This window comes from Cygnus olor, chromosome 2 (assembly GCF_009769625.2).
Source record: "Cygnus olor isolate bCygOlo1 chromosome 2, bCygOlo1.pri.v2, whole genome shotgun sequence".
Taxonomy (NCBI): domain Eukaryota; kingdom Metazoa; phylum Chordata; class Aves; order Anseriformes; family Anatidae; genus Cygnus; species Cygnus olor.
Window position 1 is genome coordinate 108,421,822 of NC_049170.1, and position 130,747 is coordinate 108,552,568.

Sequence of the window (130,747 nt, forward strand, 5' to 3'; positions counted from 1 at the left end):
CATCAACTTTCTGATACTTAACTTTCCTATTCCATGCAGCCTCCCTCCACCTCTTTCCAGCTTTCCTCCCCATTATGTGAAGGAACATAGGAGAGCAACTCATTGAAATCATCTGATCCCTCTGAAGGCTGTTTTATGAGTCCATTTATCTGGCTTGCTTACTTTTCATTTTAATTTCTTTCTTCTGCTTAAAATAACTCATGGAATGTGGATTAGGTGCTATACAAAAGACAGTAAAATGACCCAAACCTCCAAAAATTCATTCAGTACCAAAGTCAGAATTGGATGGATTTGGTACTTATTATTCCAAACTAATTGAATGATGGAGTTCTCTTGCTATTGCAAAGGAAACAGCTTTGTGCTGTGTATTTACAATGCAATGCTTTGTATCAATGCCACCATATTTTTTCATTGAGAAAATGTTTGTGGCTTTCATTATTTCTGCAGTTACTTGTTTTCTCAGGAGAAAACTATGAAAATGAAAATCCCCCTTTCACAGCCATATTTCACTTGTCTGGCGCCTTAAGTGTCAGTGAAATTCCACATACCATCAGCTCTGTTTTCTTCTGTTAAAAACACCAATATTTTGTTGACACATGTTAACAGGTCCAATGACAATTGCAAGCTTTTCCTAAGCTGCTTCTTGGGTCAAGATAACAAATTGCAAGCACATGTGATTAGATCTTAGTTTATGGACAAAACACCCAGATCAAAGTACTGCGGACAAGTTGGGAAACTGAAGACCAGCACTGTTTGTAAGCCCTGATGCTGTTACCGTGGTCTTATCTTGCAGCAGAGATTGCAGTCCCACTTCTTCTGTTTGCTAGTTTGCTCTGGGAGAGGAACTGGCTTGAAGATTATGGACGTCTGGCTGCTCTTACGGGTATGGTAAAGAGGACCTTGGAAATAATTTGGTTGACGCTTGAGAAAACTGAGTTCACATGTTTGGGAGAACACAGCCTGGATCTCTTTTGTTCACAGGCTTTCTGTAAATACATTATTATGTATGTCATTCGTAACCAGTGAGAGGTGCCTGCCTTTAGCTGTCATCAGAGGCACTACATTGGCCTCCAGATATTCTGAATCAATGTTTGCATGTTATTTGATTTGGGTAAGAGATGAAAGAAGTAACAGACAAAGTACGCTTTGTCTGTTGTCACCCCGAAAATTGATTTTTCAGTGTAAATTGTTGTTTAGATTTCAATTTCAACCTTAGGAACTCCAGTGTGCAAATTGTTTCCTTTTTCCAGGGGCAACGCCAGAATTCCTACATCTGTTTTACTAACGAGAACAAACTTTGCACACAGAAATTTTGCGGAAAAGGAGCCGAGCTCCCCTTACAAATGGAGGGTCCTTACATAAGCTTGCGCTTTACTCAGAAATAAACCTGATAGGAAACTTTTCCAAAGTGGCAAGCTGGCCCGATGCTGAAGGCATTCAGGTCACTGCTTGGCATGTCAGTCTCCCAGAGCAGTCAGACAGATGTTTGCGGACAGGCGGAGTGGTGGCGGTCCGGTGGCAACTGAGCAAACCTGCTCCTGGAAGTGTTGGTTTGGGGCGTCTGTGGTAAATTAAACATTTGCACTGTGAGGTGCTGTTCATGATGGTCATTATCTGTGAAGTGTAAAAAGCTCTTCAAAAGGGTGAGAGGCTGAGATGCCTTTCTTAGGTATTTTTCAGTGCCTAGGACACAAATATATATCATTGTCATTTGCGAGAGCTTAATTTGTTTAGTTTGTTAAAGCTGTGGGTTGAAGATGATGAGTTTTTCTTCTCTCAATGTAACGTTTTTGTGCTATTAAGGGGCTTGTTCTTCAGTGCGAGGTACAAAACCAGATCCACTGTGCTGTTTTGGGGCTCTGTGTTGGGTTAGTAATAAGCTATGTTTCAGTTAGAAAGAAGCAAGTGGAGCAGGCTACTTTTCTATCACAGGATACAATCCACATAGGGCACCCTACCTTTACAGTATGACAGTATATTTCGTCAAGGGAAAGACAATAAGAACTTCTATAACAACTCTTATTGTTACTAGTCAAGGAGAAGAAAAAGAAAAAAAAAACAACTCTGAGTAGCAGTGGGAGAAATATGTTTACACAGAGGGAGGCGATGGGTTTCTTCTCAATAAGTTTATTTCAGTTGTACTGTTTGAACCCAGCACTAACAAGTGTCCCATCAACCAAGGTGAATCTCAATGTCAATTGTAAACTTAAAGTTTGTTTTTAAAACCGAATGTATTTTCAAAGAGCCTAAGAAGTTATACATGTGACATGGAGTAGCTCCTCACTCTGCTCAGAGTCAGGCTGCTGGCTAGAGGTGGACTGGCCTCTGGGAGCCCAATCATGCAGGTCCTGAAGGTTAGGGATAATTTGGAGCAGTTGCTCACATAAATAAAGGCTGGTGTCCAACACCACAGTCTAATGCCAGCACAGGCTGGTGTGGCTGCCAAAAAAAGGCAGTGTGACTGCCAGCATCTCCACTTTTCATGTCACCCCCTATGTTTCTGCCAGTGTAGAAATATTGAGGGGATCTCGTGGGGAATCATAGTGAGGAACCGGTCAGATTTATGGTCCTTCGTTTTTCAGTTTTAACTCAAATAGGTTTGCTTGCTTCTTCCCATGGACTCGATATATGCTTGCAGTGGCTGGATGAAGGTGGCAAGGAGCAGCCAGGAACTAGGGGAAGGACAGAAACTCTTTTTGGTGGTGCTGACCTTTAAACTGGCTGTGAAACCATGGCGGGCTGCAGGGTGGGGATGGAGTGCGAGGAGCAAGGGCTATGGACATAGGCTACATGTGTTCATTCTTGAGCTGAACTTCCTATGTTTCTTAATATCAATTTTACCTATGTTTATGCTTATTGTAATGCTATTCGTTTAAATAAGAACCTATTAGCACTTCTCTTAATTGCTGTTAACCTTAGTCAAGATGAGAGGTGAACTGTGCTGGGTGCTATACAAACACTCATTAAAGTGCCTTCCCTACCTGGTAAATCTTGCAGCCTAAGAAGACTAATGATATAAAAGCAGTTGAGGGCCATGTCTATTAACGTGGCCACTGAGAGTCATTTTATTATACGTGTCATGAGGAAGAGGTATTTCAAAAAGAGATTTGTAGAAGGCCATGATGATTCAGGATGTCATTTCTATTTCTGACGGTGCTTAATAAATATGTGCATTAATTCTCCTTTGAGTCAGTGAGACTAGATTATGCTCAAGGTAAAGTTCTCTGAATTAGATGCTTCACGAAAAGAAGACATAGAGGGGCTACAGATAGTTTTGTAACTAAAATGCAAGACTGAGTTTAGTGGCATGGAAAATGGGGAAGGAAGGTATCTGCTTTCCTGTTTAATGTACCACAAGGGAAACAGCATGGATTTGGGTGGAGGGGGGAGAAGCCAGCATGTCATGGGCTGAAGTAGATGGACTCAACAGACACAACACCAGTAAAGGAGAACGGCTTGTGTTAACCTTAGTGTAGAAGTGGTCACCATCTAGGATGCTCTCGGTCATAGCATGGCCAATGGTAAATGAGAGTTGTCCTTGCCTCGTGTATTGTTAATCTGTTTAGGAACCCTACTTAAATTAAAATACAATATGCAGTGAACACTAATTTATATCTTCTGTATTTTTTATTTGCTAGACTCAGAGTATATGAATGTAGAGTACAGCTAAATTGTAGTAATGATTATGCATTGTCAAAATAAATTAAAATTGAAAACCTTATTGAGATAAAAACTTAAATTTGTTGCTCTGAAAACTAATGCATGTCTGTTTTAGACACAGCCTCAGGTACATCCCAAAGCATTTTATATTCATAAGACCTTGGTTACATTTGGTTAGTGAGGGGGGCTGGAGAAATGCAGCAGGAGGTAATGTCTTAATAATCCAGCTAATTCTCTCAGTCAGAAAGCAGCTACAGATATGAAAGTGGCAAAGGGCAATGCTGAATTAATTGCAGTAAATCTTTGCAGAATTTCAGTTGCAGAAGCACAGGGGCCAAATTTACTGATTGTTCTTTCAGTAGTCCTAAAATGGGGTGGGTTTAGCACTGACTGGCAGAGCAAGATTTGCATCAGACAACAGAGCTGTACTGAGGTCAGCTAACCCATGTCGTGAGCTTGACCTGTGTCACTGGAATTGCACTAAGGGGAGTCTCATATCTCACCAGAAGGTTTGTATCTTCTGTATTTTAAGCAAATGGTAATGCTGGCCAATTAGAGGTATGTGGGCATAACGTTTGCAGTGAGGAAAGACAGAAATAGAAGATTCGGTCTGATTTCTAAACCTAACCTTCACATGCTGTCTCACAGCGATCGCTTTTAATAATGAGAATTTTGTTTCATTGCCATGCAGAAAACTAAACTGCATGAGTCATGGGCAGAACAGTTTGCTTTTAATAAATTGAAGTGGATACGGTAATAAAAAAAAAAATAAAAAAATCAGTTCGACTCCAAAACCATCTACCCGTCTAGACAGATAGTGCCAAGCTCGCGTCTGCGGAGAAATATCTTCCTAATACTGCTGTAATAATGCTACTACTTTTACAGTACTTCCCATTTTTCTAAGTGCTGTACCCGGCTAATTCATTGCTGGCTGGGCTTGAGACGGCCTTTTGCGGAGTTTGATAGCATTTTTGTGTCTTGCTTTTCTGTAATGTGCTATTTTGAATGCCATGTCCAATCAATTAGGGAATCACAAGAATGTTTTAGGCAGCAGTTCCCAGGGCTGGTCAATAATCCTTGTCCCAGCTCTTCCAGGGCTGCCTATTCATCCCTTCCTGGCAAAGACCCTGTGTCTCCCCATTGCCCTCTCCTATAAAAAAAAAATAAAAATAAAAAAAAAATCCCTTGTCATGGCCAAATGTTCTGCAAGGGCCTTGTTTCCTTACGAGTGCTCTCCTCTGACTGGTACCCCATGGGAAAGGTTGTGTGAGTGTGTTTGCACCTTTTCCCACCCTCTGTGGGGCTTTCCCAAAAAGTCACTTGTGGTCATCAACTGGAAAACTGCAAGGGAAGGATGGAAAAGGGAGTGGAGGGCAGAGCTTCCCGCATGTTTTGCCCACTTCCCCAGCCTAGCATCAGTCTCCTGGATGACCCTGTTGCTCATACAGTTGGGTGTCAGCGTGTGTTGGCTCTGACATCTCCATACCTCCTCCCCAGAGGACCTCAGGTGAGCACAGAAGCAATATGAATGTGCATTTAGCTCCTTACACAAATAGGAAATCGAGGAATTCCCTAAGGCAGTGGTCACAGCACCAAGCTTGCCAGAGCTCAAGAAGCATTTAGACAGCGCTCACAGGCACAGGGTCTGATTTTTGGGTGGTTCTCTGTGGAGCCAGGAGTTGGATTCAATGGTCCTTGTGGGTCCCTTCCAGCTTGGGATGTTCTGTGATTATATGAAGATTCCTATCCAGGAAGAAATGCAAGGAAGGTGTACGGCACAGGGGGAAGGACACTGCTTTACAGGGGAAGATGATGAGATTCTTGTAAGGGCAAAGGTATATTAGTAGTATATGGGCTGGGAGGAGCTTTCAGCAGTCACTGAAGTGAAGAGGAGCTGGTCCCCAAGTAGCGGCATGCAGAGAGCTCGTGTCTAGAGCCGCAGGATGTGAAGAGTTCAAAGGCTGCACATTGAGGGCAACCACTACAAGCTGCAAGAGTGTGGCATCCCTCATCCCTCCCAAGTTCAGGCCCCTTTTAAATAAGCAAAATGTAGGAGTTAAGAAAACAAACCTCGAGCAGAGAGTGGGCCGGCCCCTTCCTGTGGCGCGCAGCAGGGGCTGTGCGTCTGGCTGCCTTGTGCTGCACTGAGCGTGGTGTGTCAGGAGTGGAGATGAACAGGAACTACAGGGGAGACATCAAAATCAGTTCCTCCTGATACCCAGCTCTGAAGCTCGACCTCCAAAAGTGCAAGAAAATAGCAGGAGTGAACCTATTGTCACATAGCAAGGCAGGAGATCAGAGTCCTTCTAGCACTGCCTGGATTTGTCATCTAGATGAACGCTGGTATCACTCCAGGGAAGTGTAGGGGGATTATTCAAGTTTCCCACCTGTGTGGGAAGAGTATGGATGAGGGCTTGCTAAAAACCACTGGAAGAACAGCATGTTTTCTGTTTTCTTTTTAAATAGTAATTTAAAAATGCTGATTCATGGAAACATAAACTTTCCACTGAGCTCCCGTCTGACAGGAGTTAGGGCAGGCTGGCCAACTAACCCACTTCAGAATTAGAAAATAACATTCAAAGAGAGAAAAAAAGCAATAGTCAGTGAGATCGTGAGGGCTAAAAACTCGGAAACTCAGCCCATATTGGCAGTGCAGAGGTTCCAGCTACTAAATATCTGATGCAAAGATTTCCTGCTTGGAGGAACAGCCTATTAATACCGCTTGATGTTTTGAGGTTAAATCAATGTGTTGAAAGCTTTTAGATCCTCAGATGAAAGATGCTGTTAGATACGCAGTATATCCACAGAAGGAATCACAGGGTGTGGTATTACCGTGGGGCAAATCTCCCTGCTCGAGGACAGCAGATGTTACTCCGAAGCTTTGCTGCCCCTCTTCTCGAAAGCAGTGCCACCACCTCCCTCTGCAACGGATGGGGCGATAGCTGCTAAAGGCTGAGCTGGGAAATCTTGAGCTATTTTCAAGTAATAATACTTCTTAAGTCCCTTAGCTCACTTTTGAGACTCTTAATTGATTCAAACCAACTCTGTCCTTTTCTTACTTTCTTCTTTCCCCAAACCAAACCTTGTTAACTCTAATGTATGTCTGAGCTGTCGAGTACATTCCCTTGTGGTTCACGATGACTTCCAGAGTTCCTGGTGGGGAAGTGTACACAAGTTGTTTTATTTAAACTGCATGACTAGAGGTATGCCCTCTCTCAGTCGATGGCACACATTTTCCTTTTGAAGTCTCTCTCTTTCTTGTACCTGTTACAGCGTGCCAGATCTGCTGAGTGGCAGTTCTGCATTCAGCACAGAGCAGCGCAGGTCTGCAGATCTGAGCTGTGGCACATCCACTGCCTACTGTCAAAACCTCTTTCCTTTCTGAAATCCCATGGAGATGTGGCTAATTAAAGGAGATCCCACCCACCCACCCCCTGATTCATATTGGAGGCCTGAATCTCATTTGGATCTTATCATTTTGGGGGAGCTCTCAGCATACACAGAAGGGTAAGCCTGCTTTACCCACTGCCTTGCAACAGAACGAGGGTGCAGCATGGGAGCGTGTTGGGCTGTGGTTCTCCTGCAGCTGGTCAGGACAGCCTTCATGTGGCCGGTCCTACTGTGGGCAAGGAGCACTTCTGCCTGCTTCTGGCCCCCAGAGAAGGGAATGAGTACCATTAGCATGATGCAGCAGAGCCTCAGCTCCCAGAGCTGCTCCTGGCCCTTGTAGCCAGACAGCAGAGAGCTCAGTTACGTGCTCTAAGAGCAGCTACCTATTTACCAAAATGAAATGGTGCAAGTCAGATTATCCCTTCCCGAAGGGCTTTGGTGCATGCTCTGAATCTGTGAGGCTTCCTGACGTGTGTCGGGTTGTAGTTTGTGTTGTATTAGGCGCCCTAGCAAAACTCCAAAGTCATCTTCAGTATTACATCGCCCTTTCTGGCTCAGGAGCCAATGTGCGTTAGGACCTGTGTTTCTTTCTGCTTTGGTGATGATGTTGAGTGAAATAGGGTCCAGACTTTGAAAGCATGTGGTTTGTCACTTGAAATTAAAATCTAGAAGGCTGATACTCCCCCTCCCCAGCAAAAATCCCGCAGGTCAATCAAAGCCAGACTTTGTCAGCATCCAGCTTGCTGCTTTTAAATTCGCAGGCAGCCTCCCTATCGTTTGCAACTGCAGCAGCTAAACTTCTCCGCAGAGCAGAAATCACTTCGCTGAGCCAAAAACCGGCCAGACCCTCCCCCCCCCGGGGTGCAGGTGGGGCTCCTTGCTCTGTGCGTGGGGTGCAAGCCCTCAGCGCCCCCCTTTTCCCCCTGCCAGCATCCAGCATTTGCCTTTTTTTTTTTTTTTCCCTTGGCGTGCGCTTTTTTTTTTCCCCGATTTTTTTTTTTTTTTTTTTTTTTTTTTTTGCCTTTCCTTTTTCCCTCCCTCTCTCCGGAGGAGCCTCCACAGCCCTGATTTGCTGCGGAGCGGCGGAGCGAGGCTCGCCCTAGGCAGAGCCGGGCTGCTGCTGACGCGTGGCCGCCGCCGGGAGCAGCTCCGGTGCCACCGCCACCGGTGCCACCACCCCCGGCACCGCCACCAAGGTACCGCGGAGCCCCTGCGGCACGGGGAAGCGGAGGGTATGCCGGAGGGGGGGGGGGGGGGGCGGTTGCAGATTGCACACACCCCCCTCTGATTTTTTATTTTTTGTAATTTTTTTTTTTTTTTTTTTTTGAAATCCACCTATTTATATATAGCGGCAGAGAAGCAAGCCTCGCTCCCAGGAGCCATTTTTAAGTTGGCAGCCGCGGATGGGGGGGGACTGTGCGGGATGCCGGGGGGGTGCTGGGGGCCTGGGGGTGTGCGGGATGCTGGGGGACGCGGCGAGCGGTGCCCCCGTGCTGGGAGCCGGAGGGTTGGGGGGGGTGGGGCTGCGCCGCTGCGGCTGGGCCGGAGAGGCTGTGTGTGTGTGTGTATGTGTATGTAGGGGGGGATGCAATTTTATTTATATTTAGAGCGCTATTTCTGTAGGAAACTTCACCAGTCGGCACAGGCGCCGCGGGGGGGGGGGGGGGGGGGGGCGTGGAGTGGTGGGGCACAGGCGGAGCCCCCCTTATCCTCCCCGTGGGGCGGGGCGGTGGGGGGCTGCCCCCCTCCCCTTCTCCCCTCCCGTTGCCTTGCGGTGGCGGGGGGGGCTGTTTCCCTCCTCCCCCCCCCCCCCCCCCCCCCCCCCCGACCGTGGTTTCTGCAATGCGGCGGGTGTGGTTATGCACGGAGCTCATCGCAGCCCCGGCCCGCTGCAGTGCCTGCGCCGCGCCCCCCCCCCCCCCCCCCCCCCACGCGCCCCGGGGTCCTTTCCCACCTTCCCTCCCCGGGAGGCAGCGAGGTGTCCCCCCCCTCCTTTACTCCCCCTTTTGGGGGTCCCAAACGCCGGGTTGGGGCCGCCCTGCGGAGAAATCACGCGTGGGGGGCTGCCTGTCACTCCCAGGTGTGGTGTGGAAGTGGCGGTGGCCGGGGGGAGATGGAAAAATAAAAATAAAAACCCGAGGGCATCCCCTGGGAGACCCAGCCTGCAGATGCAGGGGGCTCCATAGCTCTTTATTCTTCCTTCAAAGAGCTGAAACTTTGTCAGATGCAGGGAGCCTGAAAACTCGCACCCCTATCACCGCTGCAAGTAGCCAAGTGCGTCCGATGTGGCTTTGCAGTTTCCTGATTTATTTACTTTTTTTCTTGGAAGTGGAGGGCGTCCTGCTTAAAGCTCTGAATGCCGTTTTGCAGCCTGTGCTTGTGTTTGAGGCAGAAAGTATTTCCTGAGCTCGACGTGCATGTCGGTTGGAAATAGAAGGAAAAGTACCTGCTTCATTGGAAGTCTTTTCAGTCAAAATAATTGCAAGTCACAGGTTGCACTTGCCAAAGAAAATCTCTAGGTTAGGTGTGTCCCACGTGCGTCTGTCTCTTTACAGTGCGGCAAGCTGAACTCTCGCCCTTTCATTTTACTTTTAATAATATCAATGTTTTCTTTGTCAACAGAAAGTGAAAAGATTTGTATATATCTAAAAAGTATCAATCTCACAGAAAATGAGCAACTAAGCAAAATATGCTTTTGACCAGTAAACATTCATCAAATTTAATCAAGTCTATACTTCTCCTCTAAAACTACGGAGAATAGCTCCTCCATGGAGCAGAGTATGGAAAGACACATGGTCTGATTTTTAGGGTGGTCCTTTGGGGACCCAGGAGTTGGGCTCGATGATCCTTGTGGGTTCCTTCCAGCTTGGATATCTGTAGTTCTATGAAAGCTCAAGCTCGTCTTGCCGCATCAGCACTGTGATTGAATTCACCGGTCTTGTTGCACCTGTACGTGTACTCCTGTGGTACACAGAGAGGTGAATGCTGCCGTGCTGCTCTCCTTGGGCTGGAAACTTTCAGCTCTGCTGCTGGGATGAGACCTGCATGGCAGTGAGGGGAGAAGACAGCTCAAGATCCCCGCGTTAGGGTAGGAGCTGTAGGAAGTTTATTTGCAGCACTGCCCGAGCAGGAGCGGAGCCCACGGCACGCCACAGCCCCGCTCGCTGCAGCAGCAAACAACCAGACGCAGTGAACTGGCGTGCATTAAAAATGCATTGCCTTTATTTCATCGGGCCAGCACGGCCCGCGCCTCTCCCCGAGCTAACTCCGCGCAGCCGCATCCCTCCCATCCCTCCGTCAGCGAGGCAGCCCATGGCCTTTTTCCTCCCCGGAGGCTGCTCCGCGTGACGGGGAGCTCGTCGGATGCATGTCAGGAGCTCGGCCGATGGGAGCCAGCCTCTGCGGTGGGCAGGTTCAGCCTTTGGGAGGAGGAGGAGAGGAGGAGGTGGGGGGCAGCAGGGTGGGGCACCCCTCCCCAGCATCCTGGGCAGGGCAGGGCTGTGCCTGTCTTCGGGGGAACCGCAGCGAAGCGGGAGAGGGTTGATTTTAGTTTGGGTTTTCTTCTCTCTTCCGAGAAGGAGCGAGTGAAGGTGAACCTCCGACTTACGTATTCTTGCATTAAAACAGGGTGAGGTCTTTTTTTTTATCTGAAGGGGAAACCTTTTGATGAGAAAGTTACTGCTCACAGGTTTTTATTTGAGCTGAGATTTTATTTATTTATTTATTTATTTTTTATAGATAATACAAGCTCTGATGGTAGGCTTGACCCACGATGGCATGCTCTTACCTATGTTTTGTTAGATTTGTTGTCTGGTGTGTTGGTTGTGAATTCCTTGGGGGCAATGCATGGCGGCTTTTTTAAATATGTAAAATGTCACTTCTGTGTATTTCAGGCATGATCCGGAGTTAACAGAAACTTCTTGAAATGTGTTAAATGTGTTATTCACAGCGGGTGACATTCAGGCTCGTTTCATGGAAATCTCATGTACCAGTAAAGGGCTGTCTGTTGTCTCAGAGAAGACATCAAACCATTTATAAGTGGTTATAAAAGAATACTTGTTTCTCATGAGATGAAGCATCGTCTTTATCTCCCAAGCTTTAGCATTATCAACGTGAAAGCATTTATAACTGTTTTTCACATTGAAATACATCCCGCAGTGTGAATCTGTGTACGTTCAATGCGCGTTCACTGTGTGCTGGCCTTTGAAAACAAAGGGTTGGTCCACGCAGGGAAGGCTCTTTCATGAATCTGCAGGAGCTGTGCTTTTCTCAGTGTGTGTAGTCTGGCCCTAGGATATTGTGTTTTAGCATCTGACTTGTCGCATTTTTAACTGGAAGTATGATTGAAGGGTTTGAATTGTCAAAGTGTTTTGTTCAGACATAATTTCTCTCTTATGAAGTGAAAACAAATGTGTGTGTATAACTGAGAAATATGATTGCTGTCAAATAAGCTGAAGATTAAGCTGAAAACATTTTTATTTTATTTTATATTTTTCCAAAGGATCACGGTGGATTGTTTTTATTTGGTACAAAACTTAGAGTTAGAGTATGTAAAGTGGTGTTACCCAGAACTAGACTTAAGGAAATATCACTAAGCAGTTCGAATCAGTACCGTAAAGGAAATTTTTGAAAGAGGAGAAATACTGAAAAGATAGGGGATTATCTTAGTTTTATAGCATCCTTCTCTTAATTTTTAATCACCAGCATTTGCCATTTCTAATGATGGGGTAGTGGTCCAGGTCTAGATATGGATGCAGATGCATAGCCCTTACTCTCGCATTAGCTGGCTGGAAACACCCAAAGAGAAATGCTTGGTTTCTCTGGGAAGATCTCCAGTCAGTGAAAGGAACAGCACCAGCAGTGGAGAAGAGGAGCATAACCACTTGTCTTGGCTTCAGTACGAGAGTCCTATAGGCCCTTTGCTCCTGTGCCTGCCATTATCGGTAGTTGTCACTGTAAGCATCGGTGCAGAGGAAACTCAGGAGGATTGCTGAGAACTAGATATTCATGGAGAAATGGGTCAGTATTTGGGACAACCGAATTGATCTGAGACAATGTGCCATACAGACAGCCATCTCCCTATTTCCTGCTCCTTTCCTGAATAAGTGATGTCATGCGATTTTGAGAAATTGTCAGCTTTTTGTCTCTGGAGCAAAATGAAATCTTTACTTTTTATTTGGTCTTTATTTGGCTATATCAGCAGAGCTGCTCGTTTTTAAATAAAATGGATAAAACCTAAAAAACAATTATATTAATTTTCTAAATCACTTACAAATCTATTTGCATTCTACAGGACATAGTATATGAAAAGGCAATACATAAATGAAAGTTTTAAAAGCACATAAAAATAAAAAAAAAAAAAGGAGGAAAAACCCTTTTTATATGGACCCCTTCCAGTTTTACCCTTTCCTTTATAGACCTTGGAAGTACTTTGTGTGCCGCAGACAGAGAATCCCTTTCAGTGGCTTTGCTACCTATCAAAAGTGATCTGTTCGCGAGCCGAGAAACAAAAGCAGTACTGAAGTGCGTGTGAGGATCACCCACCAGATGTTTGATCCCGCTGAGGAAAGCCTTTAGCTTGGAGGGTTAGAGAAGAATGTGGAAGCCAGGGACTGGGAACGTGTGTGGGGGGGGCAAGGGGTGGAATAAATTGAAAGCATCTGTGGATATAAAGAAAATTTGGGGAAAGGGAGGGGAGTATTAGCGAGATGCAGTGCTGGCTACATGCACGCACGCATGTATTGGTATGAAATGTGTGCTTACTGACAACGTAGTGGAAGTGATAAGTCATTGCACTGCCTTAATGGGTTAGAGACAATGGACAATGGTTGCTGTTGCGAGTTAAAAACCCAGCTACCAAGGCACAGCGTGCATCCGTCCGTCACTTGGCTTTTACTGCAGCCTGGCCCCCAAAGCAGGGGCTGGGTTTTGATCCCAGCAGTACTGGCTGGGCTGTGGGCAGTGAAGGGCGAGTTTTTTTGACGTGGGCATGAATGCCTTGCAGGCTCTTATTCGGAGCTGTGTTGTTGGAGGACAAGCCATGTGGTGGGGGAGAGGAGGGGAAATACATGCCTCCAGGCCCCTAGCAGAGCAGTGGCTTTGCCTGGCTCCCCAGCTGCCCTCTCCCCACCTTCATGTGTCCCCTTCCTATGGCTGTGGTTACCACTGGGGTGCCCCTTCACTAGGCTCACCAGTTGAGTCCCTAGGGCATTGCTGATGGCAGTGGAGCAGGAGTCCCTGGTGAAAATCTCCTTGTTTACTCCACGTGAGCATGAGGGCAATTATGTGTAATGCTTCCTGGTTTCCTAGGACATACTGGCTGCAAATAAAATCTCGTTTAATAAGCCAGCAAATGCAAGCAGGCTGTGAAAAAAAAAATGCTCTACCGGACCTAGGAAACATATGTTTATGCTAGCTGAGAGACCTGTTCTTGCACCCTGACTCGTGCCGGGTGGCGTCTTTGTCTGCGAGCCTTCCCACGGAAATTGGTAAGCCTGCCCATGAAGCAAGGCTTGATCCGGGTTAGACAGAAACATCAAGATCCGACCCTACAAACTGTAGCTTAGGTCAGGAAGCTGTAATCTCTCTGAGGACCCTGGAGATGATTACTTCACCACGTCTGCTGAATTCATCACTGTTTTCTTTCAATTGAATTACAGCTGTTGCAGAGCAGGGCTTTGGGCATGCAGCGCTCGGACCCTCAGCTCCCCAGTGCTATGGGATTGCTGCAGGTACCCCACAGCTGCATGTGGGTGGGTACCCGAACGTATGCATCTGTGCACACCCAAACATTGCCATGTGGGAAGTGTGTGCACCAAGAAACCCAGTATCTCTGGTTTATTCCTCATAGGTGATGCTTAACTTTACGGTATCAGTAAATATGAGGTTTGGTTTGAAAAAGAGAAAAATGTGTTCTCAAAAAAAAAAAAGTCTTTTCAATTTTTCTAGATGGTCTTGGTAGCCGAGGCACTGCACAAATTAAGGAGCTTGCATGGGGAATTTGGCATCTGTGTTGGCTGGAGGGGTGCAGGGATGGCTGGGAGGAGTGCAGGATGACCCAGCACGTCACCCTGTGCCCCAGCAAGGAGTAAAACAAAGGTTTCAGTCCCACTTCAGAGGCTGGCACTAAACAGCCTCTTGTTGAGTAGTTTTCTGTAACAGGTAACTAAATTTGTCATTTTGTTTTTCCTGTAGTTTGCTGGTTTAACCATTTATCTCTCTAGGCAATTACCAGTGTAAAATCTTGGGGAAAAACAAATACAGAATGGCGGGCCCAACTGCAGGGATTAAAGATTAAATGAAATTGCTGATTTTTATGTTGGAACTTTCATTTTCCATTTTTTCTCTCTGGTGGATCATTCCAGAATACTGAAAGTTTTGGTTAATTATATGTGCTTAAAGGAAAACACTATAATGTAGTTTCCATGTACTGGAGCATTATTCTTGTACAGCTGGAGCTGGCAGCTTTTCATTCCCTTACCACCTCCTTTTTCTCCTAAAAATAGCAGCATACTACAGTGGGATTACAGGAGAGGCAGAAGAACGTTTCCTGAGCAACAATTTTTGCCGGATGGTAGTTGAGGTAACACCACAATCAGATTTTGGAGGAGTCAGAGGGAGATAGGAATAGGAATAGATTGAAATTGGACAGAGGCAAAACGGGGTGGAGAGGATGAGGGTGGTGGGTGGGAAGCATACTGTAGTGCCACCGAGATGTGCTGGGCTATGTCACAGTCTGCCTGGGGAATCGGGAGAAGCCTCACCACTTGAATCATTTAGAAGTTGCTGAGACAGAGCACTCAGCAGCACAACGTGGGGAACAAACTCACGGCGCACGTAGGAGACACGGACAAAATGACCTAATTTCCATCTCTGATTTTTATGATTTATTAAAGAGTTTTGCAGGCTTTCTTCTAGCAGGCTTAGAGATGGAATTTGAGGCACGGCAATTAGGAGAGTCCTTTAATTCTGTGCCAGCACTCTGTCAGCGTTTGATCACTTACTTGCCGCGGTAGCATGCGAAGCAGCAGCAGTTCTCCACTGCAGCACACGCAGGTAGCAGATGGGCCCTGCTCTGTGTTAGTGCCCTGGTTTTGTCCTGCACTCAGTGCCACTAGTAGTGTAGGTAGATTGTATATGTATGTATAGAGACTATACAAGCATGTGTAAGAAAAATAATGTATTAATGTTTTAGAGTAGACATCTGGAAAAAGTTACAGTAAAAAAGATAGTTCCCCCCCACCAAGAAAATACACTTACCGTGCCACCCTCTTTACTGACACCCTGGAGAACTAGAGAATAGTTGATTTGTTTCAGTTTATTGCAGTCCTGGGAATGCCTTTCTGCCCATAATGGGTTAGCGAAGAAGAGCCAGCAGACAATGTTGCCCACCACACTGGCTGGCCAGGACAGGAGAAAAGGCAGCGCCCAGCTCCTCCATGAAAGTATTCAACTATATTCGACTTTCTGTCCTCATAAACTGCGTGCCTACTTGCATTTGTATGTAATTAAGTGTGCCACACAATTAATTATTGCTATGGTAAAATACTATTATCACCAATTTTCTTTGAAAATCCTGCCTTTCTCTTGAATGTTGGTGTCGAGGTCATTATTTCTGCTCAGTATCCACTGGCCAGAATTCTTGCAAAACCAAACCAAAATACCCAGAATTTCACAATGTTTAAAGTTCAAAAGTATTTTATCCTCATTTGCTACTGGTGTGACACACATTTCTTGACTTGTCCTTCAATGTGTGAACCCATAACTATTTTTCTTAGACTCATATAATACATAAAATATGAATATTGTACTTTGCAGCTTCTCTACTAACATGGTAGTGCAGAGCAGTAAAGCCACTCCTTTTCTCAGCCCGAGGGGACAGTGATTGAATTAAGGATGCTGAAGTGAAGAATAAAAAAAAAAGTTCCTTCTCTTTCAATTTTTACCATCTTCCTGCTGCTTTGCTATTGGAAAAGGCATAAAATGTCTCTTTCCAGTATATGGCAAATGGCTTGGTTTTGGGGTTAACCCTGGAATCAAAGCAGTTGTAGTTTCTGCATTGCACTGACCAAAGCAATACCAGCAGCTTCTGCAACAGGAGTGCCTGTATCAAAGCAAACTCTCTGCCTTGTTTTGTACTTGCTCCCTCTCAAGGTTCACTTTTGTTTTTGCTTATCCCCTGGGCAGACACAATTGTTGCATTTTCCACAGCCCTTTGTTGTTCTGAATCCCCTCACCACACTAGCAGTTTGGTTATTGCTCTTTATTTTGGTGTTTGCCTGCGTCTTGCATTTTCCATGGTCTAAAGCAATGCGTTCTAACTCTTGCTGGTGTTTCTTCTATCTAATAGCAAGGTAGCTGGTATGAAAGATGTCCCCTGTGACCTTCTGATCCTCAGATGTTATTCTGAAGAATGCAGTCAGTGTAGTTACGCTTCCTCCTTCTGACCAGTTTGTGGAAATCGATACAAATGTTTAGTACCTCTGCAGACTTGTATGAAATCTTGTTCTCCTCTTTTTTCAAAGTAAAAAATGTTGATGTGTAATAGATGATGCAGTAACGAGCCAGTATGCGCATTATAAAGTTACAAATTACCATAAGAAGATATGCCATTCTTTGGCCTCCAAGCAGTTATAAAGGGATAAAATAGATGCATTTAGTTTACTAAAAATGCTTTGCTACATTCTTTTAGGTCACGCCAGGGCTCTCTGTGTTCCTAACTCACAGAATTACAAGTTTGCTTCCTTAGTAGTGTCCTCTGTGCCTGTGATATTGTTGAAAGAAGAAAAATCACTGCAGGATAGAACTTGGCACACAAATCAAGGACTCAGCCAAGGAAATGCATTGTCTGTTAATTTTCTAAACAAAACTAGTTCAGCTGAATGCAAGTGCATTTGGCTGTTTTGTATCTGGTTTCCACTGGCTGTATTTTGATTTTTGTAACATAGACATGATAAGCAATTATTTGTGCTTATGTGGCATTGTTTAAAAAATACTAGTGGTTAAATATTTCTTAATTAAATGTTGGCTGCTGAGCCTGAAAGAAACTGTTCAGAAATTCAGAAGGGGTAGTACAAACATTAACAAGAGTCTGAATAAGTGTTGGAGTGATAAACAGGATTATTTCCTACTTAAAAACATACCAGTTTGAGAAGTTGGCTGGGAAAAAGCCACTCTTCGATAGGGCATGTTTAAGCCCAACATCTTGAGATTCTCGAGAGAGGAATCCTGCTTTCTAGTGGTGTTTGGCCTTTGTTTTAAGACCTTGTAAAATCTACTCTAACCTAGTATTCTGAAATTACAGTATATGGAAAACCCATTTTAAGTTACTGTGGAAATTTTTAGAAATTTATTTCTTTCTGAGCTCTAGTTAAACATGCTCTAGGGAAATTATTTATCAGTAATATTACAGAGATATGAAATTACTACTGAAGTGCAATATTTAATGTCACTTAAGATAGCAGCTCTGCAAACTGCATGGTATCTTCAGGAAATGGAGCGGTGAGGCAGGACAAGTTTTTCTGTTACTCCTGAAGAATTGGCATGTGCCGTTGCTGGCAGTGGGTACTGGAACGGCCCCAAAGCCTGTTATGTCACTCCTCATCGCAAGGAAAAGGTAGCTACTTGAAAAGTTAGTGGGAACTTGGAAATATGTACGGCGTTCCATGGGGAAATGAAGGAATGACTGATAGCAGGTGAGGCCTCCACTCACGCGTGGGTGAAAAGCTCCAGAAGTCCTTCCTGCCAAAGCCCCTTCAAGGTGCAGATGAAGCCCTCAACAGTGTTTCTGCCTCCTTCCTTGCAAAGCGCAGTGTTTTCTATCAGTGGGTTTGCTCAGGGTCCTGCCATGCTTTGGAAAACCTCTGCTAAGCTATGAGTGAGCGATGGAGGACGAAGGTCCCGGTGCCCTCCTTGCTACAGCGCCTACAAGGAGAACTGTTTCACCCTGGGACGCTGCGGATCCTCCTTCCCCACCTCCAGGTTTCCCTGTAGTAGATCTTCTGGTGGGTAGCTGGCTGTCTGTGCCGCTTGATCCTTTGTTGTAGACACCATGAAGATTAATAATTCAGTTTGTCAGGTGAAAATTTAAATTGCAGCAGTCACACCTCTTGTAGAGTTATCCTGTGATTAAAACTGACAAACAGTTTTCAGTGAAATGTTGTTTTTGCATGTTCCTAACCTTTCAAAGCATTTGTGTTTGAAGCTTAAACGTGCCATCTGCACTCTTCAAAATTCACCTTTAAAAGTATGCTTAATATAAGGAGGGAGGAAAGTTTCACCTATGGTTTAGAAAGAACTGAAAGTGTGTTTGTTTCCACTTGAAATTTTGACCCTTCTTGTCTTGCCACTAGGAATAAGCCATAGCTGTCCAAGCTTTGAATTTTTACACCTGTCTGGTGTGATCTCTTCACTGAGGAGTCATGCTGTTAGACTTGATGAAACCAGAATGATTTATCTTCTGGTAGTCTCCCAAAATAGTCTTAACAGTAGTTGATAAAGGCTGAGCAGTCAGTGAAATATTTTGCAACATTAAAACTTTAAGGCATTTAGCAGAAAGTTGGGAAGAAAATCAGCAACCTCGAGCAGCAGAATAAAATTTAAACTGAGTGCGTTCCTTTCCTGTGTTTCCACTTTGTTTAAATGGCAGATAACTTTCTGCAAGGGCGCAGCCTTCGTCTCATATGAAACCAGCCTGCAGCTTCAAAACCACAAAAGCTGTATCTGAAGAGCTCGCTTTATCTCAGCCACGTGAGGCAAAATGCAAGGCCAAAGCACGTCGTGACTCCCAAACATGTTAAGAGGAAACAAGAGGGAGGCTGACCTGCAGCCTTCCAGGGTTTCCAGCAACAGGCGACACAGTTGCTTCAGGGCCGTGTGTTATTGGGATTGCTGATGGACGCTTGCCAGTTGTGTTATGAATGGATCTTGCTTGCTGTTCGCAGCGATAGCACTGCGGCAGCCAAGTAGACGTTGCCCTGCTCTGGAACAGATATTATTTGGAGACGGGGGGGTGGGGGTGGGGCTGTTCTGCTTTGTGGGATCGAGGGTGCTGCATGTGGTTGTCCAGCCTTCAGACTGAGGGTAGGGGAGCTTTGGACTCTGCAGGTGTCTCAAGCTGTATTTCCATTGGGGCTAAGTGTAACATGAGTTTGTGGATATTCAGTGGGGTCTTCTTGTTGCAAATTTGCAGGGGTTGTGGATCATCATCCTCCTGAAGCCTGTGGTGCGTGCATACCGGGCATTAGGCTGCTCCAGCCTGGTCTGCTTCATTGTCCCAGTGAGGCCATGCAATGTTGTAAAAAAAACTACAGGGTTCACTTCAGACGTCCTCTCATTTTTTTTTCAACTGGGAAGCCAGTAATTTTCTCATAAAATAGTGTCCTCTTGAACACTGCAGCAACAGCATCCAACAAAAAAGTTGCCAACCATCTCTGTGTAGAAAGGTAATCATTTACATGAATGTGAAAAACAGATTTTCAAGACCAAATTGCTAACCCTAATTTAGTGTTGCAATCCAAAGTAAGATGCTTGGTTTTTCACTGTGTTTGTTCAAAAGATATTTCCAAATCCTAACTCTTTCATTGTAAACTCTGGGCTTGCATTGAGGAGCTGTGTAATTCCTGGTGGATACGCAGTTCTTGGCAGTGGATTTGCCATGCAAAACATGTGAGCACTTGTAGCTTTTACCCATCAGTCTTCAAGCCCTTTGCACTCCACCTATTGGCACTATAAAAAGGTATTAGTTTAATTACTTGCTTGTTTAATTTCCTTGGTAAAAGATGAGACAACTTGTAAGTACATGGAAGGGTTTGGGCCTAAAACCTATAAGTGTAAGAGGCTTTGGTCCTAGCCCGTGGTCTTAGAAATTGGAAAAAGAGCTTTTTAGGGACTACTTAGAATGAAATGATGCATATTAGTGCCATCCCTGAGTGTGGCAGCTGGAAAGTTTAATTATAGGCTGGAAAGTCAGTTAGGGATTAGGGAAAGTGTTAGCAGAAGGGGTGAATGTTACTGACAGCTGTTTGCTGTAGGCCTCAGAGAGGCAGCGGACGTAAAGAACATAAATAAAGAGCAGAGCCAAGCATATACAGGCTTTGAACACTCAGGAACTCCAGGTCACTTGTTCCTTGACACGTGAGCCTGATTGGTGTGAAATCATTTTAATGGCTTACATGCATAAAAATGGGGGGGGGGGGGAATTCACATGTTTGTTTAGGAGCCTACTGCATGGGCGACATCGTGTTTGCTGCTCGAAAACAGCACCTGCACTGAGGCCAAGGATAAATGTGGAGAGGATGAGGAGTGAGGGGCCATGTCCACATCAGGCGAGGGGCATAGGCCCAGAAGAAGGATACCTGTGCGATGAGACATCAGGTGCTGGGGACCTGGCACCCTAGCCGCATATGTTTTGGGGCATGCGCTTAGCCCTGGCTTTACTCTGGTCTCAGCCAGCATGCAGGTGGTGCCTGCTGAGACCACTCCTCATTGGGAAGCAGAGAACAGGGGATGGGGCTGGAGATGTGCTTCAGATGTGCTTCTCACTCCCACTGCAGTTAAAACAGGGTGGAAAACACATGTCACTGAGCGTGGGGTTCCCCGTTTGTAAGCGTACTGCGACCAGTGTTGCAGACCTGCACCGCTAGTTTGAAGGAATAGTCCAGATCTTTTCACCTGGAAATATTTCTGCATCTGCCTAGCACACCTGTAAGTCCTGTTGTGCAGCTCACGCAATGGTGCTGAGATCGGTAATGTTACGAATTGCTAGGACAGTTACGGCAAATACAGTGTTAAAAATGAATCATTCTTTTCTGTCATTTTTTTCTCAGGATTGGAGTTTTTTCATTCAAGTACATTTGGTGTGGTCTGAAAATAGCTTTTTTTCTTCTTCTGTGATACAGGTTTTTCACTATGTATGTTTTGTTAGAATGAGGAGGAGTCGGGAGGGATGTGTGCCAGACTTAAGCTTGCTAGGTGCATACGTGACTTATGAAATCTGCTTTTTAACACACTGCAGTTACCGGAGGCCATCCTTGGAGAGGACAAAGAATGATAACAACCACCTATGGAAAAAAATAAAAAAATAAAAAACACTACAAGGAAAAATACAGATTTTTTTTTGGGGGGTGCTTTAAACAGACATGTAATAGTGACATTTCAGTGGATTTTCTATTCTTACGTAGAAAAGTAATAGCATATATGGAGAAGTTTGGATTTATCCCTATTGGATGTGAATTTTAAGGCTGCCTTTTACTCAGCTGCAGTAATAGATCTGCTCCACCTCACAGACTGCTGTGGCCTAATGGCATACTGTCCTGAGCGTTAACGGAATAAAATAAGGAATAGCTTTCCCTATAAAGTCAAGCTAATTTGAGTATTTGACGTTATTTATAACACATGTAATAATTTTATAGTTGTACATGATCTTCTTTGACAACCAAAACTTGTAGAGCACAAAAATGTGTGTCTAGTTTAATAAGATACAAGTGTCCCACATGAGGCTTATGAATGTTGTGACACCATAGTTGCAAAAAGGCAGTAACTCAGCCTTCCCATACATAACTCACTATGACTGATAAAAATTAATGTATGGCTGCCGTATATAAGATAGTACAGCTGGCTTCTTGAAAAAGAGCTGTGTGATATTAATACCAAACATTTGCAGCTTTTGCATGCTTGCCGATTTCAGCTCCAGCTCTGTTTGCTGGTGCAGTTAGGTGGCTCAGTGTCCGCCTGATCTGAGTTTCTGTCCTCACTGGGCTCTGCATGCACTCACGTGAGCGGGGACAGAAGGCTCCGGCCAACATCCCAAGCTGGGTCAGTATTGTGGTGCTGGGGGACTGCTGGCGCTGTGGCCAATGCCACTGCTTTCTGCTTGATGGGAAAGGACAAAGGTATTTACACCTCTCTTTCTTGAAGAGGTTGTGTTCCTCAGGGAGCTCTCTGGCATTGGATAGAAATGCTGGACAAGAATTCACAGCAGGCGTTTCCTGTCCTCAGAAGTGTGAGCAGAGACAGAAAAAAAAAAAAAAAAAGCTAATAAAACGCAGTTCATTTTGGGGATGGTGGACTTATATATTTCAACCTGTTTTACTTACAGTTATGTTAGCATAGGTCAAGCAACGCACTGAATTGCAGATGAAATAATAGGAAATAAAAAGAACCCTCATCTTTCTGGACACAGCATGCTTTTATGGGACCATAAAAGATTACAAATAGGGTAAAGTGGGGAAGTGCCTTGGGTGTGTGTTTTGGGAGTTTTGCCCTTTCTTTTATGCTTGTATGTGGGTGTGCGTGAGGAAGACAAGAAATCCTTAACTTGCTTAGTGTGCAGGCTGCTAATTTTTTTTTTTTCCAGTTGATTTTTCTTCCCCTCAGCTTGGAAAACCCATTAATTACAGCTGTAATTCTGAGACTTAGATGCCGTTCAGGGCACAAAGGCCCCTGCCGTGTTTCTGGTCTTATTTAGTACTAATGGATTAGACAAAAATCTCAGAACCCCACCCTGAAATCTTGCAAGCTGCTTTTCTTCTTAAGAACTCCTGCATATCCAAGCCCACACTTGTATCTACTTAAGCCAGCTGGAACTAGCTTTTCTGTTAAGTTTTCAGCCGCCTCAATGCCAGCCATTGTCTAGCATCTAGTTTGCTACTTCCATGAAGTGGTATCTTATAGTTGCCTATCATCGAGTGCCTTGGTCTCTTTGACCCAATGGCACATTGTCTGCTGTGATGGAAAGAGCAGATGTTCTCCTTGGTGGTATCATAGGTTCAGTTTTTGTTCCTTCTTGGTTCTCTCTGCTGCAGTCTCTGCAGAGGGCTGTATGGTCTGTAACTGCCTGGCTGTGCTCCTGCAAGATGTTTGGACCTCATACATGTCCTCTTGAATTCCTCTCCACTTTTCCCTCTGAGTGTTATGAAGTTGCATCCATTGCATTGTTCCCAAAATACTTCTTTGCTCTTGCACTGGAAGGATGCAATCAGAACGATGCAGTTGCTTCATTTGCAGGGACATCTATGCTTCACCTGCTTGAAATGCTTGGGCAGCTTGCACAAAAGATAAGAAATCAACATCAAATCTGTTCTTGAAATACAGGTTAAAAGAAACCCCCTCAATCAGTCTTTTGGTTTTCCGTTTTTCATTGGTGAGTTCATTTCACAAGCATTTCAAGATGCCCTGATTAACATGAAAACACAGTCTTTAAACACCATTTAACTTTTGGTTCATAAGAGTTGAACCAAGCATTTGCCAGCATATTGGAAGGGAGCTGACACTTCTATTGCAAATAACTTTTCCCCACAAGCACTACTTGTGTTGAAACAGTTTGAGTTCTGGCTTCCAGCCATAGGTTCACCAAAGCATGTTACAAGAAGTGACAGGTAGACAGAAGTAATACATATTTTAATGTGCTTGACTCGGCTAGAGACCATAAAATGGAATAGACTTTCCTTTGCTTTGCTAGCAGATGTGAGCTTGCTCCCAATTTATTAATAAGTTATGGCACTGCCAACACTGCCACTCGGGTCACCTTAATGTCCCAGTGGCTCTTGAAATCAGATAAGAAATTGGAGTTCCTGAAGTGTTTTTTTTTTTTAAAGATGCCATCAACTCTTGTGAAAATGTGCTGAAGTGTCAGCCCATCCAAACAATTGTTAATGACTCTAACACCTGCCCAGTACCAAGGTGGGTATTTCTTGAGTGTTTTTTTCAGCAATGGACGGAAGCTATAAGTGAAACTGGAAATATTTCCTGTTGGTATTCCCTTATACTTTAATAAACAAAAGAGTATCATGACTTGAATATACTTCAGATACCGGGAGCCACAGTTGTTCTAACATAAATCATGTGCAGTCTGTCACTGAAACTAGATCTTGTACATCAACAAATACTTTACTTGTTTGAATGATACTGGGCTCAAAAGAAGGAACTCCATTATTTGATTTTTTCCATTTTACGTTTAAAAATATCTACCCAGTAGAATTTTTTTGCTTACTTTTTTATTGAATATAATGTAGTTAAGATGGCTTTTTTCCGCTTGGGAGATCTTTAGCCAAGAGTTTGTAGAAAACAATGTAGGATTACAAATAAATCACAGGTTAAAACTAAGTTGGTAGTGTCACAATATTGTGAAGATGGTGAACTTTCTAATACTGGGAGGCAAGAAGTATTGTTTTAAGACACAAAGCACTCTTTACAATCTATTCAGCACCAGTAAGTTCAGTTGATCCTCAGCTGAAAGTAGGGTTTGGATACTATTGCTCAGAAAAGCAGTGGACTGATCAGAAAGAGAATAGAGGAGGGGGAGGAGAGTATAAGAGAGGGGTAATAATAGGGTTTGCAAGAAGAGGCAGAGGAGAGAGTAGTCTAAGGGGAGAACAGCAGCCGTCTGCAAGCTGCAGAGCCATTTCACACATCCACCGTCGTCAGGATAAGGAGTAGTGTGCTTACATTTCAAGTAGGAAGAATTAGGTCAGACATTTGGGAAAATTTTCCTAAACAGTAAGGTGAAGGAGTCAATGTAATAAATTCCCTGTGGGGAATATGGAAACTTCGTCATTGTGGGACTTCAGTAGCAAGTGGCATAAATAGATACCACACTGAGTTTAGAGAAGGGATTTGGAAGGGGACTGTGAAGACACTTTAAAGCGATGAGTAGCCTGATCCAGCACATATATGATGTGCTTGTTTTGTTGTTGTTGGTTTTTGCCTACTTTGTATGGCTATCCGTCCACCCCCCACCAAATTTTGGTGGCTGCTGCTGTAGAAATATTTAATGCTTTTCTGGAGCTGGGAGAAGGATTATTTACTTTTTCTTCTCTGCAGACTTTGTTAAAAATAATTTTGTAAGTGTAAGGATGGTTTGTGTGGCCCCAGCTGTAGCGAGAAGCATGCATGTAGTGCACGCTGCAGAAAGCAGAGTCAGACCCCAGCTGCAGGGCACCACTTCCCCAGGGCATTTATGACATCTAGGGAGTGGGTGGATTACTTCATTCATTTTTTAGTTCAGATGTAATAACCATATGAATATTGGCATGGAGATTTCTGTCCCCACAGAAAACAGGCTGCAAAACAGGGGAAGGAGAGGTGAAATTCAACTCTGTCCATTATCTGGCATCAACCATAACTACTAGAATACATTTTTGGTTGTTGAACTACAATTTATGATGAAGTAGGGAGTAATTCTTTCTATTTTCTGCATGTTTAGTAACTCTTGAGAAGGCTGAATTGTACATTAAGATACCAAAATTGTTTGATAAGTTAAACATCAAAATTACAAATGCCTTCTTGGGCAAATCTTTCCTGTAAGGATTGAGACAGTTTCCTTATCCCAAAGCTTCCATGTAGTGCAGAATATAAATAAGTTGAATTTCACATGCTGTGATCTGGAGGGTGCTGAAAGAAATGGATTGGCGTAAAATAATCAGCAGATATAATGCACAGCAGTCCTTTGTCACATGCCCAGGGATACTTGCATTGGCTCCAGCACGAAGTCAGTGGGAAGGATGGAAAAACTAACAGTTTATGTACCTATGTCACTGTTTTGGGCACTTTCCTGGTTAATACAAGTGACAAGTTTGAAATTCAGCACACGGAACAGACACTGAAGTCTGTCACTTTATTTCTTAATTGTAGGATTCTTCCTTAGATTAAGGTAGATAGGAGCTACCAAGTTAGTGGTTTTTAACCTTCAAAGCATGCAATCAAACATTAACCAGGGCTATCTATAAGAAAAAGGAAATGGGAAAGGAAATGATTTAGGTTGTATAGCCATGTATTCCTGAGTTAGGAAATACCAACATCTAACTTAATTACCTTCATTTCTAGTTTCAAATAATCCGCTTGACGTAGAATCAATTAAAAAAAAAAAAAAAGTTCAACTCCTGCTGACTAACTTAAAATTACTTCCAATAACTTTTTTTTTTTGAATCCTCAATGATTTAAAAGCTGTAAAGAGCTTTCCTTCTTCCTTCTATTCCAAGTTTGTCCATTATTTCTCCCTCTCATTCTTGTGACTAAGCTGCATCACTGCCAATTTCTTTCTTATCCCCTCCTTTCTCTCTCCCTACACCATTTTTTCTGACTGCTGTGCAGTGGGGCACTGCAAGCCACCTGACTGTCCTCATTGCCTAACCCCTTCTGTCCTTTCAGAGCTGCTGTCACTTCTTCATGACTAAGTCCAAGATGACTGTAGATGTTGAGGAGGAATTGCAGATTTGGTGACATCCATCTTCAGAGTCAGGATTACATGATGTAATTGGAGCTGTATATGCAGCATATGAGGGTTTGATAACTGAAAATAGTTAAATCCCCTTTAAAGATAGCAGTTTTCATTGTCAGGCAGTATTGGGTGCTGGTCTTCACCTTCTTGTGGTTTAGAGCAGCTGCACAGATGATGAAAGGTTTTGGCTTTATTGGGTTGTTGTGAGGATACAGTATGCTTGCTCTTAATTAGCTGTGGGTTCATCGTGCAAAGGGTCCTCAAGACATAACTACTGTGCATGGAAAAACATGTGCATGAGCTCCCTGTGTTTTGGAAACGTGCAACTAAAGTGGCCCCAAAACACTTAACTGAAGCATAACCAAAGCTGGGAGAGAATCCCGCTTACTCAGTGGTTTTACGTTAGATTGCTCCGCGCTGCAGATGCCTGGATCCTCCGTAAATATCCTTGTCATCTGTGCATTTATTTCCATGATGACCGACTTGTTCCTAGAAGTCTGCACTCCCACTGCACCATCTGTAGGGCTTGGTTTGCATCCAACAAACTGTTCAACAGCTGGTGATTTGGGGAAGCTGAACGGGGAGAGCTGTCTTTTTGACAGTGCACAGGCAGCGGGGCAGACTGCTGATATCTGCGCTTGAGATTTTTGGGAGGGTCAGGGGACACTATGAAATGCATTTTTGCATTTCTCCCAGTTTGATCATCCGTTACGTTTCTGTCTGGCTAGGGCTGGAAGCATGCTTTTGCAGCGACAGTGTTAACCTGGTGTCATGGGCTCGCTGCCTGTGCCAAATGAACGGTGGTTTTGTAGTCTGCAGCAGGCAATAAAGCGTTGGGGAGTGTGGGGGTCCCCAAAGAGTTTTGGTATAAAAAGCTGACTGTCTGATGCCACGGCTTTGGTTGTTTAGACTCGCAAGGATTTAATTTGTTTGGGAGCCAGTGGTTTCCTGACGTGGTGCTCCCAACTGGAAAGTCTATCACTTGATATCGCAGGGTGTGTTTTACGTTAAAAAGCAAAGTGAACACCCAGGAGGTTAAAATCAAAATACAAAGTGAATAATCCATTTCAGAAAAACAAAAGTTATTACTGCTAAACACACTATCATGACTTGCAATATAGCCTGGCTGCAGTGAAAAATGGGATGTAAAATTAGTGTGGTATTTGGAGAAGAACAGAGCCAAACGAAGGTGGAGGGCTCTAGGCCCCAGGCCTCAGACCGCTCCACTCACACAGAGCACCCTTTATTTAGGTAGGGCCCAGTGTGGATTCAGGGTTTGCTCATCTGTTTTATTTTTTCACTACCTGTAACTTCTTCCTTCCCTTTGTGCCTACCTGAGTTTAATGTTTTCCTGGTTATTGTAATCCTGTGTTCACAAAAATGCCTGGAAAGCAGCGTGCAGTTCCCCAGTGCTAATAGGGGATGCCGTGGAGTAGGTCTCTCAAACTGCCAGGCTTTCACCCTTCCTCTGGGACTCGAGGAAAAAACAACTGATATAAACAAAATAAATACAAAAAAAAAAAAATTTAAAAAGCTTAGTTCTTGGCAGATTTTCAGAAAATACTGCAAAAACAACAATTTGTAATATGATAATGTGAAGATATCTTGTGATCTTCTAATATGATACCGTGAATACTCTTGCAAGTAGTGGGCTGGTGAGGGCTTAGTTCAAGGGCGAGCAGCCCTGTGGGGTTTGTTCAAATGCCACTGCATAAAACAGAGCAAAACCAACTCAATTCTTCTATGAATTCCAGTTACTAAATGCCCAGGAAATCAGAAAAGCCATGCTGGCATTTTAAGCTTATATTCTATCTTGTTTGTTTGGTTGGTTTTTTGTTTGTTTTACTTCATGGGCTTTTCCATTATCTGAGCTGGAGATGACTGGTGGGACAGAGCAAGAAGCCCGTGGAGGAGAAGGGCTTGATGCTCTGGTCTGCACCTTGCCTGTCTGATTACTGTCTTCATGTGAGATTGGGAGCACAGCCTGGTTAGGTACTGTATGAAACAGAAAATATTGTGCACAGGTGCTACAGCATTTTGGCCTGAGGGTAGAGTGATAATCTGCCACACCTGCCATGTGTCAGCAACTTCTGCAGCTCTTTCTATTTTTTTTTTAATCCAAAATCGATTCTGTTTTCTGCTTCCTATAAGAAAATGCGAACTTTAAAGATCTATGCCTGAAGCACGCTCAGGCTCTGTAGCATTCAATGCAAGTTTTAAATAGTGAATGATGCACAAGGGACTGCATGTGAATGTTTGGCTCCAGAGCAATTCAGAAAGGTCAAAACCTCATGTAAATGTAACCCAAGTAATCAAAGTCGCTTCTCTGCAGAAAATCAGGGTATGCCATTGAGGGTTCTTTCATGCTGTTTTAGTTGAGTATTTATCAATCAGTTGTAATCACAACACTACAAGCAGCTTTGCTGTATTTTCTTTTGCTTGGATTATTTTTTTTTTAACTGAAATGAGGGAGAGGCAAGGTTGAGGTTGTTTATGTGCAGTTATATCATGATCAGCATCTGTTGGATGCTGCTCTAGTCTCTGTTATTGTCCTTCTCCTCCTCGTCATACATCTGCTTCCCCCCTGAACCCTGTAATTCCCCACTGTTTCTCAGTAGACTCTGGGTGCAGGGAAGGGTGCAGCAGCAACTGGAGACCTGTATAGAGAGTTTGGTGGGTGTTTGGCAGAGTACAGTTTCCTTCTTCCTCTGGCAAGTCCCTGTCTGGCTGTGAGGAAAACTGTTTGGATCAGCAGGATGGGGAAAAACAGCACAAATATTTATGGTAGCCTGATTTTTTTTTTATCTGTTCAGAAATTAGGGTAACCTGGGGGGTGCTCTAGGTGATAAGACCCCAAAAGGCAATCTGGTGTATTCAGGGAAGTGTGTGTTGGTCATACTCATTGTAAACCTTGTGTGCAGGAGGGACATAAGAATTTGCAGCCGTTCTGGGTTTTATTGCTGTGAAGAACAAAAGAACAAAAACAGGGCTGAGTAATTTCACTGATTCATAGAACTGGAAGGTAAACAGGAAATAAAGTTGCTATCCCGTTCATCCAGTGCTCTGAAGTGGAAACAAATACATACATCTTGTGAATTTGGAGTTGTCACCCCAGCTGGAAAGAGTAGCAAAATCAACAAAATGTAAATGCTTATGCTTTATAAAGTGGGAAGCAGAGAATTTTGATGCTGCTCTTTATCTGTGCGTAAGTTTCCAGTGGTGACTGCACACGGCTATAGACAGCCTCTTCTTGACTGTTGCTGTAGTTGGTATGCCATCTACACTAAATCCCACTCGATGCCAATCAAGTTCTTGCTCTGCTGTGAGCAAATGCTTGATTATTTTCCGTCTGTAAGAAGCTTGTGTGTATTGCAAGGTTCTTATCAGTTCCCCTCTCTCCGTTCACTTTCTCAGAGTAAACAAATTCAGCTCCTTAAACTTTTTTCCACTCATCATATTTTTCTAAGCCTCATACCATTCTTCCTACTCTCTTTTTGACACTCTCTAATACATACTTTTCAAAAAATATGAGGCCCAAAATGAAATACAATATACCATATATTTCTCCCTGGTGCTGAAGAAGGCAGAATAGCTCCAATAGCAGATCCCAAAATGAAACTGGTCTTGTTTAATGCGTGACTTCAGACCCTTATGCTGCTTCATTCCTGCCACCTGGCCGGTTATTCCTCATAGCTTTTCAGTTGTGATGTCCCCATTCTTGTTGCAGTTACTGTTACAGATTGCAGTCCGATTCAGCCTATACACGGTTTTCTTTCAGACTGCTTTCCTGGTGTTAAAGCTGACTGAGTATTGCAGTAGCATGCCCCAGCCTCCCTTGGTGCGATGCTAAGCACAGCTCGGGTACTCGCCATTCATTCATTAATGCTTTGGAGTGGGCTGTGATACCTCAACTGATGCATTCTCACAGGTTGTCATCATGCTACTGATAAGTATTCATGGCATAGGGTTTGTTTTTTTTTTAATCGCTTGTGCACCCATTTTTTAAAATCATTTAAATTGTTTCTGTGGTTTGTTCATGAAAAAGTCATGTGGTACTGGTTTAAAAGCTTTACTAAAGATAGGCTCAGTCATCTGCACTGCTTTTTCCACTTTCTTTTTATCAGCTGGGACAGATGCCCTGTCAGAGAGAGCGAGAGAGACATTACATTAATTTGACATCACTTTTTGATAAATTCATGTTGATTTTATTTTTTTTTCTAATCACATTATTTTTACAGGATTGGAAACCCTTTATTATTCCACTGACTTCACTGTTGTTAAAGTACACTATAATTTCTGTCTTTTTCATCCTTACTTTCCTTTGTAAGATCAGGTTGGGTCTTTTAATTTCTTTTAGACCTTACCTGGCCTCTCTGGCTAATGGTTTATGGATGGTTGCCGGTAGTTCCCTAAGCACTGTAGGGACATTTTCAGTGCTTCCTGCTGACTTGAAAACCTGTAATTTACTGATGACTTAATCTCCTCTTCTTTCATTATTCCAGCCTGCACTTGCATATCCTATATGTTAGGTTGAAAGATGTGCTGAATATCTGGTCCCAGCTAGCCTCTGTGAAATGAGGCATTGAATAATTCAGCCTTTCCTGTGCCACATTTGTGTTAAGTAATGGACCTGTTTTTTCCTTATGTATTTGTAGAATCTCTTCTTATTGTTTGCCGCGTTCCTTGCTGATTTTAATCCACTTTGTATCTTAGCTGTGATCTCTTCTTTTAAGTCGACGGTGGTCTTTTATGTCCATCATATGAGTCGTGTGCCCTTGGTTCTGCTTCGGAGTACGATCCCTTTTTGTGTTTCTGTTTGTTTTTTTTTTTTTTACCCCATTTAAACTTTCTGACACTTCCCATCTCCACACTCAGTAAGCGGGGCACAATCTCTCCAGGAACCCTTGGCTTCATTTTCTTTCAGCAGCCCTTGTGGGACATAGCTGCAGAGAGGTCTACGTGTGCCTGGGATGGGGGAGGTTTGGGTCCATGGGGACAAGTGTGCCATTGCCTTTTTGTTCCCTCTGAGGGATGTGTCTGTTGGTAGGTCAAAAGTGTGTACTGATTACCCAATTCTTCTTCATGTATTGCCATAAACATTTTTTATGTTTAAGAGGTAATCTTAAGCTCGTAAATATGACCAATGCATTTATAAGTATAGGGGTTGCACATCCTGGGCTGGAGTCCTGGAGCCATTTTAGACTGCCAGACAGTGAGGCTTTGCCAGGCTTTTTGTGGCCTAGGTGCCTCCACAATGTGAGGGCAAGATTAATGCAAATTAAAGGGCATCCAAAAATTCTCTTTTTCCTGCTAACATACTAACTGGAATGAAAGAAGCTGAGACATAAAGCATTTTCATGAAAACAGTTTATGTTTCAAGTTTAGAAAACAGTGGTCTGGCATATACTCTTTTCTTGAATCATATCTTGACATTTCTGTTACTGCTCTCAGTGGCAGTGTTGTTCTCAATATGCTCTTCTCATCAGTATCTCATTGTTATTGTATAAATATGCATCTCGTTATGTGGAACATTATTTTTAAAGTATGGAATCGTTATTTTATTACGTAACTTCCAAAGTTGGACCTTCGCAGTGATTTATAATCATCTTCAGAAATTGTTATAATTAAAGAGGAACTTTCCACAAAGAGAATTAATTAGATCACAGAAGCATTTAAATATAAATCATTAATCTTTGCATTACAGGAAATAGTTGGTGGCTATGTATAGATCATTTAATTATACTTGGTTCAATTTTGTTTTGTCACTGCACCACAATTTGTTTTGGAATTAATTTCCAATTTCTTCAGTAATGTGATTTCAGTTTACTTAATGTATCAGACACATATAAATACATGCTAGTGAAAATAAATAAAGGTTTATTAATGACTGTTGGGTAAATTAAGCCATGGACTCTGCTGTCAATTAGCTGTGAATTCAGTTGCTCAATAGATGGGTGAGACAGAAGATCTGCACTCTGAGAATGGGAGGAGAGGAGTGAACTTGTTGAACATATAGATATATACAGTAGATTGTGACTGTCACTTACTGGAGGGGAACCAGATGACATAGCCTGGGCTTGGCCTGATAAGAGAATTATTAATAGAGCACAATATGATTTTGGTTCCAGTATGGAATAAAGGAAGTTACCAGCTTTCTGTCGATCCATGACAATTAACTGGTAATGGCAGTGGCACTCTGTCAACTGGCAATATATTGATAGCTCTAGGTAATAATGACTAGGTGTGCTGGAAGGTTTTAGGGTGAAAGCTCAGTGCAAGTGTTTTGCAGATTTTGCAATCCGTATGAAGTGTATTTACTTTCTACAGTGTAAAGGTATGAAAAGATACCTTATCTGTAATTTGATCTAGTAAAATTATTCTAAAATATGCTTTGTAGTTTCTTTGAAAGTGTTTTTAATACCTTGATGGTATATTAATATTCTCTTGATTATTCTTCTGCAGCGCTCTGAAACCCTTATATTTTAAACCTTTACACTGCTTGAAAGTGCATATGTTTTAAACTTAATTTTTGAGTAGACACCACAGATTAAATTAGCTAGTTCTGTGCATTATTTTTCTTTAAACAATAAAGACTTGATTCTCATTCTGATTGAATTCTGCATACAAATTGACTTTAGACTTAGAGTATCCAGCATTAGCAGCATCTGTATTAAGTTTGGACTGAACTAATCTTTTGGAATCTTTAAATATGGGATTATAAGCCAAAACTTAGATATCCAAGAGCACATCTGGGTTGCATAGTATTACCTCATTTGTGTAAGGTAGTGTTCCTAGTTTCTTTTCATTAGTTTGTTTTCTGTTGGCTGGAAAGAGGAATTTGATACAGGGTTTGTTCTGGCAACAGAAAAAGTTTAAGGAACTTCAGTGATGTGTTTCTTCCTGTATTGAAATTCATATTAGAAGTCATGATTTTGGTACGTAGCTAGATATAGTAAATAAACCAATAAAATACAACTAAGAAATGCTGAGCCAATTTAATATATTTGATGAGTAGGCAGACACTACTAGTTGTTCTGTCAAGTACAAATTGCATACAGACATAAGTAGAATAATATTTATATTGTTAGGTTTCTTAAGATTGCTGTTATTTCTTCCAATAAATAACGACCTCTTCCTATGAAGATTATTATGCCATTTATAAAAAAAAAAATAAATAAATGAATTGCTTGAAAAGTTCTTTAGGATAAGCAATTGTTTGCTAAGGAAGGCAAAACAGCCTGTTGGTTTGGACTAAAAGAGAGAGGAATGTTGTTTTTCCATCTTGTAGTTTAGGTATTTTCAGCCTGCACTACATGGAATGAGATAGATCTCAAAAATGCAATCATCTGATGAGTTCAGAAGAAATTGGATTTAAAGTATGTTTGCTTTGATTCTATTTACATCTGTAAGATAACAGCATGAAATTAATAGTATTTTGTTTTCAGTATTTGTCATTAAACATATTAGTATGCGTAGGGAAATAGAGAAGACATTTGGAAATGGGTAACCTTGGGTTAATTAAATCCATCTGGTGGCTGACTAATGACAGGAATATTGTATCCAGGGAATCACTTAATGCTACAAGATTTGATAATGCACGAGAAGTTTTCTAACAAAGCAGTCTTAGAGCAAGCGAGGACTTGCATGTAACTAGAGTGAAAACCAGTCCCACAGAGCACCTTGCAGAATTGCAAAGCTGTTTCATGCAGTATGTCCCAGAAGAACTGAAGAACTACATTTTTTGTTCCTTGAGATGCAAAATTATAAATGGCAAATGAAGTAAAGCTAGTTTTCAGTTCATACTACATAGAGTTGGCTTTTGTGGGACTAATTTAACTGGATATGTTTCTGAGCCTACTACAGTCCAGGACAAAAAAATAAAATAAAATTCTCAGGAAAGAACCTGTATAGGGTGTGAAAATTAGCTTCCAGAAGCACTATGGTGAAAACTGAAGAAAGGCAGGCTTGATTTGTGTCAGCTGGCAATCTGATCTTATATAGATCAACACCTGAAGATACTTGTCTCTGTGCATTATACTTTGTATTGGTCATCTGTGCTGTTTGGAGTTGTTTTATCCATGATTTTGTAGCTGAAAGTTACTTTTTTCCTACTTGTTAGTTCATAATATCTGGAAAAGAAAATATCATGCATAGTTTGCTATTATTGATCTAATTTTTTGATTAAGTTGCATTTAATGTTTTTGTACATTTGTACAGAATATGATTTGGAGGTGGGGGAAGAAAACCCTGAAGTTTGTGGAGTCTTGGATGCTTTTAAAGCAAGCCGAGCATGATAACATCAGATGAAGAATAGTTCATTATATGTTGGTCTGACAGATGGGCAAAACAAAACTCTGAGAGATTAACATTATTCCACAATTTAATTTTTAAAGCGCACAAAAAGAATGGCTTAATAGAATTGAGTATGGGGAATGAGTTTGTTTGCTCTACATCTGAGGAACTTGTCTAAGCTTCCTTCATAACAAGTAGAACAAAATAGTGCTAGTAAGTGATTTATCTCAGCTTAAAGCAGACATCTAAAATAGGTCAGAGGAATCACTCCCTGAAATGTCTTTCCCTTTTGTATGTGGTGAGTTTAAAGTGACCGTCTCAGATGCATACATCCAGAGTTCGATTAGATGAATACCTCCCACACTGTCACATTTTAAAAGACAGAGATAGTTATTGCTTTTTGTAGATGCTGAAGAAAATGGTTTAAATAGTACATTTTTCAGAGGCATTTTTCATACAACTGTGTCAGCTCAAGTGTAGCAATTTACGATGTATTCCCAAGTAGGTGCGTCATATGTTAGGACTTCGAAAATATGGCCTGAAACATAAGTTTACCATATATGTTGTATTTCTCACTTGTGAGTGTTGGTGTACCGAAGGTAGGACCATGCACACACCTTCACACACACAGTACAAAGACTGAGGACATGCTGAGTGCTGAGAACTTGCTTGCTGTACAGAGAAGTGTATTCACTGGAGAGCTTAGCCCTGAGAGCACACAATACGTAAACAAGTTTGAAAATATTAATTGACCTAATTTAAAATGTTTTCTGTCAAGCAATGTAGCTTATTAAGCATTCTAGAAAAAAAAAATTGCCCGTAATTTTTGTGTAATCTTCAGCAAATCTGTTTCTACTAGTAAATATTGTAGCGTATGTTAAGTGATAGTGACTTCATAGCAGATGAATTAGCAGATGTATATTCTGTGGAGAATTAGCATGTATATTCTGTGGAACTGCTTATAATTACATTGTAGCTATGGTTACCAGGTTAAAGAAGTTACGGCCTGATGATGAACAGAAATAGATTGCAGCAGACTGATTTGTTTTTGAGTTGCTTAAAAGCAAAATGCTCGAGTACATTCTGAGTCATCATGGTGCTGTACAAGTAATAAAAATATGAGTACGCTCTATTTGCTGAACTGGCATGGTGTCTGCTTTTCCAAACCCTGTTTTCATGTGGAATTGCAGTACTTTTCTAAATTTTCATTCTGATTCTATATAGTTTGAGAATTGGGTGCCAAGCACATATTTGTAATTAAACCATTTAAATTCAGATGTCAAGAGTCTGAATGAATATTGCTAATATTTTCATTTTGATTCAGTACTGGACAAAGCTAAGTTCAGGCATAGGCATTTCATATTCAAGAAAAATTGTATTCACTTTTTCTGAAATCTTACTCTTAGAATTACCTAATGGAAGTATTTATCTTTTCTTTTGCATACTCCAGCACTTAGAAAGAAATGACAGAAGTGTGGGTGAATTCAAGTGGGAAGGGCAGAAATGGACACAAGGACATTATTGCACTGATCTTGGTGGGCCCACTTCAAATGTTTCCAGCATATATATTGCCTAGAAACATCAAAAGTACTTGAGTTTGTTTCCAAAAGCAGTGCAGTTGTTGAGGAGTTCAAGCCCTGTTGACTTAAATGTTAAGAAGAAAAGATTGAACATTTTTAAGTTTTTGCATGCTCATGGTTTGGAAACCCAGGCTACGGTGAATTGTGTTGGATTTAGGACACTAAAAGTCACATAGGCTTTTCTCAATATGTTACTCTCTTTTTACGAATTACAAAGAACTGCATTTCTACATTTAACTTCAACTTAATTCCTGCAGTGTTGTCTGTATGTGATAGTGTAGAATAAGGTTTTATGTCACCATGCTCTTCTTTAGAGTACAGATTTAGACTTATTCCTTTGCACAAGGAAAGCTTTCCTGGTGATCCTCCTTGGGCCAGTGTAATAGTCACATTAGGTTTACAGGCTGGACATAGTAAGCTAAGACTTTGTGACTAATGGTTCTCTACTCTGTAAATGTAGCTTACAAGTGAACAGCTACAGGATTGTACTCAGTAGGTCTGCTCTCCTTGTTTTTACAGAATAACCAACCATGACTACAGAGTCGGGATCAGATTCTGAGTCCAAGGATAAAGAGCAGGACCAGCAAGAAACCCCTGCACAGCCAGGGGCAGCGGAGGTCCAGCCGCAGGACCAACAGCAGCAGCAGCTGAGCGAAGAGCACCAAAACGCACTAGAGCAGTTCTCAGCTGTGGCAGCGCACAGCACACCGGTGAAAAAGGAACAGGTAAGGGAGCCGTGCGTTATTCCTCCTGGGAAATAATGAGCCTGTTTCATTAGGATTGGAAACATATATTCAAATTTGCGTGGAAGGCTGTTTGTTTTGACGGTTGTAGATTTCAATTGGTTGGTCTTCTGCATTTAAACATAATAGCCTTCATATAGAATGTTTGGAAATTCATCTCAGGTGTTTCAGACTCCAGTGCTTAACTGTAAGGCCAGTCTTATTAACTAAGTGGGAAACATTTTCCATCTTGCATTTGCATCAGGTAGCAAACAGTGCCAATTTTTAAGAAGCTGGAAATGTTTTTAGAGTTCATTTCTTCTTTGACACCTGCTGAAAACTGATTTCATGCTTGCTTGTCTGATGTGTGAGCCATAAAGAAACTGTGGTCTCTTAAGCTTCTTGTAGTTCTGAAATGACTGCATTATAATTACTTTAACTTCTCATGTAATAGGTTTTAGAAGGGCTGTCACAGGATTTTTCCGTTTGGTTCGTTGTTGCACTTATTAAATTTGTGGCAGCCATTTTCTTTTTCCTGTTAACAATTTCCAGTCAATAGGATTAACAGGCATTGTTCTTCATGGATAAGTGAAACAAAACTAATGAGGTACCTGCAAATCACATCCCTTTAGATCCGTAAGGTTATGACTCCCTTCTGATGGCATTCACCTTTGAAGAGTGAAATAAGTCAGTCTTGCACCTCGTCTACTCTTAAAATAAATAAATAAATTAATAAAACTCAGATACTTTGAAATAAGGTCCTGTTGTTTTACCTAGCTGGGAGGCAGTGCTGGTGAAGCAAGCAGAGGTAAGGCTTTGCTTAATATCGTTGTGAGTGTTTCCCCCAGAACTGCTTGAGACTGCCTGTGCTCTTGGGTTTTAAGCTTTTTTTCCTCAGAAATACAGCCCAAATTTGCTGTTGGTGAGGAAAAAATGGAGCATAAGCAATTTCAAATACAAGCAAAGCCTTCTATTATGTCCCTTATTTAGGGACATATTACGTAAGAGCTTAGGATGACAAATATTTCAGGGACCAAATTGAAAGAGGTGTCTGATTTCTTATATCCCAAGAAGTAGATGTGGCAAGGCAGGGTTTCTGGTGTTTATAGCTACTGAAGATCAACCATTGGAAGAACTGCTTTTTTTTTTTTTTTTTTTTTGACTGCTGACCATTTCTGCCACTGACAAACTCTGATCAGCCTCTCTCTATCCCCACCAAAAACTTTTCTGTTCTTGTTCCTACGCCTACAAATTGTGTATTGGGAGAATTTCAGTCTCTGAATTAGATCAGAAATTGTGTTTAGTTAGTTTGGGGAGAAGATGAAGGGCTGCTTGTCAAGGAGAAAAGACCACTACACAAACAGTTCATTAACGTAAAATTCAATTCTGCCAGGCCTAGGCATGAGTATTATCAATTTTGTTCTTCCAGACATCTTCACTGATCTTTGCTCTTGAAATTTCTTCTGATTTTCTTCTTTAAAACAAACAAACAAAAACAACTACAATAACAAAAAAGCCCTTAGGCACCAAACTGTCCATCTGTGTTTATGGAGGTGTGAGTTTGGAGGCCTGAGATGCCCTTGTGCGCTGTGTGATCCTCTTTCTTTCCCACCTGTGCTCAGACATCTGTACAGCCTTGACAGATCTGGGTTAGTGAAGAAATATGAGATTTCCCATGTTGAGATTACCAGTTTGAATCCAAAATTCTCTGTTGTCAGGTGACTGCCAGGTCTAGCAGCGATGATCTGCTCAGTATATTTCGTAGTAGCTTAGGTGTCTGCATCACAGGAAAGAACTACTTAAAAGCAATACTAACCAACAGAACTATTGGCAGTAACGTCATTAAAAAAGTCAAAAATTGTAGATATAATGTGCAAATGGATATAATTTTCTCTCTTGCTGTCATTGAACACCCTGTGTCATAGTATGATATATTAATATAGATAAAGATGAGAAAGCTTATGCTCAAAAAACACAAACCCTGAGGCAACTTGTGAAAATTTCGCCCCTCTGACTACTACCCTTTTTTGATAGTCCAGGCTGGCAGTGACGATGTTGAAGAGAGAAGCCTGAAGGCTATCAAACGGAACTTTAGGGGACTGGGACAGTTAGTGGATGGAGCAGGAGTACAGGTGGTGTTTTTGTCCATCCCTGCAGTGGTAGGGAGGGGTACTGAGAGGACACAGAAAGCCCACCTGATTAACACGTGGCTCAGAGGCTGGTGCCAACACAGAAATTTTGGGTTTTTTGACCATGGGGCGCTTTACTCGGCACCCGGCCTGGTGACCACAGATGGGTCCCTATCTCCAAGGGGAAAACAGATCCTAGCCCAGGAGCTGGCAGGGCTCGTTGAGAGGGCTTTAAACTAGGAAAGAAGGGGGACGGGGCTGAAATAAGGCTTGTTGGAGCTGTACCAGGGGGAACAATGGCAAGGCCGGGGGAGAAGGCAATGGCCCGACTGAAGTGCATCTACACTAATGCACGCAGCATGGGTAACAAACAAGAGGAGCTGGAAGCCATCGTGCAGCAGGAAGGCTATGACTTGGTTGCCATCACGGCAACGTGGTGGGACCACTCTCTTGACTGGAGTGCTGCAATGCCTGGCTATAGGCTCTTCAGAAGGGACAGGCAGCACAGAAGGGGTGGTGGTGCGGCTCTCTATATTAGAGAGTGTTTTGATGTTGAGGAACTTGAGGCTGGGAATGATAAGGTTGAGTCTCTTTGGGTTAGGATCAGAGGGAAGGCCAACAAGGCAAGCGTCCTGGTGGGGGTCTGTTATAGACCGCCGAACCAGGATGAGGAGGCAGATGAGGAGTTCTACAGGCAGCTGGCAGAAGCCGCGAAGTCGTCAGCGCTTGTTCTTGTGGGGGACTTCAACTTCCCAGACGTATCCTGGAAGCACAACACAGCCCAGAGAAAGCAGTCTAAGAGGTTTCTGGAGAGCGTGGAAGATAGCTTCCTGATGCAGCTGGTTAGAGAGCCTACCAGGGGAGGTGCCCCGCTAGACCTTCTGTTCACAAACAGTGACGGACTGGTGGGAGATGTGGTGGTCGAGAGCTGTCTTGGGCAGAGTGACCACGAAATGGTTCAGTTCTCTATTCTTGGCGAAGTCAGGAAGGGGACCAGTAAAACCGCTGTCTTGGACTTCCGGAGGGCTGACTTTGAGCTGTTCAGGACACTGGTTGGCAGAGTCCCTTGGGAGGAGGTTCTGAAGGGCAGAGGAGTCCAGGAAAGCTGGGCACTCTTCAAGAAGGAAATTTTAATGGCTCAGGAGCGGTCTGTTCCCACGTGCCGAAAGACGAGACGGCGCGGAAGACCGGCCTGGCTGAACAGAGAGTTGTGGTTTGAGCTTAGGAGAAAAAGGAGGGTTTATAATCTTTGGAAAAGAGGGCGGGCTACTCAAGAGGACTATAAGGATGTTGCGAGGCTGTGCAGGGATAAAATTAGAAAGGCCAAAGCTCATCTGGAGCTCAATCTGGCTACTGCCGTTAAAGATAACAAAAAAAGTTTTTACAAATAGACCAACACAAAAAGGAGGACTAAGGAGAATCTCCATCCTTTACTGGATGCGGGGGGAAACTTAGTTACAAAAGATAAGGAAAAGGCTGAGGTACTCAATGCCTTCTTTGCCTCAGTCTTTAGCGGCAAGACCAGTTGTTCTCTGGATACCCAGTACCCTGAGCTGGTGGAAGGGGATGGGGAGCAGGATGTGGCCCTCACTATCCACGAGGAACTGGTTGGCGACCTGCTACAGCACTTGGATGTACGCAAGTCAATGGGGCCGGATGGGATCCACCCGAGGGTACTGAGAGAACTGGCGGAGGAGCTGGCCAAGCCGCTTTCCATCATTTATCGGCAGTCCTGGCTATCAGGAGAGGTCCCAGTCGACTGGCAGCTAGCAAATGTGACGCCCATCTACAAGAAGGGCCGGAGGGTAGACCCGGGGAACTATAGGCCTGTTAGTTTGACCTCAGTGCCAGGGAAGCTCATGGAGCAGATTATCTTGAATGTCGTCACGCGGCACTTGAAGGGCAACCAGGCGATCAGGCCCAGTCAGCATGGGTTTATGAAAGGTAGGTCCTGCTTGACGAACCTGATCTCCTTCTATGACCAAGTGACGCGCCTGGTGGATGAGGGGAAGGCTGTGGATGTGGTCTACCTTGACTTCAGTAAGGCTTTTGACACCGTTTCCCACAACATTCTCCTCAAGAAACTGGCTGCTCGGGGCTTGGACTGGCGTACGTTTCGTTGGGTTAAAAACTGGCTGGATGGCCGGGCCCAAAGAGTTGTGGTGAATGGAGTCAAATCCAGTTGGAGGCTGGTTACTAGTGGCATCCCCCAGGGCTCAGTGCTGGGGCTGGTCCTCTTTAATATCTTTATCGATGATCTGGATGAGGGGATCGAGTGCACCCTCAGTAAGTTTGCAGATGACACCAAGTTAGGTGCATGTGTCGATCTGCTCGAGGGAAGGAAGGCTCTGCAGGAGGATCTGGATAGGCTGGACCGATGGGCTGAGGCCAACTGTATGAAGTTCAACAAGGCCAAGTGCCGGGTCCTGCACCTGGGGCGCAACAACCCCGAGCAGCGCTACAGGCTGGGAGATGAGTGGTTGGAAAGCTGCCTGGCCGAGAAGGACCTGGGAGTACTGGTTGGTAGGCAGCTGAATATGAGCCAGCAGTGTGCTCGGATGGCCAAGAAGGCCAACAGCATCCTGGCTTGTATAAGAAGCAGCGTGGCCAGCAGGTCTAGGGAGGTGATTGTCCCCCTGTACTCGGCTCTGGTGAGGCCGCACCTCGAGTACTGTGTTCAGTTTTGGGCCCCTCGCTGCAAGAAGGACATGGAGGTGCTCAAGAGAGTCCAGAGAAGGGCAACGAAGCTGGTGAGGGGTCTGGAGAACAAGTCTTATGAGGAGCGGCTGAGGGAACTGGGGTTGTTTAGCCTGGATAAGAGGAGGCTCAGGGGCGACCTCATCGCTCTCTATAGGTACCTTAAAGGAGGCTGTAGAGAGGTGGGGGTTGGTCTATTCTCGCACGTGCCTGGTGGCAGGACGAGGGGGAATGGGCTAAAGTTAGGTTGGATATTAGGAAGAACTTTTTTACTGGAAGGGTTGTTAGGCATTAGAATGGACTGCCAGGGAAGTGGTTGAGTCACCATCCCTGGAGGTCTTTAAAAGACATTTAGATGTAGTCCTTAGTGATATGGTTTAGTGGAGGTCTTGTTAGTGTTAGGACAGAGGTTGGACTCAGTGATCTTGGAGGTCTCTTCCAACCTAGACGATTCTGTGATTCTGTGATTCTGTGATTCTGTGATTCTGTGATTCTGTAATATAGATAAAGATGAGAAAGCTCATGCTCAGAAAACACAAACCCTGAGGCAACTTGTGGTGCACTAGAATTTAGTCCATAACATTGAAAATACTGCAAAAATGTGGTCTGAGGGAGGGAAAGAGGATGGGGGGAAGAATGCAACAATGTTTGTAGAGTTCAGAATAATCCACTGAGTATGTGGAATTTTCACTGGCCATTTTTTTTTCCTAGATACCACAATGTCAGGTTTCTTTAGGAAGAAGAAGCTTAATTCGCTCTGAAAGTACCTCAGTGCCTAAACATGTCAGCATAGTTCAGGAGATCTTCTCTAATAGTTCCCGGCATGTTTTGTTCTTCAGACAAATGGGAGTAAATCCATTGTATGATTTTAACCTAGACAGATTCCTCTGATCTTAGTGTAGACAGGAACCTAATAAACAAAATAATGTCAATACTGTTTTTTTTCCATTTAATATATATGTATTTATAAATAAGTTAATGTCTGCCGAAGTCTTGAGTTAAAAGTGTCTTCATGAAGGAAAACAATCACCAATCTAAGGATTCAAAAAATTTGTTTTCAGGCTGAAGATGTTTCTAAAATTTAAATGGCTGAAGGGTACCCTTGCTGTCATGGGCTTTTCTCTCAAGAAGCTTTCCTATTTTCTTTAAAAAGATTAATTCCATGCATCTGTTTTTTGGTTTGGTTGGTTGGGGTTTTTGGGTCGTGGAGAGGGTTTAACTCTTACATGAGCCACCTGCAGTGAAGGTATAATACCTCCAGCCCCGGAATGACTTTTGTACATGCAGATGTGCATATGTACCTTCCATGGTAGATTTCCTTAAGAAAACATGCAGAAACCGTCAAAGAGTCCCGCTGCCCATTAGTGGCGGGGGCCCAAGGAGAAGACATCTCGAGTCTTGTTTTCCTCTCAGTGTAGTAGGTTGAACTGCTTGCCAGCTGGCCCTCGTGGTTCTAGAGGGGTAACTGGCCTCTAGCCTTGCTCTGAGCCTGGAGGGACTCTCCCCCTTTGTCAGGGCCACTGTGAGCATTAAATCCTCAGCAAACAGCTAATCTTGTGACATATGCTGTGCCTTCATCTCCCGCCAGCCTTCAAAGTATACGAGGACCTTGACGTCCGGATGCAGAGCTGGCGTCCAAGTGCCAGGAGGAGGAAATCCTCCAGGTCTGGAAATAGATGGGGGAAGAGCCGGCTGGTGGGTTGTGAAAGCAGCTTCTTTGTTCCTCTATGCATCTTCATAGTCGCACTTTGTTCTTATCTCCCCACCCAGGAAAGCCCAGGAGACCTTTGCTCTGCCCTCACCTGTAGGGAAAGGAGGAATGTGGGGTCTTGCCTTGCCTCTTTGCAGCTGGGGCTTTGGTGGGAGATGGCGCTGTGGCTGACTCCAAATGCCCCCGTGCCCCTTTCACATAAATGAAAAAGGAGAGCTTATGGCTTGTTTGTATTAAATCTCGTGGGGAAAGTTCCCTGTGATTTAGTGCCATGCTGTTGTTGCTGGTTATATGATGCAAGGCTGTTTTGGTCTCAAAGCAGATTAAAGCCTTTGGACGGATTTGCTCCATTCTCATGAAAGGCTTATTACATACAATGAATGGAAACAGAGTTGGAGGATTAATTTACGATATTATTTCCAGGGATGCTTGTTGCTTCTTACATGGAAACCATTTGGAGCCAAAACGTTTGTTTATTTTTTCCTTGTAGCAAGATGACTAAAAGGTTTTAAATATATATATATATATATATATTAAAACTCTAGCTTAGGTATTACTGCACTCCTGATGAGGTTTTGTTTGGAGACTACCAGGGGCATAACTGATTTGAAAGATAATGACTGTGGCATAGTTGCTAGGAAAGGCAAAATGCTGTAGAGCTGTTCTGGCTTTCATCTATTGCAGTGAAAAGGACCACGAGCTGTGCTGCATCATGGTAACTCTTCAAATGGTCTGACCCTCAGATAAACCCAAGGAAAAGTAACCGTGATTGTTTCTTCTCTCCCCTTTCCCCTGCAGTATATTTGTCCTTCAGATAGAACCTACTTCTTGCCAGCTTAAAGGACTTACCGAGCATCTGCGGAGAGCAAAATCCAGCCTCTTGTCCTGTAGTTATCATCCATTAGCCAGCCAGCTGCACATAAAAGATGTTTGGCCTCTTATTTCCATCCTGTTTGTTTAACCCTTTGCTCAGGCATTTGGGGAGCCTTTTGCTCTCAAAGGCACGTCTCACTGATATCAAAACTAGCGCAAACCTAATGGTCTTTTCCTATTCCACATGGAAACATGATATGATTTAATAGACACAGGTCTTTAAGATAATATCAACAATCTGTAGGAATGTCTCTTCATTAAGATGTTTACTTATTGTTCAGCACTTCCAGTAGATGAAAAAAGGGTCCGAGTCTGAGAGGGATTTTGTAACTATGGAAAAAGAAGAAACCTAAAGTATCTTCATGCATGTTCCCCCCCTCCCTGGCTTTTCTGTACCTTTGGCGCGAGGTGCAAGTGTTGGGGGGAACACAAAGAGACTTTTCAATAGTTAATGAGGAGTCTGCCATGCATCATGGGCCCTCTTACCCAAGCCCCACGCTAGACCCACTTTATTGGTGTGCCGAAAGCAGGGTGCATAATACACTGTGTTGCACAATCAGTTTGTCTAACTTATCTTTCTTTCTCTTTCTAGGCCACAGACAAAGAACAAGAGTTTGCAGCTGCAAGCGCAAAACAGCTGGAATACCAGCAGTTAGAGGACGACAAGCTCTCTCAAAAGTCATCCTCTAGCAAACTTTCCAAGTCTCCTCTAAAGATTGTCAAGAAACCTAAAAATATGCAGTGCAAAGTGACACTCCTGGATGGATCTGAATATGCATGTGAAGTAGAGGTAAATTGCTTCTTCCTGTGTTTTTTTTTTATTATTTTTTATTTTAGTTGATTTTTGTTGTTGTTGTTTGTTTTTTCATTCTGTCTGGAGGAAAATAATTGAAATGAGACTTGTAGATTAAGACTTTAAAAAAGAAAAAAAAAAAAGAGAGAAACTAGATTCCTGATTTAAGCAAAAGTATGAATGGCTAGATATTTCACCAATGCCATGCACAAAGCTGCTTCCATTGTTTTCTGTGGAGATGGAAGAAGTTGCACAGATTTGAGCTCCGGTGAGGAATAGTGAGCAGTCCCTGGAACAGCCAGAGACTGGATTAATATTTTGTCAGCTCATGCCACAACAGAATGCAGGAAATGAATTATGGGCAGTAAAGTCCATAAACAAAGAAGGATTTTGATCTCATAGGACTTCCCTTCTCTCTGGTACTCTGCTGAATAGGGACTCATATGGAGTCAGTATCTAAATAGTAGTTTTGACCATCAAGAGATAAGTGGGGGCACAAGAGATACCCAGGGGAAATGTCAGAAGCAAACAGAAGTTAGAGTGTGGAATTTTATGTGCTTCTCCACTGTGTCTGGGAATCAGAACTACGTGTAAACGTCACTGGTGTAAAGTTGCTGGTGATTTTCTATAAGGAAACTCGCCTTCCTTCTGGGACTGTGCCAGGAGCCTCCTTTGGGGAGGGACAGTCTTTGCTGCATTGTCACTTAGGAACCAATTGGTCTGTGATTGCTGGCAGCCCCATGCTGAGAGGATGTCTTGCCTTGAACTCCAGAAGGCCATAGTGAAGTATAGGCATAAGCAAATTTAGCATCTTAGGGTGGACCTGTTTCTCCAGTCAGCCACTCTAGCCATGTCACTAAAGCGGTCTTTGAGCAGTGAACCTGTCTGTCCTGAGCCTGCTTTTGGTTGGGAGGCCACTCACGCAAGGCAAGCCTGAGCCCCAGCCAGAGCAATGTCCTCCTGGAAGGGGAAGGATATGCGTTAGAGGGATCAGCATCGCCTGCCCTCCTTTGGGTAACTGCAGTGTGTAGTGGGAGTCACCCAGGGAGGACAGAAGATTAAAAAGGGAGGGATGGGGTAGTCTATGCACTTGAAAGGGGAATCCACGGGAATACAAAGGAGGAGAGCTCATGTTGGGGGCAGAGGGTTGAGGACAGTTGGGAGCCAGTTGGGAGCCAACTGGTTGGGAGCCAGTTTCTGACATCCTTGCTCAGATTTCATTCAGCTGCTCTTGTTTTAAGTGCTCTGGAGAGTGGTAGGTGAGAAAGAAGGTTTTACAGTTTGGTGCAAATATTGCTATGCTAGAAGTTAGCTCCAAAGAGCAGTTGTGATTAAGTTGCTTGTATAGCAGTTTAGCAATCATGCTTTTGACTTTTAGTTTCAGCGGCCAAATCCTGTATTGTTTCCGTCAGACTAGCAATAGCTTTCTGGTTGCATACTTTGTGACTATTAAATTGTCATTTCTTGACCTGTAGTCCCATTTTTATCTGTTAAAGATAGTGTGCAAACCATTAACCTGGAAGAATGATTCTGCTGGCTTTGATGGAAAGAGTGATACTTGTTTCAGCTTTTGCCACTCGAGTGGAAAACCTGAGTCATTTTTTGGAATACAGTCAAGCAAATTTTACAAAATAGGAGTTCTATGGAAATCTTGTCTACAAGGCTGAGTTTTATGAGGATATAAGATGGAGCGGAAGGGGAGATTTATTATGTTAGACTCTCACCTATGCAAAAAAATGCTATGAATAATACTTTATTTTAGGAAGTTTCACTTTTCCTCTGAACTTGGACTCTATTGGAGTTGAAGTGTCAAAATGCTAGCATATAGAAACCATCACGTTTTACTACTTGTCACATTTGTCTGCTTTATAAGTTCTGAGTAACTCTTGAATAATATGTCCAATACAGATTTTGTATACATTTTCTCTATCTAGACTGCTGAAATATCTTGCAGTTGTATTGAGTGTCATCAGTAACCACTGTACCTGCCTCTAAGATGGTTAGAATTCCTCGGGAGAGTGTAATATCGATGAGAATAGGGCTTCCAAAAGGATGAATCCTCAGATGACAAAGCTGTAATACTATGATGATGAGCAGGCCATTGAGTGCATTGAAACAGAATTTAGTAGTGAAAAGTCAAAAATATTTCAGGGCACAAGTACAGCTGAAGTGACACGTGCATTAACACCCCTTAAATGAATGACCCAGACCTTGAGTCCTTCACAGATGGTATTGTTAGCATATTGTATGCATTGAGGATGCAACTGCAGGTACCTCTCCAGGACACCCCACTCTTTGACCCATGGGAAGATCCCCAGGGAATTCCACTTTATATGTGCATGAAATTCAGAAAGAGTGAAAGGAGTCCGTATCCAGCCAAGACAACGAATGTGATGTTTGCTGTGCTTTTTATCCTGGGGAGAAAAAGTGTATACAAAGATATTTAGTAGGCTGGGGAGACTGAGGGTCTGTCACAGGAGACATTTCAGAAAATCACATAGGAGCTGAAGATGAAGTTCTGTTACAGGAATTCTGGGTAATAATAAAGTTCTGTTGCTGTTTCATATAAAAAAAAAATGGTGCTGCAGTCTGAGAAATAATCAAGTCTTAAAAGTCTTAGGAGGGACCGAGGCTGAGGGAACTGGGGTTGTTTAGTCTGGAGAAGAGGAGGCTCAGGGGAGACCTTATTGCTCTCTACAACTACCTGAAAGGAAGGTGTGGGGAGCTGGGGGTTGGCCTCTTCTTGCAGATAACTAGTGATAGGACTAGAGGGAATGGCCTCAAGTTGCACCAGATGATGTTTGGGTTGGAAATGAGGAGACATTTCTTCTCAGAAAGAGCAGTCAGGCATTGGAACAGGTTGTCCAGGGAGGTGGTGGAGTCACCGTCCCTGGGGGTGTTCAAGGAAAGGTTGGATGTGGCGCTTGGGGACGTGGTTTAGTGGGTGACATTGGGGGTGGGGGGATGGTTGGACCAGATGATCTTGGAAATCTTTTCCAACCTTTATGATTCCTTGAAATAATGTCACTTTAAAAAAAAAAAAAAAAAAAAAAAACTATCATGTTTTAAAGATACCCCACAAGTAAGCTTACTATATACTTTTAAACTGAAAAAAATACATCTTGGTATATTCAAAAATCTAACAAATTATGGAGGTCAGTAAATTCCCCAAGGTGAATTCCTTAAAAAGAAGGGCAGGCAGGGACATGCCAATCAAATATTTAGTGTTCCCATTCCATGAGTTTTACCCACGTAACTGCATCTCTCAGCGTGGACAGTGGCCCAGGGTAGGGATGTGACAATCAGTGGATGTGAGTCAGAAACGTCATCCCGTGTTGCCAGCTCCTGTCTTCTATTTCTGTCTGTATGTCATGCTTCTACCTACTGAAGGCTGAAAAGCAGTGTAATCTAGAAGGACTGGAAATTTAGAAACCTTCTTTTGGGCTAGAATACCAGCTCTGTCAGTGAATCTTAACTTGGACGTACGCCAGTTATTTATCCCTCTGGAAGTGCATTCCCTAGTCAGGGGGATCATTATAGAATCCATCAGTTGCTCTATAGAGTGCTCTGCAAAAGACAAATGCTTTTATATACATTAAATATTCATATCATTTAAAGAAGCTTATTGCTCTCAAGTAGAGCACAACCTACAGCTTATCAATTATGTGTTCATCCAGTTAAAGACCTGACAGCCGAAATTGCACATGCTTGCACAGATTGAGATGCTTCTGAGACAGGTTTGGTTAATCCATTATCCCCTTCCTGTTCTTTGTTTCACAAACCCCTCCTTCCTATTCCCTATCCACTGCTGACAGTCTTTACTGCCTTCCACTGTTCCTTTTGGTCTCTCTCATGCCCAGTACATTGCATATGTGGCACCAGGGTCTTTTCATATTGTATGAGATGTATCTGCAGAGGAAAACGTAGTGGAGGTAACTTCAAAGGGGAGGTTAACAGCAATTTATCTAGTGTGGTACCCTTTCATTGGAAAGATCTTAAGCAAATGCCAGATAAAAGATTCTTCCTGTGGCCCTGCACTATTACTGCCAGTGTGTTGTATCTATCCTGACCCAGAAAGTCTTTCATGCAGTAAGACATTACGAGCCAAAACCAGGTTAAATAGCTAATCCAACCTGTTAATTCATCCTCCTCCAAAACCAAAAAACAGAAGTGTTACCATCTGTACCGCTACTGCAGTTCTCGGCTGGGAGCCTGTGGATGGTAGCAGCAGGCTTATTTAAGAGGCGTGTTTCCTTTCCAAGGTGGGATGGCCACCTAATGGGGCTTCACCTGTCCAGGAACAGCTGTTGGCTCTTGGAGCAGAGTTGTTGCTGATGTTGTCACCAGCAGCGTCAAAGCAGAGCAGCCTTGGGTTCAGTACATGCTTCCCTCATGTCCTAAAGCAACTGGAGGTTTCTCAGGGGTGCTCAGAGACAGCAGTTGTCACAGCCTGCTCAGATGGATGCTGGCCCGTGATTTCAATCGAGGTGCCCACCCCTCCTGGAAGCAGTTCTCCTTGTGCTGTCCATTGCGCTCCCCAGCTGGCACCAGGATCAGGAACGCTTTTGCTCGAAAGCGGCCAAGCCCATAGCTGGGGCCAAAGCTGCTCTGGCAAAAAGGATGCTGAAGGCTTCTCTGTAAAGCAAGGTAGGCCTATATATTGCATTTACTTGTTTAGTTCTTCAGACCAACAAAGATCCAAGACTGTAACTTGATTTCAGATAACCTTAAAAAGGACAGTGAATGCACTAGCTGAGGTTTTTCCTAAGGTACAGGAAAACAAGCAGAAGTAACTTATTTCTAAATTGCTCCCGCTGTAAGTAGGGGTCTTCAAGTGCTTTAGTACAATTGCACTATTCCTAGGATTTATCCCTCTCCACTTCCCTCTCTGCCTCATCTTGTTTTTCTGCTATATAGACTGCTGCATTTTAATTAAAAGATTGAAGTGGAACCAGCTGTCATTCTCTTCCTTATATGTTGCCTAATTTGAAGTATTTTTCTAAAACAGGTCAGAATTTGTCTTAATTTCTGCTCTATACATATACAAGTTATTGATCACAGAGTGAGATCAGAAAGCTATAACATAATCTGTCTAAATAAATGGCAAAATAATTAGATTTCATTTTCAAGGGCTCAACTGTCTGAGCCCATTGGTAATTTATACTCTTTCTTCATTCTTCTACCACTTTGACTTCATGACTGTACAGGAGAACGGTGAAAGAAAATAAATGTTTCCGTGGCAACCTTGCTGTGGCATCCCTGCAGCCCTCTATCAGACAGGTTGAATTGCCATGTAATTCAGATACTGTGGAGAGCGTGGAAATCCAGCATCTCAGGAAGCATTACTAGCACCCCCTCTTCTTGGTGGATGGGGGTCAGCTGAGGTAGGAGAGGATTGTTAAAAATACACTGTTTTTTTTTTTTACATCCAGTTTTCTGTCAAGCTTCTACTTTCACTGAAGCATTAATCTGCTGACCAGTGCAATAGTCCCTTCTACACTTCTGTGAGGGGCCTGCCTAATCAAGACCCCATTTTCTTAGCAGTCAGTTTCCCCACAACCTCAGAGGCCTTCAGAGCACCATACTTGAATGGAAGGGGTGAGATGTATTTCCATAGATTTCAAACCAGGGTTTATGGCTTGGACAGAGGCCGGCTGGAATGAACAGGTCGCTGTCTGCCCTGCACAAGTATGTGCTGAAACTCCTCCTTGCAAAATGGGCTTGAAGTGAATGGCTTCTCATATAGCATGGAGTACTATGTTTCACAGGAATTGTTCTTTTCATGAGAAAGTGAGGGTGTATGGATGCTTTCTGTAATAAATTCGAGAGTAAGGATGGTCATAGGACAGACTTGAAGAGTAAAGAATGAGCAGACTTATTTTTGCTCTGCCACCATTGCCAGAAAAAAAAACACAAAAGTGATGACTTCAATATTGCATGTGTTTCTTCTCCTGGTTTTCCACATCTGGCTTGTAATACTACCTCCAGAGGAAAAATCCTCCCATGTCTCGGTACACCAGTGGCAGAATGAGCAGCCCCGCTGTCCCCCTGCCCGGTGCAGTGGCTGGAGCCAGCCCTCCCTTCCCCAGGAGCTGTCTCAGGGCAGATGTGTGCTCTGCTTTGCCACGGACAGTTCAATAACGTTGCCTTTCTTACCCATTTTGGGGTAGACGTTAAGGTCAGGAAGGAGACTGCTGTAATAATAGGCGCTCTGCTTTCTGAAGGATACAGTTTCGGTTACCCCCTGCACGTTTTAATTGTTTAATGAATTCCACACAGTCTCGTGCAAATGGCCTTACATGTGAAACTTATTACTGAGTGCAAGAGGGAATTTTTTAGTAAGTCTTTTCCTTTTGACCTACTCTCTGCTTACATTTCAGTTAATTTAATATGAACAGCTTTGCGTTAGGTTTTTGTTCCTTACCTAGGACGTGTTTCAGTAAATGTGACTGGGCTGAGATGCGTTGTCGGCATTATACAGAATGTTTTCTGTCCCCAGACCCGCTAATTAGGGCTGACTTAGATTAGCCAGGGGATTCAGTTAAGATCTATCTTACCTGACACACGTCAGTAGGAGTCTGAGTATTGCCTGAGTATGTTCCAACTGAATAGAGTTAATATACAACTCTTCTGGCTTACTTTTTAAAAATACAATGTGTGGCTTTTGATGACTTAAAATACTTGTCAATTCAGGAAGCATAATGTTCTGGAAATCAATATTCATGTTCTCCAGCTTATAATAATGAACCAATGAACCATGAGGCTGAGCAGAAAAGTTTTTTTTGCTTAAGTTTGGTAATTGAAACAACAATAAAAATGTTTGGGCTTCCTTTTAGAGCTTTTCTTTCCTTTTTTTTTTTTTTTTTAAAAAAAAAAAGGTTTTTCACTGAAGATAAATAAATCAAAATTAAAAAAAAAAAAAAAGTCCAAGAATGCCGGTGTGGCACCTCTGAGCTCCTTGCAGCTGGGAACATCTGGGCTGCATGGTATTCAGGGGCAAAATCTGTTATAACCTGGTGGGGAAATGCACCTAAATGATAAAACAGCTGGGTCTCTTGTGTTTCCTTCAGTTAATATACAAGTATTTTACAGAGACTGAAGGAGAACCAAGAATTAAAGCCAAGTCACTGTTTCAGATGTGGTACCAAGTAAGCAGCAGGTTGGGCTTTAAATTCTACCTTTCAGCACAGCAGAGGACATGGTTACAGTGAGAATAAATACCAAAACTTTAAATTAAAAAAAAAAAAAAAGTGTTGTACATGCGCTCTTGACATCTTCTTTTTGCATCTAGTCCTCTTGCCTTTCGTTAATAGTTTCTGAAAATGATTTGAGCAGTAAAATGATGGGTTTAGGAGACAAACATCTTCATTTTCATACTTTGGAGGCAACAGCCATTTTTCATAATGGTGTAAACTATCAAGAGGGCTAGACCTACATTGACAAATAATTTCAACTGCCCTGAAATTGCTCTTTGTAGAGAATAAATCATTAACTGAAAACTTCTAAGTGAAATGTTGTCTCTGGTTCTCTCCCCTTGGTGAACCAGTTGGAAATAAGCCAGGCAACAGGAGCTTGTTTTCCATCTGGCAGACTTATATTTATGTAGTTAGTTGGTTTTGGTCACGCACACTCAAACCCAGCTACTGCAGGCCAGTTTTTGGTTAACCTGGGATGATCTTTTACCCCAGAGAGATAGAGGTCTGTCTGCTCCAGTGCCTGTCCAACCTCAGCATTGTGCTGCTTCTTTGTTCTTCTCAGTGGACAGGGGGCAGGGCTCCTGTCCTTGTCACTGTCCTTGCTGATGGTGAGACTGCATCAATGCGTCCACGTTCGTCTTCTCCAGATGTGCTGCCTGGCTCACACTGGCCAGCCTGCAGTTTTTTTCACAGGGGTGCAGCCAGCACCCAGTCTCTGCAAGTGTTTTTTAAGTACTACTGGAAAATTAATCACACATGTCACAAGAGAAAGGCTTTGCTTACCCCTTTTCCCTTCCCCAAACTGATGCTCAGATTTTAATGCCTCCTGCTGTTTCTGGACGCTGTGTCTGTTCCCCATTTACCCCACATTCCCATTCTCCCAGTGATGTTGGTGATTTTCTTGTCCCTGCTCCAGTCCCACTTTTGCCAAGCTTCCCTGTTTTTTGTGGTGTTTACTGGCCTGAGTAACTGAGTAACTGAGTTACTCAGGTGCCTGTTACTTGTTACAGCTCCCAACCATCCAGTCTAACCTAATCTCTGACTCTGTTGCTAGTTGTTCCTATTTTATAGGTGCTGTCCCCATGTTAACATTTAGAGTTGCTGTTTTCAGAGCAAAACCTAGTCAGTGCTCACTTTATCATCCCCTAAAAATATTAGCCGTCTCATAAAATCCTGACACCTCATAGGGGTGATTTTTCCAGGTGAGCCCCATGCAGTGTTCGCTGAGCTGCCTGTATGGTTTGTTATCCCTGCCTGTTGACAGAGAGAACAAAATACCAGAGATAGGACTGGGCAGTGAGGAAACACCTGCGTGCGATGGAAAGCAGTGGTGGGCAGAGATTTGTCTTTCATGGTTGATCTTGCTCTGGCAGAAATGGGTTTGGTCTGAAGGGGAAAAAGCTTGGATGAAGTTTACAACCACAGGGAACAGGCTAAGTTATTTTTCTTGACAACCCCAGCACTGATGATGTGATGCTCTCTAAGGTACCCCAGATCTAAAAGCCTGATCCTCATGGCACCTCTCCCGTCTCAGGAGTGTCTTTCTGTGCTGTGGTTTCTGTGTGATTTTTTTTTTTTTCCCCTCTAGCCTGGCAATGTAGGTCAGGGAGAGCTCTGTGGCTTTTAAATTCATATAGCAAGATTACACTTTAAATCTGACTATGTTTACAGTGGGGCTTTTTTCAGTTGAAAATAAACCCGATGTTTACAGTTGATTTTTGCTGATAGATGCCAGTAACCATGTATGGTGCAGGTAGTGGTGTGTTCCCCGTGATGATACACCCGTGCAGTTACACAGTGGTTACACAGGAGAGATGCACGTTTGCTGAGCTCATCCAAGACCTGGGAGAATAAGGAAAATATTTATTTTTACACCCCCCACTGGAAAGCCTCAGCTGCTGTATTGGATCCCAACAGACCTGCATGAGTTACTGCAGATCTTCTTGCAGGAGGGAGTGCAGTCAGAAGGCAAATGGATTGGCTGTCTGTCTGGTTAAACACCAGACCCAAACAATCTGTGTGCTCCAGCATACTGAGCAAGGGTAGTACTTTCTCTCTTGAAAAGCCTCCAAAATGATGGAATATGGTTTATTATTGTATGACAGGATTTAGCAAATGTGTGAGACTAATGAATGTGCTGAGAATTGAACTGCTGTTTGAGAAATAGTGGCCATTATTTTTTTTTTTCCAGTATTGGAGGGGAATGCTTGTAAGCTGTTACTAGATCTCAGTCCTTGCAGTACGAATTATGCTGATGCATTTGGGGTACCTAAGCTTTCGGTAGTCATCACATTTGACATGCATTTCTTCAGTTGTGCACATGCAACTGTTGCTGTTACCTTTCAATATATAAAGACACGCTCCAGAGTATTTATTATTCCTCAGGTGCCACCTCCTGCAGCTTAGCATTGCCGTGTACAAAGTGTAGGCTTTATTCGTAAACATGCACGCTGTGTAGCACACCCACGAGTACACTTAGAGTTCATGTGATAACGGTGTTAGTGTGATCTCTGCTGCTGATGTAGAAGGCAAAGACCCTAATTTGGTTTGATTCCAGCATCAGGACTAGGTCACCAATCTTCTTACAGGGATTTAGCAGTCCCCTCGTTTTTTTTAGATTAGTGCTGGCTCTTTAGGATTGCAAGCTCAAACAGTATTAAAGAAGGTTGCCCTGATAAAAACTGTGTCATGTTATACAATGTCACTGATACTAGGTGCAGGTATGTAACTATAGCACAGACAGTGTTATCTATTTATCTAAATACTTGAATTAAATACTTAGGAGGTAGCTGTCAAAAATGGCTCTTTTTAGGAACAGTAATATATTTCAGTGTTCTATACACAATAAATATCAAAAAGCTGATAAATTATAGAACCACCATGATGAGAGGGTAAAAGATCAGTCTTCACTGTATGTCAAAATACCTTCTAGTCTACTGTATGTTTCTCTTATGTGGCATTCATTTGTATGTGCACAGCAGTATGGGATAGAGTTCTAAATTAAGAAGCAGAGGTAGACAGAATAATATTGCATGTTTTATTTCAAACTTTTACATACATTAGTCAGCTACACTGATGTACGTGTGGGTCTTTGTGTAGAAATCTTCATAAAGAGAGAACAATTGGAGAGCTCGTATTGGCATACAGCTTTCAGGCAAAGCACTTCTTTGGATGAAATACATTCACATTGGAAAAAAAAAAAAGTATTTTCATCATAGCTTTTATTAAACGAAAGGTTTCTGAAATGTCTAATTCTTAGTTCTCCACACATTTGGCTAAATTGTTTATGCAATACATTGTATTTGGAATTGTGACCTAGAACATTTCCATATGCAGTTTACCAATGAATTTTAGTTTGTAGTTATAGTGAAGTAGATGAAAGATTAAACAGTATATCATCTTGAGAACCAAAAAATGAATGTGTTTCACTGAAAACTTATTATTTTCATTGCCTTTGTTTTCTTTGCCTCCCAAAACACTATCAGAAAGTTCCTGTTCAGTATCTCCTACCTGTGCTGCATAAACTGCTTACAAACTGAATGGAGAGTATTATGTCATTATGAACATCCAGGAGATACGTGTCCTCATACGTGTTCATTTATAATAGTCTCTGTGTGCCAAAGCTAAGATTTTTCTTTAAGAAACATAAAATAGTTGAAGTAAAAAGACCAGATGAGTTTGTTTTTTTTGTCATTTAGTTTTTTGTCTGTCTACATACAAGATGGCAGTGGGATGTCTGTTGTTTGCTCTGTCCATTTGTTTGCTTTGCCACTTCGTTGCACAGCGTTGTACAAGTAACTTCAGCAAAGTTTTTGCTGAGTAGCAGAGGTGGCTTTCTTTCAAATGTTTTATGTAATACACATAACATCAGTCTCAGCATACTAAACTTTCAGAGAAAAAATGTTGACTTTTCTGGAACTTTCATTACCATTTTCAGCAAATGCAGCAAGGGACTTAGGGGGCTAAACTCCAATGGTTGAGTCATGTTTTGCTTTGGAAAGATCTCATCCTGTTAGTTATACACACTTTCTGTAAGATGCACTTCATTAAACCGGAGGAAAACTTGCTGATTTTCTGCCAATTAACACTCCAGGAAAGATTCTTCGTCCTATTTTTCTTCCTGAATGCTACACACTTAGCTTCCTGCTGAGGGATTCATTTGAGAAACCACAGATTTGAAGAAATTTGTGGATTCTTTTCTCCTCTGTCACCTTTCTCCTTCATCATCTTTTCCCAGTGGAGAGAAACTGTGGAGGAGAGAGTAAACAGCCCAAGAGAAAATCCTCTAATGATGCAAAGTATGAATATGTGAAAGTAAAAGGAAGTCAAACTTCTTTAGAATGGCTTCTTACATTTATCTTCCTTGAGGAAAATTAACCCCCTGCTATTTTTTTTTCATCTTCTAATGAAAAATACAGATTAGTTCAAAAAATACATTTTCTCTATTTGGAAATGTTTTGTCCTAAAATGCAGTGATTAGCTTCTAGAATTTCTCAGTTCAGCCCTTTGTATGTTGGCCAGATCAAATTTGTCTGAAAACAATACAGGCAATGTCATAGTGAGTAGATTTTTATTTCACACACAGATAAAAATATGCTTTTTACCAGAATTATTGCTTGAGTTTAGGACCAGTGATTGTTTCTGCATAGATGGAGTGGTGACATGGTCATCTGCTCCTCCACATTTGGAACCACACTGCACATTTATTTACTCATAAGATTGCATGTGTTTGCACATACACATATTACGTGTATTAAATTATGCACATATTTGCATATGCACATTACATTATGGTTAATTCATGATGTTGAGATCCCTTCCACAGAGATGGAGTTCTCATTACTAAAGTGATCTTGGAAACTTGCGTGCACTTGCCCCTTTTACAAGCAAGTAATGACTATTGGCGCAAGTCATGTTTTTTTCCGAGATTGGGCCAATTTTTGTGTACGATGGGTAATTCATAAGCAAAGAATGTGAACGCTGTCAGGAGGCTGGAATTCAGCCACTCCGAGGCTTGCTTACTGTAGATATCTCAGCTGGGGGAGTTTGTGGGAAGAGAGTGCTTGCTGCGGCAAGTACAAAGTATTCCTGCTAACCAGCTAATCATTTACACTTGTTTGTGTTGCAAGAGTAATTGCAGAAGCTGCAGGATGGGGAGGATGAAAGTTCCGCCTTGTGTATGTTACTTATTTGATGCCATATGTGTCTCAAATTTTATGTGAGTGCTCCTTGCATTTGCATAGAGGAGACCAACATCGTGGCCTGCGCAGTGTAGAAACTGAGGTTTTAACAGAAAGTCTTGCAAAATGCTCTTTGGACACAATTAGAATCTCTTTCCTCGTGCATTGTAAATGAAAAAAAAAATAGCTAATACTTCTCCACTGAAAAGAACGAGGGGAAAAGAAGAGGCTAGTACAGTCACATGCCAAAACGCATTAATCCATGCAAGACTGGGGCCAGCACACACATTTATAGAGAGTATTGTTGAGACCCATTGGAAAGTGCAAATGCTAATTAGGAATGTGAACCAGATAACCTCAACATCATTTAAAGACCAATTATTTCTACCGGGATTTCATGATCCTAATCTGTTTGTCCTTCTTCCAGCGATCATGCCCACTGGAGTTATTACAGTAATTGTACAGAAGTTAACGCCAGGCCAGTGCTAGTGTTGCATTGTTCACTGGCAGCTTGACAGCTTTCCTGAGGAAGGCGGCAATGTTATGTTTGCTTATGTATTCGTGCAGAAAGAAATGTGCAGACACTTTCCATTTGAAATCCAAGTCCACAGCTGTGGTATCTGTTTGTCTCTGCTCCTTGACTGAAGAGAAAGGGAGGCAAAGATTCAGCTCGGTGGGGTGCCCTGACCTTGTAGGTACTATGCAGCAGAGATGTTGGGTGTGGGTGGCACAAACGAATCCCATTATAGCTGCTTGGCTGGGGGACTCTATCTTTGGGTTTTCCCCTGCCTGTAAAATTTGCCCTCGATGTGATCGCTTGTAATTGCTTTCAGACAGCACTGGCATACCTGCATGCTGCAGACAGCTTCCTCCCCCAGCCCTTGCTCAGCGTTTTGCATACACATGAGACTGCAGCATTGTCTGCAAAAATAGAACCACGCTAAAACTGCAACACTTCGGGGGTTGTAATAGCTTTAATTTCTAGGAAGCGGAGAGGGCTGTTTTCTGCTCTTCGGCTGCACATACTGTTTCCCTATCAGTGAGAGAAGGGTAATCTACTAGTGAATAAAAATAGAGCACAAGAGTAGGCCAACACTCTACGCTTTAATCAGGTGTAGGATGATTAACCCCTTAGTGGCTGCAGAGGTGCAGGTGGCAGCCTGCAAATTGCAAATGGTGGTGGTTCAGGGGCAGCACAGGATTGCTGAAACAGGAGCCACAGCAGCCTGAAGGAGATGTTTCTGACAGATGGTGTTTCCCGGCCTGCAAAGAACCAAAATTTACCCATTGGAGGCAAGCAGTTCTGGATCCTGAAAAGTTTCCTCTGGCATAATTAGCTTCCAGTCTAGGAAGCACCATCCAGCACATAGCATTTTAAATCTCCCTGATCTCTTCTTATATCACAATAAATAGCAAAGATGGTTCACAGGGTCTTACAGCACCTACATGACAAGGAGGGTGTTGTTACATCTTTATATGAAATTGTTGGTTGCTCGTTTCCCATGCAACTTTCCTAGTTGTTTATCACATCATAATAGCATATGGATTTGATAGCCTGATTGCTTCATGTGAGGGTATTACCTGAGGGTCCTGATGGACAACAAGGTGAGCAAGAGTCAACAGTGTGCCCTAGCAGCACAGACAGCCAGTGCCATTCTGGGCCACGTTACGCAGAGTACTAACAGCAGGTGAAGGGAGGTGATCCTTCCCGTCTGCTCAGCTCTGATGAGGCTGCACCAGGAGTGCTAGGTCATTTCTCACCCAAGAAATGATAGACCTGGACATACTGGAGAGAGTCCAGTGAAGGGCCACAAAGATGATGACAGGACTGGAGCACCTCTCCTGTGAGGAAAAGCTGTGAGAGACCTAGAACCGTTCAGCCTAGAGATGAGAAAGCTCAGGGGGATCTTGTCAGTATGTACAAATAGCTGATGGGAAGAGTAAAGATAGAACCAGACTGTTCTCAGCAGTGCCAAGTGGACAAGAGGCAATGGACAAGAATTGAAATACAGGAAAATCCATTTAAATGGAAAAAAAAAATCTTTTACTGTGAGGGTGGTCAAACGCTGGCACAGGTTGCCCAGACAGGCTCTGGAGTCTCTATCCATGGAGATATTCAAAACCCAGCTGGACCTGATGATCCTGACCCTCACTGGTGCTGCTTGAGCAGGGGGCTTGGACCAGGTGACCTCCAGAGGTCCCTGCCACCTCAACCCTCCTGTGATTCTCTGATTATATTAATGTGCAATACATATTTTGTGACTGAAATGATAAAGTATGAATGACAAAGTATGAATAACAAAGGCTTACATTTTTTCACTTTAATAATGTCCATTCATCTTAAGTACATTACAGCTTATGGGTTTAATCATAATAAAGGAAAACTTTTTCATTTTTCTGCATTAAGAAGTACCAGACATTGTACCCAAATGTTCACCGGTGAGAATAATTAACTTTGTAATAATCTTGTTATCCACACAGAGCTAAAATGAAGTACCGAATTTTTCAGGTCCTCATTCTCTATAGTGTACAATGTGTTACCTTGGTCTGGCGGGCTTGTAATGGGGCAAGAGTGTGAGGGATATTGGCTGGAGAAGTTCCCTGAATTTAAAACATCACAGATGAGGGCAGGGGACATACGTGCTTGTTCCATCCACCAAGTACTTGCTTTTTTAGCTGAAATACATATTTTAGTAGAATCGACCATCTTATTTCCCTTTTGTAGTGCTGCAGAAAAAAAGGTCATCATCAGCAAAGATATAGAAGGGAAGAGCGTCCCCTGGGTGGATTAGGGCATTGCATGGGTTGGGGGGCAGAGTGAGCAAGGGCTTGCGGTGGAAAAGTGGCAAAAGTCAGGCAGTGAAGGGGAGAAGCGGAGGAAAGGGAGGTGTCAGATAGGGTGAGCGGTGCTGGCTGGCCAAGAGGGCTGTAGAGCCAGGCTGGGGGGAGCTGGGGACAGGGAGCGGAGCAGCAGCAGCGGCATGAGAAGTCGACGTGGAGAGGGTTGAGCCTGGGCTGTTTCTGAGGAAGCCAATTAGGGACCTGGAGAGCCTTTTGTGGCCTTCTGCCTCCCGAGGAGGAAGAGGCTCAGGTCCAAAACCAGAGGAGAAGCTGGCGAGGAAAGACCACTGTTTCTCCTCTCCCTTGCGTGTGGGAATTGCTGGCGGGTGCAGACCTGCCAAGTTTACTGCTGTTGGCTCTTTTCACTGGGAGCTTGACCAGGAGGCTGTTTTTTTCTGATTTCAGTTTCGAGCGAGAGCTGTGGGCTTTACAGAGTTGCAGGGAGGAGTCTGTGAAAAGTGTAAAGCTTTTGCTCCCTGACTTCTGTACTCATTTATACTGTGAAATGTACGCTTTGCATTCTTTATGTGGTCTCGATTCCCCAAAGCTTGAGCAAAGTGCCTCTTTTTCACATCTCTACATTTCATTTCATCCCATTCATGCCTGAAATGTATCTAAGAATATCTGTGGGGGAGACTCTTCCCATGTTTTTACCTTTCACAACAACTCTTCAGTTACATGGCCAATATGTTATAGCATGGAGTTTGTTATTTGATCCACTAAAAACATTGCAAGGGCACTAGGCACAGTTTTTGACCTGTTGAGAATTGCTTTACATTTTTGATATTAAGCTGTGATTGCCTTGTCACTCCCAAAATGGTGGAAGGCAAAGGTTTAGGGTGGGTTGAGGAGCAATATGATGTTATAACTTGACCTTTCTCTACTTCACCTCTCCTTCTCTCTCTCCCTGCCAAAGCAATGATACCCATTGCCTTATCTGTCATGCTTATTTGATTGCATGGTAAAATAAAAATAATTAACAGGAGCGTGGGAGGTCTGTTCATTTGCTTTAAATATATATTCCCAGCTAAACCTCTTAATTTCCCATGGATTTATGCAGTAGCCTCCCCTCACTGTGCTTTTTTGCTCTACAAAGGCAGCAGTAGTGGCTCCATTTCCAGGCAGTGTGCACCCCCAAGTGATAGGAGCCCCTTAAATCCTGTGCCGGTGGTGGCACACGGGTTGGCTCTTACCTGGGAAGTGACATTCAGGCAGCAGCTCCTCTGTCTTAACACTGATGGGCTTTTCTGTGGACAGAAGTCGTCCTGGTAAGGCTGACACACAGTGAAGAGAGCATCCTTGTCAGGAAAGACTGTCAGGTACATGTGGTGTTTCTGAAGCCCTCCTGCAGCATCAGCAAAACTTACCAGTGTTCAAATGCAGCAGGAATTTTGTGAAATTGGAATTTTGGCTGAGTGCAGCTTGGGCATCTTCCTAGGGAAGGAGGAGAATAGATTTTGTCACAGGCAAAAAACAAGCCATGCAAGTTATTCCAGGCTTGCTGTATTTAATCTCACTTGCCCACAGTGCGTAGCCAAACAAGAAATGCTGAGCGTTTTTATTATAACGCAGCCATACACAACTGTTTCCTACAGTTCCCTACGAAAGCATCATACCTTGCAGCTGCTAGCTGCTGTTTCTCAAAGCTGACATCTGTGTGGCTGTACAGATCGGCCACATAAAACAGCTCCTGTGTTGACATTGTGTGACTCCTGAAGAGGACATTGAAGTGTTGAAGTGTCACAATTCAAATGTAACTGGTGCGGTGGGGAAGCAGGTAACCTGCTTATTCCTCTTTATTTGGTATAAACACTTTGTTATCAAGTAGAAAGGCAAGAAATTTGGCAAAATATGGCATTGCTTGTTTGTAGCAGAGGTGTGACTGTTTTGGCTTGAGGGCTCTGGCTTTGTTCCTCTCTGCACACAGTAGTGGAGTCATCTCCGTGGAGCAGCAAATCTAAAACCACCAAGCTCCGTTATTTATTTCCAGATCTGGGGATTGAAGAATTAACTAAACATTTGTTTGAGATTATGAAGGAGCTGGGGTTTATTTATGCTTCCTGATACAGGGCTGGAAACATGTGACAAGCTTAGAGCTGGTTGCACAAATGATGTTATAAGGCACAGTAAATGAAGTTAATGCAGTACAGCTTCAGTACATTTATGTGGCTGGTTTCTCTCTCAGCTGAAGAACACTTGTTAGGCTGTAACAGCCACATTCTTCAGTTTCTCCATCAATAAAACTGCAGAAGATATTTCTCTGCCTTATGTACCTTCGGAACCTCAATACAAATATTGAATTTAACAAAAAAATAAATTCCGCTACACAATTTACTCCATCATTGCTCCTAATGTTTTTGCCGAGTGTTAAACAGCAACCGTATTTTTATTTATTTATTTATTTTGTTATTTTTTGTTGGCTTGCTTACCACTTCTAAAATAGTTTGAGGCCAGCTTTGGGCTCCGCAGTTTTGTTGGCATAGCCCTGTCAGTTTGGATTGTGAAATATTTGCACAGCCCGGCCAACACTGCTGGGCTGGCAGTGTGGTATGGGTGCAGCTGTATTGACAGAGGAACATTTTCCTCCACTCCGTTTGTATAGCTCAGAGAGCTGGAGCGGGAAGGAAAGCGCTCGTGCCCACCAAGGGGCTCTGGTGAAACTGCTGTTGTGGTGGGGTGATGTAGTGCCTAAGGGACGTGGGTCCAAGTGGGTGACCTTTGAGGAATGACAGGCTGTCACGAATGTACTCGGCGTAACATGACCACAAATGGCCACTGCATAGCATAGACAGAAGACAACAATCTCTGTAGTGCTGTGGATTTGTCCTCATTATTTTAATGAAGATGAGTTTGGAAGAAGCATTCTGTCTGCTTTTGTTTCGGCCTTCTGTGTTGCTTTTGAAGTAACTAGTGTATTTCCATTCTGCTTAAAGTCATGTGTATGTTACAGATAAAGAAACTGGCTGGCTGACATCAACTAAAATATTTATGTGTGTGTGTGTGTTTGAAATGAAGTGGTGAGGTTTTTCCATTAGCTGAGGTGCATGTAGGGAAGCAGACAATGCCTGATGGCCCAAATAATTTTGAATTCTTTGTCACAACTAATGCATATTAAAGTTGGCATGGGTAGCTTATAAAGAGGACATTTCTATCTGTGTATTTTTTTTAAGATTTTTTTTCAATGTCATATAAAACACTAAGAAGTAGAATGACCTGATTTTTTGCTGTCCAATATGAGAGAGACTATGATGCTTCTGCAAAGAGCTCTTGCTGTAGACAGTGAGATATCTTTTCATATAACATGTTAGCAATAAAGAAGATGAGTGGAACACCGGAAAACTGCTTTCTTACCTAATTGCATTCCCTGTGAGATACTAGGCTCTCATTGATTTCAGTAGATGGTATATTACATTCCCCTACATATTAGACAGAGAAGGATCCTGGAATCAGTCCACAATGTTACTGAAGCAAGACATCTCCACGTTTGGCTTTTCCTCCAGTGGATTGCCCCCAAGTCACATCTCTGATAATCCATTAGAGGGAATATTTTGTACTGTTGCCTGTTACTGCTGTTGCAAACAAAGGGAACTGTGGTTTATTGAGATATGACCTCAGAATAAATTTGAAGTTGCAATTTCTGAAAGACAGAAGAGCTCTTTTAATTGAAACTTGAAACATGACATGTACTGCCTTACTTTTAACTCCACAACAAGACCTGAGTTTTTATGAAAAACAGATTTGCCCCATTCAGCAGATTCTTATGAAGCTCTGATCAATATGTCTGAAAAATGGAAGAGTTGAAATAAATCATGTCTGAGTTACAAATTCGAGGATTAAACATAAAAAGTGTTATTTTAATTGTTATATTACTTTATTTTTCAAAGGTGATTTTTTGTTTGTTTGTTTATTTCCTACAGAAACGTTCCAGAGGTCAAGTGCTATTTGACAAAGTGTGTGAGCATCTGAATCTTTTGGAAAAAGACTACTTCGGGCTAACATACAGAGACACAGAAAACCAAAAGGTAACCTACAAAATGTTGGTTGGCCTTCAGCAACCTGACAGTTGGACATCAGAGCTCCCCTGATGCATCCCCAGACAGTTGCAAACAATCCCGAAGCTGTTTTTGTCTTCCTCATCAAGTTACATATATGTATCTAGAGATGTTATTTTTTATAACTGATTGTACCTCCTGAGAGCATCCCCTGGGCTTCCTTGGCTTACCTCTGTGTGGGCTATTAATGACATGAAAGAAGTTAGTCATGTACATGGCTCTCTTTCTAGTATGAATATTTCATTACTGCCATAGATAAAAGTCAGATTCACATTTCTGTAGATATTTTTAAGCATATAATATTAAAATATGGCTTATTTAATATGATGGTTCGGATACAGATAGGCAGGAGTTGCTTCACTGCTAAGAAGTTTTGACTTCAGATCTTGACCTACCTTGTCTTATGCATTATGTTTGATTTGGCTAAAGACATAAGTCTTCAGAAGCAGTCAGCAGCAATAGTGAATCTTATTCTGCATATCTATGGCTCAACTTTAACATTAAATGAACTGTGTATTAGCCATGTGCAAGATGATCTAAGCTTTGGGTAATAAACATATTTTTATGGACACGTGAAAGAGAGAGTATCAAAGGCTAACTTAAATGCTGTGTGTGTTTTGGGGCATTTTAAGACAAATATTTTGAAAGAATCCAGCAACAAAACTTCTTAGCAAGATATGCCACGGTCCAGCAGAGATCACCAGGTGATATTTTGTGCTTTGTATGTCCTCAAAGGTTTTCCCTGATGAAGCTGGAGATATTACTACCTCTTTAGCTCTTTATGTCCTGTGAGAACAACAGCCTTATTTCCTAGGCTTCCTTTTTATTTCAGTTATATATGATACAAAAGAAATTGGTGGGTTTTTGTTTCTCTCTTCCCCTTTCTTTACAGACTTCTAAATCTGAGGATTTTGTTCCTGTTTCAGAAAGTCACTTAAGCAGACACTTGATCCATGCTAGTCCAAGATAACACTTCAACATATACTTAGTTAAGTTAAGCAGATGTTTAAGTACATTTCCAGATAGGTATGCTTTCCTGTACTGGAAAGAAAAAAATGCATGCATTACTAATGGGTGGCTTAGAAGTACCAAACATTTATAGATTACCAGTTACTTTACAGAGCTAAGCAGCTAAAAACCAACTGACACCATGTTTATAGATCAATAACATGCACATTTCTAATGTCAGAGTACTTAGCAATTTACCTCCATCCTCTGCCAGATAACTTCCAGGCAGACAATAACGTCACATTTGAAAACAGAAATCCTGATGCACCTTTCATAGAGGCGCATAGTGTGCTTTTACAGAAAGCTTGGAAATGGCTGGAACTCTTCGGGCTCATGTTTTGCACCACTGACTGGATTTGGACAGCTGCAAACTGGTTGTTTTTGTTGGGTGTGGGAGTTTTTGTGTTCTGCCCGTTTGATATTTCTTTAATATTTTTTCTATGATACATCTGTTTTTCTTTCTTTGGACAAAGTGGAACTTTCCTCAGGGAGGCAAACTTTATGTTCTGGGCTGTGTGAGGCATTTTAAATATTAATTTGATTCTGTTAGAGGACGAGGCACTGGCACAGGGTCTCTCCCTCCCAGTATCTCTCCCGGGGCAGTGCCCTATGAACAGCAAGCTCTGGCTGCAGCAGCAGCAATAAGAGACCCCAAGCTGCTGCTCGCCTCCTCTGGAGGAACTTGGTCTCAGCCAGCAAAGCTCCTTGGCATTAGGGGAAGTAGTAGCACATCGCTGTGACAATCCCCCACCTCCTTAACTGGGTTTATGTGCTATCTTCTTGCCTAGCCACCAGCCTCGGATGGCATGGATTGGGGGTGGTCTGGGCTGCAACTATGCCTCGGGTCCCCCCACTCTCCACCGTGCCCTTGTGCTAGCAGGGGGTTGCGAACGAGGCAATGCCCTATGGCACACTTGTGTGTCTGTGGCATGGCTTTTCAGCACATTCAGCCCTTCCACGATTCAAGAAAAAGAATTAAAAAATGATTAACAAGCTTGTAGAAATTTAATTGGCATTGTCCCAGGAGATACACTAGAAAAAAGGTTTCTGTTAATTTTTTTTTTTAATATTTTTTAATTTCAACCTTGCCCCTCTCCAGCTTCTAGAAAGATCAGAAACAATCCAGATTCTACATGCTGAAAGTTACCATTATCCCTGCTTAATGCTGTTCCAAAGAGGAAGGGGTGGGCATGCAGGTTTTCTAACTTTGTCTCATAGCACTGTTTTAGAAATGATGTTGATTGTACTTTCTAACTCAAATTGAAAAAAGGAAACATTTTCTTTTCAGAATTGGTTGGACCCTGCCAAGGAAATCAAAAAGCAGATCCGAAGTAAGTTTGTTATTGTTTGTGTGTTTCTTTCAGGGATTCTGGAAAACATTTCCTTCTTGTGTTCCCAGACCCCAGAATCTGAAAAAATCCTTTTGTCCTCCATACAGTTTTATCTGTTGTCTGCTGCTGACACTAGGCATGGCCTAAGTTTCTCAATGAGTGTGGTCTCTTACATATGGATAGCCACCTCGCAGAGGCCTGGTGGGCTACAAAACCTCTTCTCTCATTGACTCCAGCCTCCATTGTGACAAAGGGACAAAGCTGGTGCCCCCAATGTGGTGTCCCAAGCTGGAAGACCCCAGTGGGAGACCCACTAAAGAGCTGTAGTATCACTCGTTCCACTGTGGTCACAACCCCTCCAAGAGCCGTCCATAGGAAACGTGGGGGTGCCCTGTCACTGACAGGCAAGAGATCTGCCCCACTGGACGTCCCTGTGGTGTGAGTGCTCCTCGCCCCGGCCGCCTGCTCATGGGGGCTATGGGGCAGGTGGTTTGGGGCCACAGCCCCCTTGTCCCCACCTTTCAGTGTATAAGGCAGCATGGAGCTCGCTTCCCCCTGGGGTGATGAAACCTCATCTTGGAGCTGAAGTTTCAGAGTCATCTTCATCCTGTCTCTGGAACAAGAATTACCCACGTGTTTACCCCATAAAGAGTTCAGGCAGTTACTCAGGCTCGTAACACATGAAGTTCCATTACTGAAAACAACTTGACATTTGCAGAGACGCAAAAACCTGAAGTTTGACATTAAACAACATAACCCTAGGGACTAGGCCGTGTATATAAGTTATTTCTTTATGTTACTGATATTTATATCAAATCCAGGAACACTGTTAGTACTCCACATTGAAATGTTTTAATGATGCAAAGATAGTGCTCTAAAATATCTTCCCTTCCTGCATGTCAAAAGCTTGAACTTTGCTTCTAAAATGACCATTCAATTTGTACAGAATCAGTCAATTTTCTGCTTCACGTGAATATTTTAAAAAGCCCCGTTGTTAAATTTAGCTGTCTGCTGCATTAGAAATTCAAAAATGTCTGGAAGGAAAACTGTGTCAGGGCTGCCAGGCTTGAAACTTGACCTGCCTTTTTTTTCATCCTCACTTTTTCAAATTGATGAAATGTTTGTGTGTGTTACTTTTTTTTTTTTTTTTTTTTTTTGGCAGGAAAACCTCAGTATTTTTGTCTTTGCAGGTTTTGTAAATAACCTAGCACTTGTGCTTTTACAAGCAAACACATCTGGTGGTTCACATTTTTTGGATCAGGTCTGGCAAATGAGTCATTCTTCTCTCTGTAATTCAAAGGGTTACTTGACACTGACTGCAAAGCTTCCTCCGCTTCTCTGAGCAACTGCACCTTTCCACCAGTATTATTTTCATTACAAGTTAAATGATCGGCAATGAAGAACAATGAAAATCTGTGCTCCATTGTATGCCTTTTTTCAGTCCGTGGAGAAGGTGGCTCTGGAGAGGAAGGTGCTGTAGACCTTCTTGAGTCAGGTTATGCTGATTGTCAATGCAAGTAAAGCAGCTCAGCTTCAAACTGCTGATGTGAAATGCATTTAATATGTGCCCAAGCCATGAGTTGGATAGTGAAAGGTAGTGACAGCGAGAGATTAAGCAGGGCAGAAAAGTCTAGTCCTGGACATGGAGCTGGGGACAGTTGTATTTGCAGGAGATGACAGTGATAATTTGCTTGCTCTGGAGAATTCACTGTAGAATTTTGGAACAAGAGAAGTATGGAAAAGTAGGACTCTTATGCATGATCCTTTTCATGAGTGGTAAAAAAAAAATACATATATCATCCTGCTTACTGAGTGCTGTACTGCACTCAGATGTTCTTGATTCCACTGCAAACAGATTTCATTCCAGTGTCTAAGAAACAAGGTCATCGCTGTGTTTACAGCCTCTGGTTCACATCCCATTAGTTTTAACCCACTATGTTTTATTTTAGCCCCTGTAGTTCAGGGAGAAGGCTTCTTACTTAGTTACCTTAACTGGCCATGCTCCCAAGGGTTATAGAGTAGGTTTCATTTATTTTTGTGTGTGCTGGAAGCATGGGCACAGATTTTTCAGGCTGTGGTTTTTGAGGCCCCCAGCCCTCCACTGTGGAGGGCAGCAATGGGACCGTGCCCCATCCTCACTGCTGGCCAAATCTTCCTTCCACCAGGTTTTATGGTGCAAGGGAGTGGAAAAGGTCCTGGAATAAGGAGCCTGAAAATTTCACCAAGAGGTGAAACCCTGATGGTAAATGTCAAAGACTTATTGTGCATACAGCTGGTTTTCTTGGGTTTTCATGGATGACCATAGCAAATGGGACTGGATAGGATGAGATTTCCTTGAAGTCTCTAAGTAAATACTCCCAAACATCCAATCAGGAAAACCTTACAGCATTTCCAGGCAAGCAGATGTTCACTCTGCCCAGAATATAAGCTTCCTATACCAGAGAGTGTACCAGATACACCACCAAGACCCATGTTCATTGGGAGTTACCTAGGCACAGGGTACTTCTGGATCAAAGATAGGGAAAAAACCTTGCTCTGCAGGGTTTATAAGGAGGAATACTGTTTTTCACAGCATTCATGAGCACTTTGTCATTACACAGCCAATATGGGACCTTTTGAGAGATTTATTCTAGTTAGATTTGTAATTGGATGTCAACACATTTCAGAAAACTCAAATGTCTGCTTTGGCTTTGGTTACAGAAATACTGTAACTTACAGTAGAACTGCAGGTGAAGAGGTGTATCCTGCAACAAAGGCCTCAGAGAAAATCCTGTTCATGAGATACCACCACGTTGCTTGTTAACATGTTCTTGTTTGGGGTTTTGTTACTGCTTTTCATTTGCTTTAGAGATATGCACTAGTATAACCTCTCCACTTCTAAATAACAGCATTCATATTTACATTGCTGTGTTCAACACTTTCTGGTTTTCAGTCTTTGTATTCTTTCAGGACAACATCTAAAAGTAGCACTCCAAAACTCTTTTCACTAAATATTTGCAGTGATGCAAACCAGTTATCCCAGGGGTGATCTAAATTGACCAAAATTACTAACTGGGAATTTCCTGGTGTTCTGTGCTTAAGGCCTTTTTTTCAGCTGTGGTGCCTGTGTTTGTCCTTGCAGTTTTGTCAGCACAGTAATTTCTGCCTGCTGGCAGCAGGAGCTATGTGCTGAGGCAGCACCCTGAGATGATGCGGCTGAGCTGCCCTGGGCAAAGCCCATCCAGCACATCACCCCAATCAGCTGCCCGAGTGAACCCTAGCTTGCCATGTTTCCAGTGCCTGCGTTTTGGGGTTTTGGTTTTAACACATGTATAGGCTGTGTTTTCAGATGGTCAATTCCAGTAAACTTTTTTTTTTTCCAGACTGAATTTTTCTAAGTATTAGCAATAAATTGCTACTCCCTTAGAGCCCTCACTTCAGTGAAAATCTTACTAAATAAGAAAAGAGCTGTAAGAACTGATCTAATACCGTAATTATGAAACAGAAAAGAAGTATCATCAGAAAGATATACAGGAAAGAGATACCATATCCTGTTCTTATTAATTTCTTGACTGGGGTGTTTTTAAGTCTGCTGGTAAGTGAACAGCATGAACATCTTCATTTGCACTTACATTGTACTTTCAGTAAACCTGTGTTCTCTTCCAGGTGGTGCTTGGCAGTTTGCATTTAATGTGAAATTCTACCCTCCAGACCCTGCCCAGCTATCTGAAGATATTACCAGGTGTTTAAAGCATTAAATACCTTTCTAGAAGGGGCTTAAAAGCTGTTTCTGAGAGCGCTTATTCTCTAATTATCCAAGAAAAGGAATGTTTTGTATTCCCATTGGCTTTCTTTCTCTTACGAGCTTATGGAAAATATGTGATGCTTTGGCAGAAAAGACACTGTGAACAGTGTTTAGTCCTCTGAGCTCAGACAACTTTCTTTTTTATAATTTAACCTCAAAATCAAGCTTTTCCAATATGCATATTCTTGAGAGTTGATTTTAATTTTCACAGAGATGCTTAATGCCCCTTTTTGCCAGTGGTAACAAGATTTTACTGTCAGCAAAATGGTAACTGTGAAAGGAAAGAATGGGGATGAAAATGAGCATGCTTGTCAATTTTATGTGTCACTGGCTAGGTGTGCTGTTGGTGTGCATGGTATGGTGAGTGTGGTGGTAACGAAGTCAGGTAGCTCTGCAACCTGCACCTCTGCTGAAGGGAAGGATTTTTTTTTTGTGTGTGTGTAACTGGGTTCAAGACACAGAGGTTATATCTGCAGTAAAGTGCTTGGGAACATTTCCAAATTCCTCCTAACCCACCTAACTGAGTGCGTGTCCCAGTTCTCTATCAGCTCCATGTTGGGGTAAGCTGTGTTAGTTGTTACACCAAAAATCATACCTGACCTCCAAACAAGGGCATTCTGTCATCAGGCTTGTAGCAAAGCTTGTGGAGGACTCGGGAGCTCTCTCTCACCCTTAAATTCCCGAGGGAACTCCGTGCCTTAACCACAAAGCCAACACGCTTCACTTTATTTCTGGATTCTTCTATCTGGTGATTATCTGGTGATCCCTTGCACTGCTTGTCATTGTGCTTTTAACAGCATGTACCATTTAAATGTGTTTTTGAGAAAGCTTCATGGTTTGCTAAGGAGACATCTTTTGAACCGCTTGGAATTCAGCTACCCCTTAGGGAACATTATTTATCCTTAAAGAAAAAAAAATATCAGTTAGCAATATATCTCAGTGATTTATTATAGAAAACAATGGGGTAATTCACCATCTGGACCACAAAACAAAATAGCAACCCATTTTGTTAAGAAATCTCCATGCAGTTTTGTAAAGATTAATTAAGCATTGCTACCCACAAGTTAGGCAAAGGATGGTTTTAATTCTCATTATCCTTGCTAATGCCTGAAAAACCTTGAGCTTGGGAGTTTTCTGCCCGTCAGCAGAGGACCCCTGGCTCCTTGCCGCTTTGTTGCTGCTGGGCCCTGTCTGAGCGGTGGTGGTGCTCCCCTGCAGGTACTACCTCTGCTTGCAGCTGAGAGATGACATCGTGTCCGGCCGGCTGCCCTGCTCCTTCGTCACGCTCGCCCTGCTGGGCTCCTACACCGTGCAGTCCGAGCTTGGCGACTACGACCCTGACGAGTATGGCAGCGACTACGTCAGCGAATTCCGCTTTGCGCCGAATCACACTAAGGAGCTGGAAGATAAGGTGATCGAGCTGCACAAGAGCCACAGGTAGGATGGATGGAGGCCGTAGCCTGCCTTCAGGTATGTCCTGCAGCATAAGGAAATGTTGAAACCTGCTGTTGTGTACTTCTGAAGTGACGGCACTTAATAAAAGTACTTTTTGGACGTGACTCCTCTCTGTGCCTTCAGTTAGAGAAGAGATAACATGAAAGCATGAAAGATAACAGTGTTTTCACCAGAGCTTCAGCTCTGATAGGTGCCATGCTATTTAAGGGATACAGCTTCAGTTGTGACAGGCTGAAAATGTCTTCCAGGTGCTGGATTTTAATTCATGTTCTGTTTCCTTAACACTGATGCTAGAATTGGTTGCTTTTCCTCAGGGGAATGACACCTGCAGAGGCTGAGATGCATTTTCTGGAGAATGCCAAGAAGTTATCAATGTATGGAGTAGATCTCCATCATGCTAAGGTATGGACTACAGTTCTTCCTGCAGGGAGCCTACAACAGTCATCTTTCTCATGTGGCATAGTACTTGAATATGCATGGACAGCCTGATTTATTCTTTCTGGTTTGGGACAGGCAGATTGGGGAATAAATCACTGGTCAACATGAGGAAAGGTGGCTCCTGGGATAATCATAAATATTTCTTGTAACTGTAACATAATTTAGCCTATAGATTCAAAGATGTTGCACATCAACATTTCATGTTAATTGAACAACCAAATCCTTGGGAAAAAATACTGAATGGACACAGTAATGAGAAAGGATTTTAGAAGCTGTCCAAAAAGTGATCAATTGTCATTTCATTCAGCTACATTTTTCTATTTAATAAGGCCAAGTATGGTATCTTAGCTAGATAAGCAGATCATTTCTAACACTGCAAAGAATTCTGAAGCAATTATTTAGCTGTGCTGGAAACCTAATCGGATTGATAGTCATAGGGAGACAGCGTCTGGTCTCTCTTCTGAAGTGTCATCGTTGCAGTTGACTGGAAGGGAAGTAATGCTGCTGGAAGCGTTCTCCCATGACGAGGTGGTTTCTCTAATCATCAGCAGGTTAAGATAGGACCAAAAAAAATAATCATGCTTATTGTGGCTTGGGAAAGCCACCTGCCAGCTTTCTGTTTGTTCATGGCTTTTTTTTTTTTTTTTCTCCATATAAATAATTACTTCACTCTTCAATTTTTCTTCACTTTTCAAAGTAAGGTTGAGGGATTTTAACATCTCTGAGGTTAGCAAGCATCCTTGGCAATGAGTACTGAACAAAGACTTCTGAGCTGTGGAGAGCACTGCATTTCCTGTAAAGGTCAAATTTCTGTGAGCCTGTTTTTATGCTGCAGCAGATCCTTTCAAGAACTGAGATAAATTTGCAGCTTGGATCTTGAAAGGGCATGCAACCATGTCCCTGGAGCATTTCATAGGAACTGTGCATGTGTGTTACAGAATTCAAGGTAATCTTTTGTGTTCTGTTAATTGCCTTCACTGAAAATGAAAAATATGGGTATGGCTCAATGGGCAGCACTTGACCAGGAAGCATGCCACTGCTTTTCCTGTGTCTTGCAGATAGGTACAAAATCTTGAGGCACATTTGGAACAGAGATAGAAACAGATTGATGAATGTCACTCAGTAGCTTTTTTTCAACACCCTTTGTCCAACACAAAGAAATCTGCAGAACAGCAACAAAGTGAGTTCCTGCTCTAAATATGTTACAGGCTTCATTACCGAAAATTTGACATAGCATGGCATTAAGACCTGAGTATTTTTCAGAATACTGGAGAAAGGCTGTGAAATTTAAGACAGGGTGTCCTTAGGTAACCTTTCTTTTTTTTTCCCCTACAAAATATCAGTGTCTAGTTTTACTTTTCTGTTCTTCATATTGAAAGACTCAGAGCAAACGAAGTTGTTAGTCAAACCAATCTCTCTCTAAAGTGATGTTCTTAATAGAGAAAGCTGCACTGGTAACTGAATTGGGTCTGTCTGTGGAGTAAGAAATCCAATGATAATCTTGGAAACTGAGCTAAAAGTAGGAAAACTAGAATCTTCATGAGAAGCAGCACTTGGTTTTAATTAGGTCTTCTGGTGAGATGGGATAGTATCAGGCTGTGGGACCTGCGTCTCTATGGATGCCTTTTTGAAGTTGTGCAGTGGCAGATGTCTCTGTGTCAACGTCAATTCATTAAGGCTGTGCAGGTATCCAAGTTACTCAACAGATGCTGGGCTTGCCAACTGCTGTTAAAACTAGCTCTCAATTACCTAGCACAGGGCTACAATTAAGAATGTGTTCAGATGGATAGATTTGTCCTCTGGGCTGTCAGCACTCTGACAAAACCTCCCATTCGTATGCAGAGCTATGGGTATGTGCAGCTCAGCATCTTGTGCCTCAGACGTCAGAGCAAAGAGCGTTGTGTTCTGTGCAACTGCATAGCTCCTGAAAAACAGCCAAATTCTCCTCGTACTCGGGTTTTGTTTTACGCCAGTAGTATCACATTGAAAAGCAGTTTCTGACACCAAAAAACACAAAAGAAGCCTTGAATGGATTGAGGTCTGCTGCAAAGGTGGGGAGGAAGAAAGGAAGCACTTCTCAGCAAGGTTTTAAGAAAGTATACCAAAAGAAGCAGCCCCCTTCATCTGCAGCTACATGCCATATTTGAGCATGTGCGTTTCAAGCATTTTGCAGTCAGTGTGATCACAGACAATGAGATTTCATTTTTAAAAATGTATTCACTGTATTTAAACATTACTCTTTTCTTAGGAAGTTGTAAAACTGAAGTCTGCTGAAAAAATTAACTTTCTCTCTTCTGCAGTACCTCACAATGTTACCACATGAGAGCTTTATTTAGAAAAAAAGATGTCTTTTGGGGTGTTATACCATCATTGTTGGAACATACATCCTTTATTGATACATATTTTTTTAACACTGGAGTGACCTTGTGGTACTAATTTGTTGTTGTGTCTCTGACTTTAAAAGCATCCTTATTTTTTTTAATTCAAACTGTGCTGTAGCCTTTTCATCTGACCATGTGTGCCTTTGTGCTCATCTTAAAATATAATTAAATTTTCACTGCGTGCTTAAAAAATGTTTGGAAAAATAGCAGAAAATTATTAATTCACTTTATGATTATCATACAATGACATCTCCATAGCTGATTTTTACAACATTAAGTTATTTTAAAATAATTACCAGAGGACTCTGTGCTTTAAGGTGGACATTTCTTTTCTCTCGAACTATTAGTACTTAGCTAAATGAAAAAAAAATTTACAGGCTAGTGGTAATGGTAAACACTGAAGATTGGCTTGAGACTGAAGATTGACTTTGAGAAAAAAATCTGTCTGATTCACAAGGCTTAGTCATGGAGAATGGGTGATGCTGGGACTGGTAAATGTGTATGCAGTCCTACTTACTTTCAATCTTGTATTTATCCTAATGACCTTAAGAAGTAATTAAAGTGTTCTATATGGTTAATATCATTATTTTAATACCACCTAAAGTGAAACCCCCTCATTTTGGAGTCTTTCTAAAAGATGAGATAACTTCCATGACACTCAGGTTCTGATCCTGCCCAACCTTACTATTACTTGCATGAATGCAGTCAATGAGTAGTGTAGCTCTCAGAAATAAGGTCACTGTAGCTGACGCATTAAAGATTTGTAGCTCAGACAGAAGCACAGTAGACAAGAATCTATAGTACTATTGGATTTGAAGAGAGAAGTATTCAACAAAGTACATTGCTTGCTTTTCTAGGATTCTGAAGGAGTGGAAATCATGTTAGGAGTTTGTGCAAGCGGCCTCTTAATATATCGAGACCGACTCAGAATAAATAGATTTGCCTGGCCAAAGGTTCTGAAAATCTCCTACAAGAGGAACAACTTCTACATCAAAATCCGACCAGGGGAGGTAAGGGCAACCTGAAACTCTTCAGTGAACGAACCTTTTCCAAAAACCTGTGTTCTCATTGATTTGTTGATTTGTCATGTCTTACAGCCCTTTAACATTCCTCTTCATTTATATTTTTTTAATTTGTGCTGATTTTCTTAGGAAAGAGTAGGTAAATACTTTATTTAAAATACAGGTAAAATCTTCTTTGGTGTTTTTCTGTTTACATCCATGAACTAATGTAAACAGTAAACATGGTCATCTGCATGCAAAAAGCTAATCCGTGTTATGAATACTTTGGGCATTTAAGTAATGTATTGCTTATCCATGGAGTGCTCGTTATCCACCAACATGTTGTATATTAAATTAGTGTCTATTCATCTTGCACGGTAAGATGCAAACAGGCCATACCAAATTTTATAAGCATATCAGATTAGTAAATTTGGGGTCTAAGTCGAAATTTGGAGACTCATAAAAATGGAGTCCAGCATCCATCATTCAGCATTTTTAGTAGCTACATGCATTAGCCCTTCCAGGCTCATAGGAGCTCATGTTCTAACACGGAAGAAAGTGATGTGAAATCTCGTACAGTGAGTGCCCTCTCGTGGCTCAGCCGCACGCATAGCAAATACACCACTGGTAACGTGTGTCTGTCTACCTCATGTGGTGAGCATGCACTAACACAGAAATAAGATGATAAATCTTAGCAAAAATCCCAGGAAGAGTTCAAGATCATCATAAACAAAAGGGTCTCCATTTGAACTGCTGGAATAGTAATTGGACTGTGATGGATTAAAAATCCATGGCATAGTAATCAGACTGTGATGGATTAAAAATCCATATATATCCATTTTAGAGGTTGGAGCTATATAACAGGACAGAAATCACCTGGTTGAGGACTGGTATTTCTCCCTTAACGCAATATGGCAGTTGGGAGTCCTGAGCCAATGTCTCCAGTACTGGCTTCATAACTGACCTGGGAAATCTACTGAGGCCACCACCTGCATCGGGGCTTGAGCAGTTGTAGAGCTGTAAACCAAAATCCACAAACCTACATCCTCTGCCTCACAGCAGACACAGTCTTAGTCACCAACTTCCCAGTCTTGAATTTAATTTAAAAGACAAAAAACAAAACGAATAGCCACTGATGTTCCTTCCCAATGCCTGCAGTCAAGCTCTCCACCATTGATTTCCTACTGAGCTCTGCTGGTCTTGGTATGTAGCTTCCTGTGACCAGGTCATAGTTACTTCTGCAAAATGATCGATGCAGTCCGTTTCAAATCACATTTGATGATAATGTGATTCACCATCCCATGTGTTGCTTCCATCATCTTTATCATTTTGTTGTTTCCTGCCATGTTTCGCTCTGTCAGTTTCCCATAGAGATCCAGGCTTCCTTACAAGTGCCCTTCTGCCTACCTTTTCCCGATCACAGCAACACTATTTCACCTACTCAGCTATCTGCATGTAGCCATCAACATGTTACAGCAGTTGTAACTGTCACAGCTTTTGCATCTGGAATACAAATCTGCAGCACAACCCGAAGAGGTCACTTAGTGTCCCCAGCCAACTCTTTCAATTACCTGTTCCTTTTCTCATCCTTCCCAGGAGCTAAATTAGCTAAAAATACTGTGATTTACTAACTCTAGTTCTTTCACTGTAATTCTCCTTAATATAGGGCTGTGTGAGACCAGACTAGTCCCAGAAGACTATTGCTCCCCTCCAGGCTATTATCAGGCTTCCTACTGTTCTTTACACTGGTGAATTTAAAACAACAGGGTTAAAACACTTAAATGTTTTTGTTAGCTTTTTTTTTTCCCTCGGAAATCTCCCAAGTCTTAACTGACCTCTTTGTTACTATAGTGCATAAAACATCACTGTCAGCATCAAAAACCTCTTCCTCATTATCTAATTTTTCCCCAAAAAAAAGCAATCCCTGAAAGCTGCCTTTGTTTACTACTCACAGCTTCCTTCCCAGAAAGTAGTCTGTGGAGTATGTATGTATATGGTTATATACATGAGACTGTAAAGAGATTATATAGACAGAGGAAATGAAGATGAACCTGTGTACCTGTGCATAATATCTAAATATAGATGCACGGCATCAAATGTGTACTTTTTCTTTTTTCCCACCTAGTTTGAGCAGTTCGAAAGCACTATTGGGTTTAAGTTACCAAATCATCGTGCCGCAAAGCGCTTATGGAAAGTGTGTGTTGAGCACCATACATTTTTCAGGTATGTCGATTTCTTTTCCTAAAGGTGTGCCATAAAATGCAACAAAAAAGAACAATCTTGTTGGCAGAGACAAAACCCTTCAAAGCAAATTGTCATTTTGATCAAGAGGTGCCTCTGAGCAGAGAAGGAAAGATTATTGCTCCTTACAAATGTGAAATGTTTCACCCAAATTTTTCATAGTATTTCAATTAGATACTGAATGTTTAAAATCACCATATGATTCTAATTGATTGTTTTGTTTTATCTGTGCCATGATGTTGTCAGTCACTATACTTAAAAAGTCATAGGACTCTTCTAAACTTGTATAGGCAGAACAACTTGTATGGAAAGTTACTGGGAGATATGTGTTAAAATATATATATGTGTGTATACTGGGAGATACATGCAAAAAAAAAAAAAAAGAGAGAAACGTTTTGACTTAATTACATATGAAAAATGCAGACGGTAATCAGCGGTGTAATATTTGGTCACCTAGAATAAGGAATCCATTGCTGTAATTTTTATATTTCTGAGGAAATTTGCAACTATGCATAAGCAGCTATGCTTTCGACATCTATGAAGACCTGAGAAAAGTTTGGGATAGTGGAATAAATGCAGTAACTAGTTTATGCTGAGATAGTCAGCAAAGAGATTTTTAGCAATGAGAACCCAAAATGGTAAGCTTTTCAGTGGCATGAGAGTGTCCAGTGTTTCCCTCTCAAGATGTTTGGGAGGACTGAAGAATTTCTCTCCTTTCTTAAAACTTTTGGTTCAAGTTGTCTGTAGATTCGTATGAAACACTATCTTAGTATCACAATATCTAAAAAGAAATTGTGCATTTTTTGTGTGTTTTTGATTTTTCATGGAAAATCAATTTTTAGAGCATAAATTCCATAGTAGGAGAATGGAGCAAACTTCAGCAAACGCTGTAGCCATAATACAGTGGGTAGGAAGGCTCTGACCTGAAAAATGTTTGCATCTCTATGAATGGATATGGCCCTGTGGTCTTAGCACTTTAGCTAAGTGATGTTGTATGTGGAGCATTATTTGATCCCTTTCTCAGCACGGACCTGTGAGACACAGCTCCCAATGGCTAATGATATGCAGCAACGGTCTTCTCCCCTCTGCAGAAGTAGTAGGCTGATCTGTGGAGGAATTGGAGTAATCCCTATATGTCTTGGTGTGTTTTAGGCTCCTGCTACCCGAAGCACCTCCAAAGAAGTTCCTGACACTGGGCTCCAAGTTTCGCTACAGCGGCAGGACGCAGGCTCAGACGAGAAGAGCCAGCGCGCTCATAGACCGGCCCGCGCCTTACTTCGAGCGGTCTTCTAGTAAACGTTATACTATGTCCCGCAGCTTAGATGGGGGTAAGGTCCTCTTAATTGACTTTGCCAAAAGTTACGGTCACCGTGGTCACTGCTTTAAATTAGATGTAAACCTCTTGTAATCTCATATCCCTCGAGCTTCTGCTGAGAGGAGAATGTGAGTACCTGCACGTTCACTGCATACCGGGAACGGAGGCTCTGTCAGTACAGCTGGCCCTTCTGCTCCTAATGACCTGTGCAGCATACAGCTTGTGTGGCAAGAGCGGCACTACTTACACTTGTTTGCATAGCTGAACTTCGAAATTAGGTTCATGAGGCCTTGCAACTGGAACATTCACCCAGGCAGTAGAGGGTAAAGTAGCAGGAAAGTGTCTCAGATGAAGTGGGATAGGCATCAGGTGCCCCTACAAAGCTTGCTAGCTTTCAACAAGGCATCTTCTGTGTTGTCATGGAGCCTTTTTTTAAATGACTGCCTGCAGTGGTTTTCAGGAGCTGTGTCCCACTTGGGAAGCCAAGGAGCCCTGAAGAGATGAGCAGGAAAGCAAGTCCTTGCCCCATGACTTCTGCTCCCTTCCAGGAGGGAGAAAACAGATAAAGACCTGACTGAGGGGCATCAGGAAGGTGGCTCACAGGTAGCCATGAGCAGGATACAGATAAATAATGTCCTGAATTTACTGCTACTGCAGTTACAAAGTGTTTGCCTGAAGGATGTTATCGGGAGCCCACTCTTCATGGGCCTCATTCCTTGGCCTCACCCCTGCAGATCCCTTCCCAGCCTGGGAGAAGATCAAGGTACCCAAATCTGTCACACTGGGCTTGCCCTCCGGAGCAAGTCTGGCTTCAACACTTTGGCAGGATTTACATGAATAACTGTTTTTTTGTTTGTTTGTTTGTTTGTTTTAATTTGGCTTTTTTTTTCCTATACAGGTGTTTCATTTAAGTATATGTTAAAATTCATAAATGAGTTATTTCCCTTCATAGAGTAATAACGCTTGCTTCTTGTTACCTAGTATCTCACTCTGATGAGTCCTACCAGGCTTTGTATGTACATCACTTTTGAGGGTGTAAGATGGAAAGTAACGTGTGCAGGTTAACAGTAGGTCCTCCTTCCTCCTCTCTTTTCCGTGATTCATGGAAGTCAAGGTTCTGCTGCTCCTTAGATTAGACCAACATCTGATGCAGTCTCAGCTACTTCATCAGCTGTTACTGTTGTCAGCTATTGAGAGAAAGTAGGTTGCAATTTATTTTTATGGAAAAAAATACTGAGACTAAATTTAGAATCACTACGATTTTAAAAAAGGTGGATTCTCCTGCAGAATATCACCAATGAATTGTGATGAATATAGCTGATGGTGGGGAGGGGGAAAAGCCTTGATTTAAAAGTACTAGTGACAAGCCTTCTTTTCTCCCCCTAAAGATGCTGCTTGTCATTAATTATTTTGGAATCCTCTAATTCTGATGTGCTTCTTGCTCGTTACCAAGCAACTGGTGACCTGATTGCTGTGCATGTGTCTCAAAGCAGAAATTACCCTTCTGCACTGTTTTGTTTGTAACATCTAAACAACATGTCTCCCTCTACTCGTTTTGCTTTCTCCCACCTCCTGAGCTCATATCCAAGAGACAAGATATCTGAAAGCTTTTCTCGAGCATTTGTTAGACTCTGCAAGGTTTTTATTATGCTAATTTGCCTAAGTGCAAATGGGGAAGAGAGTTTTTTTTTTTTTTTTAATTAATGCTTATGATTTGTTCACTAATGTTGTTACTGTAACACAAACATGCCAGTAATGTTCTGCATTATGATTACGCTGTGATCTTGGCCCTGTGGTTTGCTACGCATGCAAGTCACTTTGCACATTTGAATAGTCCTGGTGAATATGAAATCGGTTACACAGTAGTGAAGAGCAGGATCTAGGTATATATTAATATATTGATTACATTCTATCTGTAAATTTACTATTTATTTCTAAATCCTTCATATATATTTAAGTTTGCTGAATTGTCAAGCATTTACATCCTAAAATATTCCTTCCAGAATTTTTTAGGACAATGAGCTCACTGAACTGACAGACTTTAATACTTGATAATAGAAAGATGACCTTTCTTGATTTTCAGATATTGTGTTACATCAATATTGTCATTTCCTACAATACAGTGCATTACTTACCTTGCATTTGATCTGTATTGATATATTCTGACAGATTTTAAAAAAAAAAAACCTCTTCCATCCCCTCGGCTGATGTCATAGCTGTTTTTCTGTATGTTTTCTGCCTGATATATATGGCAATGCATTATTTTTTCTCTGATGTTTTACTACAATAGCAATGGCTTGCTAACATTTAACAACTGTGTAATGCACACATTAGCTACAGTAATGTGTGTATACACATCCATAATATATGTTTATGCATATGAAAGCTAAATGCTTTGTTTCACATAAACAGTTTATTTAAATGTATGCACATGCTTCTGGTTTCCTGACACATGACATAGTTGTGTTTTCAGCAATATCTGAATGTTTTACTAACCCAGCTTTTTAATTTTATGCAGCTTCTCAGCAAAAGCTATTTCAGACTTTCCCTCTCTAAATATTTGCTTTTAGCATCAGTGAATGAAAACCATGAAATATACATGAAGGATTCTGTGTCTGCTGCAGAGGTTGGTACTGGCCAGTACACCACAACAAAGGGCATCTCTCAGACCAACTTGATAACCACTGTGACGCCAGAGAAAAAGGCAGAAGAAGAAAAAGATGATGAAGAGGGCAAAAAGAAAAGAGCAGAGGAAGTCACCCCAGTCTCGGCAATACGCCATGACACAAAGGTAGAGTTTTTATTTTTTTTTTTTGTTAAACTGACCTGCCTGGAGAGTGCTTGGAGAGCACAGAATGATTAGGGAGGGAGAAGATACCTAATGCAGTAAGAGGAACATAAAATATACACAGTTATATGTACATGTATATACATGTCTTGAATCAATTTGTATATTTGTATAGTCCTTTTGCATGATGTTGTAAAAGCCAGTTCCTGCCTTGGACTGCTTTTGGAAAAGCAAACATTTATCAGTGTGTTTTTTACATAGCATTCAGGAGTTCTTTATGAAATATCCAGAAAATAGCCTAGAAGTGCATGTTTTGCTCTTTTGGTCTTCAGTTGTACTTTGACATTAGTATGGGCATCAAGTTCTCTATTTCTTGACAGGGCAACAAAGTAGTTCTGTGTCATTGTACATAGCTCTGTGCTTTAAACTATTGTATTTTTCTCATTTCCTTCTCATAGCAGTATGTTTCCCTCCATATATTTCAATGAGTATTTTTTTCCTTTTGGGTATGAATATACTATGATAAACATTTTTCTGGCTTACAAAAGCATTTACTTCCCTATTTTGAAATTTTCACTGAAGAAAATTGTTTTTGTTGATGATTCTCTACTCAGTTGTTAAATTTGATTTGTGAGTCGCCAAACCCAATCCCACCACCACCACATGTATATAAAACACACAGCTGTGGATTACATCTACTGAGATATTAAGAAAGTAAATCAGAGGGACAGAGAAGATGCTGTATTTCAGAGACAGATAGTGAAGAGAAATAGGTAGAATCAGAAAAGACTGAGTGTAAGATGGCATCTGTTTCTTATACATTGAAGAGAAAAAATATGAAATATTGAATCTAGGGTATCATTCAAAGCGTGTTCTATGGAATGCATTTGCTAAATGTGCAAGATTTACTCTCTTCATGTATGAGAAAAAAACTTTACGTATACCTTTATACCCAGAAAACTGTTTATGAATGCAAATCTGAGAGCCTGAACTTCTAGCCTTATCATATAACAAGGTACATATAATGAGCTAAAGATACAGATCCTCAAATAAAAAGCTGCAATTAAGATACAAAAATCAGAAACAAATGGAATTACTGAAACTGCAGGTAAAGAAAGATTTTCTTTTGAAACTGTGGGCTGCAATTGTGCTATTGAAAAATAATCTTTGTAAAATTTGACTAGGGTCTCCTTGAAACTTCATTAATTTCTGCATGGAGAAACATGGATGAAAATTAAATATGCAGAAAAAATCCAATAGAAACTAATTCCGTTCCAAGTATTTGTTAATTTAGGTCAATGGAGAGGTTCAGCTGCATTTCAAAGATCATATGTTCCTTATTGATGGCTAGAAACAGAGCTATTTTTAGGAAAACACTTTTCCTAAAATGGTACTTAAACACGCACAAATGAATGAATTTAACCCCCAAGAGGTGGGTTCTGTTTAAACCACCTGTTAACAGAACTTCAGTCCTGTAAGCATATAGAGATCTTAGTCCTGCTTCCACCGGACCTGCCAACAGTTTGTGATTTATTATAAAGAGAATAGGGTCTCAAGAAACACAGGACAAGTTTGCAATCACATTTCTGTTTAAAGATATATGCGTAGGTTTGCAGATTTTCCACTAAGACATTTTATCTTTGTTTTATCCCTATGTGTTTAAGTACCAGAAGTTATTCTAAATATTAATGCTGCAAAGCTGTCCATAAATGAATAGTCTGCATTAGCAAAGAAGATATTTACTTTGGCTTTTTTGCCTTTACAACATAAAGAGAAGTTCTATGTATTTAGCTCACATAAAGTCCTCTGGGTCCATCAGCATTAGATTTTGGTTTGCATTTACTACCTTAAGCTCACAAAGAAGGTATTTGTTGAAGTTAGACTTGATTTTGATTGCTTAGTTCTGGAATGCAAAATGCCTGAATTGATAGATATATATTATTTTTTTTTACCTGTTCCCGTTAAAGAAAAGATAGAAGCAAAATATTAGCGGGACAGAAATGATCTCCTCCATGTAAATATTGGGCTGAAATCCCATTCCTACTGTTAGTATAACCGGTAAAGGTTAGGCTTAGTAGGTAGCATTGATGCCACCTGTGTATAAAACTCTGATCCAGTTTGTTGGCTCAGATTTTGCACCGTCTTGTGCAAACAAAAGCAGTTTTGGCTTTGAAGTCATTTTGCTCCTGGGAGCTTGGAGTGTGAGTGCAATTGAAATGCCTTTTATAAGCTCCTCAGGAAGACGAGCAGTGGAGGAACTCAGGTACTTATGGTTTGGTCAAAGAGCCAGTTTGTTACTTTTCCTAAGTGCACCTGCTTGACTTTGGCCAAAATGCCTAATATCCATCAGCATTGTGAAAAATCTATGGTAGGGGGGTATTTTGGTGGCAACTGTTGGCTTTTTTGTGTCTAAAAATTAGTTGTGGCTTCCTGCTAGGGAGTGTGTTGTATGTCAGCAAGAAGCAAGTACCCTTCTTCTGAGTTACATCCCTGCTTATACCTTCTTTTTTTTTGTCCTTGAATTGTCTTAAAGACCTGTTGAATGCCCTACAAATGGTGCATTAAAGCAAAGCCTGTTTGTTGGTAGTTGATACTCTTTGCATTGTAGTAAAATTTGTAGCAAAAGCATTGGGTACTTTTTTGTCTTTTCCCTAGGGGTAAAGAGTCACTTTTTGACTACAGAGATGCTTGGCCATGCATGGGGCCAGCGTGGTGGGGTGCACACAGTGAGGGCAGGGCTGGGCAATGGGGAGAGGTGGGCTAAGGAGATGCTGCTTGGCTAGGTATCGACCTAATACAGTTTCTTCTGACCCCTGCCAAAACCAGAATGTGTTTTGACTAGTTCTAGCATTGCAATGCAGGAATTTGGGCACACAGTTTAAAACCTTTGGGGTCTTAACAATTACTACTGAGGTTCTCCAAGGCGTCTGACCCCAACTCTGTCTCCTCATGACTTGAGTAAGGGCAGCATTACAAGCACTGTTGGTATTAGGAATACATTCCCGTTTCTTTATTGCTATCCATGTACTTCACGTTTGAAAGGTCCTTAAGATCTGAAGCAAGTTGTGCAGAAAGTGGAAATTGGCAGCATCTGCACCTCCACATATGGCCATGAAGAATTTTATTTAAATTGTGTACTACAGATGACTAGACAAATGCTGAACTGAGAAGTTGCCTTTTGTAAGCTGTAACCATTATTCACCAATACGTGTGGTGTGCAGCATGGGAACATGCAACACTTAACTCAGTGAAAAGCTGTGGTGTTAAAGTACTGTATATAATTATATTATTATATATTATTTATCATCACGAAAGAAAATTAACTAATGACAGTTTTCTTTTTGTCCTTTTGCTTTTGCGCCTTGTTTGCTGCTCTTTCTCTGTCACCAGCCACCTTTGCTTGGCACTGACTCACGCCACTCCTCGCCATCCTCGCAGCCTGGCCCCCATGCATCTTCAGCAAAGCTTCGCAGGAGATGCAAGGAGAGTGCTCGAAAAAAGTCATTAGGTTGTGAGTCGCCTAAAGAGGGTGCTCCAAAGCACGGGGAGTCAGAGACGGACTCCGACAGAAAAGGCAGAGTTTGCTCCGCTGAGCAAGACGTGGGTTTCGGCTATAAGCAAAAAGCCAGCAAAGGCGGGACTTTGTTTTCCTTCTCCTTGCAACTTCCCGAGTCATTCCCTTCTCTCCTGGATGACGACGGCTACCTGTCGCTCCCTAACCTCTCCGAAACCAACCTCCTGCCTGCCAGCGTGCAGCATTACCTTCCCATCCGCTCCCCCTCCCTCGTGCCTTGCTTCCTCTTCATTTTTTTCTTTCTGCTCTCTGCCTCTTTCTCAGTGCCATATGCCCTCACTCTCTCCTTTCCTCTGGCTATGTGCCTCTGCTACCTGGAGCCCAAGGCGGCCTCCTTGAGTGCCTCACTTGCCAATGACCTGAGTGACAGTTCAGAGGAAGAGGTGTGTACCTCGGCATCGAACACACTCTTTTTCGTGTTCAGTGCTTCAGTCCTAACCAGTGTTAGATTGCTGCAATAGTGGTCCTACTTTCAGAGCCTCATTTCTGTCTGTGCTGATATGTTAGAAGGAATGGGGTTTTTGGTTTGGCGTTGGTTTTGGTTGATTTTTTTTCCCTTTATTTTTTTTCTTTTTATTTTTTTTCTCATGTTGGGAGTGCAGCTTGGGGCCCAGGGTTAGGCACAACACTGTGTAAGTGGCTTGGTCCAAACTGTGTCAGCTGATGCAAAGTGACTTGCGCTAAACAAATTGTCACCGATCAGCTCTGAAGTACAGTGTCTGACCCACCAAGATCTCTCCTTTTTCCTATCAGTTCATCCTAGGGCATGTTAGAATAGTCATCTAAATAGTGGGGAAAAAGTACAATTTCATGCATAATTACATATGCATGTATATGTATTTACATAATATAAATAGCTAGTCAATAATAATGAGCACCCTCACCAACTTAAGGGTGTTTGAAATTCAGTCAGGCTCAGCTTTTTGCAAAAGGCCATCAACTGTATCACAAGTCCAGGAGAGGCTTTCTGGTCCAGCAGAACCTGGATCTGGATTTTAAGCCTTAATCCCATCTCTGCTGCTGATTAAATTGTTTTCCCAAACTTAAATCCAATGTATCAGTGAGAGTTCAGACCAGGACAGCTGTTACGGGAGCATGCCACATGGGCCCTTTACCATTTGCAGTGTTAAATTAGCACTGCCAAGATCAATGCCTCTAGTTGCCAGGGTTATCACAGGCAGATGATAAACCAACAGCAGGAGAAGAAGAATCTATAGTGCTTCTGATAGCTATGGACATAATAATATATCCAGAAGAAGAAAAGTAATCTGCTTGTTTAAGGAACAGAGTAACTGGTCTCTGTTTCTGCTGGTACCTTGTTTTTCTCAGTTGACAGAATAAAATAATGAGTTCATTTTTTCTCATTTTTTCCTTTTTTCCTTCATCCTCAAATGTACCAATACATTTTTGCTTTGTATGTAAAAACACCGGATCAGATACTGCAGACCAGCTGGCCATTTGTAAAAGCTGTATGGGCCACTTGTCTATGCCATCGCACTATTGGTTTCAATAAATATCTTGTGCTTCTAAACATTTGTGAAATCTGCCGTTGCTGTTTTTGTAAGACTTGGTGCAGGATTTCATTTCCTTTTTATGGAAAGCCAAAAGTTACATCAATTTATCTTGTAAAAACATGGCCTTTAGATGCTTTTGGCTCCGTAATGCCTAACAAATAAGTAATAATATGTAATTTCTGATAAAAAGCATCCAAAATTTTGCTGTCTCATTTCATGTTCTCACTTTGAGATAGCATTTATGTCTCAATTTGCATTAGCTCTGCACTTGGATTAATCTAATAGCAATAGCAGCATTAATACAGTGCCAGCTCCAGAGGCAATAATGAGGCCGTGTTTATATAATGCATTTGTCTGCTCTTCTTTCAGAAATAAGCATTTCTTTTCATAGTAAAATTAGAAAGTATTGAGCATAAAAATGTACAAAATAGGCTTTTTAGTGTAGCCTTTTTATGACGGTGATTACTCTGGCAGTGCTTTCTGGCAGACAACACAGACTTGTGCCTAATCCAGGGGGTATTTCTTGTTCAAAATATTGCATGAAAGTGAGTATGTTTTAAACTTGGGCATGTCTGCATTACATTGGCAAAACAAATCACAGCAATTACGATCACAAGCTACAGGACGTGCAGCCACAACATCTCAGGAGGTAGCTGCTTTCTCTTTCCTTCCAGCCCCTCGCAGGCTCATGAGCACAAGCAGCGGCTGCCTGCTGTGCAGTGCACTGCAGCCCCTCTCTGATTCAAGCCCGACCTTTCTTACTCCCTGCTGCTGATGGCACCTGCCTTGCTGAGCCTCGTAATTCGCCCTTCCCTGCTCTGCAACAGTCTTTATTTCCAGTAACCCAGTAATTCTGACTTCTGCTCCATGGCTGTTGATTGGCTTGTTAGCAGACATGTATGTTACAATGAACTGAGTTTTATGCCTTATTTAGGACTTCATTGCTGTTATGGGGAAAGAAATTTTTCCCCAAATGTGCTTCCAGCTCACCAAATGCTACACACAGTGATGCCGAAGGCACTTATAAGAGCTACAGGCTGTATCTCATACCTTGTTGAGCTCCATCCTTCCTTGAACAGTGCATTTGGAGGGAGTCTGTGCAGTCAGAGACAGGATCTGTCCCCTTTGATTTCATTAGTTTCTGCATTGGTACCTTGGTAGATAGCATTGCTATTGACTTTTCACTAACATTCCCAACTTCAAGTTCTTAAGTGCACAGTATGTGCCAGACTCGCATGACAGTGCCTTGACACAAATCTTTTAATTCTTTTCAAATGCTTAGGTTTATTATTTCCTTTTTTTTTTTTTTTTTTTTAATAGTAGCAACAATGCATAGTTGTGGTTTTTTTTCATGTTGCCATACAGTTATTTATGTTTTAAAGATGTGAGCTTCTTTGCTAATAAAGAAACAATTTTCAGAGAAACGTTTTGTAACACTTTAGTGAAAGCAGCTTGACCAGATAGGTAACCTATTTTGGCAGTACAAATTTATTTAAAAATAAAAGTGGTCTGTCTAGTGAGTGGTTATTACTTGAAAAATTGCATCTAACTTGCATTCGTGCACTTACCCAATAGTTCAAAATATCTGCTTATTCTTCTGCCTGTCATACAAGTAATACAAATTATTTGAAGAGAGGAATGATAAAGAATAAAGCAGTGAAAACATCAAAAAAAGAATTTTTATGAACCATTGCAGTTGTCAGAAAATGACAGAAGATAGGAAATTCAAACTTAGACTGATCATCCGTGTCTTGCAGAAGGTTGCCTATTTCTCCTCTTTCATACTGATGTTATTTGAGGATGAGATATATTGTCCTGGCCTTAAATTGCCTGCTGGTGTTACTTTAGATTATCTAAGAACCACAGAAAATCACTAATCAAAACAAAAGCTTTCACTGACATTAAAACAACTTGTATGTGCCAATCTAGGGCATTAGGGAGCCCTTTCATTACTTAATAATTTTCCGTAAGCTTCTATAACATCAAAAGTTGTCATTCGAGCTGTCTTCTCAGCCTGCAGTAACCTACACTTGACTGTCTATCTACACCTCAACACTTGGGTTCTCCACTAAAATGTTATTCATGGTGTCAATGTGCTACCAGAGCAAAGCAGGAACAGATCAGTCTGTGCAATGCTGTGCTTTGTTTCCTTTTTATCACTTGTACCCAGTGAGTGTTGTGGGGGCGGGGAGGGAGCTATTTTTATTTTTCTCCTGCTTTTGTCCATATTCTTAAATGGAATGGGAAGTATTTTGATTTTTTTTTTTTTAATAACAGTTTTATTTCTTTTTACTATCGGTGACAATGTCAGCTGCTCTTTATTGGAACCAAGTGGGATCTGAGCCCTACCTACCTTTACTCCATAGGCAGGCAGTAGGTGGGCTTAGGGTATGGTTATTTCTACTCCTTGGTAACGCAGACAGCCTCATAGTATATAAATGTGGAGACAAGACACCTTCTGTACAAATGAGGGGCTGAAAGTCAGGTGACTGTTAAAGTAGCCTTTTTGTTTGTTTGTTTGTATTTCATTATCTTTTCCCCCTCCAGATAAAAAGTCAAGCAACCCATTAATCTATATTGGCTAAAACAAAAACTTGATAAATAATATCCTTTAAAAAAAACGTTATGGGAGGAAAAGTTTGTTTAGAAAATATCTTTTTTTTTTTCTTTTTTTCAAGCCACCTGGCTTTCTTAAAAATAAAAATAAAATCTGCTACTCAAATAACACTTTTCCTGTAACATTTTGTTTGGCTTATAAATTTGTTACAGTAAAGCCATATACTGTGTACAGTACGCCTTGAGTCTTCCTCTGAGTCTGTTCTGTTTACTAATATAGCATTTTTATTTTGCTTCTTTGACTTGTGCGTGGTTTGAAAAGCAATGCTAATGCAGTTCACAGGGATGTTGAATTTAACAGTTCTCCATGTGGCCCACATGTACTGATGAGATGGGTTTATTCTTTATTCCTGCCTTCCTCTTGGAACCTGGTTACTTGACTAACAAAATAGACTGACAGTGAACAGACGGATACTGCAGCTGATGGTGAGACCACTGCCACCGAGGTTTGTACAGTCCCCGGCACCCAGTTAGTGAAGGGGAGAGCCTTTTGCTTCATCTCTCCCCAACCCTACTGGGCATTAGTGCTTAAAATGCATGTCTCTTCCTGCAGTGTAGGATACCCCACTCTGTGCATGTCTGCGTGCGAGCGTGAGAGCTTTCTTTGGCGAGTGGAGTTTTCAGGGCACCCTTCAGATTCATCTTATTTTGGTATTTTATCTGGAAGCTGCAAAGCTCATGCTGTCTTGCACAGATAGCAAGATAGTAGCAGCATTACCCATGCGAACACTACCTACCTGGGCAGTAAGGCTGGCCAGGTCATGTCCTGCTTTTTTCTGTTTGTTACTTTGCTCTTGTAATCTGCGGTCTGTTTGAGAGAGGGAGGTTGGGGAAGGAAGTAAAGCAGAGTTTTCAAGTTTTCTAAAAAAAAAAAAAAAAAGGTATTTTCAGATTATAAATATTTTCAATGCGATTAATTTCACGTGTCATCTTCAAAGATATGTGTACCGCCAACAGTAGGGCAGGTATTGTCTTTAGGTGCGGAACATTTTAAAAAAATGAGTTTTTCTTGGTACTGATAAGCTTCATGTCCAACAACATAGTATGTAGACTGTGCAGGCAAATTCAACCGTGTGTGACTCCAGTGAAGTGTATATAATGCTTTCATAATTAATATGGTTGCAGCTGCAAACATGAGCTGAATTTGGTCTGACATCTGGTAGAAGACAGAGCCTTACTGCAAACACTACTGTAGGTTTTCAGTAAGATCTCATTAATATTTCAGACTGTTAAAATTATCATCAAGGAAGAATTCTCTATATGACGCATCAGGACAATTCAGCCTTGGCTGTAAATAGAATAGATTTGAACTGAGTTATGAAGCAGTCAACAGATAAAGATCTTTCAATGGGTCATTTCACTAATTAGAACTGTATGAAAAATTAACAATAAAATAGTGGCACAGGCATTAGCAGAATCCACATGGAGTAACAACATAATGTCTGTAGAGGCAAGTCAGGAGCACAAAATGCTTTGAAGTACCTTTTGCACTCTATAACTTCAGGCTGTGAGCCATACAGAAAGTAAAATATAATCCTAAAACCATGACACTTTAACTGTTCAGTTTATTTAGCAAAAATGCATGATAATTTCCCTATACTCTATCTTTATTTTAGGGGAGAAGATTTTGTGAATCATTTTTCTTATGGACAACTGATTTTCAGAAAGTTTGGTATATTTGCCATCTGAAAATTAAACCCTCAGAAAAAGAGCTGCCTTGGCAGTCCATATTGCGTTGCTTTTGAAAATTTGAGCTGAAGTGAATGTGGTATGTGTCCAGTTCCAGAACCATGGCAGATTGATCCTGAAAGAATATATACAGGCTGAATTTGAAATACATTTATGTGAATACAAAGTGGGACTGAGGTTAGGGAAATAGCATTTTTAGCAAATAAAATATGATTCGTTCTGTAGAAAGTGTTGCACATTGTTTATCCTTGATGAGTTACACAAAACATTTCCTGTGGCTCAGGAGATGTCCTCGTATGTTTAAATTTTGGGATTGTAGATTTCCAAAGAACTTGCTGTTGCCGTTTGGTCCTAAACCAGCAGTTACCTCAGCGAGAAGGTCCAACTGCTACTCCACAAATAGCTAGAGGATCTCTGAAAGTCGAGTGCACCTATGGTAATGGAAAATTAAATAATGGAAGTTAAAAAATTATAATGTAAAATTTTAAGGGCAATGTTGAATACTCCTGTGTTCAAAATTAACAAATTTGAAAAGAGGAGGCCTGCTCTGGTTTAGGAGAACTGCGCAGTTAGCTACTGTGTCTACTCATTCTCCTTAAGCTCTTAAAGTAAAAAAAGTGTGATCTGAACCTAGTCCACTGACCAACTTCTCATAAAGACTTCTGTTAATATGAATGGATAAGGTATTTTTTCAAATCTTTCTCATGCTGGCAGTCGGATCAAGAGGAAGACGGAGATCTAAAGGCACAGGTACAGAAACAAAAGGCCCAGTGTTACTGAAGTATAGATGTTGGAGGTGTTCATATCTCTCAGCATGCTATTGTCAGTTCTCTGTGAAGAAATGTGTAGAAACAGCATTTTATATCCTTTCAATACTGTGTCCCTTACCTTTCCCTTTCTTTTTCACTTCTTTCAGAATAGTCTGATTAAGCGAATACAGGGTGAAAATGTGTATGTCAAACATAGTAATCTTATGTTAGAGGTTGGTATTGGTATATACCAGTGCATGTGCATACATGTGTGTTAGTTTTAGTGGTAAACTGTGAATCTGCACTATGATGCATGACCTGTGTATTCCCACCTGCTAATAAATTAAGTAGATTTTTTTTTTTCTCAGATTATGATGACTCCTCTAACTTGTACTATAAATACATATATTTATGTGCGCGTATGTGTGTGTGCCTCCACGCGCATATGTATGTTTGTTTTAAGCCACTTTACCAGGTGTAAATTAAAGTGATACACATAAACTCTTTAAGAGTATTTTTATACCCACTTGTACAAGATATGCTATGCTGTTACCTTTCAAAATGCCACATTTTCACAGAGTGTTGTGTTAGTGCTGTGCTCCCTGGCTCCCTGAGATGTTACTTTCCTCTTTACTAACCGAGTTACATGTTTTGGCTCTGAAATTTGGCCAGCTTAGGATGTATTTCAAACTGCTCTATTCTTTTAAAACTGTCTAGGACCTAGACAAAACCCAAGAAGATCTGATGAAACATCAGACCAATATAAGCGAGCTGAAACGAACCTTCTTGGAAACCTCCACAGAAACGGCTGTGTCTAATGAGTGGGAGAAGAGGCTTTCCACATCTCCCGTTCGGCTTGCAGCAAGGCAGGAGGAAGCTCCTATGATTGAACCGCTAGTGCCTGAAGAGGTCAGCGTGATCTGAAAGGCTTCACGATGTATTTGTGTATTCACTTTTACTTACAGTAGCTCTCAGGAGATGTTAGAGGCCTCCCCATGTTTGCAGGTGTTCCCTTTTCTCAGGACACAGGCTCTAGCAGCAAAGGTACAAGGAAGAGCAGGTAGCTTGTCTAAATGTATGTATATATGTATAGGTAGAGTGCAAAATTCACTGCAAGCTGCCTGGCAGAATTGGGTCTCTCTAAGGGTGCAAAACACAGGCTTCCTTACAGGTTCGTTGAGCTTGAGGAAGTCCAGCCATGCATGAAGAAAACATGATGGTGGTTGAAGGGAAATTTAAGTAATGGTGACTGCTTGGGAGCAGTGGCATAGCAGCACAAATGGGGGTACAGTACCAATCCTGACAAGAAAATACAGAGCAAAGGGCAGAACTTTGTCAGTCTTTGAAGGTGAAGAAGAAATAATGATGATAATTGGGCCTGCTTGGCCACTTCGGTAGGGTAGCTGAAAGTTGCTGCCGTCTGCCGGATACCTATTGAAGACCCAGTGCAGATTGCTAAGCGTGCACATTTTCATGCAGTGTGTATGCAGGAAAAAATCTTACCGTGCAGCCTGAAATGTTCACAAGAAACTTGCTGATTAAAAAGCTGTGTTTTATTTAGGTTGTGGGTAGATAATGAGATGTAGAGGTAATGATGTAACATTACGGTTGCCTTAAAATGTATAGGTGTTCAAAACAAGCAGAGAGTGTCTTAAGTCTAGTAGAGCAAACAGAAGCCTGCTTGTGTGGTATGCATGAAGCTTAATTTTTATTCCATTGTGGTTATCTGGTTTCTGTTTCACAGGAATCATCTTTATATTTACCACTTGCTTTTTAGGACCAGTAACTGCTCCTAAAATTTGCTTCTGACACCATTTCAATGATTTACTGTTGTAAGGAACTCGGCAAGATTGGCTAGAAAGTATAATTCAAAAGAGTCTTCTGCTTTCCCACCTTAGAGGTTGGCACTGCAGACCTGTAACTCTCTGGGGAGGCATGCAGATAACATGTCAACTTCTCCATCTTCCTGTTAGGGTAAGGGATGTTGCCAAGAAAAAGGCCCCTCTTTTCCCACGTTATATCCATCTATCCAGTGTCTGATAGAGGCATCTGACTTGCATTAGAGTGGCCATCAGGTTGTACTAAAATACTGAAAAAACAGATTCAGTGCCCAGGGCTTACCTTTTAGAGAGAGCAGTAGTGTGATGGGAGTACTAATTTTACTCCTGCTGTCTTGTTCAGGAATCATAATAGATCTTACAAACACGTTAATAAGTTTGTAGTTGAAAATACAGGTTTTCTGTCTTAAAAGAAAGAATGTAATTATAATAAACAGGATGCATCTAACATATTAAAGATGTGAGGAACTGTTGAAAAGGGAGCGGCTGGTTAGCTGAGCCTGAATCAGAGGAGTGTGGGTGAAACAAACGTAACCCCTGAGTTTGTTTCATGTCTTTATTATTATGCAAATTTAATAACAAAATGTTTATTAAAATGCACAGGCATGGCAAAACGTTACAGTTATGTAGGCTTTGCCCTGAGGAAAAACTTCCTAACTTAACCATTCATTTGGAAAGGAAAAGGGCAAGATATATCCCCATCTGGTAACTGTCTTACTGGATGAAAAGGACTTCCTCAAAAGCAATGTCCAGTTGTTATATCTTACATGCATCTAAGTAAACTACAGCTGTCCCACAAAATCTCATTCAAATGAAGGTATTTCTGTGAAAAATATGAGTGCATTTGAGCTACCAGAGCCTAACCCTGGGGTGACTTCTGGCACCACGCTGTAGGTGACATCTGACCATTCCTTCTGTCTGTGTTAAGTGGGATGGTTTCAGTTTGCATGTCCTGCTTTAAGCCATGCAAAGTCAAAATCAGCACCATGGCATCTACAAAGAAATGCATGGGCAGTCAGAATTTAGAGCGCTTAGACCCACAGTAGCTCAACATAGTCAAGGAAGCTACATGTTAATTCAGAATAGCCACTTTAAAAGTGTATTCAAAGCTGTTACAACTAGTTCTTTAAGATTAATATAATAAAACAAGAACAGAGAGGAAAATATGCCTTTTCAAAATGTGTACTTTGAGTGTTTGGCATGTTTGTGTTTGGTCAGACTGACTTTAAGCCTGCCTGGTCACCAATTGGTTTCTCACAATAGTAGGAGAAATTCTTTGGTTTTATTTAGTTATGAGAAATTGTTTTAAATGTCTGCTATAATGGTGGTTAGATAGCTGCAGAACATGAAAGCCATCATATTAACAGATTCCTTAACAATGTTTAGTCTGGCCTGGATTGAATTAAACCAGCACTTTAGAAATGAAGAAGTTATGCCTCTCAATGCAGTCAGGTAGCTGAGTCGTTTCTCCCTTTCCCTCTCTAGTTTCTAGAAGTTCTGTATCTTTCTTTAAGTGTGAACCTTTCTTCCCAAGTACAGCGGCGTATATGAATTTAAAATGGTACCTTTTTATCATGCAATTGTATTGCTTGCATTTACACGTCTAAAGTGTACACCAGCCTTTAAAGTGGATTGAAAGGGGTTGGCAAGAAATCTGCTTTGCTATGTGGGGGCTTATGTGCTCCAGCCAAATGAAGAAGGTGGCCAGCCCAGAAGAAGGGAGAATGGCCAAGGGTGTCTGACTGAGAAATACATATGCCCAGGCTTGAAAGGCTTAGGAAATTGAGACTTACCATCATTTTAAAGTTTCCCAGTCGGTCAATTTGCAGAGAAATTCTCATTATTCTTACAGCATTGGGAAAGCACAGATGGGGTAAAGCTAAGGAGGAATTGTTGCCATGTTGTATCAGGTAATACAGCAATGGTTAGCTTCCTGCATGTGGAAAAGATTCTGAGACCTCTTATACCTGTAAGGAGAAAGGGCAAGCCAAAATCTTTGCAGAGCACACCTTCTGTCTGCTTCACCAGAGAAAGCTGTAAACTCAGGAAAAAGATAAAGCCTGGGTAAGGTGGAGGGTCCTGTTCTTTGGCTGTTGATGGAAGCCATGTAAGTTGGCATCAGACACATTTAAGTGAATAACAGGATGAATTCAGGTGCATCCACACCTGAGTATTACTCAATTTGCTGTTTTTCCTGCTATACAAACTGTATGCTCATGTCCGCTTTGCATTCATCTGAATGCCCTTAAAAGGGAGAGACTGTTTGAAAACCTCTTTGGTGTTAAATTATTCTGTGTAATTCTGTTTCCTAACTTACCATGCAATTAATAATTCATAGAGTAAAGAAGTCTGATAAACTATTCTATAGCATAGTGGTCTATATGCCCTCCATTTACTAAAACCATTTATTCCCCTGACATTAGACCAAAGAAGAAAGAGAAAAATCAGAAAAACTCATATTTTTGCAGAAGGGAGGTACTACATTCCTTGAAATGCAGGTAAAAATAAATCATACTTTCTTGAAATACGGTCAGATAGGCTGGCAATGATTTATTATTGTATTATCTTTTTCGCTTTCCAAGCCACTTTTTTTTTTTTTTTTGCTATTAATTTCATAAGTTCCAGAGCCAGATGTAATCTGGGCCTAAATTCTGAAGAATGAGACCCCTCCAGGGCTTATGACTACCTAATAGAGATTGATTTCTCCTCTAGTTACAAACCGACCTGTGTAGTGCTGTTTGTGGATATTGTTTGCAGTTGTGCATGCATTTCCAGCATAATTCGCAATGAGAACGTTATGATTAATGGGGCACTTGTGTCATTAGAATGAATTTCCTATATACTGTCAAGTGAATTCAGATTATGCTGAGCGATGGTGAACTTTGTGTTCTTATTGGTTTTTCTATTAGCCAAGTGTGATAGAGAAGAAGCTGCAGGAAGGAGAGTCTGCTGGCACTTTGGTTACTTCTCATCAAATCATTATCCAGAAAAGTATCCCACCATCCCTAGAGGTTATTTTTAATTCATTCAATTTTAAAAAAACACATTTGCCTAGTTAAATACTGAAGTTACGGTCTTGTGGTCAAATAAGTGGATGCTGACTGCACAGTCAAAGCAAATGGCATAGCATATTTGCATAAGGAGAAAAAAAGACATTGCCTTAAGTTCAGTTCAGTATCTTCAGTAGTATGAAGTTCTCTGTGTTGTGCTATTAAATTTAAATAATGCTGAAGGGGGTTGATGCTTTCTAACAAAAGCAAGGAAATTCAGTGCAGACTACAGCTACATACAAGTGCATACTATTCTAAAACCTCATCAAAAGTGTGTTTGTGACAACTGGGGAACAGTTGAATGGGCTTATTTGCCCTATTTTTGTAACTTGTTTTCAACTGTAGCATTACAAACCATTGTGATATATGGTTTTTAACCTCAGGATGGTTCCAATCACCATTTTACTTTGCTTCAAGTTACTGCAGACATAGTGTGGCAAAAGTATTTTTTTTGTGTCTGCATTATATGGGCCTCTAAGGGGAGGAAACCTACAAAGGAAATCATACTTTGCCTAAGGTGATATTGTTTATCGGTTTGATAACTGCTGTTAAGAAGTTCAGTGGTAAAAGTTATATGCTTTCAGAAGAGGCAGCATTGATTTCTTAAAAGACTTCATACTTTAGTGCTTCTGAAGCACAGATAAACCTTCAGATATTCTAATTTAGCTTTTGTATCTCAAATATAGGGCACTGAGGATTGGGTTATTATAGACAAAATGCCCTCTGAGGTAGTTGATGGTGAATCGAAAAAAAATGTGACGTACAAAGTAGTGACTGTGAGCAGTAAAGCTGGCATTCCACCTGAGCTATTAAAATCCAGCACCATTCTGATGCAGAGCTTTGAAGACTTGGAGAGTGAAATACAATCCAAAGAGGAGAATAAGCAGAAAATGTTCACCCTAGGAAAGTCCTATGATACCATGTCCGGGAAAATTGTAACCATGACAAGTAAAGCTAAAGAGGGAGAGAAAACAGTACAGCCTTCTGTAGAAGTTTTGCAAAAAATGGAAAGGGAAGTGCAAGAATCTGTGAAAATCGTTCCAGTAGTGGCTGAGTATGGGATCGTAGAGCATGCCACTGATGAGAAAGCCAGGAGAGGATCCGACGTGCAGAGCACAAAAAGAAAGCTGTCCGACTCCCTGACACCTATAAAGGAAGCAGAATCTCAGTTGCAGAGTCCTGAAGAAGAGAGTTTGAAAAAGACACCAAAGATGGATCAGGATTTGCAGTTACATGGTACACTGGGAAGTTTGCAGCTTGGCAAAGCAGAAAAACACCCTGACAGTGAAGCTGTAAAAGCAGGGGCGTTTGCCCGGAAAGAGTGGAGATATTCCAGAGAACAACCATTTACCATTGCTACTGCTCACTATGTTACTGAGTCGTCTGCATCAAAAGTAGTGGTAACGAGTGGCTTTGACTTCACGCCAAGGGTTTAAAGATTAAAGCATGACTTCTTTTAGGCAATACCCTCACACTACCCTACCTTTCAGTTCTGCTGCCTGGCTTTATGTTGACAGCAGCCAACCCAGCTTATTTTTTTTCTCATAATTTGAATCCGTACCACGGTCTAAAGCAGGCATTATATAAGGCTTTCAACTTTTCTGGTTTATTTAAAGATCCATGTTACTGAAATGTGGTATTGCTGCTGTTGCTTGTTAACCAAAGGGTAAAAAGGTTTGCTTGAACCAGCAAAATGCCAGTGCTAACAACTATGCTTTGTAACTATTGCTTACTACAGCCGTTATGAATCTGCTCTAATTTATTTTCCCATTCTTATCCTGTTTCCAACCTTTGTGTGCCCCTGCAACCTTCTCTTCCTTTCCTCTGTCTCTGGCTCCAGTTTTGTCAATTAAAATGTCTGTGCATGTGGGTCTGCCTTTCTCCTGTGTATGACTCTCCATTTCTTTGTCTGTTTAGACTAAACAGTCCACTGGTGAAAAAACCTTGGATGGCTCAGATATCTTCAGTTTAATAGAGTCCGCCAGAAAACCAACAGAGTTCATAGGAGGGGTTACTTCTACTTCACATAGCTGGGCTCAGGTGGCCGTTTGATTCCATCCGTCAATGTTATAAATGCACACTGATTACTTTGTTTTTTCTTTTGTTTCCTGTTTTTATGCATAACTCAGAGCCTGTATAACTAACACATGGACTCATGGACTTGCTGTGCCTTTTCCTTTGTTACAATAGACCACAACAGAAACTTCACCAAAAGGAAAAAAAAAAAAAGTTTTTTTTTTTTTTCTTAATCTCATTTCACTTTATTTTGGTCATTTTACAGGGTGCTGTATTTTGCCTTTATAAACCTCGCACAAAACTACCAAGAAGAAAAACACTGACATTTCTCTTCACCTTTAAAAGTTGTAATTCTTGCTTTATTTTTCATTTCTATTATGCTAATAAGGTCCTCAGAGTGAAAATCCATCAATGCGAGAGAAATAAATTGGCAAAATGTAATACCCCATTTTTATTTATGTTCACAGTACATTAAGCTGAGGAGCTGCTCTAAGTACCGTTGTCTGCTTCTGACACTGAGGTTTTTTTTTCCCTCTTTTCCTACAGAGAATAGACACAACGACATCTCAGGAGACAGCTTCCAGTGAAATGAAGCAAGCAGCTCAGCCACACCAGGATGCAGTGACGAAGGTTGTACAGGAGACTGTGGTTATCGAGGAGAGACGTGGGATGAATGTGCATGCAAGTGGGGATCCTGCTAAAGTGGCTGGACTTGTGCTGGATGCCCAGGCTCAGGCAGCATCTGCGGCAGCTGCTAGCGCAAAAGGAAAGGAGGGCTCTGCTGTGACTGAGGGGGCTAAAGAGGAAAAAAGGGAGGAGGCTGATAAAGCTGTAACCAAACAGGAAGGCGTTGCTGCTGCTACTTCTCATGAGCAAGTGGAGGAGCACAGTACAACAGTTCACGTTTCAGATTCTTTGGAAAGAAAACCTCATTTTGAGGTAACTCATTATTAAATTAGTTATTGTGCTGAGTTGTAAATGTATGCAGTAGTGGACTAAATCAATTCCTGTCATGGAAAGTAAAGAGTACAAGGCTTGTATGATTGCATCTTTACAGCAGGCAGTTTGTTTCTCCTCTTATTTCCTCCTTGCATGGCACCTGCAAGGCTTGTCGCTGGTTTCCATCCTCGGCAAAATGCCATGCATATTTTACCTAAAAGCGCTTTTCATGCTGCAGAGAAATACCTAATTTGGTGGCTTTTTATGCAATGGATAACAAGAATTCAGCTGGCATTTTCTTTGGGAAAGTCCATCAAGATTGGCAATGTTCACATGTCCTCAAAGACAGAAAATATTTTTTTTCTGTGTTTGGTACAGTTGTTAAATTATTGTACTATGTCTCAAGCAATCCAGGCTTCTTACGTTAGCCCTATTTGCAGAATTTCAAGAATTATTTTGCAGAAGGGGAAAAAAAAAAGCTTGTTTTTCTCTCTCTTTTTTTTTTTTTTTCTGAGCCCTGAATGGAAAAGTAGGCCTGAATAGGATTTGTTCTCTTGTCACTCTGAGAAAATGTGTAAAGTTTACATCTTTCCTGAAGTTTGTTTTCCTGAAATCCAGAATAGTGTTAAATATTGCCAGCATAATATACATGTATGTACCATTATAATTAAGAGATTCTCTCTTTTATTTTCCTAAAAATGCAGAGCACTTATTATTCATCCTCCCTTCTTTTCCCATGCAAGAATATATTCTGAGAAATCAAGAAGCTTTACTAAATGTTCCAATTCCTTTTTTTTTTTTTCTGTTCACACAGTCACCAGTTGTGAAGACTGAGACTATCAGTTTCAGTAGTGTTTCTGCTGGGGGGGAAAATCTTGAAATTTCAACAAAGGAAGTGCCGGTAGTCCATACAGAAACAAAAACCATTACATACGAGTCTTCACAGGTAAGAAATTCTGCAAAAGCCAGGGTCTAATTTAACATGACCTTAAGGAACCCATGTTTCTTCATCCATGTTTAAGTGTATGCCTTAGTGTAAACTGTTGTAAGTTGTTCAAGTATTAAATATTAGCACAAGGAGGATGTACGTAATTATAGCATATCTGAAGGTCACTGTCATGTCCTGATGTAGGGCTTTTTGAGAACTCTGATGAAACTGCAGGTGTCAAAACCACACTATCTCATCTGTCTTTCCAGAAGTGGTGTCGTTATGCAGAGAGAAATACTGACACATGATCATCCTAGCAGCAATTATTTCCCTTTTATTAAGTATTCTTTTTATGAAGAACAATAAAAATAGGGAAATTCAGTTCCCTCTCTGTGCAGGAGCATGTTTCTGATGATTGTTTTTTGGTTCTCTAGGTGGATTGTGGTGCTGACTCAGAACCAGGTGTGCTGATGAGTGCACAAACCATCACGTCTGAAACCACCAGCACTACAACCACTACACATATCACCAAAGTGAGTCCTCTGAAATCTAGGAGATTTTTTTTTTTCAGAAGGAAATAAGTTTTCTTAGCTTTTGTTCTATTTATTTTAAAATATGGACGCATGTTTATAATCTCTGGACAAAATCCTGTCTATTTTGTGTACTTGTCTTCATTCACCTGTCTTTGGGTGTACTAGCTTGATTAACCTATCATCCAAGGACTTGACAGCAGTCCCAAAAAACATAAACCCTTAGGGTATGTCTACATAAGCATAAAATATTGCTGTGCAGAAACACTTGAATTAGCTGCAAATACTCTCTGAAACTGGGAGCAGTGTAGCCACATCGGTATCAAGTGATTGCAATGAAGGAATAATTTTCTTGAGTGTGAGGGTGCATTGACAGGACTATACTGCTTTTGAGTACTGAGCTATTATCTCTGCATGGCGTTGAAAAGATAAAATAAATCTGTATCGTGTATTCATAATGGGACATTCAGTCAGCTCAGACATTACGGTTGAGTTGTTTTGTCCCATAAGGTGCTTACCCACAGCCAGACAGAAAGCTTAAGGCTGAACAGACAAATGATGTTGGGTCTTTCGAGTTTCAAGGTAGCATCTTAGTAACAGGTTGCCCCTAAGCAGAAACCTTATTTGTATGGTGACAGCTCTCCTACCAGTGTTCACTGAGGACAGAATGTCATCTTTCTGCAGTCCAATTAACCCTTCGGTAGATGAGCTATACAAAGTTCTTACAACCTCTCTGTCCCTATGAAGCCTACAGTAGGACTTGAGTAGGTCTTAATATGAGCTGTCTGTATGTCCATTCTTCTTTTAATGGCATGAATTTACCATTAATACCTGCCATTTTTGACTCAACACATACAAATATCTCTCCTGACATGTACAAGTTGTTTAAAATAACAAAATTATCAGTGTTGGAAGGACCCCTGAAGAGTTCCATTCCCCATTCAGAGCAGACTCCAGAGCTACTCCAGAGCTGCTCCAACCACAGTTCAGGGTTGTCCATGTTCTCTGCGTGAGATTGTTCAGTCTGGTCACATCTGGATTCCCGGTCATTCTGCAAATGGGTCACAGCACTCTTTAAAGCAAGTTACTGACATGCATTTGTCCCTCCCATTTAGACTGTGAAAGGAGGCATCTCAGAGACAAGAATTGAAAAACGAATAGTCATCACAGGAGATGCAGATATTGATCATGATCAGGTAAAATCTCTAAGCTGTTCAAGGCTACCCTGAAGACTGCCAAACAAAACATTTCTTAACATGGCTCTAAAAGATACTGTTCAAACTGGCATGCCTTAAATTAAAGTGGATTAGTAGTTTAATCAGTGATGGTATATTTCATATTTTAATCATTTTCCTCATTTGTAAATTGTGTAATATCTCATGAATCTCTCCACCTTGCTACTGATCATGCATGTTCCACCTCCTTTTTGTTTTTGCCCTTCTGTGGTTTCCTTGGGATAGGCGCTGGCTCAGGCAATTAAAGAAGCCAAAGAGCAGCACCCTGACATGTCAGTGACCAAAGTAGTGGTACATAAAGAGACAGAAATCACACCAGAAGATGGGGAGGATTGACCACAGGTAAGAGGACTAGATGATTTTCCTAGGCATTTACTGGGCTGGCATGTTGCAAAGGTTTTCCTACCATAATTCACCTCTAACTCTTTGCTTTCTCTCACTGGCATTTGCAAGTTGCATTTGTGCTAGTTATGAGTTCTGATATTTGAATGCAAAGTCCATTCTACTCTAAATGTCTTCATTTAATGGTGCCAGCTGGAGAAAGAGAAACTACTCATTTGCTTTTGTTGGCTTTCTGAAAATTCCTCATTGTCCATGCTTTGATATAGTCCAATTTCTAATCCTGAAGTCAAAAAAATCTGTTGTCTGCTTTTATGTCATTTAAGAACAAATTGCTTTTGTTCTTAAAGTTATGCATTTTGTTTAAAAAATGCCAAAGGAAAAACCTATAGCTGCTTTTTAAACGTTCTGTACAGATATGTTACAAGTTAAGCTTTATTCCAAACTTGCAAAGATTCGGTGTAACCTGCTTTTGAGTTTTGTTTTGAACCCAGTGAAGCAGTGTGTCAGTATTTGTATGTCTTGGCTTTCTTAGGTATTTTATAGGACATTTTACGTTTTAAAGCGGCATTGTTTATCAAGATGAGATGATAATGCAGCTTTCTTTTGTCAAGCTTTTTTTCTTTTTTTTCAGTAAAGGCATGCTCTCCAATTGTGGTTGGCTAAACAGACATCTTAATATTACTATATTTATTCTATGTGCAGAAACATGTCATGCATACTAACCTGCTCTGCAAAAGCTGTTAATGCCAGCACCATTGCACAAATTGCTTTGAATGCTGTATGCAAAAGAAGAAAGAAAAAAAAAAAAAGCTGCTTGTCTAATTTGTTTAAACCTATAGCAGCATTTTATTCTTAAAACAATATATATTCCCTAGCATTTGGTGTAAGTAACAGAGTATTATGCACAGCACCTTTTGAAGCTGTTTTGCTCTCCTGCTTTCGGATATAGAGACCTAAAGAAAACTGAATTTCAGTATCTATAATTTATTTTGGAAGATGGAACCAATCGCTGAGGAGTGAGTAGCCATGATTCTTGTGGTATTATGCTGAATGTTTCAGAGACAACATAATGTGGCTCAGTTAAAAGTCTATTGATGTCACCAGTTCTTTCCATTGGCATCAATAGTCTTTGGAATTGGGCCAAGTTGCTTATACTGGAATGATGCTGTTTTTAAATAATTTTTGTCATGCAAACAATTTGACAAAATCTCTCTCTGCAGGAGAATAGTTGTTTCAAATAATTAACTCAGTTCTCTTTCCTGCAGGAATAATCTAGATTGCATATGAATCCAGACATACACACCTGTAGGAATACGAGAGCCTATATGGAGTCTCAGTTCCAGCCTGACTGACTTGTATCTGTCTATGGAAAATTTCAGTACAGAAGAATTGATCTTGACCGTTAATAAAGAAACTGGCAGAGATATCTTCCCATAGAAAGCAATCTGAATCAGCAGCAGTTAAACAATATTGCATGAAGCAACGATAAAATTACAGAAAAGCAGCATTTTTAATTTTCTTAAAATGTCTAAGTTTTCAGCTATACCTGCACGTTCATAAACAGTATAAACAGTGATCTCATGTAACACATAAACAGTTCATGCCTTTCACAGTTTATGAAAGTCTAAACAGATTAAAATTTGTTAGGTGGCAAGCCTTTTGTTTACGGATATTGTAAATGAAGATTACCCCCAAAATGCTAGAAGCTGTATAGGTACTGTGTATAATGTTTTACCACACATTAGATGTGCCAATAACAGAGTTTATTCAGTAAACAACTTGAATCTTATATTTGTTTCATCTGGTTTTATTACTGCCCGATAAACAATGATGAATCTTTACTCTTATCAAAATATTTAAATGCTTACAAAGTGTGCTTTGTATACCTGACTGAATACCTTATGTGGTAGTAATGATTTTAGCATATTAACTTTAACAATTTTTGTCAGCGTTGTTCAGAGTCAGCTTCTGGTCACCCTTCACAGATCCTAACCTTGTAAATTATATGTAGTTATTTTGGAGAAAATCTGTATTTTACTTAGTTTGCAGCTTTAGAAAATTATTAATTTGAAATAACCGTGATGGTTTTCTATTGATTTCCCTTTTGTTCTCAGAGGAAAAAAAAAAAATCTGTTTGAGAATCTGGTCAGCATTTACTATCTAGTTCAGAGTCAAGCCTTAAACTGTACAGAACGTCCACTGAAAACTCGTTAGTGTTCAGCTATAATACCCACTGAAGGGATAGAGTCCATTACACTGTCAGCTGCATCACAACACATGGTGAATGTATGTTTCTGCATAGTGAAATAAAAGTGGTAAATGCATCCAAAATTGTATTGTTCTGTGTCTAAAAGAACCTAGTGTTTCTTATATTCAAAACATTGTGTTACATTTGTAAGGCACCACAGGTTTTACACATCTGCACAGTAGACACGTTTTGTCTTCAGTGGTTTACACTGCACTGTGCAGACAGTTGGAGTTAGCAGGGGGTCTGAAGGTATTCACCTTTGTGTAAGTTGTGTTTGCAAAGGAGAAGAAGTATTTGGTTTCTTCTGTTTTCTGTAGTTGTGTACTGTTTTCACTGAGGCTAAATGAAGGATTTTGCGGTTGCTTAGAAAGTAAAGGTCAGTAGCCCTTCTCATTTTGCATTTTTGCTCTGAAACATGGATAAAATTATCTCTTTAAAGGAGTACTTCATTTTCTGTTCTTTTTTCTTGCTCTTTTGCCATATCTCATTGATGCTCCCCTGGTAATTAAAAAGAAATTCATAACAAGTAACTCACCCTTCAATCTGTATCTCCTTGCAGGGTTGAAAGAAATGGATACAAGCAGACTTTTCAGGACTTAAAGGGCCAAATTTGCCCTTCATTGTTTACACAGGGCTCCCTCTCATTGAAGTCAATGGGTTGGCTTCAGCAGAGAGCAAGACTTGACCCAGTGACTTGTTAATAAATGTTTATTTTCTTAATTTAGAAAGAAAAATAGAATATATAGAGAGAATAACCTGTAGATAATAGTTTAAAGTAATATCCCAAGGCTTCAAAAGCTTTGCCCTAAGTCTCTAAAATGTCTTCCTTCCACCAGCCATTCTTCATGCCTTTAATCCAGAGTGCTAACTATGTAACTTCCCATATTGCAGTCATTGCTTACCTCTTGCCTGATGAATAATGCAAAAGTTACGGTCTGTTGTGATCTTTGACTGACCTCTCTCCCCGCTAGCCCTTCAGATTTAGAGAAGAACGTCTATGTTCTTGCCCTCTTGATGAAGGTAGGATCAGCTTTCTGGTGCTGCCAACGCCCTGCAGCAGCCATAGGTGGAAGAGGTGCTCACGCAGTGTCTCAGCAGACTTCGTTCCTGGTTCTCGCTACTGCATCGGGAGTTTAAAAATAGACTCTGAAGCCATATTGATCTTCCCTCAGGTGCCCCTTATGTTGTCAGCTAAGAAACAGCATTGTATTACCTCAGAGAGACATGAGGCGGTTGCACATCCTTCTCTTCAGAGTTAGCGTTATATTTTAGCATGGCTTGAGGAGATTGTACTTTGGTGATACTGCACAGTATGTATGCTGTCTAAAGATATTGTATCTTAAGAAGTTAGTCTCCTTGGAAAGGATGCTCACAGCTAAGATACGGCCTAAGCATGTGCAAAATATGAGGAGATTAGAGTGGGCAGGCAAGGACATCTCAGTGCCACTGTTGGCATAGACCCTTGTTTGGGGGATGGTTCCTGGGAGCAATAGTTTTGGTTTTTGTTAGAAACTGTTTCTTGGGTTGTCTGCCTAATGCTGTGCCACATGAAATAAAAAACACCTGCCTGTTTCTACCAACCAGCTTTTGTCTCCGACTCTTCTCATTTATTGTTGGTCTTTGTCTGATGTCTTGACGTAAAACAGCTTATAAAATAAGCCATCAAATGATGTATTACTTGAAAGCACCATTACTAACACAGACATCAGTACAGGAGACAACCTCACTTGTTACAACTGGAGCCACAGCCTCAGCCCCATGAGAACTGGCTGCTCTGCATCATTGAGGTAAGGGGTCATGATGGCTCTGCAAAGCAAGAATAAACATAACAAGCAGTCACCACAATTGTAACCATTATAGACACAGAAAGAAAAAAAAAAAAAAACACTACCTCAGCATTTTTAAGGCCATTTGGAATGACATATTTCTCACTCTGAAGTTTTTTTAAGGTATTCCTCTCCCAAATTGCAAATAATGATCTGTGTACAAGCATCGCAAAAAATGTTAATGGGCCTCTAAATCCAGATATTAGATCAAAGCATTAGATTAGATTTAGCTGTTAGATTTAACAGCTCAGTCTTATTTAACAGCTTAGTTCCAAAGCAGATTTAAGTAGCTGGTGTGATGATGAGGCTCACCTGTACAACAATTAGTATCTGCAGAAATAATAGTTCTCCATAAATAGTTTCTCAAGGCAAATTGAGTCCAGGCTTCAGTCTGGAAAACATCCTGTCATCTGGAAAATTTTGCATGCAGATTTCTTACCTTAATCCAAAATAGTTAAGAGCACAAGGCCCTGTTTCCAGGCTTCACCTTTACAATACGTTCTCTGCAACCTTCTTTCATCACATGTAATAGTAGTGAGGTAAGGAAATGAGTTTCCCCTGTTTATACAGGAGCAGTAATGGTTCAGGTTCTGCAGAGATAGGAATCAAACCTTATTTTTTATTTTTCTTCAGCTGGCATTCTACTGTAGTAGAAAAATTTTCAGTGTGCCTGTGGCAATGCTAAGATAGATTGTATGGCCTTTTTAATGTTTGTTGAACACACCAGCAGCTCATACTGTGTACTCTTAACTGTATTGCCCAAACAAAATGCTGTTCAGTCACCCATACATTCTGTCAAATAGGCTGGTATTATTTTTACATTGTTAGTTACTATACAAGCAGCCAGAGACCCTACACTAAAAGTATCTCCAATCAACAAACTAAAGCCAAAAGAAGCCACATTTTCATTTGACTTTAGCCATTGCAAAGCATTAAGGACAGGGATATTTTCCAAGGTACACAAGTCCCAAACTACAGTTCACTGCTTTGAGAATATGATCTCTGCTCTTCTACATTTCTAACTCTAAGGAAAGTCCTTAACTGGACATTTTCCCATTCCCAAGTCTTAGATCCACTTTCTCTTGAAGTGCATAAAAGAGTAATGTTTGGCTAAGGAGAGAAGATTAAAAACAAATGTTAGATTCTCTTCTTTCCCTTCCCCTCCATTATGTAAAGAAGCAGAAACTTGTTTTCAAGTATCTTCTCTTAGTACTGAAGCTCCTTAAGTTGGCTCTGCTGATCTAATCTTTCAAGATGCCTTTGCAATTTCTTTTTCTCCTGAAAAAGTGAAAACTATCCGTAGTTACACGCTTCCAGTGCTGATGTTTTCTATAACTACATGGTAATGAAATGACACCAAACCAACTCCCACTCAAATGGAGTAAGACAAAAAGACCTGTCAAACACTATCTGGGACGGGATGAACATGAAGAAGTGCTTTGGACTTTCTTAAGTCCTGTATAGATCCCAAGGTATAGTGGTGGTCTGAGGTGTCTAAATGGATGACTATGAGAAACGCTTATTACATTGCATGTTTTTTCAAAGAAAGAGAAAATGCAGGACTCTTCTCAAATCTACAAATTCCAAAGGTGATCTCAGTCTTACACTGTAAATGATGTTTAACTGTATCTTTTATCATTAGCTTTGTGCCACCTCGGGAAAGAGGTAGTCCATGGTTGGCCTGAGTTCCCTCAGGGCTATACAAAATGCCAGCCTTCCTAATAAAAATTTGGTCATACACTTGAAAGGACCATTAGTAGTCTGCATCTTTTATTTCTGTCTCATAGGGGTTTAGGTTGAAATAAGCAATGAGGCATATTGCCGTTAGTTTTTGTATAAAAATGATTTCCACAAATCCCTGTATTCATTAAAAGAAACCAGATTAGGTTATCTTGGAACTAACGTTAGCTCTTGTTCACGACATAAATTGCTCTGTTTTGTGACATTTGATTGGGTGGAGACCCATTTTCCTGTCTCCCATTCACCATCATTCCTGCTTCTCAGTTGGAACTAATGGCTACTGCAAAGACTGTTAGTACCAGAATTTCAAAAATCCTCATTTTAAGGAAGACCAATATGCTCATGTTATGCAAAAATCTCAATCAGCTCTTTCCTTCACCTCCTGCTCCCAAATGCAGCTATAACCTCCATAAATCAATGACTTCACTCTTACAGCTGAAACAACTATGACTAACTGTAAGTAGGATTGCCTTGTCTTTAAAAGAGACTATGATGACATAGGAAAAAAAAAAAAAAAAGACAGTAGAAATTATTTTCTTTTTTTACACAGATTTGACTTTTCTGTAATACAGTCTATCAGCTCTGTTTTCTCTAGTATAAGAGCCACCTTCTTCTTTTTGTGCAGAGTTTACTGTGCAAAATTTGTTCTGTTCAGCCTGGAAAAGAGAAGGCTGAGGGGAGACCTCATGGTGGTCTACAGCTTCCTCATGAGGGGGAATAGAGAGGCAGGTGTCAATCTCTTCTCTTTAGTGACCAGTGATAGGACCCGAGGGAATGGTGTCAAGCTGTGACAGGGGAGGTTCAGGCTGGAAAAGGTTCTTCACCAAGAGGGTGGTCGTGCACTGGAACAGGCTTCCCAGGGACGTAGTCACGGCACCAAGCCTGTCGGAGTTTAAGAAGCGTTTGGACTGTGCTCTTAGGCATATGGTCTGAATTTTTGGGTAGACCTGTGTGGTGCCAGGAGTTGGACTCGATGATCCTTGTGGGTCCCTTCCAACTCAGGATATTCTGTGATTCTATGATTCTGTTGCTACACATGTTGCTTTTAAGTACTGGCCATGTAATCTTTGGAGGGTTCTCCTGGGTGCCTGTAGTGTAAAAGATAACAGATTATTAGAAAAAAAAATATATATATATATATTAAACATCTCAGGGAAGGATGTATTATAAATCATACAACAGAACAAAGAAAAAAATGAAAGCAATATATCTGAAAGTACAAAAGCAGGTCATTTAAAAACCTTCAAAGCTGCTTCCACTAGGAAGAATCCAACTAATATGATGCTCACTCTTTCCTTAAATCAAGAGTGCTACTTGCACAGATATTATGATATCCTTCCGCTATGGATTTATGAGGCTGTTTCTCAGACATATTGGTTTTCTGATTGAACTCAGTTGATGGATTTCACTTCTAAAGTCATTTATGTTCCTTTTATCTAATCTCCAATACATATAAAACTCAGACAAACATGAATCTTGTTATATAGTCAGAAGTGCTGAGTTTTACCACTCACCCTTAGAGCTCCTAAATCCAAAACTACCAGACAAATATGCACACACACACGTGTATACATGTTGCCACAGAACATTATTTGTTCTGACAGTATCTGTACAAAATCATCCTTGAATATGTATTAAACAATGGATTTTTTTGTCCGTTCTTCCATACAAAATGTCATCTAGTGATTGACATGTCACAAGATTTTTCTTTTCCTGCAATCAGATGCAATATGTCAGTACAAATACTTTCTGTCATATCAATTGGTAAAAGTGAATATCTAACATGAAACCACTGCAGTATGTTGCCTGCCTTCACAGAAACAAATGGCTGTCTTGAATATTTGCAGGAGGTGGCCTTGTGACCTGACAAGGAAGCTTCTGCAAACTCTGGGAAGACAGATTGCAACAGTTAGTAGCTGATCATACCATGATTATTTCAAACTCTCTTTCACCCTTTTTGCTTGTTTTCATATTCTCCACCTTAACCCAAGTGTGTTTGATCTATCAGGCTCCTCTCTTCTGCATTTTCTCTCTGGACTTTTGAACAGACTGCATCTGCTGCTTCTGTTCCCATTCATTCTGCTGTTACATCCTGTCCTCCCTATCAACCTTTTGTGGACTCTTGATATTCTCTGTCCTGCAAGCTTCACCACTCAATCTTAACAGCTTCAACAGGCTGAACCAGTCAGGTATCAACTCACTGATTACATCTGTCATTGCATTTGGACCGAAATGGTGCATCAGCTGTATTTATTCCACCATGCCACTGGGCTCTTCTTCCATGCATTTAATGCTGAGTTCACATATAAGTCTGTCTGGTTTTAGGACAAAGAAAAGACAGGAAAAGAGACAAGCAGAATATAAGTTCTGCCATAGCCATGTAGCTTATGGAAAACTTAGCTGACACCCTGAGTAGTCCGCCTGTGTCGTCAAGTACACCAGTCACTCCAGTAATTAAGGCTAATGGATGTTGGGACAACAGTAAAACAAATTGGCTCCCTACACAAGTTTTATCATTACATATACTTGTTTAGCTGGAAGTTTAAGAAAATTGTGGAGATATGATTCCAGTTTCTCCAGTGATGTAGATGAATCCCCCACTGACAACTAACCACACCATGTCAGAAGAGCCATATGGTTCCATGGCAGGCCAAAAACCGTTGCTCTATTGATTTGGAACATTTTTTTTTTTTAAATGCTGGTGATCGGAAAAAAAAAATAAAAGAAAAGAAATTACCACCTGCATGAACAAAACTCCTCAAATGTGCTTGGGAGCTGATCAGATGTCTTCCCTCATCCAAAGTAGTTACTGAAAGAAGGTTAACGTCACCTGAAACTGCTGGTTGTGCCTCCCTTCAAAGACCAAGAGGACAAGGAAGGTCTAGATTAGATGATTTCAGAGAACAAATATAAAATATTTCCTTCACTGTTTATGACAGAACTTGATCATGGGCCTGGGAAAGATGATATGAATGAAAGAAAAGGTAGGTGGTAATAGTTCAAGATCAAGAAAGCAGGTACTTGCTAGTCTCAAAAAATAAACTTCACTATAGAGTCAAACGTTGAAACTTTGTCCCATATCCATGGAGTAATTATTTTTTGTGTTTCTCTAAGGAAAAAAAAAAAAGAAAAGGAAGGAGGAGGGGGGAGGGTTTAAAAAAGTCCTTGTGGCTACTCATAAGTGAACCATTGTGGAAAAAAAAAAAAAAAAAAGTCGTCTCCAGACATGTGCAAGTAAAATAAGATGGTGTTGCTGTACTGGATACTTCATGGCAGTACAGAAATATCATTAGCTAAGTGTTTTTTTTTTAATTTTCTTTTTTTTTTTTTTTTTTAGGACTGTGATATAAGGGGCACAGTCTTAATTCAGAACTTCTGTAGAGAGAATATAACTTATTTGTCTAAGTAACACTTAGTAGAACACTAAATCAGCTAAAATGCTGTACTGAAGGAGTAATAACACGTGTTCATATGTGCAATAGAATATCTCTCTTCAGTTAGCACGTATCTGAGAAAAATAGTTTGATGTACTCTTTGTGTTCATTGCAGTCATGGAATACTATTGTTGCTGTCTCAAGAAAGAGTAAAACTTGTGATGGACTAATATCTATCCACCATCTGAAACAGGCATCTTTTTTTTTTTTTTTTTTTTCACACTATTACTTTAAAATTGTGGCAATTAGAGATAACTACAGGAAAGGACATCCCCATAACATTGCTAACTTCCAAAGAAGACGCTTCTTCAGTGTATACAGTACTAAAACATATCTCTAATGCTATCTTTTGGTACTGACAACTGTCTTATTATTTGATTATATTTTTAACACATACTGGGGAGATACTTGGGGAAAGGATGGCTATATCCAGTGCATGCACAGCTCCAGGTGGTATCTTATTGAAACTACTACTACTGACTCAGTCTTGAGCACAAATGTCAAGTGGTGTCCAGACTCATTACACAGTGGTATGCTCATTTGCATTTGTCCCTACATAAACAGACATGAAACAATGCAAATATGTGTAAGCCAGCTCAAAATGTTTCTTCACAACACTAGTAATACCTCATCCCTGCATTAGATTATGTAAAGCAGCTATTGCTGAGATTCAAAAGTGATCCAATTCCAGCTATACATCCTTGACTAATGATGTCCATCTTGCAGTCTTTACTTGGCCAAAGCAGACCTCTGTGTACTCAGCAACATTGGCAAGTAGATTTGTTACATATCAATCAGTAGAGCAAACACTGGCAAGACCTATGTGCACTGTGTTGACACCAACAATTAAAACTCTCTGATATCCTTCCTGTCTCAAGCAATGTTTTGCTGCTGGAGAGAGAAATGATGATCTTTGAGACAACACTTAAGTCTAAGACTTTCTAATATGGATGCCTCACCCTCTGCATCTATTTCTCTCCCAGGGTAGGAAAAAATAGGGAAAAAAAAAAAAACAAAACAAAACAAAACAAAAACACAGTAAGATTTCACCCTTGATTCCTTTGGGGAGATACTGATGAAGTCATAATAGAAGTCATAATCCCATTCAAGCTTTTTGTCTGACAGGGCAAGTCTTTGACTTCAGAACATGTGGTATTGGAGAGCATTAGACTTGGTGGTGTCTTTTCTCTCTGGTTTGCAGCAGACTCCTCACCAGCTTTCCCTGCTCAGTTACACTGTAACTAACACTCTAGAACTGCAGAGGGGAAAAACCTCCCTGTCATTTTTCTGCTTCTGCTTTCTAAATCCTCTCCGTCCAATCCCCCAACTCTACCAGATAATCTTCTGTGTTTCTCATTGTAGGTATTATTGTGTCCCTGGGCATTCATCACTCACCTTCATCTTTCTTCTCACAAAGCTTTCAGCTTTTTCATTTCTGTCTTTCCTCCCCTAGCCCCAGTTCATGCTGAGCTTTACTGCCAGCTTCCTGGTTAAAAACAACAACAACCAACCAACCAACCAACCAACCAAACAACAACAACAAACATGGCCCATATCACAGGACCTGAAGAGCTGACTTACCTGTCTTCTGGATTTAACCTACAAAAAACCAATATCCCTACCACTTTGGTGACAGAGTTTTCATAGCATCCTCATCCATGCAAGGTGACAGGGAAACTTTCCTCATGCCTACTTGTCAGTCAATACCTGTGGCCTGTTCAGAGCCTGCCATGATGGCAAACAGGTCCAGGATCTTTCCACTTTATAAAAATCCATGTGTTGGGTCTCAGACACTGTGGTGCCTCTCACCAAGCACTGATCTTTGTGTGAGCTGAACAGAAGCTAACAAAGGAGAAGCTCAAATGCAAAAAATGCAACCCTCTCCCCACTTTTTTTTTTTTTCCAACAGCAGATGAAAGGTGTCTATAACCATTTATCAGCAGCTATTTCCTACAAATGCCTACCAGCATTTATAGTTTGTCATACTCTGCCTATGTCTGATGAGCAAAAGTCGACAAATGCAGTGTGTGTGTTACTATTATTGCCATTAGAGTTAATCATAAAACAAATAGCCTAAATTCAACGTATCCCATTACAAATATTAAGGTATAAATGATTAATTTCACAGCTGATGGAGAAAACGTTCAGTATTTCCTTTAGTATATTTAATAGGAACTTCTTTTAGACTAAGCTCAGTCATTTGGTGTACAGAAACAGACAGCTCATTCTCTAATTCCCACATTGGTATGTAAAAATATGGGCATTACAATTAGATGACCTTTAAGGTCCCTGCCAACCCAAGCCATTCTATGATTCTATTATAGGTGACTTCAACAGTAACAATAATATCCCCAGCTCAAACACAACAGAGGTGAAAGGTTATCACCTTTCCCCAGAAAGATGTAGCAGCTCATGACAAGGCTAAAAATTATCACGACCAGTGAGAAAGGGCACTTACTATCCTTAGCAGTAAGAGACACAGCAACTTCGCAAATGGACCCAAACACATTGAGTGTGTCTGAATCTATATTTGTTTCACTTGCAAAGGGCAACACAACAGTAATCCCTTCACAACAGCTGTGTGCTGTCATTTGAAGGTAGATTTCTCCACATGCTCATGCTGTGTGTTATGCTGCTCAATAACATGACTTGTCAGGTATGTTGCTTTTGCAGATCCCAGGATTACCAGAACAGTAAGGGCAACTCCTTTACTATTCATTTCTCTTTACTGTTTTGAATCAAGTTGAAAATAAAATTCTCCGATAGCTATCAGATCAGACTTCATAGAACCTTGTTCTAGGCTTAATATACATTTCAGAGGCAAATGTCAGCTCCCAGGTCTTCCAGAAGACTGCCCCTGAAATAATTTCTTTTTCTAGATCTTGTTCTTGGTGACTTCCTCTTTCTTCATTGCTTTGTACCGCTGATAGAATCTGAACAGTGAAAGATAGATGGCAATTTTCTTGGTTAATTACCATCTTCACCTAACAAGCGAGCAAAAGAGAACAAGAACCCAGTTAATGAAATTTGCACTCTGAATGATGACAGTGTCACCATCCTGCACAAATTCAGTGGTTCAGTTACTAGGGTGGATGTGGTGTTTGTGACAGAAGTGGTACAGTTTGTGGGCACAGCTCTAGGAAGCCATGCTTCAAACGGAGAAAGTTACTTGTGATTGGCAACAGTAAATATAGCATATGGATACGTTATATGTATGTTATGTTATATATATCCTAAATACAGGATAGTATGGATATGTTTGCCTTACAGACCGTAAAATATGTTTGTTCTCTGTGGCCCTATCATAGGCAGGCAGAAGCATCCCATGACAAAAAAATACCATCTGGGTGGAAAAATTATCACTTGGATTTTTTGTAATTTTCTGTCTCTTTGTCCCATGGCAAGTACTAATGAATCAGGCTTGGCAGTGAGAGTAGAGAGACATAGTTTCAAAGATGCAGGGGGAAACCTTGCTAGGGAGATGTCTCAAGACATGGAAATTTGTCATGAGATATTAAAGAATGCATATTCCTTCCCACAGTGCCAGATGGGAGACATAATGATAGATCTAGGAAAAAATATAGCATATGTCTAAATCACAAGGATAAATAGAAATGTTTGTCTTTTGTAAGAAACAAATTAGTTTGGAAAATAAAGTCTGTAGTCTCAGAGGTCAAACTAGCCCAAACAAAGAGATCTGAAAGATATAACCCTATAGCACACAGCAGATGCATAACAGATACATCAGGTTGTTCTGAAAACAGGAAAAGTCATTTGGAACTGAGGTTTTATTATGTGTTTGTAGTGAAAGAACCAAACTTTTGAACAAAACTTGTGGGAGATGTTATTTGTGCTATTAATGAAAAACAGTTGGAGCACGACTTGAAAGAAAATGAGAGGAAGAGACAGGAATTTTACTGTGGAAAGTTTTGTTTTGACAGCAAACAATTCTACAAGGTATTCCCATTTCCAGATACAATGTTTTGGATATTTGTTAAACTTTATACAAAAGGCATACATTCCACTGTTAGAAACTACAATTATGTCTTTTAAAGGCTGCTTGTCCTTTAAAACTGTAGGTCTCCAAATACGTCATAAAATGGTTTGTGCAGTACTTCTTTGAAGTATGATCTTGCTTCAGAATTTTGCTTCAGAAGACCAATATTCCTTTAAAAGGGATTTTTCCACCCGATACCTGGCAGTAACCCAAAACGAATCACTAGAACTGCAGTATCAGAACAACTTCATAATTACAGCACAGATTTCAAATGTAAACAAAGCCAAGCATGGTCTGAGGGCCATAGATATTTGAAGGTCTGAACTGGTGAAGCTGATTTAACCATCTGAAGGTAATTCATAAAGCAAGTATGCTTATGCTTTGATCTGAGTTGATACATTTTTCACACATTGGAATCAGCAGAAATACACAACTCTAGAATCTCCTAACCAGTATATAAACACAGTGTATAAACCAGTAATAAAAGAGATGATTGAATAAAAACACACAGGTGGATACAATGAGATTCTGTTGGTGAAGAATCCCAGTGTACGTGTCTTATCTGCTACCAATTTTGAAGGGGAATTTCTTAAGGAGAGTTCAAGAAATAATTTTATACATCTTTATAAAGAACAAACCAAGGTAGTCCCACAATGGACTGTCTGGGAGAACACCAAGAGAAAACACAGGACCTTAGAACGTGGGATTCTTTTTTTGCCAGAAAGGTGGCAGTGCACAAGACAGAAGTGACTTTAGAGTGGGAGGACACAGCACCAAAGCCCTGCTGTGCAAAAAGAGCAGTGGGAGAAGATGCAAAGACAAGATGAACATTCAGCCAGGGCTTGGTTGACCTCAAAGTGGAGATAAAAACAGCCTTCACTGCAAAGGTAGAGAAGAATTAAACATGAAGAAATCAAGGATGACCTCAATTTAAGAGGCAAGCCAGCTAAGAGAGATTAAGGCATAAATTTTGATAGGCTGAACTAGTGATAGGACATGATGATGGGAGCCAGAAGCCTGATATAAGGGCCTGATATATGATATAAGAGTCTGAAACTTACAGAGGTCAAACAGACCCAAGCACCACAAAGAGTTTTATTTAATGAAGACCCTAATGGGGAAATTAGCCCTGTGGGAAGTTTTGAGCTAAGCCTGGAAGTTGAGCAGAGGTGAGGAAGAGGAAATGGGCAGCTAAAGTGGGTCATCAACAAGGAGATCACCAAAGCCTGAGCATGTGGGACCTTAAGAAGAGGAGAAAGACATTCAATAGAGAACTGTAAGACAAAATTAGAGACAGTGACCCACAGAGCCCAGGTACCCAGGAGATAATAAGGGAAGAGTCAGGTGAAGTCAAATGCGATGAAAGTCAGAGGGGGTGAAAATGTTTGAAAATAAGACTAGAAAGGGAAATCTGTCACATCCTCACTCTGGTCTGATTTCCACCAGAGAGCTTAAGAGAGGAAAATGGCACAGTGCATGGGGGTGTATCAGGAGAAATTGTGTGGTAACAAGTACCCAAGATTAAATGGAACTCCTGTGAGCAACACACTGTACATTTCAGGATAAGCATAGTAATGGGCTGAGTAGAATTCATGGCTTATATTGCTTCTACACGATGATGAAGCAAAAAGTTTTAATAGCATGTTAGGAGGACAGCAAGAGAATATTGCTGAATCAACGCAGCCTGCGATGCCTAAGGCTTTTATGATCTACTTAGTCTGAGTTGATCATACATAGCCCTGTTGATCTGGTAACTATTACAGCAAAACATGTAAACTTATATAATAACGCTAACACTTAATGCAGTATGCTAATAGACAGCATACTGATCCAAAGCTCTAACAGTTATTCCTGATTTGGATGGTGCATTAAATACTTAAATATTGTGAACAAAAAGCCACTGATTAAAATAAAAATAAAGTATAATGTCATTAATGTGCCAAGCTATATGCTCTTAAACTAATATATTTGCTTCCTTTTTTACCATTATTTTTTTAAACATCCATTTGCATTTGAGATTTTAAAGCTAGTAAGCTAATAAAGGCTGACTCAGGTTCTTCTGAAACAAGATAATTATCTAAGCAAATAAGAGTCTTGGAGAATGTACACATTGAATGAACTTAAAGCAAACAACAACCAAAACCTGCTAGTTTTCTCTAAACTGGGCTTTGGAGAGAGTTTCAAGGTAGCTACATGGATTGTATGTGGTACATCACCTTACAAGTGTTTGCCCCCCTAAGTGCCAAAGGATACAACAGGGTGTGAGGTACCATATAGGAAAAAAATGAAATAGTGAAGGTTACTGAAATGCTGTGTGGATATCATGTACCTAAACAGAAGATCTTCTGCTACTGAAATGAATGAAATCTATAGAACCTATATCAATATAAGAGGGAACCTATATCAATATAAGAGGTGATGTTTATAGCTGTTGTTATATTACTCTTGCTTCTGCCAAGTTTCAGGCAGTTTGAAAGAGTTCTCTGAAATTAGGGCTTCTATTCTTAAAGCAATAATCCTATGGGCTAAGCTGCTTCCAGAGCACGCAAGGACTCATCCCGTAGGCATCAATAGGAGATATTAGCAGGATGGTCTAATAGAAACAACTGCCACATTGCCTCATACTTGAAGTATGCATTATCCTAGCACTTTGATTAGCATAAATATGCATGAGAATTGGCCTGTTGTCATTTTATCAGCTATGACAAGACATAATTGTGCAAATATAAGGCTAACACCCAGAATTTGGTTTACTTCCGTTACTAACCATACGCCTTGTTGATATGGGAGCAAATATGGAAATTGCTGCAGTTATTCAGAAGAAAAAAATCTCTCTAACAACAACAACAACAAAAAAGTGCATAAATAACCCTGATTATCCATTCAGTGAATGTTACCCATATAGACGGCACTGTCCATTCAGCATGTGGAATGTCCTGTTTTGACTTTCACAAGCTTAGAGAATGAAAGTCAAAATGCAATAGCAGTGTATCATATACATGCTTTATTTGCACTTATCTCCACCTAATGGGTATGAACATCAGCAATGTCCAGTCTCATTTGATTTAGGGAGAGATGATACGTGAGATGGAAAAGCCTATGGAGGGACAGAACCTCTCTTAAAGCACTTGGTGGACTTTCTGTTGACTTCACTTTCATGAGACCCACCATTCAAAGATGATTTAGCCCTGAAGTATTACTTTCTGTAGACTGAACTATTTAACAGACAGTAGCCAGAGCTATTATATAGTCGATACTATTAAAATTATTTTCCTTTATCCCTTTCCTTTCCTCCTTTGACTTATGTTGCATACAGATATTGGAACTGGTGCTTTAATAATAATTCCTGGCCTGTGTATGTGTAAAATGCTATTTATGCAAGGTCTTTGAGAAGCTGCTATATCTTTGTCAGTGTCCCTGTCAGATAATTGTTATCTGGGTTGTGAAACTCCTCTAGAGTTTTACAAAAAGAGTTTCTTATTTTAAGAACATGTTTCTCTTCCCCCATTGCTGAGACCATCTCTCTGCATTCATACTAAAACAAAACAGGAAAGGAAACTGCAGAAGCTAGAAAGCAGAGAATGATGCTTAGCCATCCCCTTTGAATTCCTTGAATAATAAATTGGGATTGAACAATAAATACAGATTAGTTTAGTTGCCAATGCATAAAATAATCAGACTCTAAGTTTGCAAATTATGCTGCAGATGTACTATAAATGATTAATATAACCCTACTTTATTTTGTAATCACAGCACATATCAAGCAAAAAGGCTTGCTATATTGCCATCAGAGGCTGTAGTTATACCACTAACAGCTTTGGCTGAGAAGTCAGTGGGCATTTAAGTCCAAAATATGCATTAGGCAAAGCAGAATGAGTAATGCTTGGGATGACCATAAGGCATGACTGTTAAGTGTCTTTGTACTTACAGAGACTGAGCAATGTTCACTTGCCCCACATAATTTGGCAGTCACAGCTGCTGGAAATATTTTGATGGGTTCTATGTGGAAAAGATTCTGATGGACTGTGGTTATAAAGCATAAACTGTTCAAACCAAGCATATATAACTTCTACTTATTTTCATGGGACTAATAATTCACATAACTTGCAATGAGTTATAGGGTTATGTTTCCTGCATTACATGCAGCTTGTATGGTATTGAATCATACAGCCTGATTTTGACTGTAAAGCCCACATCCATTCGACACCGTGCATCAGTTTGCAAAATGTATACACTTGTACTGGGGACATGAGCAGCTGAAAGAACCTTGGTCAAACAAGGTGCAAAGAAAAGTATATTTTGGCATTAAATCTGATAATCCCATGGCTGAACAAGCAACACTGTTTTCAGACAAAGCCCATCTGCACAAAAGCATTTCACTAGCAGAAGCGGCACACCACAGTCGATCACCATTCTAGAGCGCAGCAGCTTTATCCTATGAATCTTTTCCAATTTCCCCCTTTCATGCAAGCACTTCAGATTTGGAATATTCATAGGTTTCCTCAGTGTGCTACAACCTCTTGCTGTGGCAGACCAATTATAAATTGATTGTTATTATTATTTTATTATTTTTTATTATTATTTGCCATATCTGTTGTATTGTACCCTTTTTTTTATGCTGTAGGCATTGCATCTCTATTTTTGGTATCTGTGTTCATGAGTATACTTAAGGAAGTACGTTATCCGTGTGGATCCTTGTATGTCTATTGCATGCATCTAAACAGTTCTCTCAAAGGTCAGTCAGATTTTGTTGTAGGTTAAATATTACCAGCTGTAATGTATTGGGATATTTTCAAGCTTCTCTAATGGTAGCAGAGCTGACCTAGACTGCTTAGGGTGCACTGAAAAGCTATTAGAGAGTGCTGTGTTTAAAGTCAGCAGCAAAATTGAGGCAGAGCTAAGCTTCATAAAGCTGCAGTATTAGGATTTTTTTGACATTGAACTTCATGGGAAAGTAGCTGAAAAGGAGACTTTGTGATGTATGCTGTGGACTTAGATCTGTTAAGACCAGGTACAAAACCAAAACCAAAACCAAAACCAAAACAAAACAAAAACGCCTAGCCAATTTGCTAGGAATATTCTACTCTTTGAAGGAAATATACCAGTGACTCCTTGAGTTAACTGACACAAATGCTGCAGACATTTAAAGGCAAAATCAATAGGTCCCTGTGAAGTGAGGAGAATTAAAGTATTGAGTAATGTGACCCTTTGAAATCATTTGTGGCCACCTGTAGCTCCTGGCACGATGGTCCACACTGACAATGGAGGAAAGCATATTGCTGACCATTACGTTTAATATGCGTGTGGCTGGGTTTTGTTTGCTTTTTGTGGTCCAGCAAATATTAAGGAACCTGTAACTCTGGACAGTGCTGAAGGGCCAAGAAGAAATTGGGGGTGGAGTAGGGTGAGGGGGAGGGAGGAGGTGGGAGAGCTGCTAAAGTTGTGTTATCTTAAGTTAGTATTTTCTGTCCATCATCTCTATTATATATTCATCTTTGCACCTCTTAACAATTTAGAACTGGAACAAGACAGTTTGTTGAGAACAGAAATAGAAGTATTGATCATACTACATACATTCAAATCTGTTAAGAAGACAGTAATAATGCTTATGCTGATTCTAGTAGGGAATATTATTTTCCTATATTCCCATTGAGTTAAATGGAGATGTAGTTGTTTTTTTCATCTTATAACTAATGAGACTGTTAATTTATGGTAAGAGTTTTGAATTTATCAGAATAAAACTCATTAAACCTGAAGAGAGCTAGGATACACTCAACCCTATCCTAAATGCAGTTTGACATTGTCTCCGGTGGAAATCAATGGGAGCTATTCTGTTTACTCTATTGGATGTAGAGTGAGATCTTCAAATATTTCACATAAAAATCTAGGGGCACACTAAAATTAGACAAATTAAAGTCTAGATTTCTCATTTATACTATTACATATGACTTCTTAATGTAATGTTTTGATTGCCCAGAGACAAGGGTGACATAAATAAAATCAGTCTTTCCTCTCTACCCTATAAATATACTTACACTATTATTTTACTTTAAAGTAGTAAACATATTTCCTAAAAACTGTGCTGTGTACAGAGCCATAGAAACACATATCTTTATAAATGGACTTAAAAGATTCTTGCACAGCTCTATACATTTTTCTCAATCAAACAAAACAAAACAAAAACAGAAAAAAGACATATTATTCCCTAAATATGAAGTGATGTGTTCAAAAATTCATGTTAGTGGATAAGCAAGTTTTCTCTGCATACTACATTATAAATTATGGGTTCACACCTAATTCCCTTATGAGTCACAGCATTCCCACTGACTGTAAGTAGAATGCATTTAAGTAAATTGCTGGGCAGCAATTTTTCACAGTATCATCCATTTTCTTAACAGGCATGTGGTAGTCTCATATTTGTCTGCATCCCAGCTAACATACATACATAAGAGAAAGAAAAAATCCTGCCTACAAAATACATTGTATTCTGCAATTAGGCTGTGACCGATATGATGTATCTGTATTTATGAATAAAATATTTGTTCTTAATATTACAGGGTTGTGTCACCTCCATACCCATGCTGCCTTTCAGAATAAGCAGGACAAGATTGATACCCTAATGGGGTACCCTTTCTCCTTCAAGATTAAGAGTTCCCATGCCCTTGGGAAGATCAGAGTTCCCATACTTCCATTCACTCGACACTGATACAAAGTGCCTTTCATTCTGCTGGTCCTTCATACAATTATGTGCTCATTGCATCCCTTGCTAAGGCTGACCCACATAAAAGTATAAGACAGGAACTTGTGGTGGTTTCAGCCTGAAAAGCAGCCACAACTGCTCACTCACTCCCCTTCCTCAAAGGAAAAGGGGGAGAAAATATGATGGAAAAATGTTCAAGTGTTGAGATAAGGACAGGGAGATCACTCACCAATTACCGTCACAGGCAAAACAGACTCAACATAGGGAGATTAATATAATTTATTGACTATCACTGGCAGACTAGAACAGTGAGAGACTAAAAGCAAACTAAAAGTGCCTTCCTCTCCATCTCCCCACAGGCAGTGCAGCGGCAGAGGGAATGGGGGCTGCGGTCAGTCCCTGACACTTTGTCTCCGCCGCTTCTTCACGGTCACTCTCTGCCCCTGCTCCCCGTGGGGTCCCTCCCACGGGATGCCGTCCTTCCCGAACTGAGCCTGCGGGGGCTGCCCACAGGCAGCAGCTCTTCAAGAACTGCTCCCACATGGCTCCGTACCACGGGGTCCATCCATCCCCCAGGAGCAAACTGCTCCAGCACAGGTCCCCCACGGGCAGCAGCTCCCCCCAGACCCCCTGCTCCTGCGTGGGCTCCTCTCCACGGGCTGCAGCTCCGGCCCAGGGCCTGCTCCTGCGGGGGCTCTCCATGGGCTGCAGCCTCCTCCAGGCCACATCCACCTGCTCCACCAGGGGCTCCTCCATGGGCTGCAGCGTGGAGATCTGCTCCATGTGGGACCCATGGGCTGCAGGGGGACAGCCTGCTCCACCAGGGGCCTCTCCGCAGGCCACAGGGGAACTTCTGCTCTGGGGCCTGGAGCACCTCCTGCCCTCCTGTTGCACTGACCTGGGGATTTGCAGGGCTGGTTTTCACTCCCTTCTCCCAGCTCCTGTTGTACAGCAGGGTTTTTTTTTTTTTCACTTCCTTAAATCTGCTCTCCCAGAGGCCCAACCAGTGTTGCTCAATGGCTCATCTCTGGCCAGCAGCAGGTCCCTTTTGGAACCGGCTGGATCTGGCTCTGCTCTGACATGGGGCAGCTGCTGGGCTCTGCTCACAGAGGCCACCCCTGCAGCCCCACTGCTACCAAAACCTTGTCACGTAAACCCAATACAGGACTTTCTTTAGATCAAGCAACAGAAGAGTCCGTGATTTCTAAAGATTTAGGGTTATAACTCTGGTAATGGTCCATGTTGAGAGGACAATCTGAGTGACTGAGCAGTTAAGAGTGCATCACAATGCAAATGCACAGAGGATCATAGTGAAGATTACTGGAGTAACCTTAATTCTGCCTTTTTTACCCTTGGAGCATCTAACTTCAATGCATTATTTTTCCTTTAATGTAGGCCTTTGGCAGTTGCAGTATATCAGAGGTGGCAAGCCAAAGAGAACTATTACAACTATCTAATTTGACCTCCTATATAAAACAGGACACAATGTCACTTGCTGTTTTTACTTTGAGCCAATTAGCTAGAGTGTGACTAAGCATGACTTTCAAAGACATTCATTTTTCACTGGAGGATTTCAAAAGATGGAGAATCCATTAGTTTTCTTGCTGGTTTGTTCCAACAGTTAATCACTCCCTCTGTTTAAAAAATATATGCTTCATTGCCTGTCTGAATGGTTTCATGGTCTTAGCTTCCAGCTATGGGCAATTCATTTGTTTTGTTTTGTTTTGTTTTGTTTTTCTCTTTGGACTAAAGAACCCTTTATTCAACTGGTATTTTCTTTCCATTAAGTTTAGTGTCTTAGTCGCTGTAATCAAATCATATTAATGCATTATTGTTGAGGGAGCTAAATAGCTTGTGCCTTGGAAGTACCTTACTGTACTTTCTGCAGCCGTCAAAATAATTTTGAAATTATTTTCTGCTCTTTTTTTTTTTTTTTTTTTTTTTTGCATACCTTTCATAACATGGGAACAGAACTGTGTACTGTACTTAACAGCAAATGAGCAACCAAATTCATTAAATACCAAAGCCTACTGCCACCAACAGTAGCGGCAGGTGGTAAGGGGGGTGCTTTACCATGGGACCTACCACTGCTGCAAGGCCAGGATCTGTTGTGGAAATTCTCTGACCAGCCTAAGGCGTGTGGGGAAGACAGCTAGTAGTGCTGCCTTTACCAGACCTGTGCCAGTCCAACATCAGATTTGTGCTCCTCCTTTCACCTTCTCACTTCTTTAGCTCTTCCCCTTGTGTTTCTGTTTCTCCTCCTCTGCTTGAGAAGCATTTGGGGCTGCCAGATAAGACTCCATTTTCTGCAGCACTCCTATAACTGTGTGACCAATGGCATCAGCTAAAAATAGTATCTTAAACAGCTTTAGTGCTGGTGCAAATTAGTTACATCTCAGAGTTGCCTGAAGGCAATGTGCGAGGCTTATTCTTCTGAAATTGAAAGGTTATAAGCAATAGTAAGCACCAGAAGAACTTCAATTTCTATTTCTGTGTTTGCTGTTATTTCATGTATGTGTATCATTAGAAAGTAATTAGAAGGAAGTTAGTTTGAATGACTGATATCACAGGACAGTTAATGCCATCTTTAATACAACCAAAGAGACTCTCAGTTTAGACAAGTGAAATAGATACAGGAGATATTCCTTCTTTTTCTATATTTGTCATGACAGATTATAAAGGTTCTGTGTTTGTCCTAGGACAGAGAAAGCTGAAAAGCCAATTCTTAACTACTTAGTGCTCTATGACATGAGGATAACATTTTTTAGCTTTCTAGGCCCATTTATTCCCTCAAAACAAATAAAACACTTCTCCCTTTTGTTCCCTTATCTAAATATTTCTTATTCTTAAGCAGGTTACAATCAGTGATATTTAACAGTTCTGACAGAGCACTGAGCATTTTTGCCTCTAGTCTGATTCCAGCTCAGTTCAAATAATTTGGTAATAGGGATGTTTTCTTGGGGTGATGTTTTTTTCCAGTGATCTTTAATGACTTTGGTACTAGATGAGATCAGTTCTGAATTCTGCTTTCATTATCATAAAATTGTTTCCTTGTTTTCAACAAATATTCAGATGCACTAGTGAGATCAACATTGCAGGTGTTAACTGGCTAAAAATTCCTGGTCTCTTCAGCAAAAAGTGCTGGTAAAGGATTCAAATGTGTAAAATAGAATATTCAGTGAAAGTGCTCTTCAGTCTACAATTTCCTTTTTTTTTTTTTTTTAAGTGAAAGTTCATGTTTATTAGCAAATGTGCAGAAAAGACCGTTAACGTTAAACAGAATCTCACTCACAGAGCTGCACAACTTGTCCGTTGTATGAAGCTCTACACTTGTCTTTAAGCATATGATTGCCGAAATAAACTCAACTACTTAGATCATCCAAACATCCAAATAGTAACAGATATCAGAAAAATAAAATCATACAAATTCTGAACTTAAGCCTGTCTTTGCCACTGTGTTGATTTTACATTTATTGTATTATGGCAAAGACATGAGGAGGAAAGCAAAAATAAAAACCATTTTTATTAATTACCACTGTACATAAGGCAAAAACTGCCATTAGGAAGTTTGCCTCTGCATTCTGCTAACCAAAGTGCCACCCTGACCATGCTCTCAAAAACAGAATCTCATGTCTGCAATCAATTGCTGATGAAGGCAGCTGTATCACCTGGAAGCATGCAAGCTGTCTGCTAGGAGGACTTCATTCCTCTCTACCAATGGCATTTTTGAGATGCATGAATCCTGGTCATTCGGTCTCAGCTACAGACTTTCAAGCATTTTGTGTAGTGTGGACAAGATTCCATTTTATTCTGTGGTTGTATCCTGTGTGGTTGTTTATACTGACTGATGTGAAATTATCAGATCAGACACTGCTTTTAGTTTATTTATAGAGCTTTAAATAACCAAAATAGCAATGGAGAATTTAACAAGTTATTCGTGTTGTAAACAACAAACATCTAATTTTTAGGAATAACGAAACACAAAGAATGAGGGTGAAGGGAGACCGAGGGCTGTAGCTGTGAGACAACTGATTTTTCGGTTATAGCCTATCCATAAATACGAGGGACAGTTTCCAATGCTCAAATGAAAGATAAAGGCTTGTTTGTTTGTTTTTCTTTTGACAAAATAAATACATTATAGTTAACAGTACCCGCGTACACTTGGCAAGCTCAACTCCTTTCAGAAAATGCAGAAAATGCCATGCCCAAAAATATTTATTTGAATAAAAATTAACGTTTCATATAGCCATGGCAAGATCCACTGTAAATTGGTAACCCCTCAGCCCATTCTCACATCAGCAGATCATTCATCCAAAAAAATGTGTCTAACCTACTAAAACAAGCAAACTGGATGTCAGGCGAATCACTCACAGAAAGGCAGTCTCGTCTATTAATTGCATCCTGAAAGAATCTGCCTTGGACATGAAACATGGCTGAAACTGAAATCACTGTACCAGCATTATGGGAACAGATGGTACATGTGCTCTGTAGATCAAAAAGATACCTCACCTGTAAATGTGAGAAATCTGTTCTTTTTGATAGGCCAGTCATAAGGAAGCTATTATACTCTTGTGGATCAGTTGTTTCTTAGGCGTGTGTTTGTAACAATGTTAGCACAACCTGCAATACAAACAGGAATCAAGCACAGAAGCAGCTCCCACCTACTGAATATTAACTAGTTCAGCAAAATGCTTTCCATTCTTTTTATAATGCATTATTATACACTCAAAAGTCAAGAAATATCCACATTAAGACTGAATGTGTAATTTTAGGCTTTTGTTCATTTGATACCATATTTGCCTAGGATGAAGAATCCAAATCCATAGAGCACATTCTTTCTCCTCTGGGACCTCTAACCTGTATTCTGTGTCCCCTTTCCATTGGTTTCCGTGGATGGCAATAAACATTGCTGCTGCCCTAAGTCACTACCTGCATCATTAGCTCCTGCACCAGAGTACAGGATCAAAACTACATGAGGCAGGAATATAATGGCATAGGATGCAAGGAAACACAGAGAGGATACTTGTGAAGAGGAAGAGAGAAAGTGAGGTTTTCATGAATCACCTCTGGCACTTGGCATTGGGAAGTGGCAAGCATCCTTCTTCACTCACTCCCTGCGGCATTTGAATCACATAAGGGTGTCATACAGAATCAAGTGTTGGGCCCGGAGAAAACTGATGGTCAAAGGAAGGAAAAGGGAAAATGAGAGAGCAGGGAAAATGAGAGAGCAGTGGGGATACAGGGAAGAAATAGAGAAAAATCAATAAAGAAATGGAGCACAAACTGCAAAACATCAATAAAGATATATTTTAAAAAAAGGATGAGAGGGAGGCAGAGAGTCAGACACGGACTGTAATAAGGTATCCAATATTATGCAAGCTACAGCTGGACTATTTTGCTTAGGAACAAAAGGAATATGGAGTGCCTCGTGCATGCACACAGCATGAACTGCTAAGTTTGCATGCCACATATCCTAATCTACCACAACTTTTGACAAGCATGTCATCATGTACTACTACACGTGACTGTAGATAAATGTGGCACAAGGTGTAGGATGTCCTGGTTTCAACTAGGATAGAGTTAATTTTCCTCACAGTAGCTGGTATGGTGCTATGATTTGGATTTAGGATGAGAATAATGCTGATAACACACTGATGCTTTAGTTGTTGCAGAGCAGTGCTCACACGGATTCAAGGACTTTTCAGCTCCTCACACTGCCCTGCCAGGAGGAGGCTGGGGGTTCTCAAGGAGCTGTGAGGGGACACGGCCAGCACAGATGGCCCCAGCTGGCCAAAGGGATTTTCCATACCATGTGTCATCATGCTGAATAATTAATATGGGGTGGCTGGACAGGGAGTGGGGGTATCACTGCTCACGGATGGGATGGGCATTGGTCAGAAGGTGGTGAGCAATTGCATTGTGCATCACTTCCTTTGTACATATTATTACTACTACTACTACTACTATTATTGTTATTATTTCTCTTCCTTTTCTGTCCTATTAAACTGTCTTTATCTCAACCCACAGGTTTTCACCGTTTTTTTTTTTTTTTCTATTTTCTTTCCCATCCCACCGTGTGTGGGAGTGGGAAAATGGCTGTGTGGTATTTAGTTGCCTGCCAGGTTAAATCACAAGGGTTAGTGTACAATTAAGATGCTCTTCTACCTCAAAGTACTATTAAATACAATTTTAGAGCTCAGGGTCTCTAGACAGGACCTGTGTGCCTTCAGGCACAGGTGCAAACTGTTAGCACTGTTCAGTGTTTGGGATGGCGAGATGGCCTCGCCACCTTTCCTGCTCGTGCAGCTGAACCGAGGGCAGTGCCACCAACCTCCATCCCCTGTGCTCTGCTCCTCCTTGTTTCTCTCTACTATTCCGTCTTCAAGCATCTGAAGATGCTTGAAAACACAGAAGTGAGTAAATGATGCAAAACCATGACTAAGTTGTACGCAAATTTCTGCTGGGAAATTCGCCAGGTTGCTATGGGTAACAGGCTCTGCGAGGAGCATCTGCTCTGTGACTGTCCTCCTCCGTCCTAGCACATTCGCTTTTACTCCACAGAGGCTTAAACAGACAGTCCTTGCTGACGTGTGGGAATACGTGAACAGGCTCTGAGATTCCCTTTCACAAAGAGTGGACATTTTGTATTTTCACTGTCTTCTGCACGCTCCGTGTGATGGAACATCCGACCCATGCAAAGTTCACATGGGAAATCTATGTCCCTGAAGGATGACTCTTTCTGCAAGACCAAGATACAGTCAGTATACGTGAAAACAGGCCATAATATTCAGATGTTTGTATCATTGCTTGTAACTCATATAGACTTTACAAACACCACAAACACACAAGAACACAATGACACAATATATATTTTAAAGCTAGTCACCACTTTCAACATTTTAGAAGCAAACCTTCAGCATTTCCTGCCTACACCTCTGATGTCTCATTCACGTATGATTGCAGAAAGTGGCACTTGTAACCCTGCACTCCCGTTACTCAATTTGCAAAACCAACAAGCCCATCCTACAAAGGTCTCATTTTCCCTACACATATATCCCTGCAGTGAAAACAGTCTGGAAACAGCCTGTTAGTTCAACAGTTCCACAGTATCCACAGTCTGGTGAATCACATAGCAAAACAGCAAATCTGCTTCAAAGCCTGAATATTAATCTGGGCTTGTAGAGGGAAATTTCACAGGGAGAGTGTTGCACTCAGATATATAGGATCAGGGCATTTTTTTTCCTCCTGGTTACACTTCTTCTGCAGAAGGGAATTTTCCAGTAGACTGAGGAAACACTTACTTTTGGCAAACTGACATGATATATATATTAGCCTACAGACATGCTAGTGGAGATGTTTTCCTATTTTTATGTTCTACCTTCAGTAACATGTACTTTTGATCCCAGTTCTTTGTATTAGAAATTTCTGTGACCTTTTCCTTTTCTCTTTTATTCCTGAAGCCCAGAGCAACCTGCCCACATCCAGACCTGCTTCAGTTTCATATGTGCAGCCATTTTACTTGCAGATTCCACACACCAGCACTTGAGATGACTGCTAGGCCTCTGCTACCTTTCAGTGTAGGGCCTTCATGAGACATAGAGGGTGCATGCTTGTAGCTGCGTTTCAGACAAGCACGTTTCACCAGAAGCTTGTGACATGACTTTTTTCATGTGACACTGGTCTCTATCTCTTTGTTTGCTTCAATCAC

At 41.2% G+C, this 130,747-nt stretch overlaps 1 protein-coding gene across 28 annotated transcripts; it reads left to right on the plus strand.

Moving 5' to 3' along the window:
• The first annotated feature begins 7,897 nt into the window (after positions 1-7,897).
• Positions 7,898-106,167, plus strand: EPB41L3 (erythrocyte membrane protein band 4.1 like 3). 28 transcript variants are annotated; one of them, XM_040550082.1, is made up of 26 exons: positions 7,898-7,917; positions 36,658-36,863; positions 44,863-45,060; positions 64,198-64,302; positions 66,629-66,671; positions 70,317-70,392; positions 71,674-71,892; positions 72,225-72,312; positions 75,587-75,739; positions 77,856-77,953; positions 79,124-79,299; positions 81,857-82,077; positions 85,465-86,031; positions 90,171-90,224; positions 92,182-92,217; positions 92,384-92,449; positions 92,934-93,125; positions 96,478-96,552; positions 96,964-97,065; positions 99,022-99,144; positions 99,667-100,059; positions 100,874-101,005; positions 101,422-101,520; positions 102,633-102,713; positions 102,978-103,094; positions 104,360-106,167. In XM_040550082.1, the coding sequence occupies exons 2-25, from the start codon at positions 36,669-36,671 to the stop codon at positions 103,086-103,088; spliced, it is 3,603 nt and encodes a 1,200-aa protein (XP_040406016.1). In that variant the 5' UTR covers positions 7,898-7,917; positions 36,658-36,668; the 3' UTR covers positions 103,089-103,094; positions 104,360-106,167. The 28 variants fall into 28 exon arrangements, with proteins under 28 accessions (XP_040406016.1, XP_040406014.1, XP_040406041.1 ...); XM_040550080.1 differs by lacking the exon at positions 7,898-7,917 and adding an exon at positions 8,060-8,246; XM_040550079.1 differs by lacking the exon at positions 7,898-7,917 and adding an exon at positions 8,114-8,282.
• The last annotated feature ends 24,580 nt before the right edge of the window (positions 106,168-130,747 follow it).

Bases quoted from the DNA above. Each gene is read 5' to 3' on its own strand.
- EPB41L3 (XM_040550082.1), top strand. From the start codon at position 36,669: ATGACTACAGAGTCGGGATCAGATTCTGAGTCCAAGGATAAAGAGCAG. The intron at 100,060-100,873 runs GTAACTCATTAT...CTGTTCACACAG, and splicing joins AAAGAAAACCTCATTTTGAG to TCACCAGTTGTGAAGACTGA. The intron at 101,006-101,421 runs GTAAGAAATTCT...TTGGTTCTCTAG, and splicing joins TTACATACGAGTCTTCACAG to GTGGATTGTGGTGCTGACTC.